Here is a 102,853-nt window from a genome sequence, read left to right on the forward strand (position 1 = left end):
ATTTCTTTAGTTACTCTCCTCAGGTGCTTCTTTCAATGTTGGTTGAACATGTTCAATTTGTATTAGTACATTTTAGGGATTTTCCTTAGAGTTAGTGCTTGGCAAAACTGGATAATTTTGGTTGTTGAAAGAAGTTCAGTTAGTTTTCAGGCTCAGTAAAATGCAACTAAAGTAAAATTGTTTATTACAATAATTTCAGGATTTATTTTAATTATTTCTGTGACATGATCTTTATTTCATTTTTTGTAATTGTATGCAGTCAGTGGCCACTTTATTAGGTACCTCCTGTGACCAATAAAGTGGCCACTAAGTGTATGTTCATGGCTTTTTGCTGCTGTAGCCTATCCGCTCCACACTTTGATGTGATGTGCATTCAGAGATCTGCTTCTGCAAACCACTGTTGTAACACATGGTTATTTGAGTTACTGTTGCCTCCTGTCAGCTTGAACCAGTCTGACCATTCTCCTCTGACCGCTCTCATTCGTTAACAGGGCATTTTCGTAACATTCTCGAGAGACTATTATGTGTGAAAATCCCAAGAGATCAGCGGTTTCTGAGAGAGTCAACTATCACATTCCAGCCCAAAAGAAACTTAGGTCATATTTCTTCCCCATTCTGATGTTAAATCTGAACAACAACTGAACCACTTGACCATGTCTGCATGTTTTTATTCACTGAGATACTGCCACATGACTGACTGATTAGATATTTGATTAGTGAGCAGGAGTACAAGTGTACCTAATAAGGTGGTCACTGAGTGTACATTTTTATTGTCCTATTTCTGCTGACACTTCAATCCCTATCAGCATTGCCACGTCGTCAGTAGGGGCTTTCTGCTGACTCAACACGTCACAAATATATTGATTTTCTCAGTAGTTTATATGACCATTTTCAGAGCCATATATGGTATTATTTAAATAAAATTTATAAAAATACAAGTGTTGCCTGTTTGGCATTGATTGGAGACACAAAAAATTTGCAGATGCTTGAATCTGAAGCAACAAACAAAATGCTGGAGGAAGTCAATGGGTCAGATGTGCTGTGGTGTGAAGTGGACCAGGTTGAGATTGTAAAATAAAGAGAAGAGGCCCAGTATAAAGAGGTGACAGAATGATGGAGCAAATGGCATCATATGGAATTTTGTTGGTGAAAATTAATAAGAAACAATTTTCTAAGTAGAGCTTTGTGGATGCCATTTTTGGGATTTATTGGTTAAAACTGAAAAAAAGTAAGCCGGAATATACAGTTACCACACCTAACCAAGTGTCACTTTTACACTGAAGATATAAGATACTGGTCAGCTGACGGCAATGGCTTTGTGGTTCCAGTGACTTGCCATGAATCAAAAACATAATCAGGTTTATAACACTCAGATATGTTGCTTTGAGGCAGCAATACAGTGCAGGACATAATAATAAATAGTGAAAACGTGGAATAACAGAGTAGAGTTCATGGGTTCGTGGATCTTGCAGCAGAAGAAGCTCTTCCTAAAATATGAGTTACGGGTTTTTACCTCATCCTGGATGGTAGTAACAATAAGAGGGAATATCCTGGATGGTGAGCATCCTTTGTAATGGATGCTGCCTTCTTAAGGTATTGCTTTTTGAAGATAATCACATTGGTGAGGAAGATCAAGCCTGTGATGGAGCTTGCCGAGTCAACAACCCTCCACAGTCCCTTTCAATACTGCACATTGGAGCTTCCATACCAGAAGATGATGCAACCAATCAGAATGCTCTCCACCGTGCATCTGTGGAAATTTGCTATTTTTGGTTACATATCAAATCTCCTCAAATTCTTAATGATGCATTGGGCCTAAGGTAGATTTTTGGAGATGCTGATGTTGAAGAACTTGAAGCACAGCTGACCCCTCAATGACGACTAGTGTGACTTCCTCTTTCTGAAGTACACAGTCAACTTCTTAGTCCTATTAATATTCAGAGTTGTGACTGACTAAATTAAGCCACACGAGGAAACTGTAACTGGGAAATATAGAAGTCTTTATTCACACAGCAGACCTTCAGGAGAGAGAGTTGGAGAGAGTCCAAGAGGATTTTACTCTCTTGACATGATGCTTTATAATTTTTTAAACACAAAGAAAACAATAAATGATTAATTACAGTTCCAATAGCTATATCACTTACTTTAATATTTTCACTTTGTACATGGGGTCACTTCTGACCAGCTACTTTAAAACACTCCAAACTCAGCACTGAGTTCAACAATTTCAGGTATTGTTTCTATTATTCCAATTTACATTTTCATTTTGAAATATGTCCACATTCCCTTCTGTTGCTCCATCATCCCTTAAGTCATTACTCTATCCTGCCATTTGCCTTATCATGAGATAAAACATTTATTTTTTCCTTTGTTTCCTTGCAGTCATTTTCCCTCTTCCATGCCCACATATTCCACAATAGAGGAAAGTGAGAGATCCCCCTCATCTTTAAAGTCCCTGACATAAATTGCAACATACTGACATGAATTCAGATCAAATACTTTTGTTGCTGTTGCACTAAGTTCAGTTATACACCAACTAGCATCATCACAGTGACATGTCATCATTAGGAGATATCAATGAGGCAAAATGAAAGCTTGCAATCACCTTCTGCCGACGACTAGGAGGAGTCAATAAATAGCAATTTCATCAGCATCACTCAGAAACATTATGATATTACCCCCATCACAAGACAAACATTTATTTCTTCCCTTGCATTTTTATAGATGTTTTCTCTATGATTTTCCCAAAGATAATAAATATAGATATTCTTTTCAATCTTTGCAAATGTTCAAACTGTTCAAATTAGATAGATTAGATTATGAGAACACTCAGTCCTCTTTTATTGTCATTTAGAAATGCATACATGCATTAAGAAATGATACAATATCTCTCCGGAGTGATATCACAGAAAACAGGACAAACCAAAGACTAACACTGACAGAACCACATAATTATAACATATAGTTACAGCAGTGCAAAGCAATGCCATAATTTGATGAAGAACAAACCATGGGCATGGTAAAAAAAAGTCTCAAAGTCCCTGAGTCGATTGACTCCCGAGTCCCCGGTAGCAGGTGGCAAAAGCGAGAAACTCCCTGCTATAAACCTCCAGGCACCGTCAACTTGCCGATGCCTTGGAAGCAGCCGACCACAGCCGACACTGAGTCCGTCCATCCGAAAACTTCGAGCCTCCGACCAGCCCCTCCGATACAGCCTCCCGAGCGCCATCCTCTGCCGAGCGCCTTCGACCTAGACCCGGCCGCTGAAACAAGCAAAGCCAAGGATTTGGGGCCTTCTGCTCTGGAGATTCCAGTTACCACACAGTAGCAGTAGCAGCGAAGCGGGCATTTCAGAAGTTTTCCAGATGTTCCTTCGTACTCTCACGTCTGTCTCCATAAAAGCAGAATTGTGCACGGTTCCCTACTTGACAGATTACAGATATCATTCACCGGAGAGGCCGCGCATGCTGCCGTCGCACCGCCATCTTCTCCTCTTTACAACATTTATTACTTTTAGATGTTGTAATTAATCTATATCTGTCAACTTCTCTGGTAGTCTGTTCCATATACCCTCTTTGAGGGAACTACATAATTGTACCTTAAGGTCTCGGTGCTCAATAACACCCCCAAGACGTAGCCTTTCACTGTGTATGGCTTGGCTTGACTTAATTTCATAAAAGGCATTACTTTGCCTTTGTGTGAGTCAATTTGCATCATTCCATTGTCCCTTCCCCAGCTACAGAGTCATAGTTAAATAGCATTGAAGCAGGCCCTTTGGCCCGTTTGTTTAATGCCCACCATGATGCCCCATTGAAACTCATTCCTTTGCCAACATTTCCCCTCCAGTCCATGTACTTGTCCTACTGTCTTTTAAAAGATGTTGTTTTATCTGCTCCAGCCACTGCCTCTGGCAGCTCATTGCACAAGCATACCACCCTTTGAGAAGAGTCTGAGAGTAATATAGCACAGAAACCAGTCCTTTGGTCCAACTGATCCACGTCAAACTCCCTGCTATATCCAAGTTGCCCAGAATTAGCCCGTAATATTCCAAGCCCTTTTTTTTTCCATCTACCTATCGGAATGCCTCTTAACTGTTTCAATTGTATCCAGCTCAACCAATTTCTCTGGCAACTGATTCCAGGTGCTCACTACCCTCTATGTAAAGAAGTTACCCCTCAGGTCTCGTTGAAATCTCTCCGCTCTTATCTTGTGTCTGTGTCAACACTCAGGAAAAGATTGTAACCTTCCACTTTATCCATACCCCTCATCATTTTACAAACTTCTATGAGGTCACCTCTCATTCTCCTATGCTCGAAGAAATAAAGATCCAGTGTGACCAACCTCTCCTCACAACTCAGGCACTATACTGTAGCCCAAGTCACATCCTCATAAACCTCTCTTGCACCCTCTCCCACATGACAATGTCTTTCCTATAGACGGTGACCAAATCTGTACAAATGTAGTCTCACAAATGACTTACACAACTGCAAAATAATGTTGCTACTCCTGAACCCAATGTCCTGATTGATGAAGGCCATCGTGCTAATTGTCTCCTCTACCATCACGACTGCTTTCAGTGAACTGTGAAAAATGTTGCCCTTCTTCGGAAGGGAAGACACAAGATTCCATGAATACAGGTGTAACTTCATCTTTACTTTAAGTGAAGGTAAACAGCTTCAAGTTCCTCGGCATCCACATCACCGAGGACCTCATACAGTTTGTACACACCAGCTGTGTGGTGAAAAAGGCACAAAAGCGTCTCTTTCACCTCAGACAGTTGAGGAAGCTTGGTATCCCCCCAAATCCTAAGAATTTTCTACTGGGGTACTATTGAGAGCATCCTGACTGGCTGCATCACTGCCTGGTGTGGGAACTGTACCTCCGTTAATTGCAGGACTCTGCAGAGAGTGGTGCAGACAGCCCAGCACATCTGTAGTTGTGAACTTCCCATGATTCAGGACATTTACAAAGACAGGTGTGTAAAAAGGGCCCGTGGGATCATTGGGGACCCAAGCCATCCCAACCACAATCTATTCCAGCTGCTACCATCTGGGAAGCAGTACCGCAGCATAAAAGCCAGGACCAACAGGCTCCGGAACAGCTTCTTCCACCAGGCCATCAGACTGATGAACTCGTGCTGATTTGACTGCATTAGTCAATATTGTATTGACTGTTCTATTTGTTATGTTATTATAAATTACTATGATTGCACATTGAACATTTAGATGGCGATGTAATGTAAAGATTTTTACTCATGTACGTGAAGGATGTAAGAAATAAAGTCAATTCAAAAACACGTATCGTGTGATGATGTATTCAATTAACTAAATGAACAAGTTTCCTTAAACAATATATACAAGTTTACTTAAATATTATTGAAATATTAAATACACAACACTCCTCCCTGCTTAGCCATAAACTTCAGCTCAATAGAATGTATCTCAACTATACAAACAGTATACTATATAATGCAACTACTATACAGTAAACAGACATCCACAGCATAGCAAATTTAAAATTGTCCCATTCAGGCCTAAAGATTTATTCGCTGTGGAGGCTTTTTAGTTTTGTGGGATAATGTCTTTTGTGACAAGGGAGGTCGTTCTGCTTGGCAGGTGAGGCTTGTGGCTGTGAAACAATATCAGGTTCTGGGGCTTCCTCCGTTGTGGTTGCAGGAGTTGACTCTGAAACTACAGGAAGTGGTTCTGACAGATCTGAACACCTTTCTACTCCTTCCTTTTTCTTCTTCTAGTTTGTGCATCTTGATTTTGGGAAGGCACTTTTACTTCACTGGAGTATTCTCTTATTAATCCTTCTATTGCTCCCTTTACGATCTGATCTTTCCTCTGGTTTCCTTGTCTACAACATCATCTAATAAATCTTCTGTTTTCATAGATCCATTGACTCCTTTCTTTTTGGCCTTCCAATCATCCAGCTGGGCTTTGGTTGTAACTTTTTCTCTTCCACTTGAAGTTTATCCAATAACTTTAATGCAGAGTAGCTTCTGGTTCTCTATACTCACAACAGCCGAATCTTCGCAATTTCCCTGAAGTTCCCTGAACTCTCTTCTAGCTTAAAGCCAAACCACATTTCACAAGCAACTGCTTGTTTAACATACCAGAAGTTTTCTCAGATATGTTGCCTACAAAAACTGCTTTTGTCACTTTCACACTTCCTTGGAGCAGCATACTCCAATATGCCTACCAACCAAAGGCACAGGGGTGGGCATCAACACCTTTTTGTACACTGGTGGGCATAGTGTTTGGCACGGAGACAGTTGTGGCATCATCCAGTACCTTTCTTAATTCCCTTTCAGTTGGCTTCATTGGAGGGGCTATGGCATGCAAAATGTGGATGAATCTCCAATCAAGTTTTACACACCCCCCAACAATGTTGGTCCTTCTGATTTTACCAGATACAAGCTCAATGTGGATTGTTGGTTGATGTATTTCGCATTTACAAATGTCATTCCCACAGAAGTTACATTTTCTCCAGTATCGGTTCTTTGTTAGATACCTGCAAAAATGTTTGGTATGTTTGAAATCCCGCTCAAACTCATTTTGTGGAATGACTGAAACAGCTGAGCCAGTGTCCTTTTCCATTGTAATTAATTTGCATAAGCCATTTGGTTTGTCTATGCAACACACAGGCAAACTAGGGGAATCCAGCATCTATGGAAAAGAATACAGTTGACATTTCGGGCCGAGACCCTTCATCAGGACTGGAAAAAAAGATGAGGAAAAAAGTAAAAACAGGTGTGGGAAGGGAAGCAGGAACCACAAGGTGATAGGTGAAACTGGGAGGGGTGAAGTAAAGAGCTGCAAAGTTGATGGTGAAAGAGATACAAGGCTGGAGAAAGAGGAATCTGATAGGAGAGGACAGAAGGCCATGGAAGAAAGAAAAGGGGGAGGAGCACCTGAGGGAGGGAAGTGATAGGCAGGTAAGGAGATAAGGTGAGAGGGAAATGGGAATGGGGAATGTTGATGGAGAGGGGGTACGTTACTGGAAGTTCAAGAAATCAATGTTCATGTCTCCAACTTCCACCCAGCCCTCAAATTTACCTCATCCATTTCTGACACTTCTCTCCCCTTTCTCAATCTCTCAGTCTCTATCTCTCAAGGCAGCTTATCTACTGATATCTATAATAAATCCTCTGTCTCTCACAGCTACCTGGACTATATCGCTTCCCACCATGTTACTTGTAAAGATGCTATCCCCTTCTCTCAATTCCTCTGTTTGCACCACATCTGCTCTCAGGATGGGCTGTTCATTCCAGAATTAAGGAGATGTCTTCCTTCTTCAAAAAAAATGGGCTTCCTTTCCTCCACCATCAATGCATTCCTCAACCACATCCCTTCCATTTCACACACACCTGCCCTCATCCCATCTTCCTGCCACCCCATCAGGGATAGGGTTCCTCTTCTCCTCACCTACTACCCCACCAGCCTCCTCCTCCTGTGCATATATCTCCATAACTTCCACCATCTCCAATGAGATCCCACTACCTAGCACAACTTTCCCTCCCCGCTTCCAACTTTCTGCTTTCTGCTATGATCACTCCCTATGCAACTCCCTTGTCCATTCATCCCTTCCCACTGATCTCCCACCTGGCACTTCTCCTCGCAACCGGAACAAGTGCTACACCTGCCCCTACACCTCCTCCCTCACCACCATTCAGGGCCACAAACAGTCCTTCCGCGGGAAGCAATACTTCCCCAGTGAGTCTTTTAGAGAGCATCTACTGTATCCGTGTTCCCAGTGTGGCCTCCTGTATGTCGGTGAGACCCAACACAGACTGGGAGACCGCTTCACGGAGCACCAATGCTTCATCTGCCAGAAAAAGGGGAATATCCCACTGGCTGCCCACTTTAATTCCACTTCCCACCGTGACATATCAGTCTATGGCCTCCTCTAATGATGTGATGGGGCCACACTCAGGTTGGAAGAGCAACACATTATATTCCGTCTGGGTAGCCTCCAACCTGATGGTATGAATATCAATTTCTTGACCTTCCAGCAATGTCCTCCCACTTCACCATTCTCCATTCCCATTTCCCTCTCACTTTATCTCCTTACTTGCCTATCGCCTCTCTCCCTCTGGTGCCCTTCCCCTTTTCTTTCTTCCACTGCCTTGTGTCTTCTTGTTTCCGATTCCGCTTTCTCCAGCCCTGTATCTCTTTCACCAATCAACTTCCCAGTTCTTTACTTCACCCCTCCCAGTTTCACCTATCACCTTGTGGTTCCTCCTTCCCTCCCTCCACTTCCTTACTCTGACTCATCTTTCTTTCCAGTCCCAATGAAGGGTCTCAACTGTACTCTTTTCCATAGATGCTGCCTAGTCTGTGGAGTTGCTCCAGCATTGTGTGTGTGGTGCTTGGACTTCCAGCATCTGCAGATTTTCTCTTGTTTGTGGTTGGCTTGACTATGGTTAATTTTCACACTGTAAATTTCAAGGCTGTACAATCCTGTGACGCTCTCATTATTATCAGATTGTTCATCAACAGTATGCAGATTAATGTTCTTTTTGAAACTGGAACTTGACCTTTTAGCATTTTCTCCTCCATGAACAGACCATTTATTTTGTCTGCCCAACATGATTTGCCTTTAAATTTGCATTTATTTGGTGTATGTGAGCCCCTGCCACAATGGTAAACAATTTGTTTGGCCAGGCTAGTTTCTGTTTAGATGATGCAATTTTGATCACATTCACTTTTATTCCTGACTGCAACCCAATAGTATCCCTGTCTGTGGTTTCCAATGAAACAGCGATTTCCACTGCGTATTTGAATATAAGCTGTGTTTCAGTTAGGGGCTGTTTTGAATGCTTTCTTTTAAGATTCCACAAACTAAATGATCTCTTAGTGTATCATTAAGCCCATCACTGAACTGACAATGCTGGAATAATCATTGCAATTCAGCCACATATGCTTAATTGGACTCAGCTTTCTGTTAACGTCACTTATGGAACCTAAAGCATTCTGCAGTCAACAATGGCTTTACTCCTAAGTGTTCTTGCATTACTTTTAGAATAGTGACAAAACTTACTTCTGATGGTTTGGTTGGAACAGTCGAACTCCAAAGCAAACTGTGTGCCTTTAGACCTAGTGCCCTTAGCAAAATTGGTACTTGCTTCTCATTGGCTATTTCATTTGCTTTAAAATACTATTCCAGTAGCTCAGTATACATGAGCCAATTACTCATTGTGTAATCAAATTCATCATTTTTTTCTGAGATGGCCATCCATTTCTGATGTTTTTTAATGATTATTATCACCCAGTACTCTCTCCTTACAAACACTGACTTCTTCCGTTTACGGCCTTTCTTTAAAGCTTGATCATGTCTTCCCTTCCAAGGTACAGGCCCTGCTCTATTTCAATATTGCTCTCACTGCATTTTATTTTATTCCCAACGACTCACTGCAATAGGTCAAAAGCCATGCAGGGTTCCTTTTAAAAATACCTTGTTGCCAGTGTTATGCTTTGTAACATCATAACATTAAACTAATTTGAAGAAAACATGTGAGTCAGAAGAAGACACGTGTAACTTGTCTTTACTTTAACTGAAGCGTGCACATATCATGTGGTGGCGTGATGAAACATGCAGTTAATGTATTTTTTGCATACAACCTGTAATTAATTATTTAAACAAACAAGAATGCTTAATTAAACAATATTATTGAAATATTAAATACATAATGAAATCTTTTCCTTCTCACCTTCAACCTATTCCCTTTAGTTCTTGATTCCCCAACTCTGGGAAAAAGACTGAATGCATTCAGCTATCTATGCCCTTCATGATACTTTTAGAAGATCACATCTCAGTTTCCTAAGCGCCAAGGAATAAAGTCCTACCTGTAAAACTTCTTCCTGTAACTTAGTCCCTCAAATCATGACAAACTCATTGTACATCTTTTCTGCCCACTTTATATTTTAATATTATCTTCACTACTATAGCTTTGGTTTCCAAAACTGAGCAGAATGCTCCAAGTATGGCCTCACCAGTGTCCTGTATAACTGCAACATGGCCTCCTGATTTTTATATTCAAGGACTTATGAAGGCCAGTGTTCCAAACGCCTTCTTCACTAGCCTGTCACCCTCGGCTTGACTTTCAGTAAACCATGTATAGAACTTCAAGATTTCGCTGTTTCGACAATCCTCCCCAGGGCCTACTGAGATAGTCTTGCCTTGATTTGACTTTGCATAATATAACACCTTGCACTTATCCAGATTAAGCTCCATTTTTCCTTCCTCGGCCACTTACTCAGCTGAACAAGATCTCCCTGTAATCTTTGACAACCTTCTTCACTATTCAGTATTCACTATTTTAATGTTATCTGTGAACTTGCCATGTACATTCATTTACAAATCCTCTTGTAACCCTGGACAACCTTCTTCCCTATCCACTATATGACCAATTTTAGTGTTATTTACAAACTTACTAATCATGCCATGTACATTCTCTTCCAAATCATTGATATACCTAATGAACTTCAGTGGCAAACCCTGGTTACAAGTCTCTGTCACGGTCCGGTCCGTTGACTCCTCATTTCAGTTAATTTCCTTTTCCCTGTGTTCCACTGGGCTCCTTGATTAGGGCACCTGATCCTCATTCGAACTGGCAGCGTAAAAACTCCGGCTTACATAAACTCATTGCTAGTTCGTCACCTCAGCACTGCGTCTATGCTCGTTCCGGGCCGTCAAGAATGAGTGAGTCGAGAGCCTGCCATTCACAGCTCCTGGGTCATGTCGAGAGCCTGCCATTCACTGTTCCTGGGTCATGTCGAGAGCCTGTCATTCACTGTTCCTGGGTCGAGTTGAGAGTCTGCTATCCACAGTTCCTGGGTCGAGTCGAGAGCCTGCCGTCCAGCTGAGCTATGCCGGCCGTTTGCCACTTCACGTGCTACCCGGGGTCGAGATACGAATGGACTGTCATTCGTTTTTATCATCTTGTGTCTGACTGAGTATTGCAGGCCTTTTGCCGCTGCTCTGAGCTGCGGCAAATTGTCGTTGTTTGATTTTGTCGCTCGGTGGCCAAGTCCAAATTTGGGCTCGGTGTCCAAGTCAAATCCAAGTCCAGGCTCGGAGTCCAAGTCAATTCCAAGTCCAGGCTTGGTGTTCAAGTCAAGTCCAAGTCCAGGCTCCGAGTCCAAGTCAACGTTCAAGTCCACGTAAGAATCCTAACCCACTCTCCGTGCCTGTGTCCTGCACTTGGATCTGCTCTAAACACGCCCTTATTGCAACAGTCTCACCCGAAAAGTAACTCTTCATTCTTATCTCTATTACCCTCTACCTCCTATCACCAAGCCAATTTTGTATCCAATTGGCTATCTCACCCCGAATCGAATGTGACCTAACCTTCCAGATCAGCCTAACATGCAGGACCTTGCAAAGTGCTTGTTAAAGTTCATGTAGACAATATACACCATCCTGCCTTGTTCACCTTCTCACATCAATTGCATTTGTGAGACATGACCTCCCATGAACAAACCCATACTGACTACTTCTAATCAGTCCTTGCCTTTCCAAATGAAAATAAATCTTGTCCTTCATACCCTTTTCTGGTAACTTTCCAAAAAAGCCTCTGCCAGGGCTTCAGCAACTTCCCCCCTCACTTTGCGCAATATCCTCAGATACACCTCATCAGGCCTTGGAGATATATCCACCTTTATGTGCTGTGAGATCACTAACACCTTCTCCTTCATTTTGTCAGTATGCTTCCGTGTTCTTCAGATTAGAAGAATTCTTTTTAAGATCTCATGCATCCACACATAGATGGACACATTGATCCCAAAGGGGACCTGTTCTCTCCTCATTTACCATTGATATACCTACAGAATCTTTTAGGATTATTGTTTCCATTATCTGCCAGGAATATCTCATGTCCCCATTTTGCCCTCGTAATTTTCTTCTTAAGTGATCACCAATACTCCTTTTCCTTCTCAATTAGTGGGCCATGTTGGACTGGGTGTCATGGTCTGGTCCGTGAAATCCGCATTCCGGTTCACGGTCCGGTCCATGCTCCTTCTTCCAGATTTTCTGGTTTTCCCCAGTTTCTGTTGAGGCAGCTGATTCTCATTTAGGCTGGCTTCATAAATAGCTTCAGGATTCAGCCTCTGGGTGCTGGATTGTTCCTGTCTGATTCCCTTCCCCTTCCTTCTCTTGCTTTGTCTGAAGCCTTGCCTCACCTGTAACCCTTGCTTGCACTGCTGTCAAGTTCCATTGCTGGAGCAAGATAAGGAACTGTCTATTGTTGTTTTGAACTGTCTCTGTGTCCACGCCTTCACTAGGTAGGTCCAGCCATTTGCCGCTACCTAGTGTTGGAAACTGTCAGTGTCCACGCCTTCGCTAGGTAGGTCTGGCCGTCTGCCGCTGCCTTGTGTTGGGATCTGTCTTATTGTATTCTGCATTCTGTGTATGAGTCTCGGCCTTATGTCCTGTTTCCAAGGAGGGGTCCCGGCTCTGTGTTCTATGTTCCTCTTCTCACTCGACCAAGGCTCTGCGTTCCAGTCTCTCCCTCAACCAAGTTAAGGATTCGGGGTCTCGTCCAGTCCTAGCCATGATCCAAGAACCTTGCCCTGTCCTAGCCACAGCTTTGTGTTCTCATCTCGTCCATGTGCCTCGCCCAGCCCAGGTGTACCTTGCCCAGCCCGGTGCTGGAAATTTCTCATCCTGGGCTGGAGTTCCCTTGTCCTGTCCTGGAGTCTCCTGTCCCGTCCTGTAGCCATGCCACGACCTGTAGTCACGTTTTCTCCTCGTCTAGTTCTGGAGTCCGAGCCTGAGTCAAGTCCCAGGTTCTGGGTCCTTGCCCAGTCTCTGGCTTGGAGTCCGTACCCAAGCCTCGTCATGTCTTCCCCTAGATCCGGGGTCCGAGCCTGAGTCAAGACCCAGGTTTTGGGTCCTTGTCCAGTCTCCAGCTCGGAGTCCAAGCCGACGCTCCTAGTTCCAAGTTCCATATCCTGGTTCCGCTATCCTAGTCAAGTCCTAGCCCAGGCCCTGTATCCTTGTCTCGTCCAGGGCCTGTGTCATGTCCAGCTTCCTTTCTTCCCCACTTCTCTTGCTTAACTCTAGTCCTAGTCCTGTTCCTTGTTCTTCAATGTCTGTGTCTTGCATTTGGGTCCATTCCCAACGCCCCCCCCCCTTATGACACTGGGATGAGAAAGAGAATCACTTTGTCCAGAAAGGAGTGAATTCTGTGTCCTGGAGAGTGGTGGAAGTTCACTCATTTGAGTTCATTTAAAACCAGAGTCCATAAGACCATAAGACATAGGAGCAGAATTAAGCCATTCAGCCCATCGAGTCTGCTCTGCCATTCCATCATAGCTGATCGTGGATCTCATTCAACCCCATGCACCTGCTTTCATAGAAACATAGAAAATAGGTGCAGGAGTAGGCCATTCGGCCCTTCAAGCCTGCACCGCCATTTATTATGATCATGGCTGATCATTCAACTCAGAACACCGCCCCAGCCTTCCCTCCATACCCCCTGACCCCCGTAGCCACAAGGGCCATATCTAACTCCCTCTTAAATATAGCCAATGAACTGGCCTCAACTGTTTCCTGTGGCAGAGAATTCCACAGATTCACCATTCTCTGTGTGAAGTTTTTCCTCATCTCGGTCCTAAAAGGCTTCCCCTCTATCCTCAAACTGTGACCCCTCGTTCTGGACTTCCCCAACATCGGGAACAATCTTCCTGCATCTAGCCTGTCCAATCCCTTTAGGATCTAATACGTTTCAATCAGATCCCCCCCTCAATCTTCTAAATTCCAACGAGTACAAGCCCAGTTCATCCAGTCTTTCTTCATATGAAAGTCCTGCCATCCCAGGAATCATTCTGGTGAACCTTCTCTGTACTCCCTCTATGGCAAGGATGCCTTTCCTCAGATTAGGGGACCAAAACTGCACACAATACTCCAGGTGTGGTCTCACCAAGGCCTTGTACAACTGCAGTAGTACCTCCCTGCTCCTGTACTCGAATCCTCTCGCTATAAATGCCAGCATACCATTCGCCTTTTTCACCGCCTGCTGTACCTGCATGCCCACTTTCAATGACTGGTGTATAATGACACCCAGGTCTCGTTGCACCTCCCCTTTTCCTAATCGGCCACCATTCAGATAATAATCTGTTTTCCTATTTTTACCACCAAAGTGGATAACTTCACATTTATCCACATTAAATTGCATCTGCCATGAATTTGCCCACTCACCCAACCTATCCAAGTCACCCTGCATCCTCTTAGCATCCTCCTCACAGCTAACACTGCCACCCAGCTTCGTGTCATCCGCAAACATGGAGATGCTGCATTTAATTCCCTCATCCAAGTCATTAATATATATTGTAAACAACTGGGGTCCCAGCACTGAGCCTTGCGGTACCCCACTAGTCACCGCCTGCCATTCTGAAAAGGTCCCGTTTATTCTCACTCTTTGCTTCCTGTCTGCTAACCAACTCTCCACCCACACCAATACCTTACCCCCAATACCATGTGCTTTAAGTTTGCACACTAATCTCCTGTGTGGGACCTTGTCAAAAGCCTTCTGAAAATCCAAATATACCACATCCACTGGTTCTCCCCTATCCACTCTACTAGTTACATCCTCAAAAAATTCTATGAGATTCGTCAGACATGATTTTCCTTTCACAAATCCATGCTGACTTTGTCCGATCATTTCACCGCTTTCCAAATGTGCTGTTATCACATCCTTGATAACTGACTCCAGCAGTTTCCCCACCACCGACGTTAGGCTAACCGGTCTATAATTCCCTGGTTTCTCTCTCCCTCCTTTTTTAAAAAGTGAAGTTACATTAGCCACCCTCCAATCCTCAGGAACTAGTCCAGAATCTAACGAGTTTTGAAAAATTATCACTAATGCATCCACAATTTCTTGGGCTACTTCTTTAAGCAGCCTGGGATGCAGACCATCTGGCCCTGGGGATTTATCTGCCTTCAATCCCTTCAATTTACCTAACACCACTTCCCTACTAACATGTATTTCGCTCAGTTCCTCCATCTCACTGGACCCTCTGTCCCCTACTATTTCTGGAAGATTATTTATGTCCTCCTTAGTGAAGACAGAACCAAAGTAATTATTCAATTGGTCTGCCATGTCCTTGCTCCCCATAATCAATTCACCTGTTTCTGTCTGCAGGGGACCTACATTTGTTTTTACCAGTCTTTTCCTTTTTACATATCTATAAAAGCTTTTACAGTCCGTTCTTATGTTGCCTGCCAGTTTTCTCTCATAATCTTTTTTCCCCTTCCTAATTAAGCCCTTTGTCCTCCTCTGCTGAACTCTGAATTTCTCCCAGTCCTCAGGTGAGCCACTTTCTCACCATATCCTGTGATTCTTTGATCAGTTAGTAGATTTCTGGATATTAAGAGAATGAGATAGAGATAGTGTGGGAAAGTGGCACTAAAATGGAAGATTGAGGTTGATTGCCATGAATTCTGAACGGTAAATCCTGCTCTTAATTCTTAAATTATTTTGTTGATAGAAGCTTTAATCTGATGATATATTAATTATTTCTCAGTGAGACTCTGTAATTAATATTTTTTTACCTAAAGATTTATTAAACCTAGAAAAGAAACAGCAAGAAATATTGGAAACAGATAAGAACATTCAAATGTGAACCTAAACTCCTTTGGGAAGAGAAAGAGGCCATTTGTTATTTTATTCCAATAATCATTTCTGCAACATCTTCATTTTGTGGAGTTACAGTGTTACTTTAACCAAACCAAGTCCAATTCATCAGACAAATGCATGCTTTATTTATAATTGGTAGGAACGGCGAAGCAACAATGCTCGAAGATCTGAACGTAGCGCTAACAACCCACAGCAGATCACCGGATAAGGCAAAATTAATAAGTCAAAGCGGTGAAATTTACTGTTCCTTTCTCGACACACGCACTGGGTGCTTAGGGTGATCTTGTTTGGAAGATGCGTTCTGAGTATACAACACATCCGAGAAAAATGAAAGATGCTCTCGGTACACGCTCCAACACCAGACAGAAACATGTCCTAAATAATATCCCTCATGAGTTACAACTGTCCAAAACTGACATATCAGAGGAAATGACGCCCTTATCTTAATTTAACACACAAACTCTCTTCGCCGGGACTAAATCCTGACTTCCGCCTGCTGAGTGCTGCCGCGTTCATAGTTGGCGCCGCACAAGTTTCTCGGCTTCAGCGTTCAGGCGCAGCTCTGCTTTCGGTCCACGGACGTTATGGGAAACTGTTGCAAGAAAGCAGAAAAGTAAGTACACGATGTTCAGTGTCAGTCACCCTCAGTTTAAAAGGCATTCAGCGCCAGGAAATAATGGCGATGGCCAGGTTTAATGCAGTTTTTGACATTTCATTTTCTAATTCATTTACAACGTACATTCATTGAAACTTATATTGTTTTTTTTAAAAAAGCTAGAACAGAAAACGGCGTGTGCTTTACAGTAGGTGACATTTTAGGGACTGAAGTTCCGTTGAGTAATGTATTTTAAAACGTGCGGAATTTATTTTTAGAATAATTTTTAGTTGTCTTAAAGAAGTGGAGCTGTACCGACAGCACCCTAGACAGCCCGGAATGCCCCAGAAACTAGCTGCAAATTATTTCAAACTTTCTGGTGCTATCTGACCAGAGGCTCTTGCATTTTGACGGCCTACAATACCTACATCTTAAAGAGAGATTAGCCTCCCTGTTTGAAACTGTCAATGAAAACTAAAAGGCAAGTCCCATGAAGAACGCGCTTCAACTCTTTGTAGACAGATTGGTCTGCAACAATTATTATTTTTATCGGCTATCTTCCAGTTATAATTGACAGAAATGGAATTTTAAACAACATGACTTTAAAGTCCGAGGAAGGCACAGCTGATGGTTATGCCTAGTTGGTACCACTTGTTGCTTTTCAGTTATTTGTCTCATAAAGGCGGTAGTGAGGATCTATCATGAAAAAGGACAAACCCCTGGACGTGGTGAAATCTTTTTTCTCTAGCATTTCCAGTGAGTTTTGTTTGGTCTCCTGCTGCATACATGGAGTCACCGGGCAGTACAGCACAGAAAGACCTTTCAGCCCATCACATCCATGCTAACAATTGCACTAGCTCATAGTCTGATTTCCCCACATCTAGGCAGCAGCCTTCTTTGCTTTTATGATCCAATTGTTTCTTAAATATGAGAGTACGTGTCTCCACCACCCTCTCTGGCCATGTGTTCCAGGTTTCAACCACTCTTTGAGTTTCCCTTGGATCTCCACTCTACTTCCCCCTCATGTTAATTGTTATGCCCCTTTGTTATAAATACCTTTATGGGGGGGGGGGGAGGTTCTTACTTTCTATCTTTTCATACAAATCCTTTTTTTTACTTGCACATATTGATAGACACGTTTCAGTCCAGATGAAGGGTCTTGACCTAAAGTCCAGTTCGTCCACAGATGGTGTCTGACTCATTGGGTTCTACCAGGAGTTTGATTCTTACTCACTACACATCTGTCCATTTCTTAATTTTCTAGACTTCTATTAGTCTTCCCCACACACCATCCCCCACTCTCCTCTCTCACCACCCCACTCTTTTCTGAGGAAAACAAACCCATCCTAACCAATCTCTTCTTATTACTGCAATGCTCCAACCCAGACAGCATCCTGGTGAGTCTCTTCTGTGCCCTGTCCAGCACAATCATGTAAGGTAAGCAAGCTGGAGAACATCCTGTATGTGTCATATACCATTTCCAATAGCTTTGGTTTGAGACTGAGAGAACTAACTTGATTTCCTGGAGCATTCATTTCACTAGTATCAATTGGTGGTCATTTTCAAAAATGGTTTTTCCTTGCTTCCCCCTTGCATTAGCATGTATGAATCAATCTTATATTCATCAATTACAATTAAAAGTTAATATAAAACCATAAGACATAGGAGCTGAATTCAGGCCATTTGGCCCGTCAAGTCTGCTCTGCCATTCAATCTTGGCTGGTCCTTTTCTTCCCTTCTTCAGTCCCACTTCCTGACCTTTTCTCTGTAACCTTTGATGCCATGTCTAATCAAGAACATATCAAACTCTGCCTTAAATACATCCAACAATCTGGCCTCCACAGGTGCCTGTGGCAACAAATTCCACAAATTCGCCACCCTCTGATTAAAGAAATTACTCTGCATCTCTGTTTTAAATGGATACCCCTCTATCCTGAGGCTGTGCCCTCTTGTCCTAGACTCCCCCACCATGGGAAACATTCTTTCCACATCAACTTTGTCTAGGCCTTTCAACAATTGAAAGGTTTCAATGAGATCCCCCCCCCCTTATCCTTCTGAATTCCAATGAGTACAGATGCAGAGCCATCAACATTCCTCGTATGACAACCCTTTAGTTCTCAGAATCATCCTCTCCAATGAACCCTCTCCAATGCCAGCACATCTTTTCTTGATGAGGGGCCCAAAACTGTTCATGGTACTCAGGGTGAGGTCTCACCATTGCCTTTTAAAGCTTCAGCATCACATCGCTGCTGTTGTATTCTAGACCTCTTGAAATTAATGCTAACATTGCCTTCCTCACCACCGATTCACTGCAAATTAACTTTTATGGTGTTCTACACAAAGATTCCCAAGTCCCTTTGCATCTCAGATTTTTGGATTTTGATCTTCACCCCATTTAGAAAATAGTCTGCATATTTATTTCTATTACCAAAGTGCATTACCATGATTGTATTTCAATTGCCACTTTCTTGCCCATTCTCCTAATCCGTCTAAGTCCTTCTGCACTGTACCTGTTTCCTCAACTCCACCCGTCAGTCTTTGTACAATCTGCAAACATGGCAACAAAACCTTCTATGCCATCATCTAAATCATTGAAATACAGCTTAAAAAAAAAACGAAGCGGTCCCAACACCGACCTCTGTAAAATACCACTGGTCACTGGCAGCCAATCAGAAAAGAATCCTTTTGTTCCCACTTGCTGACTGCTACCAATCAGCCAATACTCTAACCATGCCAGTAAGTTTCCTGTAATACCATGGGTTCTTAACTTGGTAAGCAGCCTCATGTATGGCACCGTATCAAAGGCCTTCTGAAAGTCCAAATATACAACATCCACTGAATCCCCTTTATCTATCCTATGTAAAATCTCCTCAAAGAATTCCATTAGGTTTGCCAGGCAAGATTTTCCCTGAAGGAAACTATGCTGACTTTGTCCTATTTTGTCCTATCTTGTCCTGTGTCACCAAGTAGTTCAAAACCTCATCCTTAACAATTGACTCCAACATCTTCTCAACCACTGAGGTCAGGGTAACTGGTCCATAATTTCCTTTCTGCTGCCTTCCTCTTTTCCTAAAGAATGGAGTGACATTTGCAATTTCCCAGTCTACTGGCACCATGCCAAAGTCCAATGATGTTTGAAAGATCATTACTAATGCCTCCATAATCTCTACCGCTACTTCTTTCAGAACTCTAGCGTGCAGTTCATCTGGTCTGGGTGACTTATGTACCCTTATGTCTTTCAGCTTTTTGAGCACCTTCTCCCTCAACTGGACTCACTTCTCTTCCATTACACCCTTCAACATCTGGCACACTGCTAGTGTCTTCCACAGTGAAGACTGATTTAAAGTACTCATTCAGTTCAGCTGCCATCTCCTTTCCCCTGTTATTATTTCTCTGGCCTCAGTTTCTAGCAGTCCTATATCCTGCGTCGGGCATTTTCATGCCTTACAAGGCGCAGATTGGAAGTCTATGTGGGGCGCCACTCCTCGCACAGACTAGAGCAATGTGTGATTAAGTGCCTTGCTCAAGGGCACAAACACACTGCCACAGCTGAGGCTCGAGCTAGTGACCTTGAGATAACTAGACAAACGCCTTAACCACTTGGCCACGTGCACCTTGTAAGGCATGAAAATGCCCGACGCAGGCCTCTCATGGTCTGAGTCGACGTTCCCTCCCTCCCCTCCCTATATCCACTCTCATCTGTTTTTTTTTGCATACTTGAGGGTGGTAATCAGGGCAGTAATAAGGGTGGTAATCAGAACTGAACACTAGATCAGATGTAACTTAACCTGATCTTATATTTCATGTCATGGCTGATGAAGGCAAGGATTCCATATGCTTTCTTCAATTTTCCCACTGTGCTGCCATGTTCAGGATCCATGGGCTTGTACCCCAAGGTCCTTCTGTTCATCAACATTCCCTTGGGGCCTACCGTTACTGTGTATGTCCTACCCTTATTTAACTTTACTTTTCCAGATATTACATTAGGGAAAGTATTCATTTGCTTTCAGACAAAATTGAACTGTACATTTTAAAAGCTGAGTAAGCTCTTTCGGTGCTGAAATTTTAAGTAAGGCTTAATGTTTTAATTAGATTAGATAGGTTATCTGAAGGCATTATTTTGATAGTTTTGAACACTTACCTCAAATGGTAGAAAATACTTTGATCCAAAGTAAGAATTTAGTGGTTACATCGAAGACTTTCTTCTGTTTTATTTTGTTACTCCCTATTTTACTTGTTCAGCCTATCCTCTCTGCCTTGCTTAGTTCATCTAATTACATTAATATATTGGTGTAATGTGAGTGACTGAGTATTAGATTACAGTACCAAAAATTCTGCATAAAAATTTTTTTATTATATTCATCTTCATTATGCCTAGTACTTAAATTAATTTTTGGTGTGTAATGCTGCCAAAATCTTGGAAATTAAAGCTCAAGAGACCAGCATCTCAGTGGTACTGTGCTGTCAATTGGATGTGAAGAAAGCCAACTTTTCAAGCAAATTGTTTATTTGTATTACTGTCTAATTAAGCCAATATCTTGCACAGTTGTGCCATTTACTGCATCTTTACATCTCAGTTATGATGAATCTGTAAAACTAGGCTTTTGTAGGGTCCTTATACTACACTTATATTAATAATATACATTTATGTAACAACTTTAGCAGAGGACAATGTCTCCAGGTAGATCATAAGTGCTTAGTAAGGCAAATTCAATAATGAAAGAATTATTAAGATGGATGACGAGAAGTTTGATCAATTTTGATGTGAGGTAATTGGAAAACTGCATTTATAAATCAGACGCATATCAATATTTGAAACTTCTCTGCAGGTATCTCTAATTGTAAAAGGATTTCTGTGGGTTTGGGAAAGAGTATATAGATCTAAGGTACATGCTTCACATGGAATTTCTTCCAGAGTAAGGGGACCTAAAACTCAAAGCCATAGGTTTAAAGTGAGAGGGAGGAAATTTAAGGGAGATCCAAGGGACAATTTTTTTTTCACACAGAAGGTTGTGGTTATATGGAATGAGCAGCCAGAGGGGGTGATAACAGTAGATACAACTGCATTTTTAAAAGACACTTGAACAGAAGCTTGGATAGGAAAGGAGTAAAGAGTTGAGGGCCTATTGTGGGCAAATGGGGCTTGCTTAGATATGCCCATTTCTGTGTTGTGCTCTTTGACTCTATGACCCAAATATCAGATATGAATTGTGTAAACAATGTCACGTTTTGGTACAGATGAAATTATAGTGCACAACTCAACTCCCAATTAATTGAATGCAGTTTCAAATGCAGGCAACAGTTACAAGTATTTAAGGTACAATGAAATACGCTAGTGATATGTACAAACTGCATTTCCAGAAAAGTTGGGATATTTTCCAAAATGCAATAAAAACAAAAATCTGTGATATGCTAATTCACATGAACCTTTATTTAACTGACAAAAGTACAAAGAAAAGCTTTTCAATAGTTTTCCTGACCAACTTAATTGTATTTTGTAAACATACACAAATTTAGAATTTGATGGCTGCAACACACTCAACAAAAGTTGGGACAGAGTTAAAATAAGATTGAAAAGTGTACAGAATATTCAAGTAACACCGGTTTGGAAGACTCCACATTAAGCAGGTAAATTGGTAGCAGGTGAGGTATCATGACTGGGTATAAAAGTAGCATCCATCAAAAGCTCAGTCTTTGCAAGCAAGGATGGGTCGTGGCTCACCCCTTTGTGCCAAAATTCGTGAGAGAATTGTTAGTCAGTTCAAAAGGAACATTTCTCAATGCAAGATTGCAGAGAATTTAGGTCTTTCAACATCTACAGTACATAATATTGTGAAAAGATTCAGAGAATTCAGAGACATCTCAGTGCATAAAGGGCAAGGTCGGAAACCACTGTTGAATGTGCATGATCTTCGAGCCCTCAGGCGGCACTGCCTAAGAAACCGTCATGCTACTGTGACAATTATAGCCACCTGGGCTCGGGAGTACTTCGGAAAACCATTGTTACTCAACACCGTCCGTCGCTGCATCCAGAAATGCAACTTGAAACTGTATTACACAAGGAGGAAGCCATACATCAACTCTGCAGAAACGCCGGCGAGTTCTCTGGGCCCGAGCTCATCTCAGATGGACCGAAAGACTGTGGAACCGTGTGCTGTGGTCAGATGAGTCCACATTTCAGCCAGTTTTCGGAGAAAACGGGCGTCGAGTTCACCGTGCCAAAGATGAAAACGACCGTCCAGATTGTTATCAGTGAAAGGTGCAAAAGTCAGCATCTGTGATGGTATGGGGGTGCATCAGTGCCCACGGCATGGGTGAGTTGCATGTATGTGAAGGTACCATTGACTCTGAGGCGTATATTAGGATTTTAGAGAGACATATGTTGCCACCAAGGTGACGTCTATTCCCGGGTCGTCCATATTTATTTCAGCAGGACAATGCCAGACCACATTCTGCACGGGCTACAACAGCGTGGCTTTGTAGACACAGAGTGCGTGTGCTTGACTGGCCTGCTGCCAGTCCAGGTCTATCTCCTATTGAAAATGTATGGCACATCATGAAGGGGAGAATCAGACAACGGAGACCACGGACTGTTGAGCAGTTGAAGTCTTATATCAAGCAAGAATAGACAAAATTTCCAATTGCAAATCTACTACAATTAGTATCCTCAGTTCCAAAACGATTAAAAAGTGTTATTAAAAGGAAAGGTGATGTAACACAATGGTAAACATGCCTCTGTCCCAACTTTTGTTGAGTGTGTTGCAGCCATCAAATTCTAAATTTGTGTATGTTTACAAAATACAATTAAGTTGGTCAGGAAAACTATTGAAAAGCTTTTCTTTGTACTTTTGTCAGTTAAATAAAGGTTCACGTGAATTAACATATCACAGATTTTTGTTTTTATTGCATTTTGGAAAATATCCCAACTTTTCTGGAAATGGGTTTTGTATGTTGATTGCAATATGTTGCACTTTCTTCAGGTCTTGCATGTTTTGCTGACTTCTGGGTATATGCCATAGTTACTGGGCTTTGGAACCCAATGTCCTGAGCCCTTCTACTAACAGAAAAATAAAACCTTTTTAAAAATTGTCAGTGAACAGCAACCTTTGGTGATCCTTGTTTCTGAGGATCTAGCCTGGGCCCAACACATTGATGCAATCATGCAGAAGGTATGCCTACATTTTAGGAATAGCTTCTTCCCCTCTACCGTCAGATTTTCGAAAGGTCCATGAACCCATGAACACAATCTCATTAGCTTTCTTTCATTCTATCTGTTTATCTATCTACCTACCTACTGTAACTTATCATTACTATGACTTGCACTTACTGCTGCCGAACAACAAATTTCACATCCTATGTTAATGATAATAAACCTGATTGTGATTTAGTAAATGACTGTGAAAATCCTGCATTTGTTGAAATCAATGAATATTATCCGTCATGTCAATCGATCTGAGAGAAGATCAGTAAACATATGTCTTAGGATTTTGGTCTTAGGTGAATCGCTGTGTAAAATAAGATAGGGAAAATCAAAAAACAAACTTGCAGATTTTGGATATCTAAAGTAAAGCCAGAAAATGCTGGAAGTACTTAGCAGGTCAAATTGCATCTGTGGGAAGTGAAAAAGAGTCAATGTTTCAGGACAATACCCCTTCATCAGAACTGGGAAAGAATTGGGAAAGAGTGAAGAAGCAGGGAGTCTACAGAATGACTTGGACAGATTAGGAGAATGGGCAAAAATGTGGCAGATGAAATATAGTGGAGACAAATGTATTGTCATGCATTTTGGTAAAAGGAATAAAGGCATAGACTTTTTTTCTAAATGGGGAGAAAATTCAAAAATCAGAGGTACAAAGGGACTTTGGAGTTGGTGTGCAGGATTCCCTAAAAGTTAATTTGCAGATTGAGTCAGTGGTTCCATGGTTCCACTTAATATCAGAGAATGTATACAGTATACAACCTGAAATTCTTACTCTTTGCAGACATCCACAAAAACAGATGAGAACCTCAAGGAATGAATGACAGAAGACATGTTAGAACCCCAAAGCCCCCTCTCCTCCCTCCCACACGCAAGCAGCAGCAAAGCAACAACGCTCCCCCTTCCCCACTTATTTCAGCAGGAAGCATCAGTGCTTACCACCCACCAAGCAAGCCATAGCAAGGCCCCCAAAGAGAGACTGTGATCTGCAGTTCACCCGACAATTGGACATGCCACAGGGTCTCTCTCTCTTACCAACAAGAGACAGAGCTGTCATCCCCTTCCACAGCAAGAGGGGAGACCAACAAAATAAACAGCTTGCTATTACGATGTCACAGACTGCTGAGTCACTTTTATTCTGAGTTTCTCTGATGAGCATTGGCAGCAAACTCTCCCCACCATCACGAGAAAGACAGTAAGAGAGCAATCGCTTGAGTACAGAGGTCTGCAACAGCTGCATCCACTGTTGTGATGTTCTGTTCTCTTGCGATGCATCAGTTGGTGACACTGGCATGGAATCGGCTCGTCCATAAGGCTGCAGAGCCACACCCTGGAAGTGTGCATCTCCCAGGCTGCTCCTAGGGATATTGAAAATGGCTGTTCGGTGAGCTCCGGGAGAGAATCTCATCTGCCCTGAAGAACTGCAGTTGTACATCGTGGACTCCGTCAGAACCTCAGCCACCTTGAAATGGAAAAGAGACATTAAAGGGAAGAATTTAAGCTCTTTTTGCAGATGAGCTTGAAACATTCCGCTCATATAAGGAAGGCAAATGCAATATTAGCATTAATTTCGAGAGGACTAGAATATAAAAGCAAGGTGTAATGATGAGATTTTGTAAGGCATTGGTCAGACCATGATTAAGTATTGTCAGCAGTTTTGGGCTCCATGTCTCAGAAAGGATATGCTGGCATTGGAGAGGATCCAGATGAGTTTTTTTTAGGAGAATGATCCTGGAAGTGAAAAGGTTAACATATGAGGAATGTTTGATGTCTCTTGGCCTGTACTTGCTGGAATTTAGAAAAGTGAGAGGGCATCTCGTTGGAAGGTCTAGATGGAGTAATCATGGAGAAGATATTTCCATTAGTGGGAGAGTCTATGACCAGAGGGCACATCCTGAAAATACAAGGATATCCCTTCAGAACAGTGATGAGGAGAAATTTAGCCAGAGGGTTTTGAATCTGTGGAGTTTGTTGCCACAGGTAACTTTAAAGGCCAAGTCATTGGGTATACAGTATTCAAAGTGGAAGCTCATACGTACTTAATTAGTAAGTGTGTCAAAGTTAATGGGGAGAAACAGGAGAATGAGGTTGAGAGAGGAAATAAATCAGCCATGATTGAATGGTGGAGCAGAATTGATAGACTCAATGGCCTAATTCTGCTCCTATGCCTTATGATCTAAACGCGATTTTATATTGGTGCTTGTAGTGTGAGAAAACCATTTGACTTGTATCTTTTTATTTGCAAGATTTCAAGTGAAGCAAATTATTCTATTGAATTGGAAATCGATGCACTTTTGTGGTCCATGCTAATTATTTAGAAAAGATCTTCCATCTTTTACCCAAACAAAATTTATTACAATTGTAGTCTTTAATCCAGTTCAAGTGAGCTATGTATCATATTGCAAAGATGTACAGCAACAAATAACAATAGAAAGTCAAAGGTAATTGTTTGTATGGAACTCCTGATGTAGTGGAGGATCCTTATTCATTCTCAGAATCTTGATTTCTTGTCTCTAGTTCTTCAGAAATGAGTCTAAGTATAGCTCCAATGCCATACTTAAATTTGCTGTTGACTGCACTGTTGTTGGCCGAATCATGGGTGGTGATGAATCAGCATATAGAAGGGAGATTGAAAATCTGGCTGAAAGGTGCCGCAACAACTTCTCACTCAATGTCAGCAGCACCAAAAAGCTGATTTTTGACTACAGGAGGAGGAAACCGGAGGTCTACAAACTAGTCCTTTTCAGGGAATCAGAGGTGGAGCAATTTTCTTGGCATTATCATTTCAGAGGAACTGTCCTGGGTCCAGCACATAAGTACATTACAAAGAAGGTGCAGCAGTGCTTCTCTTAGACAGATCTGACAAATCATCTAAAACTTTGGCAAACATATATGGATGTGTGGCGAAGACTATACCGACTGGCTACATCACCACCTGGTGTGGGAACAACAATGCCCTTGAACGGAAAAATCTACACAAAGTAGTAGATACAGCCCAGGCCATCACAGAAAAGGTCCTCCTCACCATTGATCACATTCGCAAGGAGCCTGGTTGCTGGAAGATGGCATCCACTATCAAGGATCTCCCACCATCCAGGCAATGCTCACTTTTCACTTCTGCCATCAGGAAGGATGTATAGGAGCCTCAAATACCACAACATCAGGTTCACGAACAGTTATTACCTGTCAGCCATCAGGCTCTTGAGCCAGAGGGGATAACTTCACTCATAACAACACTAAATTGATTCCACAACCTATGGACTCACCTTTATGTACGCTATACCCTGTGCTCTCAATATTTATTGCTTATTTCCTTTTTATTATTTTTATTTTTATTATTCATTTTTTTGTATTTAAAATTTGTTTTGCTTTGCACATTGATTGTTTGTCAGTCTCTGTCCTGTGTGGTGTTTCTTTGTATTTACTGTGCATGCCCACAAGAAAATAATCTCAGGGTGACATATATGAACTATGATAATAAATTTACTTTGAACTTTGAAATTTGAAATGAAAGGCTGTTTTTCAGAAAGTGATTAAGATTTGGCCATATCATTGAATGCTTAGGTATAGATGGTAGCTTTCATCTTTAAAAGGCATTTGTGAACCAAATGGATTCTTAAAACAATTGAGTAGATCTCATGTTATCTGAAACTATTTCAAACATTGGCGATGTTATGAAAGGTTTGTTGATACTAATCTAATTACAAACTAAATAACTATTATTTGTAAGAAAACAATCAATTTAAAAAATCCCTGTCCTCTTCCAATAATTTCTATGTCCTAAATATCCTGCTCCCAAACTCCATTACTTCTGCTCAGTTTCTCAGTAGTCAATGAGAAAATCTGCAGATGCTGGAAATCTAAAGTAACACCCACAAAATGCTGGAGGAACTCAGCAGGCCAGGCAGCATCCATGGAAAAAAGTAAACAGTCGACATTTTGGGCTGACACCCTTCATCAGGACTAATGCTGCATGGCCTGCTGAGTTCCTCCAGCATTTTGTGTGTGTAACTAAATTAAGGTATCAAGTTTCCTTAATTTAATGGTCAAGTTTATAAATAAGTGATAAGAAGTGACATAAATGGGGCATTTTTCCATTGGTTTATCTGAGAACCTTGCACAATGGTTATGATGCTTTGCATATCTGGCTGTGGTTCTTTCTGTTCCGTGCATTCATTTGCAAAATTATACTGTCAGGAAGGTGGTTTGCAAACAATAACTTTGACTAAGCCTTAAGCAAGATGTGAATGCAGCAGTTGTGGTTGCAGTAGAATTCAGACTATAGTGCATGCTGTAGTGCCGTTAGTCCTGATTATATGATGTCACTAGTGTCCTAAGACATTTGTTTGGGTTCTCTAATAATCACTAATCATGTTAAAGAATTGTGCACCAATTCCTGATTATGTATGTTGATGGGTTCTTCCAAGAGTTGTGAGATTTAACTTTCTGTGCCTACCCTTGAGGGCATTAAAATATTACAATTGATCATGGTGCTAAAATTGAACTGACTGTAAATGTGATCCTAAAACATTTATTTATAGAATGACACTCTTTGGTAAACGTCTTTGTGTAGTGTGCAGTTATTCCGGTGATCTGAAAAGCTTTCTGATCAAACATGGAGTTAGGCAAGGCTGTCCTTTCTTCAGTCTTATTTGCATGTTGGACTGCCAAGCCTTTTATCTACATCAGGAAGAAGGGTAATAAATGTGGAGTGATAATCTCAGGTGCTGTGATTTTCAGATCAAACCTGCTTGTGCATTGTAGAGTTACAGCCATAGAGTAATTCAGCATGGAAACATGTCCTTCCACCCTTCTATTCCATGATAACCGAGACACTTCCCTAAGCTGTTGTATTTGCCTGTATTCGACCCAAGCCTCTTGAAATAGTTCCATCCATGAACTTGTTCAAATATCTTTTAAATATTGTAATTCTACCCACCTCAACCACTTTCTCTTGCAACTTGTTCCATATACCCATCATCACCTCCCTGTGGAAAAAAAACTTGCCTCTCAGCTCCCTTTTAAATTGTAACACCCATCCATTTCCCCCCACCTCCCAGCCTCTTCTCCTTTTAGACTCACATATCCTGGGAAAAAGACCTTGAGCCTCGACTTTTCTTGATTTTATAAACCTCTATAATTACCCCTCCACCTCCTTTGCTCCAGGGAAAACCAACCCAGCCTACCCAATCTCTCCTTATACTCATACCCTCCAGACTTGGCAACATCCTTGTGTATCTTTGATGATGTCACAGTCTTCAGATCAAACCTACTGTCAATCTAAAACCAGTTCCAAGTGACCTCCTGGCTTAGAAGTTATTTGAAGGAAATGCATATGTATATGCTCGTTGTGAACTTATCTGACTGATTGTCCACTCAGATAAACTTCTACAGAACTGATAATATGGTTTGCATATGGAGAGACCTGGATGGAACAGGTAGCCAAATTCATGCAGAAATTGGGATTGTAGAAGTTGTTCCCTCTAAATCATCAGGCATGAGGTGCTGTCTGTATTGCACTTGACCAATACGTTACTGTGCTCAAGCAAGTAATAAATTTTCGTATGGTTTTATCTATGTTTATTAAAGCATAATACATAAATCTGCAGAGAAAGGGGTGAAATGCACCCAGTGAGGCCTTCATCCCTCTGGCTGCCTTTGTATTTGGTGAATCAAATGATATGTAGTCCTCGGGTATGCAGACTCTAGATGCTATGGTGTGCTGAAGCTGAAGCTATCTTCTGTGTTATGAAGGATGGTTCTGGCCATATTGCCCAGGACGTTTCCTTTCAGTTAGATTTTGTGTCATTGGTAGAAATGTTCATGGAGAAGAATGCTTTTTGATTTGTACCCAGTCAGGTAGTGGTCTGCACAGAGTGTCCATGAGGCTCTGTAGGAAAAGGAGATGGTGGATTCCGCTTGAGTGCTCTTCAGTCAGATTTTTCAAATGAGTTACAAGGCCTTGTTTGTCTGCTCGTGGGAAGGGCCCTTCTCTGATTCTGTCAGATCCGTCTTGTGTAGCTAGGGTTTCAATGCCATTGAATGTTTCCGGTGAGAAAATAACTCAGTGAAAGTTGTCCTACGGTCTTCCAGTCCAAAAAGCTGTTCATGGCATAGACTAAGGTCGAGCATTGTGTGCTGAAGGATATGCAAAACCTTGCCACAGCCTCCACAAAAGCCTTGCAGTGAAAGGGCCATGATAAAAGGCCCTGATGTCATAGTACATGAAGGACTGAATCCATATAATAAGCCCTCAGGCTACATGCTCAAGGAAAGTATGTCAAGAATAACTGATGTGACAGAGTTTGAACTAAAAATGGTGATGTATGGAATTTATAACCCAGATCCCTTTGTTTATTTGGGGCACTTTGCTGCTTAATTAGGACAGAAGACTTCTGTTGAAGAGTGTCTAACTAGCATCGGTCACGAGCACATGTGTGGCCGTTAGACTCTACACAGTATTTAGTCCAAATACTTATTACATTGTGTCAGTTGCATGAGTTTCTGTTCAAAAAGCAGTGATTTTTGTCACTAATAGTTGGTGAGAGATAAGTCGTAAGACAATTCAGAGCTGGTTTGCACACTGCAGTTTCAAGCATTCAGGCTTGGAGATACCAGAAAAGGTTGGGAGTGTAAATGTAACAATTTCACTACTTCAACAAGTTAGGCACTACAAAGTATTGAAGATATCAACAATCATCTTGAATGTAACAATGAAAATGAAGATATGAAGGAAGCAATCATCAAAAGCATTATTTGAAGGCAGTCTATTGTCTGCACTATGTATCTGTGTGGATTTTGTTCATTTGCTGTCAATGAAAAGTACACGGCAGCATACACTGGATGAATTCCTCCAATGATAACTATTAGAAACTAATACACAGTTCTACAGTACAGTAGTATTGGTAGTGTTCTCATTTGTTCTGTATTTTATTTAAATACTTAATTTGTTACTCAGTTTGGCTCTTTTTTACCTTTTTAACTTGTTCCATGAAACTTTGGCTAATTGGGGTAGCTGTTTAATTGGGCCAAAATGTACTGGACCTGATGGTGTCCCAATTATTTAGAATCCATTGTATATGTGTGTGTATTGTAACATTATACAGATGTTTATTTTATTCATTAAGTTGCAAAATTTTTGAATTAAAGTAAGTAATAGCAATATGGTAAAAATACCTTTTACAGAGGTCTTGGTTACTTAAAATGTTAAGAAGCACTGTGCATTTCAGCTTGCAACTTCAAATTAAACTGTAAAAGTGGCACTGCAGGGATCTGCAAGATTACAGCACAGGATATGTGGTGGTTTGGAAGAAAATAGTTGTTTACTACACAAACATCTATTGTGCCTGTTTTTAAAATGCAGTGTCATTCTATATTATGCGATTAGTCATTAAACAACCATTGTAATTGGAGCAATCATTTTACTTTTTATTTCAAATGTGGACTCAGAAACAGCACAAGAAAAGCCAATCTGAAAAGCATGGTGGGGAAGGCAGGGAGAGAAAACAGAGATTTGCTGTTATGTTTTACTCCTGAAACCTCGCTGTTGCAACAGACCCACTAAGGATTTTGGAGAGAAGGGGTTTGGATAGTAATTTGGTTATAAATTGAAGAGGTGAAAAGGAGGTAGATTGTAGATGAGGGGATGAAGCTGTTTAAAATGCCAGCGGCCTTATGCCAGGAAGTGAAATTGACATCTAGTCATTCAATGGGAAGGGTTTAGAGAGAATAAGGCAGATTTTTGTGGATACAGTGAGCACAGGAAAAACATTATAGGAGACAAGAAAGAAATTACAGTAAAATAGTGACACCTATGAAGAAGTTCAGTTTAAATGCAAACGCGTGCAACAGATTTGACATTGAGATGAAGAAATTCAGAAACCCCTCAAAGCTGCTGAGGCAGGGATGAAGGATTGAAACAGGTTTGTTGATAATGAAGGTGAGTTGGAAGTTATGTTTTTAATTTAAGATTACCTGAAAGCATTGAATATTTTTTGCCAATGAGTCAAGGTTTAATAGTAGAAAATATAAAATCTATAGATGCTGCCTGGCCTACTGGGTTCCTCCAGCATTTTTTATGTGTTGCTCTGGATTTCCAGCATCTGCAGAAACACTTGTGGTTGAAGTTTGATAGTATATGATATAGTCCCACTGAATTTTATGATGGATATCTACACCAGATGTAATACTTGCTGACTATGACCCATAGGGAATGTAGGTAAGAGTAAACCACAGGAGGGACCAAATTGGGAAAATTTGTCAGTTTCACTGGAAGGCAAAGGCATGGAAAATGAAGTTGAAGGAGTGACTGATTTACCATTGAAAATCTATTTTGGATAATGGAGGATCAATTATGGACAGATGAGAGCTTGAAAGTGTATTTGTGAATGAAATGGGATAGAAGCTTCTTCATGGTGGAAGCAGTGGGGTTGGAGGAGGAAGGGAGCATATGACTGATAAAGCAAAATAATCAAAGATTGCTTTTTCTCAGCCTGAGATAACAATAGGACAGCTGCCAAATGGCATTCCAAGGATAACCAGTGTTTTTATGGATCAAGAGATCAAATGAGGACTCAAATCTGTAAAACCAGAAAAAAAAGAAAGCAATGTAATAGAATTAAACTAATGGAGGAGGAGGAGTCATGGCACAAAGGTGACAAGAATGAATGAAGATATCCGAATGGATGAATGCTGCTGCGATTATAGAGGATGTAACACAAAAAATAATAAAGCAGGAAGAAACCAGAATGTGATTTGAAGATCAGAAGCACAACTGGTTTTAACAGTGCAGCTGGTGGAAAGCATAGCCGGGGGTGATGAGGAGGAAGGATCAAAGCATAGATGCTTTGCCAGTCAAATTATGATGGCAGTCAAATTATCCAATGCATAAAGTTTTCTGTCTAATTATGTAGGGGGGGCCCTTTTATCAGTGACTGTACATCCTGAAAGATACTTTTGAAAAGAGTTCTGATCATTGGCAGGAAACAAGAGATATGAAGGGTAGGCTTTTAACCCAGCGGATGGTGAATATTGGGAATATTTGAGGCAAATATAATTATAATGTGTAAAAGGCATTTGGGTAGGGACTTGGATAGGTGAGGAAGAGAGGAATGCAGGCCTAATGTGGCAAATGGGATTACTGTAACACAGAAACTAGGTGCAGGAGTAGGCCATTCGGTCCTTCGAGCCTGCACCGCCATTCAGTACGATCATGGCTGATCATCTAACTCAGAACCCTGTACCTGCCTTCTCTCCATACCCCCTGATCCCTTTAGCCACAAGGGCCATATCTAACACCCTCTTAAATATAGCCAATGAACTGGCCTCAACTGTTTCCTGTGGCAGAGATTTCCACAGACTCACCACTCTCTGTGTGAAGAAGTTTTTCCTCATCTCAGTCCTAAAAGGCTTCCCCTTTATCCTCAAACTGTGACATCTCGTTCTGGACTTCCCCAACATCGGGAACAATCTTCCTGCATCTAGCCTGTCCAATCCCTTTAGAATTTTATACGTTTCAATCAGATCCCCCCTCAATCTTCTAAATTCCAGAGGGTACAAGCCCAGTTCATCCAGTCTTTCTTCATATGAAAGTCCTGCCATCCCAGGAATCAATCTGGTGAACCTGCTTTGTATTCCCTCTATGGCGAGAATGCCTTTCCTCAGATTAGGGGACCAAAACTGCACACAATACTCCAGGTGTGGTCTCACCAAGGCCTTGTACAACCGCAGTAATACCTCCCTGCTCCTGTACTCGAATCCTCTTGCTATAAATGCCAGCATACCATTCGCCTTTTTCACCGCCTGCTGTACCTGCATGCCCACTTTCAATGACTGGTGTATAATGACACCCAGGTCTCGTTGCACCTCCCCTTTTCCTAATCGGCCACCATTCAGATAATAATCTGTTTTCCTGTTTTTGCCACCAAAGTGGATAACTTCACATTTATCCACATTAAATTGCACCTGCAATTGTAGACAGGCTGGGCTCTATAGGCTTGATTCTGTGCTGTATGATTCACTGATTTTATCGTTCTATGAACAAGCGGGCATCTGCGGAAGGGCAGGGTAGGATGGAAAGGAGGTTAGTTGGCTGGTAGAGAAAATCCATGTGAGAAAGGAGAAGGGACAGGTTTGTGAGGTTGCTGTTCATAAAGAGCTGGTGATATGCCGGCGGGAGGAGGAGATAGCAGCGCGCCGCACGTGTGGAGCCCTCCGGTGAAAATGATATCGTATCCGCTAAATAGGGGCCGTGGACAATTCTGATTTGATGGAGAAAGACGTGAAAGCACAGAGGAACATCTGGAGAAATTTCTGAAACGCCAGTTTGCTGCCTTTGTTACTGCGAGATCGAGAAATCTTCCAGAAGGAAGGCCCCAAAATCCCCGGCTTTGCCTGCTGCTGGCGACCGAGATTGAGGTTGAATCGTTCGGATAGAGATGGTGCTCAGTACTCAGTGTCGGAGGGCTGATCAGAGGCTCGAAGTTTTTGGATGACTCAGAGACAGACTGTGGTTGGGCATGGCAAGGAGAGTTTTCTTCCTTCTCCCGTCTGCGTGAGATGTGGGTCATTTGAGAGACTTTGAACTTTTTACTGTGCCATGGACTGTTCTTCATCAAGTTATGGTATTGTTGCACTGTTGTAACTGTATGTTATAATTATGTGGTTTTGTTAGTTGTTTCAGTCTTGGTTTGTCCTGTGTTTTGTGATATCACACCGGAGGAAATATTGTATCATTTCTTAATGCATGCATTACTAAATGACAATAAAAGAGAACTGCGTGTCTCCATAATCTATGTGACTTGATGGTCTTGTTAGAAAGTGAAGAACGAGGCAAAGAGGGGAGTAGAAGGCATATTTAAAAGGGAGTGAAATTAAAAACTAGTGGCAGGTGAATGGAAAAGCAGATAAAAAGAGGATGTTTGAAATGGGGATTTGGGAAGAGAATAAGTAACGTATTATAATTGAAAGAGAATAAAGTGGGGGGGGGGGAACAGATGGGAGAGAGGCCTGAAAAGGAAGTAGAAGTGTTTGGCCCAGTTCAAGAGTGACAACTGGAATTAACAAGCAAATGAAGCAGATGATTTTCAGATTACTTTGACATGGCACAGAGTTCCTTACATTGGGACTTGTTATTTTGTAAATTTTAGTGTTGATGTGTAGCTCCATCATTCTTTGTTCAGTAAGCTGTGCTGTCACCCCGAAGTCCCACACCACAGAGAGATGAGCACACAAATATAGTTTATTACTGCAGTGCAGAACTGTGGAAGTGCTGCACTATCAGAGACTGCCTTTTGATAACATGTTAAATTAAGTTGCATCTGTTTTCTTAGGTGGATGTAAAAGGAGCTCTCCATATGGTGGGAATTAAGAACCTAGCAGATTATCTGCAGTATCATAATCAAGATTTAATCCCCCATATGGTCAAGAAACCTGATTTTCAGTTCATTATCACATTTCTGCACACAGTTTTTATCTTGCAATACAGAGATGACAGAAGTTCAGTTGACTGTAAAATGTTTTGAGGTGAATCAGAAACAGGTTTAATAACACTGGCATATGTTCTGAAATTTGTTTTACAGCAGCATTGCAGTGTAATAAAAATAAAAACAACTATGAATTACAATAAGAAAACTATATGTTGTTTTACAATATAGTGCAAAAAGAGAGGGAAAAATAGTGAGATATCGTACATGCATTCATTGTCCATCCAGAAATCTGGCAGAGGAGGAAAAAGCTGTTCTTAAAATGCTGAGTGTGTGTCTTCAGGATCCAGTACCTCTTCCTGCTCAGTAGCAATGAGAAGAGTGCATGCGGTCGGTGATGGGAGTCCTTAATGATGGATGCTGTCTTTTAGAGACATCACCTTTTAAAGATGTCCTTGATGCTGGGGAGGCTAATGCCCATGGTGGACCTGGCTGAGTTTACAACTTCCTGCAGCTTTTTCTGATCCTGTGCACACCAGATGATGATGCAACCAGTTGGAATGCTCTCCATGGTATATCTGTAGAAATTTGGTAGAGGTTTTGGTGACATAGCATGTCTCCTCAAACTCCCAATAAAATATAGCCACTGCCATGCCTTCTTTGTAATTGTATCAATATATTGGGCCGAGGATTGCTCTTCAGAGATGTTAACGTCCAGAAACATGAAATTGCTCATCCTTTTTACCTCTAGTCCCTCAATGAGGACTGGTGTGTGTTCCCTCAACTCCTATTCCTAAAGTCCACCGTCAAGATGGTGCCGATAAGGGGCGACTCTGCGTGCAGCTCCAATGGGAATCATCAAATATTCCCATTTTGGACTACTACAGCTGAAATCCATAGTCACAGCCGTGGGTACTTTTGTAAGCAACATAATTTTAAGACATTTAAAATATGTATTGATATTCGAAACTGGTGGATCCCAGACAGCACATGCAGGTCACAAGTGCAGTTCCCCTTTTAAAAAAATTATGGAAGTGTGGAAGCCGAGCTGGTCTCCAGATACGATTGAAACGCAAACGCTTTAGATCCCAACTTCTGAGTAACATGCTGGCAAATGTATAGTTTCTGGTAAACAAAACTGAGGACCTCAGTGCAAGACTGCTGTACTAGAGGGACATCTGCACTGCTGTGTACTTTGATTCATAGAAACTTGGCTATTTTACACCAATTCAGATTCAGTGCTGCAGCTCGATGGCTTCACCATTTTCCACAAAGACAGTCCAGGTCAGTCTTTGAAAGGCAGAAGAGTTGGAGTGTGCTTTATGATTAACTCATCATGGTGCCCAGAAGTGGTGGTTCTGTCTGAGTCCTGCTCACCTGACCTGGAATATCTTATGGTCAAATGTTGTTCTTTTTATCTGCTGAGGGAGTTTTCCACCATCATTCTATGGTGGTGTACATTCCGCCTCAGGTCACCATCAGGTGGGCACTGGAGGAGCTGAGCACCACAATCAGCAGGCACAAAACAGCCCACCCTGATGCCCTCGCAATGATTGTGGGGGACTTCAACCCAGGTAGCTTGAAGACATCTCTGACCAACTACAACCAAAGTATCACCTGTGAAACCAGAGGAGCCAACATACTGTTATACCACCATCAAGAACACTTACTGTGCCATCCCACACCCACACTGTGGAATGTCCGATCACTTGGCTGTACTTCTACTCCTGGCTTACAGGCAGGGGACTGAAAACCACAGCACCAGTGGTGAGGACCAGAAGATATGGTTAAGGGAAGTGTAGGAGCGCTTACAGGTCTGCTTTGAGTCAGTGGCCCGGACAATATTCAGGGATTCATTTTTGAATCGGAATGAATATGTCACTGTTGTCACTAACTTTATCAAGACCTGTGTGGATGAGTGTGTGCCTTAGAGACCATACCGGACATATCCAAACCAAAAACCATGATTAAACCAGGAGATTCATGACCTGTTGAGAACTATTTCTGTGGCATTCAAGACCGGTGATCCAGGACTATACAAGATGTCCAGGTACAACCTACAGAAGACTATTTTGAGGCTGATGAGACAATTCTGATTGAGGTTAGAGATGGAATAGATGCACATCAGGTCTGGCAATGCATGCAGGCCATTACTTCCTACAGAGTGAATCCTAATATCATGAATGACCGTGAAACTTCACTCCCTGATGAGCTCTAAGGGTTTTATGCACACTTTGAAAGGGAGAATCGAATTACATCTGTGAGAATCCCTACAGCTTCTGGTGACACTGTGATCTCTGTCTCAGAGACTGACGTCAGAACATCTTTCAAGAGGGTGAACCCTTGCAAAATGTCAGGCCCTGATGATGTTCCTGGTAGGTCTCTGAAAACCTGTGCCTACCAGACGGTGAGAATTTTCAAGGAAATCTTCATTCTTCTGCATTCAGAGGTTCCCACCTGCTTCAAGAGGGCAACAATCATACCAGTGTCCAAGAAGAGCAGAGTGAGTTGCCTCAATGACTATCACTCACATCTACTGTGATGAAGGGCTTTGAGACGTTGGTCATGGCTAGATCAACTCCTGCCTAAGCAAGAAGCTGGGCCCATTGCAATTTGCCTATCACCACAATAGGTCTACAGTGGATGCAATCTCACTGGCTCGCCACTTGGCCTTAGATCACCCGGATAATAGCAATACCTTTGTCGGGCTGCTGTTTATTGATTACAGCTCAGTGTACAACACAGTCACACCCTCAGTACTAAACAACAAGCTCCAGAACCTGGGTCTCTACAGCTCCATTTGGAACTAGATCCTTGACTTCCTCAATGGGAGACCACAGTCAGTGTGGATTGGAAATAACATCTCCTCCTCGCTGACAATCATCACTGGCACACTTTTAAGATGTGTACTTAGCCCACTGTCCTACTCTCTCTACACCCACGACTGTGTGGCTAGGCATAGCTCAGATGCCATCTGTAAATTTGCCAGTGACACAACTATTGCTGGCAGAATTTCAGATGGTGACGAGCAGGTGCACAGGAGCGAGAGAAGTACGGTGCATGGGAGCTGGTGGAGTGGTGTCACAGCAACAAACTTGCACTCAGTGTCAGTAAGACTAAAGAACTGATAGTGGACTTCATGAAAGGGAAACCAAAAGGGAACACACACAAGCCCTTATCAAGGGATCAGCAGTGGAAAGGGTGAACAGTTTCAAATTTCTGAGTGTCGATATCTCTGAAGATCTATGCTGGGTGCAACATATAGATGCAATTACAAAAAAAAGGCATGACAGAAATTATATTTCATTAAGATTCTGACGAGGCTTGGTATGTCACCGAAGACACTCACAAATTTCTACCGATGTACTGTGGACAGCATTCTAACTGATTGCATCACCATCTGGTATGGGGGGGGGGGCACTGCAGAGGATTAGGATAAGTTGCAGAAAGTTATAAACTCAGCCAGTTCCATTATGGCCACTAGCCTCCCTAGTATCGAGGACACCTTCAAAAGGCAGTGCCTCAAAAAAGGTAGATGCCAGGACATGCCCTCTTCTCATTGCTACCTTCAAGGAGGATGTACGGGAGCCTGAAAACACACACACAATGTTTCAGGAACAACTTCTTGTCCTCCAGTATCAGATACCTGAACGGACAATGAACCCATGAACACTATGTCACTTTTTTCCCTCTCTTTTTGCCCTGTTTATTTTATTTTATATAGAAATATACTTATTGTAAGTTATATTTCTATTTTATCTTGCAATATTCTGCTGCCACAAAACAACAAATTTTATGACATATGCCATTCATATTAACTCTGATTCTAATTGTTGTTTAATGCCTTGGTCTTACTGATGTTGAGTGCATGGTTGTTGATTCCACACCACTCAACCTGTATGCCTCCACCACTGGGCTGAATTGATCCTCCTTTTCCTGAGGATTCTAGCCACCCTAAGAAGTTTAAGGACTGGCAGATTGTGCTTTGAGCTCCGCAGAAATCATTGACACTACTGTTTACTGAGTGTACTCGAGTATGACTGTGAGAGAAGTCATCTAATGATATGCATTATATAGCTGAGGTGAAGGAGATACTTTTAGTCCATATTGCCTGCTATATTTTAACCATCCCACTGCAGAAAAGGCTGTACTAGGATCTTAAGCTAGTAACTCAAGTACTTTCACAGCTCAGGGGGTGTCCTGCGGTAGTCCGCAGAGAGGGTTGGACACGTTGGCACTGCCTATTGCGTCTTCTATAGCTATATAATTCAGAGACATCAGCCTGTGTCTCAAACAGAAAATGTTGGAGGCTGAGGAGGAGGGTTAGAACACAGGGTAGAGGCAAGTGGTTGGCAAATGGTGACAAAGAGAGGCCCGTGGTGGTTTAACAGTCAAAGCCAATCATTGCCTGGATTTTTGGACATGGTGCTCCTCCATAGGCTGCAAATTATGGACCAATGTCACAAATGTCAAAGTCCAAAGATGAGAAGTTACCGTGAGATTTTCCCCTCCACACTTAACGCTGAAAACTGTAACTGCTGCCTGCAACCGCATCTGCAACAAGTTTGCAAAATGCTGATGATAATAATTTCCATCAAAGGCAGGGCTGACCTTGAGCTTGTACATCTACAACTACGTCTCATGGAAGGAAACATTTTCTTGATCTTAAATAGCCAGTTAGTCCCATGGTTTTAAGTTATAAAAATCTGACAGCTGCACCATTGGCACCATGAAGATTATGCTGCAGTCTGAGAGGTATTATTTAGTTAAAACAAATAGCTTCATTAAGGTTCCTTGAGGAAAAATTATCAGATTAAAGTCTCCTGAGTTTCTCTATCACTTTTCCTCTGGGCTCAAAGTTACATCCCTAATGTAGAAAAAAATATCATATAAATGTGTCTACTTAGTCCATCATGATTCATTCCACTTCACTATAGCAGGACATTTGATTGTAAAGTGGTTAGGCTCGAATGAACATTTTAATAAGCATGAATATAAATATTGGACAATTATTAACAAAGGAAACATTGATATTAAATAATCAGACCTTATTTTTCCTCCTAAATTAGTTTGCTGGCACTTACTTTTTTGCTCAATGTATCCCATGTGGTTGTTGCCGGCTGGTAGCGAATGCCATCAGATGCCCTTGAGTTACGATTCTGGTATTTGCACCACTTGGAGGATGCTTTCTCATTGGGATGGCTATGTAGGGAGATAGTGAGTATCAGTTATGTGAATGGAATGGCAGTGGCATGGTATTGAGCTGCTAATCTTTATGAATTGTGTCTTAACATGCTCAACATTTGAAAAGATGTTTTGGGTGAGATGATGTATCCAACCTAAACTAAGGTGAATAGCCGTGAGATAACAGCAACTTAAGTTCAGTGCTCACACTTATGAGTGATTCAACTTGTTGTCTTTCCATGGTTCATAATGAGTTGTGGCTCAGTACACACAACTGCCATTCTATTCACATGATAATTAAAGTCAGGTCCAGTCCTTAAAAAGCAACTCCAACTAAGCCACATCAGAGCTTGGGAATTGCACCAAAGCCCTAAAGGCTTCAAAATCATCTTTGTAGTGTGATGGATATTTTCTTCTTGGACAACATGTCTCATGTTTGCTAACATGAGGAAATCTTCAGATGCTGGAATTTCAAGCAACACACATCAAAGTTGCTGGTGAACGCAGCAGGCCAGGCAGCATCTGTAGGAAAAGGTACAGTCGACGTTTCGGGCTGAGACCCTTCATCAGGACTAACTGGAGGAAGAGCTAGTAAGAGATTTGAAAGTGGGAGGGGGAGGGGGAGATCCGAAATGATAGGAGAAGACAAGAGGGGGAGGGATGGAGCCAAGAGCTGGACAGGTGATTTGCAAAAGGTATATGAGAGGATCACGGGACAGGAGGCCTAGGGAGAAAGAAAAGGGGAGGGGGGAAAACCCAGAGGATGGGCATGGGGTATAGTGAGAGGGATTGACTTCTCAAACTTCTGCTAATACATTGACTTCTCAAACTTCCGCTAATGCCCCACCTCTCTCTTGTACCCCATCCGTTATTTATTTATATACACACATTCTTTTTCTCTCTCTCCTTTTTCTCCCTCTGTCCCCCTCCCCCTCCTACTTCCAAATCTCTGACTAACTCTTCTTTCAGTTAGTCCTGACGAAGGGTCTCGGCCCGAAATGTCGACTGTACCTCTTCCTAGAGATGCTGCCAGGCCTGCTGTGTTCACCAGCAACTTTTATGTATCATGTTTGCTAAGTTCACTTTCTAAACACAGCAGCAGCAAGCAGTAATCAGCTTGAAATTAAAGCACAGCATTGCAAATAAGCTCTGTGTATAGCAGACACACTGTCTAGAGAGAGCAGCTGTTGGCCACTGCACTTTGTTCATTGCTGCTCAAGAAAGCAGAATAAGACGACGAGTTATTTAATTTGGTTTGTTGCAAAATCGACAAAGCTGACTAAGTTGCTTCATTCAAGAAAGCTTGCGGACTAGATGGATGATATCACTTAGCATATCAGATAATGTGTTTATAGTTGGAAGTTTTATGTACTCAAGGAGAATAGCTTCACAGCATTCATTCTGGGAACTGAGATCTGTGTCTCCAAAAAGTTTTTAGATTTTTTGTGTAAAAAACATATTTGAGGAAGTATATACATGAGAAGTCACCCAAGTAGCAGACAAAGGATGTAAATGTAGAGAGCAGTTCAGGCTTGTTAGGAATGGTTAAAGAACATTGAGAATCATGAAACAAATGCAGGGTGAACTAGAATCCATTCTTCTGTCTTCGATATTTGTAACAGACAATTCATTCTTCTGCATTGTTGGTACGTCTTTTTAATTTATAGAAATTGTACTTGAGCTTTGGGAAAGCTTTGTGCTTTGGGAATGGTTTGCATTTTGGAAATAGAAATCCTCTGAGTTTTAAATGTGTTTTAAGAATGTTGTTTGGATGCAAATATGTATCACTTAAAATAAAAGAACTGTTTTAAACTACTCTGTTAGGTGGAAGTATCTTCTCGGTAGGGAGAGGGTTCCCACCACTCGAACAGTGGGTATTGGCAGCTGAACTCACTATGGAGATGAACAGTGAAGTGAACTGGTCTTTGAAAATTGGGTAGTCTCTCTTTAGAGTGTATACTCATGGTTATTTATATTGGACTGGGCTTAAGGTCTTCGTTTGAGTTTAAAACTTTGCAATCAGCAATCCTAATACCATCATGATAGATGAAGGACATCAGTTAGTGCATGTACTGTGGAATTGCTCATGAAGCCAGACCATGAGTCCAGATGCACTTAAAAGAAAGACTAATCTTAATATACCTGACATTGGCCCAGAGGTGGAGTCTGGGTTCTGGGAATGAGTGTGATTATATGTATGCCAGGGTTAAGGTCAGATAGAGATGCAGATTCTGAGGTCAATCATCCTAGCCACAGGACATTTGTATAGGAATCCCTCAGGTCAGTATCAGAACATCTGTATGTGAATCCCTCAGGTCAGTGTCCTAGGCCGGGTCATCTTCAGCTGCTTCACAAATGACCATTTCACCATAGGTCAGAGATGGAGATATTTGCTGATGATTGAATGTACAGTTACATTTACAGTGGCCCAGCAATTGAAGCAGCCTAGGCCTGCGTGCAGGAAGTCCTAGACAATCGTTAGGTGTAAGATGATAACTAGCAAGTATCATTCACAACAGAATAGGTGATAGGCAATGATAGCTATCAAAGAAGAATCTTACCACATACCTTTGAGTTTCAACAACATTATCACTGCTGAGTTCCCATCATCAGTTCCTGGAGGACACCGTAAACCCAGAAACAAATACAAATTCAAACCCAGAAATTCAGCACCATTTTAATACTCCAGCTGAGACTGAGTATCCTGTGGCAAGTGACTCATCATCTAACATCTGAAGAGTTTTTCACCATATACAAGGCACAAAATAGAAGTGTGATATGATAATCTTTACTGCCTGTATGTGTAAGTAACACCAATAACTCTCAAGGAACAACAAAGAAACCCACTTGAAAGGCACCTTGATGATGACACTCAACATCCTTTTCTCTGCACAACTGGTGCACACTGAATGTGCTTACCAAATACAAACTATACTGTGGTTACTTGCCTCTTCTATCTCAACTAAATCCCAATCCCTCTTCCACCAGGGACACCAAGGGCAGCTGAAGCATAGGAACACTACCAGTTGCAAACTCCCCTTCAATTCATGCACTATGCTGACTTCAAAATATATTATTTGGCCCTCATCATCACTGGATCTAAAACCTCCCCACTCAACAGCATTGTGAAAGTGTCTTCAGCAAAAGGATTGCAGTTCAAGTAGGAGACTCACCAACTCTTCCTGAAGAACAGCTCGGGATGGACAATGGACAACTGACAATAACACAGACAGCACCAGGGTTCAGGTTTCAACTGAACCCAGTTCACTAAAGGTGCAAGTCTGCAAGCTAAGTGATTAATGCACCGTAACTGAGAATACATTTCAACAGTGCTAGTGACCTGAGAAATATATAATGGCAAAGACACTTCAAATAATTTATTAATGAAAAGTAAAAATACAAACTGTATTTACTGCAAGATTAGACAGCTTAATGTCTGTCTGGTTTCGCAAACTTGTAGGTGGGCTTTGATAACTTAGTGCTCTGTCATAGTATGGCGTAGCAACACTGTGTGGTTACAATCTGGCTGCTTAAAGGCTGTTCCCTGTTGCTTGGAGTCTGCACAGATGTCTTTGATGATCTACCAGTTGCTCTTGCTTTCAGAGTGCTGTTCAAGACCAGTTAAGATAACAGTCAGCCATGCTGGCTTCATGGTTCGAGTACAGGCTAATATACCTGGTGTAAGGTGATTTGGTGCCATTGTGATGGAAGGGACATCAATTAACTAAATCTGGACATGAGATGACCTCTCAGGCAACTTGACAGACAAACATGCTTTGATCTTCTGGTGCTCAAATGGCTCTACTGTTATTCCAAGCTATGTCCACTGACGGATGTCTTAGTCCTGCAATCTTCACAACAGGCCTTTCAGCCAAGTCATAAGATAATGGCACTTGCTGTCATGGTCCGGTCCATTGACCCTCATTTCTTGTAATTTCCTTTTCCCCATGTTTTACCTGGCTCCTTGATTAAGGCACTTGATCCTCATCTGAACCGGCAAAATAAAAACTCCGACTTGCATCTACTCGGGGCTGGTCCGTCACCTGAGCAGTGTGGCAATGCACGTTCCGGGCCGCTGAGAATAGTGGACTCTAAGTTGCTTCGGTGCCTGGGGTTGCTTTGGGAATTCGGTTGCTTTCATATCCAGCTGAGTTTTGCCGGCCATTTGCCGCTGCTCCGAGTCAAGATACGAATTGGCTGTTGTCTGGTTTTGTCATTCCATGTCCAAGTCTGAGTCCCGGCTCCGTGTCCAAGTCCGAGTCCAGACTCCGTTTGCATGTCCAAGTCCAGGTTCTGTGTCGAAGTCCAGGCTCCATGACCAAGCTCCAGGTCCAGGCTCCTCTGGTTTGTTGTCCAACGTTCACGTCCATGTAGGTATCTAATCCTCGCTTTCCGGCTTCCTTTGCAACTGTTAATAAATACACTTCTCTTAATGTTACCTACGTGTTGGTGTCCCGCACTTGGGTCTGCTCCCAACGCTCATTGTAACACTTGCAGCTGCGTTAAAGGTAACAAGTGTGTTCACTGTAGAGCAAATGAAAGAAGATGGAAAAGTCACATTGCAGTGTAGCTTCAGCCACTGCTTGTTTGAGCCTGTGGAAGTAACAGATGAAGTAAGTCTCCTCCAGCCTGAGAGGAACTGAACTTGCTGGGATGATCTCACCTCACCTTCCTCCATCCCATGTTTTACCTTCCCCACTTCTTTGCCTAAATGGTGGAAAGCAACATATCTCATTTCGCTGTCTTTGGAGCTTTGACTTCCATGCTGGAAAAAATAGAAGGGCAATGGTGGAGTGAGAGTGGAGAGATTATGCAGGAGAAAATGGCATGTGTGATTGGAGTAAAAGTTTATCTGTGTAGAATAAAGGTGTAGGATGCTGTGAATAAAGCAAGCATGTGTTGTTCTATGTGCTTCACAAAAGCCGCAGCCCTTTACTTTCATTACGAGCAAACCGAAAGCAATCACCTTACACTGACATCATTAAAACAGAGATGTGGAGAAATGTCTTTAGGTGGAGAATTTGTGGAATTGTTAACACAGGCAGCTGTGGAGGCCAGGTTGTTGGGTGTATTAAAGGCAGAGCTTGATATGTTCTTGATTGGACATGACATCAAAGATTATGGGGAGAAGGCTGAGAAATGTGATTGAGGAGGGGAATAAAAGATCAGTCATGATTGAATGGCAGAGGAAACTCAAGGGGCCAAATGGCCTAATTCTGATCCCATGTCTTGTGGTTTTATGGTCTTATGATCTCTGCATTGTTTCCTGGTGAAGGGATTCATGTGACACAGAGATTTTGCAGATGTTGGAAATCTTGAGTCACACAGAAAATGCTGGAGGAACTCAGCAGTTCAGGTAACATCTATGAAGGGACATGCATAGTTGAGGTCTCGGCCCAAGACCCTTCAAGAGGATTGGAAAGGACAGGGGCAGGACCCCAAAGTACTAAACATTGGAGTAGAGTCTGGGAGAATTTGTGTAAAGTCAGATTTTCATCAGCTAGGTTTTCCATCACTTGGGAATGCCCTGTATTTGTTGCTGTCCAGCTTCCATGGGAGTGTGCTTTGAATGGCTGATAGCTTGAGATTACTGTACAGTCAGATGGTAGTAGGTATATTCCATTGAACCTGGATCAGCCTGGAATTCTAGAGGTTCAGATTCAGTGTTTCTTTCTGGTTGTAAAACAATCTAATGCAATTTTAAACACTTATAAATCAATTTCATGTGCCTTTGTGGTAAACCTAGTTTGGCATCAGTGCCAAATATAACCAGGATTTTGAGTACTAAAAATAGATAAGATGCAATTTCTCTGCAGTTGTCAGTTATTGTACTGTCTTTACTTCCTGGAAAATTGCTTGATGCAAAGCAATCTTATAGCTTTTTAAAAAAGATAAATTAATTCTAAAACATTGTCTTTTATGTCTCTTGAGCTTTAATCACCACACATATCACCCTTAGCAAAGTATCTGCAATGGTTTCAACTTTTATGTATGATTATGTAATTATATTGAGAAAAAAATGTCCCACCTTTGCATTCTTGACAAAGCCATTGTTGACATTGTCTGCTTATGAGTGAGTATTGTTAATTGGCACAGAAATATATTCAATAGGAAAGGTTGAAACATTGTCACTCCAAAGTCAAACTCTAATATCTCTCTTACATTCAACATTGTTTCCCTCACCGTCTGTCAGTTTAGTGTTGCATATTAAGATGGCTTTAATAGACCATCACACTTTACATGACTGATTGCAGCTCACAATCCCTAATTTAAAGTATCACACTCAAGTTTCATCATACATACTTTATTCTAGTATACTGTGGAAGACTCACTTTCCAGTGTTTCTCACATAAATCCCTGACGTTTGCTGTTCTCAGTCCCAATTCTTTCTTTGGTAATAATTTAATAACAACAGTACTGTTAACAGATCTGGCAAAAAAAAACAGAAGCGTGCAAGATCATACCTAAGCATAACCTAAGTTCTGAAATATTTTCAAGTTTCTTTGTCTTCACGGTTACTTTCACTTCTTTATTGACTGCATCTAGTTTCTGCTTCTAACCTAAAACAAGCTACTTCTTTCTGCACAGACACTATTTCAGGATTTTATATTGTGAACATTGCCTAAGAATAGAGTTTCTTTTTCACGTGTGTGGCTATTATTACGTCACTATGATTTACATAGACAATGGTTTACATCTTGCCAATTATAGCTTGAAGGATCTTTGGTAATAATTTATCAAGATAGAGTAATGGCAAAGACCCCATATGTATCAACTGTTAAATATTACTGACTCTGCTGATTGACATTCAGCCAAGCATCGCATGTGGCAGATGTAATTTGGTGAAAACAGTGACATTAGCCAGCTTTGCATGTGAATTCTGTGAAGCAGGGAATGTGCCATTATTATGGTAGAATATTGCAGCAAGAGCTATTTGTTCTATCTAGACCATAGAGGTTCTATCTAAGAACGTATTAATAAAAACTGCAGCTGGTAGAAATCTGAGATATAAGTGGGAAAATGCAGACCAGGATGTATCTGTGGTAAAAAGAAACCAAGTAATATATTTCAGAGCTGAAATGTCTTTTATTTCCACAAATGCTATCTGTTTCCAACAATTTCTGTTTATATTTCTAAGTAAGATTAATCCAGCTACTCTCATTTCCCACAGCCCTGATTTTTATTTTCCTTTCAGATCATTACTTAGATCCCTATTAAATATAACAGTTCAATCTGCTTCCCTGCCACTCCCTAGCTATGCATTCCACACCCTAAAGACTCCATGTGGAAAGTAAGTTTTCCCTTATGACAGTTTGGTTGTTTAGCAGCCACTGTCAATCTCTGTCTCAGTTCTTGACTCCTCCACCATTGTTTTTCTGTAGCTGAAGTGTCTTAGTGCCCCATTATTCTAAGTATATCTAGCAGATCTTCTTGCAATCTCCACTGTTCCAAGGAGAACAACCCCACCTTCTCCAGTCTATCCACATAACTAAAGATCCTTTTCTCTGGAATTATGTTGATAAGTCTCTTCTGTTCCCACTCTAAAGCTTTCATGTTTCCACAAGTATATCACTCAGAACTGGACACAATTCCCCTGTGATGGCTGAACCACTCTCTTATAAATGTTCATCATGCATCCTTGTATTTCTATTTTACAGTCTTGTACTAAAGCATGTCCCAGCATAATTTTAAAGCATCAGTACTGAATACATTTTTCCGTCCATGTCAATGTTCAGAGCCAGACTGTGTTCATTAATATTGGTTGGTTAGTAATAGTAGAGCAATCACTCAAGTACAATGTTCTCCTAAGGAGTTGTCTTGGTGGATCCTCAGGTGGCTGTAGGGGCCAATCCAGGATCCACATATTCTGGTGCAGTGTGGGCAAGGGTAAATGGTTGGGTTTTTTGATTGGTTAGTGGAATCAACTATTGACAAACTGTATTTGTTAATAGTACTTTGCTAAGCTGACTAAGCTTTGTATCCTTACCTATTATTAAGCAGTCTGCTGCCAATGACCATCCAACAATACCATCTGTTCTGCTTCTACCACCATTGTTAGTGATGTAAATGCTATAGAAACCCACCTACCTCAGTATGGTGGATGGCTTCTGTCCAAAGTTGCTTGCTGTGATTATTTTCTTTAGGTGAACAATATCATCACTATAACTGCCTGATTCACCACCAAGCTGAGGATAGCACCTCATCTATTGGCATCTAAGGCATTTTGTGATTTTTAAATTGGTACATGCATCAGTAGGCTCCTCTATGTCAATGATGGCAGTTCATGACAGTCCCAACAATGAGCTGTGGATTCAGCTTTGGATCACTGATCTTCACCTTCACTTTCACTCATTGATTAGAATTTGCAGTTACATCCATGCCTCGTACTGGAGGAAATCCTCTATCATTCAATGATGCCTTCTCCATGAACATCATAACTTTCAGGCAAGATTATACGTGAGATTCTTCATGTTTAATAACTTCAGTTGAATGCACTCATCAATTAAACTCTAAACAAATAAGTCATGCAAGAGTTGGTCAAAGAAGGCATGAGAGTCTCTGTACCATGAGTCGCCCTTCACTGACAGCTTCTCCTGGTTTCTCATTCAGAGTTCAAATACGTAGCTCACCACAGTTTCTGAGGATTTAGATTTGAAATGATCATGTAACTTTTGTACCATTTTAGTAAACAATACCTTCTTTCCTTCAATACCATTAAAAGATTTTCTAACAGAATGCACGTTTCAGAACCCGTTTCTGTTAACAACATGCCTGCAATTTTTTAAGTCAATTGTCTAACTGCGCAGTTTGTGTGATTACATATCAACCATATAGTTACAAATTCTATTACTAAGAACATGAATTACTAAAATAACCTTAGATGGCAATGACAAGTTAATGTTTTCCATGTGTATGTTTTCTATGTATACTGTAGAAGGGAAGCTTTGGCTTGGGTTGTATTTTAAACATACTAGTGAATGCAAGTTATTGTAGGAGTGTGTGCGGCCGTTCATTTAATATTATGGTGAAGAAAATAGAGTTTTGTTTCTTAATTAGAAACCCAATGAGTTATTTGTTTTTAACACAAATCCCAAGATTTGCCATATCCGTTTCCCCTAGTGAAATTTGTTGAAATTTGGTATAGCAATTCACTTAAACATAAGGGAATTTCTTTTGGGATCTTAGGTAAAACGTACAAGGAATGGAAGGAACTGATTGCATAATGTGCAACTGGATGTAGATCTGAAAGGGATACAAAAACCTTTTGCAGCTTGAAGTGGAACTGAGGATGCATGATCTTATTAAAACACTACTTGCAATGTCTTTTCAATGCTTATCAATGTGGGTGCATCAGAGCACTTCTGGAAACATCACATCATGACTTTTGAGTGAGATAGAGAATTAAACAGAGTACCAGTTGCCAGTAATAAAAAAAACCCTGTTTTGTCCCTAAATCAGTCGAAATGGTAATAGGAAAACAACTCTGATGTGAGGATAACAGTGTTTTGCCGCAGAATAAGCAAATACATCAGCTATCTTCATTTTATTTTTAAATGAATCAAAAGACCAAAAAAGGTCATTCAGGACATTAGCTAATGACCAGAGAAAAACTCACTCTCTGCTGATTAAACTAAAGTCATGACTTCATCTATACTATGGCCCTAAATGGCAGTTTTCTCCCTGCTGTTGCCAATACAGCATAGCTGTCACATTACATTAACTCATGAACCACTGTTGAACAGGTAAAGTAATCATGTTAACCATGCATTTTAGTCTTGGCCCAGTGGTATTACATATGCCTTTAAGTCAAAAAGCCAGGGTTTCAAACCCTACTCTACAAGGGGTGATTGATAAGTTTGTGGCCTAAGGTAGAAGGAATCAATTTTAGAAAACCTCACTCATTTATTTTTCAACATAGTCCCCTCCTACATTTTCACACTTAGTCAAGCGGTCGTGGAGCATATGGATCTTGGACCTCCAGAAAGTGTCCACAGCAGGGGTGATTGATAAGTTCATGGCCTAAGGTAGAAGGAAGTTCGTGGCCTAAAGTAGAAGGAGATGAGTTATTAACTTCAAACTTTCTGCATAATCACTGAAAGAGTTGACCTGCATGTGTGTGTAACGAGAGCTGTATAACTCATCTCCTTCTACCTTAGGCCTCAAACCTATCAATCACCCCCCCCTAGAGATAACAATGAATAGCTTTGTTGACTTTTGTGATATCAGACATCTTGCCTTTTGGTTGAATCCACTTACACCTCCTAGTGTACATAAATCATGCCTCAAGTCTATTGAAAAGGAGAAAAGTTCTCTTTACAACACACACAAAAATGTTGGAGGAACTCGATAGGTCATGGAGAGGAACAAACAGTCGACATTTCAAGGAGTTTTTTTTTGAGCCAGCGTCTGTATCTCAATAAAATTTATTAAAACAGAGGGAAAAATTGCCTAAACAAGAGAAGCTTGCATTACTAAAGAATTTTAAAATAAGTACTCAGTTTGAAGCCATGCACTTCTGACTTTGAATTAGCGAAGTTTTGATGTTTTAAATAGAATAGAACATAGAAAAAGAAATCTACAGCATATTAAAGGTCCTTTGGCCCACAATGTTGTGCCGACCATGTAGCCTACTATAGAAACTGCCTAGAATTACCCTACCATATAGCCCTTTATTTTTCCAAACTCCATGTACCTATCTATGAGTCCCTTAAAAGACCCTATTGTATCTGCCTCCACCACCGTCACTACGTACCCACCACTTTGTGTGAAAAACTCACCCCTGACATCCCTCTGTATCTACTTCCAAGCACCTTAAAAGTGTGCCCTCTTGTGTTAGCCATTTCAGCCCTGGGAAAAAGCCTCTGAATATCCACACGATCAATGCCTCTCATCATCTTATACACCTCTATCAGCTCGCCTCTCATCCTCCGTCGCTACAAGGAGAAAAGGCTAAGTTCACTCAACCTAAGGCATGCTCCCCAATCCAGGCGACATCCTTGTAAATCCCCTCTGCATCTTTCTATAGGATTCACATCCTTCCTGTAGTGAGGTGACCAGAACCAAACAGTACTCCAATTGGGGTCTAACTGAGATCTTGTATAGCTGTAACATAACCTCATGACTCATGAACTCAGTCCAATGGTTGATGAAGGCCAGCACACCATATGCCTTCTTAACAACACTGCTGACCTGTGTAGCACCTTTGTGTGTTCTATAGACCCGGATCCTAAGATCTCTCTGATCCGCCACACTGCCAAGGGTCTTACCATTAATATTATATTCTGTCTTCAAATGTCACCTGACAAAATAAACCACCTCACACTTATCTGGTTTGAAGTCCATCTGCCACTTCTCAGTCCAGTTCTGCATCCTGTCGATGTCCGGCTATAACCTCTGACAGCCCTCTAGACTATCCACAATACCCCCAACCTTTGTGTCAACAGTAAACTTTCTAACCCACCCTTCTAATTCTTCATCCAGGTCATTTGTAAAAATCAGAAAGTGGAGGAGTCCCAGAACAAATCCCTGCGGAACACCACTGACCTTCATGCAGAATACAAGCCATCTACAACCACCCTTTGTCTTCTGTGGGCAAGCCAATTCTAGATCCACAAAGCAAGGTTTCCTTGAATCCCATGCCTCCTTACTTTTTGAAATCCATATACACTACATCCACTGCTCTACCTTCATCAAAGTGTTTTGTTACTTCCTCAAAGAATTCGATCAGGTTCATAAGACATGACCTGCCCTTGACAAAGCTATGCTGACTATCCCTAATCGGATTATGTCTCTCCAAATTCTCATAAATCCAGCCTCTTGGGATCCTCTCCGACAACTTGCGCACCACTGAAGTAAGACTCATTGGTCTATAATATCCTGGGTTATCTCTACTCCTTTTCGTGAATAAGGGAACAACATTTGCAACCCTCCAAACCTCCGGTACTTTTCCCATTCCTATTGATGATACAAAGATCATCGCCAGAGGCTTGGCAATCTCCACCCTCACTTCCCACAGTAGCCTGGGGTACATCTCGTCTGGTCCTGGCAACATATCTAACTTAATGTTTTTCAAAAGATCTAGAACATCCTCTTTCTTAATGTCTATATGCTCAAGCGTTTCAGTCTGCTGTAAGTCATCCCCACAATTGCCAAGGTCCTTTTACCTGGTGAATACTGAAGCAAAGTATTCACTAAGTACTTCCACTACTGCCTCTGATTCCATGCACACGTTTCTATCACACCTGATTGGTCTTATTCACACATGGCTCATCTTCTTGCTCTTCACATACTTGTGGAATGCCTTGGGGTTTTCCTTAATCCTGCTTGCAAGGCCTTCTCATGGCCCCTTCTAGCTCTCCATAATTTCATTCTTTATCTCCTTTCTGGCAATCTTGTAATTTTCTAAAACGCTATCAGTACCTATTTTCTTGAACCTTTCATAAGCTTTTCATTTCTTCTTAACTAGATTTTCTACATCATATGTACACCATAGTTCTTTTACCCTAACATCCTTTCCCTGCCTCAATGGAACATACCAATGTAGAGCGCCATGCAAATGTTCCCTGAACATTTGTCATATTTCTGCCGTGCATTTTCCTGAGAACATCCACTCCCAATTTATGCTCCCAAGTTCCTGCCTGATAGCATCATATTTTCTCCTAACCCAATTAAATGTTTTCCTAAATTGTCTGCTCCTACCCCTCTCCAGTGTTATGGTGAAGGAGATGTAGATTGTGATCACTACCTCCAAAATGCTCTCCCACCGAGAGATCTGACACCTGACCAGGTTCATTCCCAATACCAGATCAAGTACGTAGAAAAATATGTGACTTCCCCTTTATGTACTAAACTAAGCAGCCGCAATGAAGCTAACAGAACTATTTGCTGTCATATGAATAAAAAAGTTTTGAAGGAAAATTAGAGGAACTTAGAAAGGGAAAAACAAGAAAGGCCCATTATACTTCAACAGTCACATGTGTACAGTGGAGCGCAGGTCTTCCAGAAGCCATTGTTTTTGATGTACACACTGCACCAAACTCCTATTCACTGCTTCCCGGTAAAAGCAAGTTTTTGTTATTTATAAAAGTACTCACATGAATATTCATTTATGAATTTGCTCAATAACAAATACTATTAAAGTAGCCTTATGAAGCCAAGTTTCTAAAGTTATTTTGCATGAAGATTTTCAAAGAAAGTTTGATATTGAGCCCTGTGAGAAGTATTAGATTAGATTATGAGGACACGCAGTCCTCATTTATTGTCATTTAGTAATGCATGCATTAAGAAATGATACAATGTTCCTCCAGTATGATATCACAGAAGCACAAGACAGACCAAGGCTAAAAAACTGACAAAAACCACATAATTATAACATATAGTTGCAACAGTAAAAAGCAATACCGTAATTTGATAAAGAACAGACCATGGGCATGGTAAAAAAAAAGTCACTAATTAATAATTATTTTTCAGATCTTGGGATTGAAATTAACCTGTAAACATAGAGATTTATTTAAGACTAATTTCCTACCCTTAATTGATCATATTACTCAACTTTCATTTAAATGGTCTCCATTATATTTAACTTTGATTGGTTGTATTAATGCGATTAAGATGTTTATTCTGCCAAAATTTTTATATGTATTTCAGGCACTACCGATTTTTGTTCCAAAATCCTTTTTTGACAAAGTTGACTCTAAAATGTCTTCATTTATTTGGCAAAATAAAAACCCGAGACTGGGTAAAATACATTTACAGAAAGCTAAGAGAGATGGAGGTTTGGCATTACCTAACTTTAGATTCTATTATTGGGCAATTAATATTCGACACATGAAATTTTGGTTACTTGACCAAGATACACTATCCATTCCTAAATGGGTAGCATTAGAATTACAATCTGGTCAAGGTTATGCACTTGGCTCCATTTTAGGTTCTTCTCTTCCTTTTGATTTGAAACGCCACAAACAGGTCTGTAACCCGATAGTTAAATATACCTTACGTATTTGGTTTCAATTCCGAAAATTTTTCAATCTTAATCAATTTGGGCTAGTGATTCCTATTTTAGGCAACATATTCTTTCCCCCCTCTTCCACGGACCGTGCTTTTTAAATTTGGAAGACTAAGGGTATTTCACGGTTTTTGGATTTATTTTTAGATGGTTCCCTTATGTCTTTTGAACAATTATCTAACAAATATAACTTACCTACCAAGAATACATTTTTTTAGATATCTCCAAGTTAGACATTTCCGAAGTACTATACCTTCTTCCTTTCCAACGCTACCTCCTACATATATTTTAGATACTATAATTAACCTTAATCCATGTCAGAAAGGTGTAACGGCTATTATTTATAATACTATTATGAAACTTAAGAAAGCTCCATTTGATAAGATTAGGTCAGATTGGGAAAAGGAATTGGGTTTTATTATTTCGGCGGATGACTGGGTGCATATTTTACAACTAGTCAATACTTCCTCTATCTGTTCTAAACACTCCCTAATTCAATTTAAAGTTGTCCATAGAGCACATATGTCCAAAGATAAATTAGCTTGTTTTTATTCTCATATTAATCCTCTTTGTGACAGATGTCATGGGGAGATAGCCTCTTTAACTCATATGTTTTGGTCCTGTCCTACTCTGGAAACTTTTTGGAGAGACATTTTTAATATTATTTCAAAGGTATTGAATATAGATATTTCTCCCCATCCTATTACTGCTATCTTCGGATTACTTAAAATTTCCAGTAATCTTTCTCCTTCAGCCCGTAGAATGATTGCATTTCTTACTTTAATGGCGAAAAGATGTATTTTACAACACTGGAAAGAGACTAATGTTCCAACTACGTTCTTTGGTTTTCCCAGACGATACTATGTTTAAATTTGGAGAAAAATAGAAGTAATCTTTATGATTCTTCAGCTAAATTTGAACAGACCTGGAGATCTTTTATTCAACATTTTCATTTAATGTAATTTTTTTTTCTCTCTCTCGGTCCATATTCACATTCTCTTCTTGCTTTTTAACTGTTTTTAATGGAGGTTGGGTTTGAGGACGTGATTGTTTTAAGTTGTTTAACTCTGCTTGATTCCTAGTTAGCCCATTGCTTTACTTTGCTTTTTAGATTAGTTGAACGGTGGGTTTTTTTTGGGTTTTTTTTCCTTTCCTTATTGATATATATGAAAATTAGTATACTATTATACTACCTTGTTATTTTATATTTAAACTGCACTGTTTGTACTAATTTTTTTTGTGTATTAATATTTCTTGTAAAGTTATATTGCAACAGTGTATTAGCGCCAATATGGTTTACCTTTTGTGTACTAATTCAATAAAAAGATTTAAAAAAAAGTCTCAAAGTCTAGAAAGTCCTATCATCTCACGCAGACAATAGAAGGAAGAAAACTCTCCCTGCCATGAACCTCCAGCACCGCAAACTTGCCGATGCAGCACCCTAGAAGCACCCGACCACAGCTGACTCTTGAGTCCACCCGAAAACTTAGAGCCTCTGACCAGCCCTCCAGCACCGAGCACCATCTCTGCCGAGCGCTTCGACGCCAGCCCCGGTTGCCAGTAACAGGCAAAGCCGAGGATTCTGGCCCCTCCCCTCCGTGGATTCTCAATCGCACAGTAGCAGCGGCAGCGAAGTGGACATTTCAGAAGTTTCTCCAGATGTTCCTCTGTGCTTCTCACATCTGTCTCCATCAAATCAGGATTGTGCACAGCATCCTACTTGACAAATGCAGATATCATTCATTGAAGAGGCTGCACGTGCTGGGTCGCACCGCTGTCTTCTCCTCCCACACTATGAAATGATAACTGATCAAAGACTTTAAGGAACATCATACAGCAAGATGGAGAAGTAGAAAGTTAAGGGGAATAGATCCTGAAACTTAGGGCCTGATGGCTGAAGGAGTGGTCACTAGTGGTGGACCAAATTAAATAATGGATCATTGTACAAAAATGAAAAATTGGAGAAGTTTAGATATTGCAAGGGTTTCATCAGCTGAATGTGATTATAGGATTAAACTGGGGTAAACCTATTGTAACACCTGGTAAAGTTTTTACTGCTAATGTCTTTCTGTAGAAGAAGTGTGTTCTGTTAGCTGTGGTTGGGTTACCATTAACAAAAAAGGTGTGTATCATTCAATCAGGAAAGTGGAACTGGGAGAAGGTTCCAGAAAATGTTGGAGGAGCAGTTTTGTGATGAACATTGAGCTGGGTTAGGGGCTTTTTCGGTGGGAGATGGAGAGAGAAGGAGCTTGAGAGAACTGGCCATAGAATTTAATCTGGCAGGAATGTGCGATCCAATGGATCCCAAGAGGGGAGCTTTTGCCGGGAAGCAGTGAATGGGAGTTGGTGCAGTGTGTACATCAACAACAATGGCTTCTGGAAGACCTGCGCTCCACCGTACACATGTGACTGTTGAAGTATAATGGGCCTTCCTTGTCTTTTCCTTTCTTTCCCTTAATGACTGTTTGTTTAAGATGACATTCTGAAATATATTTCTTTATAATTGTGTGCAGTGTACAATCTGTTATTTCTTGCCAATGGGCGATTGCTGGGGGCAGTAAATCACACAGCATTCACACAAACCAGGGTTTGGGTGGGCGAGACATCCCTAACTCACGGATTTGGTGGGACCAAAGTTGTGTACATCCTAGGTGTACGAAGCCTGAGAAAATTGGGCGCTTTGCCGTGGAATCCAGTGGCTGTTAGCGAGGGGCTAATGAACTGCATTTCCAGAGATGCCCAGTAAAAGGGGTTTCATTGTGGGTGTTATCATCCTGGATTGAATTTGTTGAATGCTGTGTGATTGCCCTAAGAATTGATTAAGTGGTTTGTGTATAGGCCCATGTTAAACAATTGTCTGGGAAAGTGATTAAGATATGTGGTTATGGATGCCGCAGGGATTAGTGTTGGTGCAATTCAAAGAGATTGCCCATAACTAATGCCTGTGTTCTGAGTGGGGTGGATATCTGCACCCCAGTTGAATTGCTGGTTAGGGTTTTAAGTACCGTTATAGCATCAGGGACTGGTACTGTTGGAGTACCCGGCCATCCATACTTTCAGAGAAGAGGGGAGTGTAGACGTGAGGGGAATGAGTGGTCCAATGTAAGTCTAATGAGTCGTCCAGTGAGAGGGGGGGGAATTCTGAGTTGGTATTGGCCCTGCGTTCCTGGCGGACAAATGACAAAGTGCACCGGCAGAGATTCAAAGTTATCATAGGGTGAGAATACTCTTGGGAGTGAAACCCATCTCTGATGGGGTGGAGGAATATGATACTTGAGTGGAGAAGACCTCTCAGAAGCTGGATGAGTGGCAGTGCTCTGATAATGTGAAAAGACAGCGATTGCTAGAGAATCTAAAAGGTCCGGCTCCTGAGGTAGTGACATCCTTAAAGGGCAGAGAACCCCTAAGCTACTTCTGCAGGTTACATGCAAGCATTAGAAAGCATTTTTGGCATGGCAGGAAACCGAATAGAGCCTATTATGGGGTTCAGGAGAAAGGGGAGAAATTTTCTGCCTATATTTTAGTGCTGGAGAGACAGCTGCTTTGTTTATGGCATAAAGGGCCATCCAACTGGCTGAGGTGAATCAATTCAGAATGGACCAAGTGGTAAAGGGTGAACTGTCCCAGGACATGATTGCTTTCAGCCTCCAAATGTCCCGTAGTATGCGCCCTGCTCCCTCGTTTGTTGAGCTGATCAGAGAAGTAAGAGAGGAGGAAAACATGATGGAGGAGCTGGAGGCCTCTGTCAGCAAGGCACAGTCCTTGGTAGTAGCTCCAGTTGCAGAAGAGACCCCTGATGTCCCACAGACAGTGGTGTTACAGGAGTTCAAAGCTGAGGTATCTTGGCTGATATCAGCGGGTTTAGCATGGCAAAGTCAATAGGGAGCCGGACCTACTGATGGGATGTACTAAGCATAGGCCTGCTATTGAACGGGGTCCCTTAAAAAGCTGAGCGACCGGTATTGTTTGCTACAACTGTGGTGAGGAGGTGCATTTCAGGCGGGAGTGTGAAGGATGGGAATACCTTTGGAAAGTGAGCCTATGTTTACCTAAACAGAAGGGGAAGTCGGAAACTTTGGAGAGACCCCGTGAGAGAATGGCCTGGCGTCTTGGGGGGAACATGTTTCAATTAATGTATCAAGGAAATAACTAAAGAGAAAAACCCTGTTCCTGAAAGCTTAGTGGGGCCAAGCTCTTGCGTATCTCTATGAATCAAGAGTATTTATGCTAGAGCCATACTTGACACAAGTTCTCAGGTTATTCTGCTGTACAGATCCTTCTATAACCAGTATGTGACGCACTTACCATTGACGTCACTCAGTGCTCTGGAGCCTTAGTACTGATGACTATCCGTATGATGGTTACTTATTATAGAGTCAGACGTGGGAGGACCTTGATACGTAAATGTTGATTTGTCCAGACTGGTCGAGAAGGGTGAAGCTTCAATTCTTGTGGAAACAAATACTCCTATTGTAAGGAGGCAAGTGGGAGGCTGCAAGCAAAGGGTTGAAGAGAGTTGAAAACCTTGTCCATTCACTCGGTGTTCAGAGCTGCTTCTGAGGAAGTGCATGCCCATCTTAGGCTGGACGTTGAGCACAAACGAAGAACTGTGTGGTACACCCAGTCCAAGCTCGTCATGTTATGGCCTGAGGAAGTGGCAAGAGTAATGGGAAACCCCAAATTTCCCAGAACGTCTGATGCCAAGGCCCTCCTGGTGGGTGCTCTGGAACACCATGAAGAGGAATCATGCTTTCCTGCTGGAGTATCGGTGAGGCGTAAACTGCGGAAGCCATCAGTTGTACAGGTAAACAGGATGATAGTAATTGTCAGGAACACCTTGGAGAGGGAGGTCACCCTCAGGTGCGAATGCTGAAGGCACACCTTTTATCTGATGACTGTAATGTCTAACTTTCCTGTGAGACAAGCAGGAGAGAAACCATTTCTTGGAAAGGGAAAGTTGACAGCCAAGTTATTCAACTTCGATGACTCCGTCAAAATTCTCCATCAGAAATACCTTCTACATCTGGGACATGAGGTACGTGTGGACGCAGGGCCGAACATGGATCCTACACCTAATAGGAGGACTCCTTGGTGACATGGGAGAACAGAAAGACAGCTGTGAAGTGATCTGAAGGGGGCTCAGAGGATGAGTAAATGGAGGTGTGGTACATGTTACCTGATGCAAAGTCCCCAATAATTGTCGAAAGGATTTCCAAACCTCCCCACTCTGATGCAGATGAAACCGGGGGTGGCGGGGGGGAGGGGGGATGACTCTTGCAGTAGAGTAACTCTTGCAGTGGACAGGCAGGCTTGCAGCTGGACTATGACATGATACTGGGCTCCAAATTAACTAGGAATGAAGCTGAGCTTAGTCAAGTGACAGGGGGACCTGAGTTGCTGGAAGGCACGAGTAATGGATAATAGATAGGGGGAGGCCTCTCCACGTAGCTAGGAAAGATCCCAAGGAGTGTCTGAGACTGAAGAAGTTGATGATGGGATAAAGAGGCCTCAAAGAGTTAGGAAACCCCCAGATAGATTAGCCTATGTTGCACCAGGGTAACAGAGTGTTGCATCTATCCCCCTAGTGAGATATATCACTACCATTTACAAATGGACTGGAGGTCCTGACATCATGAAATTCCTTTGAAAACTGTGTTATTAATGAGGGCTTAACAAATTTCAGAGTTACGAGGACATGACTATTTTTGGTGGTGGGAGAGTGTAACACCCCGGTAAAGGTTTTACTGATAATGTTGTCGGGTATTTTATGTAGGGTCTTTCTGTAGAAGCAGTTTATTCTGCTTGCAGTGTTGGGGTTACCATTAATGATAAGGGATTCTTAGGAATATGTGTCAACCAAGCAGTGGAGTGGAACTGGGAGAAGGTTCTAGAGAACGCTGGGGAGCAGTTTTGTGGTGAACACTGAAGTGGGTCAGGGGCTTTCTCGGTGGGAGATAGAGACAAAATAAACTTGAGAGAACTGGTCATAGAATTTAATCCGGCAGGAACATGCAACCCAGTGGAGGCCAAGAGGGGAACTTTTACTGGGAAGCAGTGAATAGGAGTTGGTGCAGTGTATAGATCAAAAACAATGGCTTCTAGAAGACCTGAGCTCCACTGTACACATGTGACTGTTGAAGTATAATGGGCCTTTGTTGTTTTTCCCTTTTTTCCTTTAATAACTGTTTGTTTAAGTCAATATTCTTAAATATAATTCTTTATAATTATGTGCAGTGTATGGTCCGTTATTTCTTGCCGATGGGCAATTGCCAGAGGCAGTGCTTCACACAGCATTCTCACGAACCGGGGTTGGGGTGGGTAAGACATCCCAACCTCACCGATTTGACTGGACCAAAGTCATATACACCCTATATGTACAAAGCCTGAGAAGGGTGGGTTTCTCGTGTGCAGTGCACTGATGGTTAGCCAGGAACTAATGAGCTGCATTTCCAGAGATGCCCAGTAAACAGGTTTGAAGATTTTCAAAGAAAATTTGATATTAAGCGCTGTGAGAAGTATCAAATTGTAACTGAAAATTTGTCAAAGATTTTGAGGAACATCATACAGGAAGTTCAGGCAATTGACCAGCGGTCAAAAGCTTTTTTGTAATCCAGGAAACATATGTAAATGTCTTTTTTTTCTAGACCTCGTTCCACAATCATTCGCAAATTGAAAATCCCTTCAAGGGTACCCTTACCCAATATAAATTCGCTCTGGCACTCATTAATTTCATTAAGAACTGTCCTATAGTTCTAAAATCTGAGCATTTCATGCTCTTACTTTTCTTTGGGATTAGGACAAACTCTGACACCACAAAACCTGTTGGCCACTTTCCTGTTGAGTAGATTGTATTGTAAAGCCTCGTGATCTCCTCAACCTCCGAGTCGCCAAGGCATTTCAACATTTCGGCTGCAATACCATCTACATCACAAGTTTTACCAGTTTTTAACTTTCCAATAGCTGCTCTTACTTCCGCTGCGAAAATTTCTGGACCTTCCTTGTTCTCCTCACTCACTTGATCATTTCTAGCATCATAGTACAATTCCCTAATGTATTCCATCCATCTACTTTCCACCTTGTCATTCTCAAAGAGTATGTTCCAGCCCTTGTCTTGAATAATGCCAGTCCTTGATTGTTTCTTGTTCCTGTTGGTCATCTCTGCAATCTCCCTGTGCATATTCCTTGAATGATGCAACATGTCTATAATCTCTAGCTTTTCACACCATTTGATAAACCATTGTTCTTTAGCTTTTGCACATTCTGCTCTTATTTGTCGGTCCAATTCCTTGTACTTAGATGTGTCCTTCTTGTGCTTCCTTCTCTCTTCCATGAGCTTCAGAATGTGATCTGTCATCCAGGCTTGTTCAGCTACGCACCTTCTTTTGGGGAGACATTCTTCAGCTGCCATTTGCACACATGACAATGGTCATACATGACTGAGTCAATCATGAACAGCTGGTCAATTGCCTGAACTCATTGGGGTTGGATGGGAAAGATATTCGACTGATTGCGAGCCTGTACTGGCATCAGAAGGCAGTAGTAAGAACTAGTGGTGGGAATTTACTGGAAGTTGAGATCCAAAAAGGGGTTTGCCAGGGCTTCATTATCGCCCCTTTATTATTTAACATTTGCTCAGAGGTAATCTTCAGGGTGTTGAATGATGAAGCTGGTGTCCAAATTGATGGAGCGATGGTGAACAACTTGAGGTATGCAGATGATTCAAAGCTGAGACTGAGGACAAGTTACTCAGAATAGTAGATAAGATAAATGCTGAAGGTGAACGATTTGGAATGAAAATAAATGCTGCAAAGACGAAGATGATGGTAATATCACGGAAGAAAGAAGTCCCCAAAATCGGTATCAAAATTAGTGACGTAGGCATAGAGCAAGTCAAGAAGTTTGTGTACTTGGGACAGATGGTCACAGAGGATGGGAAATGTGATACAGAAATTAGACGAAGAGTTGAGATTGCAAGATCAACGTTCTGGAGCCTAAGTGAGGTGCTGTGTGGCAAGAGGTTGGACTTTGGGCTGCGTTGTTGAATTTGGAAATGCTACGTCTGGAGCAGTCTGTTGTATGGAGTCGAATCGTGGACCTTGTGCAAGGAAGCGCAATGACGACTGGAGGCATTTGAAATGTGGTGTTTAAGGAGAATGCAGAAAATTAGATGGGTGATGAAGGTCAGTAATATGGAAGTGTTGAAGAGAGCGAGGAGGGAAAAGGAGTTGCTGAAGAATGTGCAGAGAAGGAAGCTGGAATATGCCAGTCACTTGTTAAGAGGTAGTGGATTGCAGAAATTGTTATTGGATGGAATGATAGAAGGAAAGAGGGAAAGAGGAAGGCAGCAAACCACTTGGTACGATAATGTGAGGCAATGGACTGGGTTGAGTTATGCTGAGTCCAGAAAAAGAGCGCAAGATTGAAGAAGATGGAGGTGCATGGCCGCCAGCCCTGGATTCGGGACGGCACCTGCTGACTGACTGACATACAGCAAGATGGAGGAGTAGAAAATCAAGGGGAAAAGATCCTTAAACTTGGGGCCTGATGGCTGAAGGAGTGGTCACTAGTGGTGGACCAAATTAAACAACGGATCATTATACATAAATGAAGAATTGGAGAAGTGTAGATATTGCAGGGGTTCCATTAGCTGAAAGTGATTATAGAATTAAATTGGGGTAAACTTAAAAAGGGAAGTGAATCAAAATATGAAAATTTTTATATTTAATGTGTCACTTATCTAAGGGCCATTGTCAGTGAGTTAGCACAGGTGTTAGGGTGAACATGTGTGAGGAGACCTTGGTGTGTGTTAGGACACAGAAGGCACTGACATCTCTGGAGTATAACATGTTGGCCAGGAAAATGTTAGAATAAACATTGCTATTGGTGACAGAGCATTGGAGGAGGATTGTGTTAACAAATGTGCTGAGGCGTGGGTTAAGGCATGCAGTAACAAAGGAGGAAATAGACAGTCTTAATGATGTAGTTAATGAGTTCACCTTGCGGTCAAAAATATGTACTGTAAATGTTGCAAATAATTTCTTTCAGAGAAAATGATGGACCTGATGGCTGGGATGCAGTTTGTGGAAGGGTCTGATAATGGTGTTGACCTTCCCAACATTTAGTTGGAGAAAACCTTTGCTCTTCCAGTACTAGTTACTAGAAAAGCAACCCGTCACTCTAAAGACAACGAGGGTCCAAGGGATAGTGATGGAGAAGAAATAGATGGCATCAGCGTGGCTTTTGGAAACTGATACTATGTGTTTAGCTGAGATTGCTGAGCAATGGTATGAAGATAAAAAGTAATAGGGATCAAGTGAAAAATGATCAGATGGACCAGAGATGATGTTAGATGAATGGAAAGAAAATCTACTGCAGGGTGGATAAGAATGGAAGCGCACCTTGACAATTTTAACTAATTAATTAAACTGGAATGATGGAGTAGCTGGCATCCACTGTAATAGCTGACCACAGAAATACCCAATTGTTATAAAACCTGTCTGGTTCATTAATCTCCATTAGGAAAGAGATCTGCCATCCTTGCCTTGCTCTGCCTCCAGGTCCATAGTAAAAGCACAGCATCATGAGTTACGATTAGATCCTTTGGAGCAACAGGAGATGGGCAGTTGATAGTGGTCTTGTCAGTAACACTGCCCAGTGAATGAATAGCTAAAGCTTGTGTTATTTAGTCATAGTCATAGTCATAATTTATTAATCCCGGGGGAAATTGGTTTTCGTTACAGTTGCTCCATAAATAATAAATAGTAATAGAACCATAAATAGTTAAATAGTAATATGTAAATTATGCCAGTAAATTATGAAATAAGTCCAGGACCAGCCTATTGGCTCAAGATGTCTGACCCTCTAAGGGAGGAGTTGTAAAGTTTGATGGCCACAGGCAGGAAGGACTTCCTATGACGCTCTGTGCTGCATCTTAGTGGAATGAGTCTCTGGCTGAATGTACTCCTGTGCCCACCCAGTACATTATGTAGTGGATGGGAGACATTGACCAAGATGGCATGCAACTTAGACAGCATCCTTTTTTCAGACACCACCGTGAGAGAGTCCAGTTCCATCCCCACAACATCACTGGCCTTATGAATGAGTTTGTTGATTCTGTTGGTGTCTGCCACCCTCAGCTTGCTGCCTCAGCACACAACAGCAAACATGGTAGCACTGGCCACCACAGACTCGTAGAACATCCTCAGCATCATCCGGCAGATGTTAAAGGACCTCAGTCCCCTCCGGAAATAGAGACGGCTCTGACCCTTCTTGTAGACAGCTTCAGTGTTCTTTGACCAGTCCAGTCTATTGTCAATTCGTATCCCCAGGTGTTTGTAATCCTCCACCATTTATTGATAGGGATGAGCTGAGAAAGGACAGTGTGCTTAGTTGTGTCAAAAGCTGCCTCCTAATATTTGTGAATTCTGCTGTAAAATTACATTATCATAATTTCAATTTGGTTTATTCTCTCTGTAACACATTGCATTTTTATCACCTAACCCTGAATTATTCAGCTTGCCTGTCCTTAACTACAGGGTAGAAAGAATATTGTTAGGCAAGAGGTGACTTTCCTTGCGATCCCCTATCAATTTAGCACACAGATTGTGCTTGTGGAATTGCTACCTTGCCTCATTCCCCATATTATATACAGTATAATATTTGACACTGTTGACCACAGCATCAAACTGGCTGCCTGCTCTGTAATTTAGCTTTATCTCTCCTTTATAGTTCATTGGCACTCAGGGCTCTAGTCTTTTGATTTCAGACTATCTTTAACAATGTTACCCTTGCATCTCCTGCTTTTTTTTGTCATTTTATATCTGTGTCCTCCACTGAGCAGGAATAAGGCACTCAGCCTTGAGTTAGTACAGCTAATGGTCTTTTTCTTTCAAGTATCTTTTCCTGTGCTATCCTCTTATCCCTTAATTCTATCAAATTCCAGAAAACTATCATTCCCTGCTTTTAAGTAAATTCAATGGTTGAGTTCTCTGGAGTAGAGCATTCCAAAGATTTACCAGCTTCTGGGTGAAGTCATCTTCATGAATCTTAATACTAAACAGCCTACTTTTTCTGAAACTCTTTTCTATCATTCCAGATCTTTAGTGAGGAAATCAATTTTCCTGGGATTCAATCTTTTAAGAACGTTTTTAGTTTCATTGAGACCTCCTCTCATACTTGCTAATCTCTGGAGAGTCTTCTCAGTTTCATCTTGTATGTTGCATCTGCTCCCTGAATCCAGCCTAGAGAATCTTTGCTGCATTCCTTCAATGGCACATCGTGGTCAAACTACACACAGTGGGACCTAACATAATGGCTGAGAAATGTCCTTAATATTTTTGCTTACATATTCACCTGTCATCTTCTTGCTCTTTTGTACCCTCTATATATCCCTTTGAAGCCTCCTTCCAATGTCCCCTGTACTCATAATCCCACTAGTTTATAACCGTATAACCTTTACAGCATGGAAACAAGCCATCTCGGCCCCTCTAGTCCATGCCGAACACTTACTTTCACCTAGTCCCATCTACCTGCACTCAGCCCATAACCTGCCATTCCTCTCCTGTCCATATACCTGTCCAATTTAACTTTAAATGAGAAAATTGAACCTGCCTTTACCACTTCTAATTCTACCCATGGCTGTGACTGTGGATTTCAGATGCAGTGGTCCTAAATGGAAATATCTGATCATTCCCTTTAGAGTTGCACACAAAATATTGTTGCTGCTTAGTATTATTAGCAGATTTCAAAATACAACATTTGATCATCACAGCTAAATGGTTGACATACAGTATATTGTGAATGATATAGAGGCCTAGGCATTGATCCCATCCATATCCCATTAGTCACTATCTGCCAAATTTATTTCCATTCTTTCATTTCATGTATACTAACCAATTCTCAGTCCACACTGGTATTTTTCTCCAATTCTTTGTGCTCAAACTTTTTGAACATTGTCCAACAGCCTTTGTGAGCCTCTCTCTCTGTCCTCCATCATTTATTCTACCTGCAATAATCCCAAAAACCCCAGCAAAATCATCAAATATGATTTTTCTTTGTTAAATCCGTGCTGAATTTGCTTAGTCCTCGCTATCATTACCTTTCATTTCATGACTATGGCTCTGTTATCTGAACATGCGTTTGCCATTGCTCGGTCGATAAACACAAGACTATTCTTGTTTGACTCAGCACGTAGGAAATGTGAGCTCATCAATTTCTTAGATGGCATTTCTTAGATCTACAGTTTGTAAGCTGTTTGCTTTCATCATCGAAATGTCCCTATCCCTCCATCTTCTGAAATTTTTCTTCATCAAATTTTTAAAATATTTTTTCACCGGTCTTTCAATCTCCACCTCTGTATAAGCCACACTGGATCCCAGCATTTCTTAATCTTGATTTTTACCTTCAACTACCTCTGGGTTTTTAAAACAATTCTTGTCTTTACCTGCCATGTCATCCATTCTCTACCTTCTAACTGGAATTTAATCACCAGTAGTCAGTACTTTGGGTTAACCATCTTCCATAACTTGTGTTACTTCATAACACTTCCAATTTGCTACCTTGCCTACTATTGAAAAGGCTTTTCAATATCTTCTTTTTCAGCAGCACTTTAGATTAACTCCTTTCTGGTTCATACTCCATTTCAGATTTATGCCCCTTGAAAGAATAATTCTTCAATTTACAAAGTAAAGACAATCTATATACCTAAAATGAATACATGTACATGAATGGCTCTTATTTGCTATAACTGGTAGTCCCAATTTACATAGCGAACCAATTAATTCCTTTATTCAACATTTTAAACCCAATTAATAATCTTTCAAGATTAAAATGGTGTCTTGAACAAAGAAGTGAAATGATTGAAATGAAAGCTAGCATGAGAGTTATTTTAATTCTCTTTTTCTTTCTTTACAGAAAGGAAGGTAATAAAGAATTGGGTAAGTGTGGCTTCATATAATTGACTTATACAATTGAAAAGGTCAGGTATTGGGACCGGAGGCAAGGGACAGGCCAGCTGTGCTCACTGCTTCGCAATGTTTACTCAGCTCTGTATTGAACTCAGGCTGTGGCCTGCTCTGTCTGCAAGGGTGGCTGGCTTCACATCTGTGGTCCCACAACATTTACTAGGCTCTACAATGAACTGAGGCTGTGGCCAGCTGCAGTGATGCCTTGTTTCATGTTGTTCATAAAACTTCATTTCTGAATGCTATTTGCTGACTCTTATTGTTTGCATGAATTTTTTTCTCTCTGCCCACTGGGTATTTGGTGGTCTGTTTTAATGAGTTCTTTTGGGGGTGTCTTTGCTTTGTGACTGCTTGTAAGGAGACAAATCTCAAGGTTGTATAATGTATACATACTTTGGTAATATACTTCGAACTTTTTAAACTTTGAATTACAGCATGGAAATGCTATGCTTGCTATACAGTAATCGTAGAAACTTACCGCATATGCCATGATAAAGAAAATGAATTTTTTAATGATGTACAGTAGTGTTAAAATTCTCATGAGAACTTAGCAGATGAATGAAAGTGAAATACCACTAATTACATGAAATATCTTGGGATATGATTCATGTTAAATTTCTGAGCAATGCCAGTTTGGAGTATAATCAACCAAGCCAGTTGTCAAGGTGCTCAAATTAAAAGAAAATTGATGAGATCCTGTGCTGGAAGGTTTAAGTGTGTCAAAGCTAAAGGGTGACAAAAATGGGTTCTAATATTTGTTACAGTCAAGTAAGTAACCCATAGTCTGTCTAGTTTCATGGGTGATAAACAGCCACTTAAGCTGTTAGAGGGTGGTTGCACCTATGAAACTGTATTATAGGATGTTTGAAATAATATGTAAAAAGGAGAGGAAATTGGAAATAAGTTTATTAGCCTTTTTCCCACTTTTCAGATGTGGTGAAGTATCTAGTATACAAGAAGTATATTTGGGAAAATCACAAGAACATACTAGCCCAACAAAGGAGGGAGCAGTTTGAGATCGAGTGCTGGGGAACACAGTGAGCAAACAGAGTCCCTATCCCCACCTGTACCATCACCTTCAGGGACCTTTGAACTTGTACAGCAAAATTCCTCTGACATCCTTACTGCTTATTATTTGACTTCGCAAAATGAGTCACTTAGTACTTACTCTCATGGTTACACTGGCTTTTTTTTTAACTTCACTGCCAGAATATGCTGACTCAGCCTGTGAGGGAGCAGCAGATTAGACACCACAGCTTTCACGTGCGTTGTTGCTAACCAGTGATTCCCTATTGACTCACCATCTAAGCATTAGCAGGTTGATTAAGAGTAGTTATAGAAAAATTCAAGGAATAGGAGTGGAGCTGCGGTGCAACCGGTAGAGCTGTGACTTCATAGGTCCAGAGACCCAATTACCACTCCCAGCATAGCAGGAAAGGCATTTACAGAGAGAGCTCTCTTTCTAGGTTAATTAAGAGTGAAGAGAGAGATCAATTTCTTTTTACATAGCCTGGGGAAAAATACAAATGCAGGACAACAAATACTTATTCCAGTCTTAAATTCCTTTATCTGTTTAGATGTTGCATTTGAGAAAGAGGGGATCAAAATAAAAATGACAAAACAGTTCACGCTATTACAATCTCAGTTTAACTTTGGACCACACCCTTGTTACGTATGCAGTATGAAAATAACTAAACAAAATATACAAAACCAATACGGTACTGACAAATTTTGGCACACACGTGCTTAACCTCCAAACACACATAGGCTAGACCTTGAAATGAGTTCTCCTCGCTCACACTAGTAGGCCAATTAAGGATCTTCGCAATCACGTTATCCAGCGCTGATCAATTTACTCGTGAAAATCTTTCCTCACCAAACCTGGGAAAAGCATTTGAACATCATCATTTCTAGAGTATGGCAACTCTTCGTTCTACTCCACCCATGCAAAATGACATCACCATTTTCTCTTAAAGACACAGGCAGCTATTTTAGCATTACCAAGGTGAATACATAATTGCACTTTAACAATAAAAAAAATGATATTCAACGGTCACCCGGTTACGTTTATCAATCTATAAATAGTGAGGTGGCAATTGAAGGAAGGGTGGATTTCACTGAAGGTAATGTACTGTCTTTATAGCAGTAAAAGAGGGTTAACCAGTAACATTGGATGCAATTACAAACAATAACGGAGGTTGATGATCACCAAGAAGAATCATCCCATTCACATGAGATGAATCATAAGTTACTGATGTTAGGGAAGGTGCATGTCAATTATGGAAATTGTATTCTTCCAATCCTTAGAAGGGAAATATTATAGATGCTTTCTTCAAAGAAACCATTGTTTAAAAAAAAAGTATAAAAACAACGATGGTCAAGGTCATGAGCAGGTTCAATAGCAAATGGAAGTACATATTCCTGAGGTAGCAGAGTCCGGACAGCACAGGTTTAAGGTTGAAGTGATGAGAGAGACAATGTTGTAATTTGGGATATGTTACTTCAGAGGGTACGACTACAACTACTAGTAATAGTTGCCCGACGCCGGCCCCCTAGGCCTGAGTCGACGGCGTAGTAGTAGTACTTCAGAGGGTAGTAGAATCAGGTTCAAGTGTAACATCCAAAAGCAAAGTTGGAAAATACTTTATTGAAACAAATGACAGTGGTATGGGGAAAGAGCAAGGAATGAGATTACTGTCATTACTCTGCAGTGTGACAACAATGGACAGAATGTCTCAATGTATATTGTGTCATTCTGTGATTCTATGAGTTCAACTACACACAATCTTCTAGCCAAATGCAGGGACAAAAATTGAAAAATGCACCCACCACCCCCCTCCCCCATACATGCGCTCTGTAAACTATTGGAACTTCAAAGTAACTTCCTGAAATTACCAGACTATCATTTCAGTTCAATACCTGGTACTGTTACCCAATGAAAATAATTTATGAATTATCGAAGAAGTCCACATTATACGCCTATTTATACACTTTCTTTGAATTTGAGAAATTTATCGGACAAGTGACGTAGTCACTAAGAATGACTCAATTAAACAAGTCTGAAGGAAACGAGTAAAGGAACTGATCTTTTTTGGCATGGTTATAAATATAAATGCAATTTAAATGTTCTCAATACTGCAATTAAATACTGCACAGTTCCCTGTCTAGTTACTTGAAATAAAGCAATACTTTGGCAATTGTGACCAAGTGAGGGCATGTTAAAATTGACATTGATAAAACTATTTCAAAATGTATTGAAAATTGCTATCAGTTTTAGGTCTCTTTCTGAAGTTCCACCTAACAGTGGTAGACTATCCCTCCTCTTGCTTCTCAAAGTTTTTTTTTTAGCTTTTGGCCATACTGTTTCCTTCTCTTGTAATGCCAGGCAATATTTTCCTTGATTCATTCATTCTTTTATATTCTGTGGTAGTCAGAGCCACCTGTAATGGCTTTTCTTCAATGTCAGATTATCAGTATTACAGCGGAGTCAAGGGAATTACCAAGAAATGAGAGAGGAGCTAGCCAAAGTAGATTGGAAGGAGACACTACCAGGGATGACAGCAGAGCAGCCATGACCGGAATTCCTAGGAGCAATTTGCAAGGTGCAGGATAGATACACCCGAAGAAGTCGTATTCTAAAGACAGGATGACACAACTGTCTCTGACAAAGGATGTCAAAGCCAACTTAAAGCAAAAGAGAGACCATAATAAAAAGCAAAAATTAATGGGAAGTTAGAGGATTGGGAAACTTTTAAAAATCTATGGAAGGTGACTAAAAATCTATGGGGGAGGGAGTGAAGATGAACTATGAAGGTAGGCTAACCTTCAATATCAAAGAGGATAACAAAGGTTTTTTTTCAGATATAAAGAGTAAAAGAGAGGCAAGAATAGATATTGGACCACTGGAAAATGACACTGAAGATGTAGTAATAAGGTACAAGGAAGTAGTGGATGAACTGAATAAGTATTTTCAGAATCAGAATCAGGTTTATTACCATCGGCATGTGTTGTGAAATTTGTTAATTTAGCAGCAGCAGTTCAATGCAATACATAATATAGAAGAAGAAAAAAATAATAGTAATAAATAAGTAAATCAATTGCATAGCTTAAAAATTGTGCAAAAAAACAGAAATAATATATATTTAAAAAGTGAGGTAGTGTTCAAGGGTGCAATGTCCATTTAGGAATTGGATGGCAGAGGGGAAGAAGCTGTTCTTGAATCGCTGAATGTGTGCCTTCTGGCTTCTGTGCCTCCTACCTGGTAGCAGTGAGAAAAGAGCATGCCCTGGGTACTGTTTTCCAACAGTCTTCACTGTGGAAGACATTAGCAATATGCTGGAAGTTCAAGAGTGTCAGAGGGCAGGAGTGAGAACAGTTGCTATTACAGTACTAGGAGAAGGTAGTTGGGAAATGGAAAGGTCACATGGACCAGATGGACTACACCCCAGGGTTCTGAAGGAGGTAGCTAAGGAGATTGTAGCGGCATTAGTAATGATGTTTCAAAAATCACTAGATTCTGAAATGGTTCCTGAGGACTGGAAAATTGCAAATATCACTCCAAGAAGGGAGGAAGGCAGATGTTGGAGTTGATTGCTAAGGATGTGGTTTCAGGTTACTTGGAGATATGTGGTAAAATAGGTCAAAGTCAGCCTGGTTTCCTAAAGGTAAAATCTTGCTTGACAAAGCCCTTTGAGGAAGTAACAAGCAGGACAGACAAAGGAGAATCAGTGGATGGTGTGTACTTGGATTTTCAGAGGGCCTTTGACAAAGTGCTGCACATAAGGCTGCTTAATAAGATAATATCTCAGGGTATTACGGGAAAGATATGAGCTTGTATAGAACATTGGCAGGAGGCAAAGAGTGGGAATAAAGGGAGCCGAGCCTTTTCTGATTGGCTGAGAGTGACCAGTAATGTTCCACAGGGGTCGGTGTTGGGACCGTTTCCTTTTTTGTTTATGTCATTGATTTACATGGTGGAATTTATGGCTTTGTGGTCAAGTTTGTGGATGATATGAAGATGGGTGAGGCACATGTAATGTTGAGGAAGTAGAGTGGTTGCAGAAGGAGTTGGACAGATTAGGAAAATGGCCAAAGAAGTGGTAAATGGAATACAGTGTCAGGAAGTGCATGGCCATGCACTTTGGTAGAAGGAATAAAAGCATAGACTATTTTCAAAGTGGGGAGAAAATTCAAAAATTCGAGGTGCAAAGGGACTTGCGAGTCCTCATGCAGGATTCCCTAATGGTTAATTTTCAGGTTGAGTCAGTGATGAGGAAGGCAAATGCAATGTTTACATTTATTTCGAGAGGACTAGAATATAAAAACAAGGGTGTAATGTTGAGGCTTTATAAGGCACTGGTGAGGCCTCACTCGGGGCATTGTGTGAGCTGTTTTGGACCCCCTTATTGAAGAAAGGATGTGCTGACATTGAAGAAGATTCAAAAGAGGTTTGCGAGAATGATTTCAGGAATGAAAGTTTGTCTTATGAAGAGCGATTGATGGCTCTAGGCTTTTACTTGCTGAAATTTGGGGTGGCATTGTAGTGTTGTGGTTAACACAATCCTTTACATTACAGGTGACCTGAGTTCAATTCCTGCCACTGCTTGTAAGGAGTTTGCAGGTTCTCCCCATGACTGTGTGGATTTCCTCTGGGTGCTCCAATTTCCTCCCACAGTCCAAAGACATACCAGTTGGTAGATTAATTGGCTATTGTAAATTGTCCCATGATTAGGGTACAGTTAAGTCGGGGTATTGCTGGGCAGAGTGGCTTGAAAGGCCAGAAGGTCCCATTCTGTGCTATATCTCAATAAATAACTAAACTTAGAAGAATGAAGGAGGACCTCATTGAAACAGATTGCTTGCTGAAAAGTATAGATAGTGTGGATTTAGAGAGGATATGTCCAATGGTGGGAGAGTCTAGGACCCGAGGGCACAACCTCAGAATAGAGGGGCGTCCATTTAGAATGGTAATGAGGAGAGGGTGGTGAGTTTGTGGAATTCGTTGCCACAGGCAGCTGTGGAGGTTAAGTCACTGGGTGTATTGAAGGTGGAGGTTCATAGGTTCTTAATTAGTCAGGATAGGCAAGGTTACAGGGAGAAGGGAGAAGGCAGAAGAATGTGGTTGAGAGGGAAATGGATCAGCCATGATAAAATGGCAGAGCAGACTCAATGGGCTAAATGGCTAAATTTTGTTCCAATGTCTTATGGTCTTTTCATTATGTCTGGATTACCCTAAGGATTTATCATGGCTCTCTATTCCTATATTTATGTATACAGCTGTGCACCTACATCTTCTGTAACTTTGAAGCATCAAACACTACAGCAAGGGGGAGAGCCAGTCCCTTTTTACCATCTGACCAGCTGGCTCCAATCATTGATCCAGAACAAACATGGAGGACCCTTGCCAGGGTCAACCCACGGAAAGTGGAAGGTTCCGACAACATCCCTGGACGTGTGCTCAAGGAATGTGCTGATGTATTAGCAGATGTCCTGACAGACATTTTCAACATCTCCCTTAGTCAAGCCATTGTCCCCAGATGCTTCAAAACCTCCACAATCATCCCTGTAGCAAAGAAATCAGTTGTAGCCTGTCTGAATGATTACCGTCCCGTTGCCCTGATCCCCATAGTGATGAAATGTTTTGAACGGCTTGTCAAGCCTCATATCACAGCCAGCCTCCCCTCATCGCTGGATCCTCTACAGTTTGCTTATCGTCCAAATCGCTCTCCGGAGGACACAATATCCACCACACTGCACACAGTTCTCTCTCACTTGGACAACAAAGACACTTATGCCAGAATCCTGTACATTGATTTCAGTTCAGCGTTCAATACCATCATCCCGCAGAGACTAGTGGAGAAACTGTCACTGCTTGGCCTTAGCACTGCCATGTGTCGCTGGATTCTGGATTTCTTGACAGAGAGTCTGTGTTGGCAGGAACATCTCTGACTCCATCACACTGAGCACTGGATCCCCACAAGGCTGTGTGCTTAGCCCATTGCTGTTTACACTGCTAACGCATGACTGTGCAGCCAGATTCAAGGAGAACCTGATCATTAAATTTGCTTATGATACCACAGTGGTGGGGCTCATCAGCAAAAATGATGAAATAATGTACAGGGAGGAGGTCAAACACCTAGAGAGCTGATTCAGGGATAACAACTTGATGCTTAATGTTACCAAAACCAAGGAGATGATGATCGATTTCAGACGGTCTCAGCCTGAGCACACACCCCTCAGCATCAGTGGCTCCACAGTGGAGAGAGTGGAAAACATCAGGTTCCTTGGGGTGCAGATCTCAGACAATCTCACCTGGTCCAGGAACACCACTGGGATTGTGAAATGGGCCCAGCAGAGATTGCACTTTCTGAGGAAGCTTAAACAAGCATCACTCCCCACTAACATCTTAACTACATTCTACAGAGGCATGGTTGAGAGTGTGCTGACCTTTAGCATCACAACCTGGTACTCCAGCTGCAGTGCTGTTGACAAAAAAGCCTTGCAGAGGGTGGTTAGGGGAGCAGAGAAGGTTATTGGGGTCTCCCTACCTTCTGTCCAAAACCTCTTTCAGAGTCGATGCCTCTAGAAAACACGGTACATCATTAGAGACCCCTCACACCCTCTCCATGAACTGTTTGTTCTTCTGCCATCAGGCAAATGTTACAGGAGCATCAAAACTAAAACCACAAGGTTACTAAACAGCTTCCTCCCACAGGCAGTCAGACTGCTAAATAGCTGCTCTATCTGACTCTGCTTTGGACACTTTTAACTTGAACTGGACACTTATAACTTGATTTTAACTGATATGTGGCTGTTGTGTTTTACTATTTATTGTTATGTTTATTATTTAGTGTTGCATTTGTTATGTTATGATTGCACTGCTCCTGGGAAACGCTGTCTCATTCTGCCCTGCAGAGTTGATGTACGGTTAGAATGACAATAAAGTTTTTTGAATCTTGAATCTTTGAAAACTGAGCAACATGTGGTTTTGTGTTTGTGCCCCTAGCTTTGAATTCCTGTGCGAATGTGCAAGGCACAAAGTTGGCAGTTCCATCCACTGGAGCATCTGAACACTGAATTTGCTCCCTTTTGGAAATGGCATAGGAACTTCAAGTCATTTATTTGCTCAATTATATATTCAATTTGTTTTTAATTAATAGCATATTTTAATTGTTTTGACTTTTCCAAAGTATTTGGATTCATGGAGTTGCCGTGCCAAAACATGCCCTTTAACCCAACCTGTTCATGCTGACCAAAGTACTTTCCTGAGCAAATCCCATTTGCTTCTATTTAGTCCACATCCTTCTAAACCTTTCCTATCAATGTACCTGAACAAATGTCTTTTAAATGTTCTAGTTGTACCCACCTCTGGCATGTCTTTGGCAGCTTGTTCGATATACCTATCACCTCCTGTTGGAAAAACTTTGTCCTCAAGTCCGGTTTAAATCTTTCCCCTTTCATCTTAAATCTATACCCTTTGGTTTTAGACTCATCTACCCTAGGATAAAGACTATAACCATCCACCTTATCTATGTGCCATGACTTTATAAAATATTTTTAAGGTCACCCCTCAGTGACCATTGTTCCAGGGAATACAGAACCAGTCTCTTCTTGTAGCTCAAGCCTTCCAGTTCTGGCAGCATATTTGAGAATCTTTTCTGCACCTCCTCTGGCTTAATCACATCCTTCCTGTAGTATGGTGACTAGAACTGCACACAATATTCCATATACAGCCTCACCAACATCCCATATAACTGCAAGAACCTGGACCCATTGCAATTTGCCTATCGCCACAATAAATCAACAGCAGAGACAATCTCAATGGCTCTCCACACAGCCTTAGGCCACCTGGACAACACAAACACCTATTTCAGGATGCTGTTCATCGACTATAGCTCAGCATTTAATACCATCATTCCCACAATCCTGATTGAAAAGTTGCAGAACCTGGGCCTCTGTACCTTCTTTTGCAATTGGATCCCCGACTTCCTAACCAGAAGACCACAATCTGTGCAGATTGGTGATAACATATCCTCCTCGCTGACTATCAACACTGGCGCACCTCAGGGGTGTGTGCTTAGCCCACTGCTCTACTCTCTGTATACACATGACTGTGTGGCTAGGCATAGCTCAAGTACAATCTATAAATTCGCTGATGATACAACCATTGTTGGTAGAATCTCAGGTGATGATGAGAAGGTGTACAGGAGTGAGATATGCCAACTAGTGGAGTGGTGCTGCAGCAACAACCTGGCACTCAATATCAAGGCAAGACGAAAGAGCTGCTTGTGGACTTCAGGAAGGGCAAGACAAAGGAATACATACCAATCCTCATAGAGGGATCAGAAGTGAAGAGAGTGAGCAGTTTCAAGTTCATGGGTGTCAAGATCTCTGAGGATCTAATCTGGTCCCAACATATCAATGTAGTTATAAAGAAGGCAAGACAGTGGTTATACTTCATTAAGAGTTTGAAGAGATTTGGCATGTCAACAAACACACTCAAAAACATCTATAAATGTACCATGGAGAGCATTCTGACAGGCTGTATCACTGTCTGGTATGGGGGGGGGGTGGGGTGGGGGCTACTACGCAGGAGCAAAAGAAGCTGCAGAGGGTTGTAAATCTAGTCGGCTCCATCTTGAGTATTAGCCTACAAAGTACTCAGGACATCTTCAAGGAGTGGTGTCTCAGAAAGGCAGCATCCATTATTAAGGACCTCTAGCACCCAGTGCATGCCCTTGTTACCATCAGGTGGGAGGTACAGAAGCCTGAAGGCACACACTCAGCGATTCAGGAACAGCTTTTTCCCCTCTACCATCCGATTCCTAAATGGACATTTAACCCTTGGACACTACCTCACTTTTTTTAATATAGAGTATTTCTTTTTTTGCATATTTTTAAAAATCTATTCAATATACGTATACTGTAATTGATTTACTTGTTTATTATTATTATTATCTTTATTTTATTTATTTTTTCCCTTCCATATTATGTATTACATTGAACTGCGGCTGCTAAGTTAACAAATTTCATGTCCCCTGCCGGTAATAATAAACCTAATACTGATTCTGAACATGACATTCAATTCTTTATCCCTTTCATCAATCAACATCCCAGCTTTTTACTTCACCTCTTCCCCCAACCCAGTTTTACCTATCACCTACCACCTTGTACTTCTTCCTCCCCTCTTCCCACCTTCTTACTCTGACTTATTTTTTTTTCCAGTCCTGATGAAGGGTCTTGTCCTGAAAGGTCGACTGTTTATGCATTCCCATAGATGCTGCCTGACCTGCTGAGTTCCTCCAGCATTTTGTGTGTGTTGCCTTGGATTTCTCATGTTTGTGGTCCTGACTCTTGTACTCACTTCCATTAACATTATGGAAATGCCAAGCATGTCATATGCCTCTATCACCATTTTGGCTATCACAATTGCCACTTTCCAGAAACTATGGGCTTGTATCCCTTGGTCTGTCTGTTCTAGAGCATTCCCCAAGGCCCGGTCATTTTTTTTTTGTGTAAGCCCTCCACAACAGCTGATTTAACTCCCTAACTGCAACACCTTGTACTCATCTAATTAAGTTCCATCTGCATTCCTTTGCCTACTTTTCCAGTTGATCTCCAGTTCTGCAATCACCATGTTTGGTGTCGTTTGTAAAACTACTAATCATGCCACCTACATTTTTATTCCAATCCTGAATATGATTGACAAGTAACAGTGGACCCAGCACTGATCCCTGCTGCACGCTAGCCTAATCTGAAAAACATTACTTTAGTACCACCTTCTGCCTCTCCAACTCCTTCAAAGCCAATTTTGTGTCCAACATCCCATGATTCTATGCAATCTCACTTTCTGGACCAATCTACAAGAAAGGATCTTGTCTAAAGCTTGGCTAAAGTCCATGTAGGCATCATCTACTACCCTGCCCTTGTCAATCCTTTTAGTCAAATATTTAAAAAAAAACTCGAATTAGTGTGATACAATTTCTCACGCAAAAAGGCAGGTTAACTTTTCTTAATCAATCATTGCCTTTCGGAATACAGATAGACCCTATCTCTCAGATTCACTGCTGGTGACTTGCCCACCCCTGTGTTAGGCTCACCGGCCAATCATTCCTTAATTAATATCACACCTTTAATCATCCTTGAGTCTTCCAATACCTCACCCATGGCTAAAGATGATATAAATATCTCTGCTGGGCCTCTGCATGTTCTTCTCATCCTTCCACAATGTCCTAAGGTACACTCGATAGGGCCCTTGGGATTTATCTAATCCCTCAAGAATGGCAATAGCTCACCTTTCGTAATTATGTTTCAGGATATGATTATTCTCTTCCCTGAATTCCCTAGTGTCTATGACATTCTCCATGGTAAGTATGTATTACTGAATGCACTACTTTTTCACTGGAAGTAGAATCCCTGAATCAAAGTTTCTGAAGTGTGAAAAGTAGTGAGATGCTAGGTGGAAGAGGTGAAAGACTGAAGAAAAATCGGAAAGGAGAATTCAGTGGACCGTGGAATAAAGGGGTGGATGGGAATCAGAGGGAGGTGATGGATGGGTCATAAGGGTGTGGGAGGAGAGAGAAATAGTGAGAGAGGGCCCTGACCAAATTAGTTGCTCCAGCATTTTCTGTGTATTGCTCCACAGTTACACCTAGTGGCTGGAATCTGCAATTGCAGCTTAGTTATTTGCAATTGTTTGCTCATGTTTCAGTACTGTCATTCATGTGGCAATCCCCAAAACACTGCCACCTGCAGCTATACCAGATACTGTAGTTAAATGGGGTAGGGTCAATAGCTGTCAGAGAGGTACAGCAGGCTTCAATAACCACCTGCATTTCTGAGCTCCATTTCACTATAAATGAAGTTTGTGTGACATGTTACCCAAGGCTTGGGGGGAAGGGTTTGATTTTGAGCAATATCTTAAAATAAGATGAAATGTGCAGGAAGGATCAGAAAGGAGATTCTAGATCCCTCTCTAGTCCTTTTTAAAATTCCTTCTTCCTCTTCTGAGATGCTGTTTAAGCCTTCGGTCACCGTCCTACCATCTTCACTTGTTGCTTGGCAAGATTCCTGGGAAGTGTGAGCAGTTTTGCTCTATTAAAGGTGTTCCTTAAATGCAAGTATGCAAGTTGTTATGATAATCAGCTAAATCTTTATAGCAAAAGAAGGGCTCACTTCAAACTTGTCCCCATTTACTAGTGTCTACTACATAATAGGTTTACTGCCCTTGCAGTGTTTATGTACAAATTTTGGCAGGGCATCAAAGAGGGGTGACCTTATTGAAACCTATCGAATGGGGAAAAGCCTTGATAGAGTGGGTGTGGAGAGGATGATTCCTGTGGTGGAGACTCTAAGACCAGAGGACACAGTCTCAGAATAAAGGGGCATCCTTTTAGAATGGAAATACGGAAAAATTTCTTTAGCCAGAGAGTGGTGAATCTGTGGAATTCTTTACCACAGGCAGCTGTGGAGGTCAAGTCTTTATGTATACTTAAGGCAGAGTTTGATGGATTCTTGATTGGTCAGGGCATGAAGGAATACCAGGAGAAGGGAGGAGATTAGGTCTGAGAAGAAAATTGGATCAACTATGATGAAATGGTAGAGCAGTCTTGATGGGCTAAATGGTCTCACTCTGCTCCTATATCTTATGGTCTTAAACACCTTCCCAAAAATCATCCAAGACGGAAGTGTTCTACAGGGTTTTTAATGAGGAAAAACTTGCGAAACTGCAGAAAGTTAAACATGTCAGATTTAATACAGAATTGTCACATGCCTGAGTATACCAATATTATCGATTATTCTCATGATTAGTGTTAACCAAGGTAATCCACACATGTAACATTCCATCGCTATGCAGTGTAGACCAGTGTGACCATGTGGCTAGCTTATTAGTGATAAATATAATACTTCCTACATCTACCTAACATTGACCAATATTAAGAAAACTTAAGACTCCCAGATATTGCTGTTCCAAGGGCAGATAAAGAGTGGATGCAGATGGAGATCTTTCTACCATGTGTGCTTCAAGTAGAAAGCCAAATTATCCCATGCAGGAAATGATGTAAAAACAGCTTACGAACTGGAAGTGATGTTCGTACAAAACAGAACTGCATACAAAACGAACTGCAACTCTAGAGAACAAAACAATAGGTACCAGACTATTGGGATCACCCGCATCAATCATAATGCTGAAATATGAACAGACAGGTAGAATTTTGACATTGAATAAGCAAATTGAATGTTGAGCAAAGGATGTAAAGCACAGTATAGTCCCTTTGGCCCATGGCGTTGTGCTGACCAGCATAAATCTACTTCACAATCATTCTATTCCTTCTGTTCTACACAGTCCATAATCCTCCATTTTTTTATTACATTCATATGCCAATCTAAGAGTCTCTTAAATGTCCCTATTGTATCAGCCATTATCACTATCCCTAGCAGTGTGTTCCAACCACCCACCATTCTCAGTGTACAAAAAAACTCCCTCTGACATCTTCCCTAAACTTTCCTCCGCTCACTCTACCTCTGGTATTGTCACCCAAGGAAAGTGGTGCTGTCTGTCCACTCTGTCTCTGCCTTCCGGAATTTTGTATACAGGTAGACATGGGTCAGGCTGTTCTGAAATCTGAATTCCACTGCTTCTGACAAAAGCCAAGCTGGGAATCAGTGAACAGGTTATTCATCAGTAAATGTCACTCGATGGTACTGTTGGTGATACTTTCCCTCATGACTGAGAGAAGGACCGACTGAACAAATTTCCATATTGCCCGGTAGATGTCGATGGTGTGATTGTATTGGAACAGCTTGGCTCCAGGCATAGATATTTCTGGTGTGCAGGTCCTTGGGACTACAACTGGGATGTACATTTGCATAGCCTTTGCTGTATCTGGTGCTGTCAGCCATTTTTTTTTTGATATTGCATGGAGTGAATCACATTAGCAGATGATTGGCTTCTCTGATGATGGACATCCCAGGAAGAAACCAAGACAACTCTCCACTCAACACTTACAGCTGCACATTTCTAAATGCTTCCGCATTATCCTTAGCACTCACATGCTAAGCCCCACTATCACTGAGGATGCAGGTATACCTCCCCAATTAGATATTTCATTGTCCATCACATTACCTGACAATCTGGGGCAAAACACTGTAGTGTTTGGATCCCATCTGTTGTGTGAGAGATCACTGCTTTCAGTGTTTAGGGCACTTGCAGTCCTCTGTTGCATCTTAACCACTTTTATGTGCACTGGTGCTCTTTATCTGCACTCCCAACTCGATTGACAGTCGAGGTAGTAATGGTAGATGTAAAGGATATGTGGGGCTGTAAATGACAGATTATAGAGGTGTACATTTCTATTGCTGCTGATGATCCACACTGCCTCGTGTGACACCAGTGTTGATTTATGCTATTTATTCTGAGTTTTTCCTACTTAGCATGTTTCTGCTGCTTAAATCATTGGAGGGGGTCCTCTATGAAGATGGGACTTTGCTTCTACAAGGTCTATGCAATGGTTTAAGGGCAACATTGCCCTTCCACACATCCACGAGATTTATTTTGAAACAGCATTTTATGTCGTCATCTGAGGTATGCCTTCCAAACATTTGCATTCATTTCAAAGGCAAATTATATTTTGCTTATGATAATTATATATTTGCCAGCTGAGTCAATATTATATATTGGCCTAGATGGTCAATAATCCTTAAAAGGCAGCATTCCTTTAGAGTTTCCCAGCAGCTGTTAAAGTTAAGAAAAATAATTATGATTTGAGGCTTGGGGCTTTTAACTTCATGCCTGGAGGTGAGATTGGCAATGATATGTAATTAGGGCTAGTTCTAGTAAACTCTGGAAGTAGTTAGAAACTATTCAGCCTTGTGGTCATCACCCAGCTACTACGCCAATTAGTTTGGTCCCATGAAAACCCAACCACACCATGCAAAATTCATTTTATGGAACGTGTTCATGAATTTTGTTTAGAAATATTATAGATGACAGACAGAACAGATAAAAAAACAGATGATATATGGAAGGAAGTGAAAAATTGGAGATAGTACTGAAAATCCCATCAGAGTGGCACTTAAGCAAGTTTTAAAATTGTCTGACAGGTTCTACCAATACCCATTGCCACTACCTTTTACACTAGTCCAAAACATTTAGATCAGGATGATAAGTGGCATGCAATACAAACTGCAAATACATTCACTTCTTTCTGGAAAGAATGATGTAGCATTGATTTCAGGGGAGAAAGTTGAGGCTGCTCAGTGATCAAACCACTAAAAAATCTTGTATAATGGTCCATCCTCCAGAATAGCAAGCAAGTCAATGAACAACCTACTGAACAGAAGTCTCGGAGGCACAAGAGATTCTACAGATATAAGAGATCTTGAGCAACACACAAAATGCTAGAGGAATTCAGCAGGTCAGACAGCATCTAAGGAGGGAAATGAATAGTTTTCAGGCTGAGACCCTTCATTAGGGCTCACGAAAGGACTCCGCTCGAAATGTCAGTTTATTTCTCTCGATAGGTTCTGCCTGACATAATTGACAGAGTACTACAGCATGGAAACAGACCTTTGGCCCATTTAGTACATAACAATCTGATCTTCTGCCTAGCGCCATCTATCTGCAAGCATAGAAACAGGCCTTTGGCCCATTTAGTACATAACAATCTGATCTTCTGCCTAGCGCCATCTATCTGCTAATGGACTAAACTCCTCCCATCCATGTTTCTAATGTAACTTCTCTTAAATTTAACATTAAACCCACACACTCACCATCCTCTGAGTGAAGATGTTTTTCCCTTCGATTCCTCTTAAGTATATCATCTTTCACCTTTCAGTCTAAACCTATGATCTCCAGTTGTAGTCTTACCCAACACTAGGAGAAAAAGTCTGCATGTATTCACCCTATCTAATTAACCCCCCTCCCAATGTTTTTCTTTATAAGATCTCCCCTTATTCTCCTGTGCTCCACAGAATAAGGTTATAACTTATTCAACTTTTCCCTATCACCCAGGTCTTGGCAACATCCTCATAAATTTTCTCTGCATTCTTTCAAGCTTATTGATATCTTATAGATTACTGACCTGTTGAGTTCATCTAGTATTTTCTGTGTTTCACAGAAATACATAATAACAGATTTCTATGACCCTAACTATAATGGGACTTTGTTTTACCTTTTCTTTTGACTTAACTTGGCTTCTCTCCAACAAGAAATAGTTACTTCATAGAAACGTGCTGCATTGTAATTGAACTTAACCTTCATTAATTTGGGTTGAGTTTACCTTTCAGAAGTACTAAGGGAAGGTTCTTGAACATAGGAGCGTTTAGTGTTTGAGGCCATTTAGCATCTACAGTATATCTGTCTACTAAATTCCTTTCACTAAGCTACTTGATTTATAATTTAATTGGAATTGTCAAAGGGAATATAATTATGAAAGGCTTTCTGGAGTGTATCCATGTCAACTCCGAATTGATTTAAAGTGAAATGAACAAAAATCGTGCAGTCACCAAAAAAATCCATTTGAGTCTTTCTGCATTTTATGTTCCGTTTGATGTTCTTTCCCCTCCTTGTGTCATTACTAGCAGGTCTCCCAAGTTATTGCATTGCCATAAGTTAGAGTATGCCATGAAGATGTAGACAGTGAGAACTCATAGGTTTATTACATACTGAGTCACACACAATGCATCATATAATAAAGTATCTGCATATTTATATGCTGTTCCTAATAGATGTACTGGAAGGTATGTGTTGAATTTTTCTACAATGCAGATTACTTCTGAAGATTTTTTATTTGTTTGCAATGTTCTAGCTTGTTCAGCAGTATGGTGTTTTTTACTTGACATCCTTGAATGCAAATATGAAAAGCAACATGCATGTGTGACACTTTAAAATATGGTTATCACCAGATGTAAGGCTGTTAAGCTTTTCCTTTTGCTATGACTGATGACAAAGCTCTACCTTCATTTATTCCTTCACACTCCATGTGAATAATTGGAATTTGTTGGCATGGATCAGGGCATTTGTGATCATGGAGCAGAAGAGTTAAAACAGATTTCAGTGAATTGGAGCAATCATCTCATTACAATCAAGCAGAAGTGTAGACTTTAGAATTATCACCAAGGAAACGTCTTCTAAAAACTGATGAATAGTTATCATTTTGGGTGCTTATGTGTCATCACAATCTAATTAAAGTTTTAAATATTACAGATTTGAATTTGTGTGTCAAGATTGGTTTACCATATATTTCTTGTGCAACAAGTCAGCAATGGTTTTATTTGTGGCTCCATCTTAAACTCCGAGCTTCAAGCATTACTGAACGGAGATATACCCTTCTCTTCTTGTGCTGTCCTGGACTGAAGCTGAGGGCAGTCTGTGTCATTTGGCAATCAGAGGATTGACACCAAGGATTTAGAGTAGATAGGCAGTGATCATACTGGGGTCAGAAGGGAATGGTGGCTGAGAGGGGGATTGCAGACTGATATTAGCATGTTTACAATCAAAATGGTAATAATGTATGTTATCAATTTTAGGTGAAATGGAAGAAAACAAGACAACAGTGAGTATCAACACATTTTTTGTCTTTATTGATGTACTACTTCTGCAGCAAAAACAAAACAAACATAATTCTTCAGCAACATACACAAAATTTTGGAGGAACTCTGCAGGCCGGGCAGCATCTATGGAAAAGGGTAAACTGCTGACATTTCGTGGCGAGATCCTTCCTCAGCATTTTGTGTGTGTTGCTTTGGATTTCTTGCATCTGCAGATTTTTCTCGTGGGATTCTTCATCCAGCTTTCGTCTGACTTCTCTGTCTGTGGCCTTCTGAACTGTTACACTGAGGCTCAATGCAAGATTGAAGGACAGCACCTCATCCTCCATTGGGCATGTTGTAGCCTTTCTGATCAAAATTGAACTTTACAACTCCCCATAAACTGCTTGCTCTGACTACTTCAGAACTGACCATTCTTGCTTTCAGCCACCTGTGATACAGGCACGTCATTCTTTCCTCTCCATTAGCACACTCTGACCTGCTTTTTGCAACACCTGTTCTTCATCAGCCCTGAATTTATCCCCACAGCAACACAGACCTAAACCTAACACAGATATTCCTATTGTTTTCTTTTTCTCACTTTCCTTGCTCTGATGAAGTGTCTTCCACCTGAACTGTAAACTCTGTTTCAATTCCCACAGATGCTGCCTGACTTGCTGAGTGTTTCCAACGTTTTCTGTTTTTAGTTCCAGATTTCCAGCATTAGTAGTTTGTTTTTTAATACTTACATACTTGGAGAGTGCAGAGTTTTAAAAAAATGCTCTCCTTTGAGGAAATACCGTTTAAAGTACATCTACCTTTCTTCAAGTTCAAGTTTATTGTCAACCATATACGTGTATACCACCAAACAACATTCCCGCAGATGCAAGTGCATGACCCAGCACATATAACTCATACACAACACGTAAAGTAATATTATCACAAATAAAGTTACAAATAACAAAATATATTCCAGTAAATTTCATTTAGCGTAAGGTGCATTTAAAACACAAATCAAAAATTAAATAGTATACTGGTATTGGTGCTTCATAAGTGATTAGACCTGGGTGGTAGCAGAGAGTTCAGTCATCTCACAGCCTGGGGGGAGGAAGCTGTTTACCATCCTAACAGTCCTTGTCCTAATGCTACGGTACCTCCTGCCTGATGGTAGGGGTTCAAAGAGATTGTCGGATATAGGGAAGGGATCCTTGACAATGCTAAGGGCTCTGCGTATGCATCACTCCTGATAAATATCCTGGGTGGGTGGAAGAGAGACCCCAATGATCCCTGCAGCAGTCCTTGCAATTCTTTCTAGGGTCTTCTGCTCAGACGTCTTGCAATTCCCATACCAGAGGGTGATACAGCTGGTCAGTACCTCTCAATGGTACTGCTGTAAAAATTGGCTGGAATGGAGCGGAGGAAAGAACCTTACTTGCCTCATTCTCCTCAGGAAGTGGAGACACTGCTGTGCTTTCTTGACTAAAGAGGTGGTATTGAAAGTGCTTGCAGAAATATTTTGATTATGAATGAATGTATGTCAAACATGCAAATATTTAACAGTCTGGCAATATTTAAGTGAATTTAGTGTCTGACAAAGGCCATCAGCTGAAACCCTTCTACTTTTTTTCTGATGCTGCCTGGTTTGACCATGTTTGTAGCATTTGTAGGTTTTAGTTCAAATTGGCAGCAGCTTGTAGTATTTTGTTTTAAGTTCAGCCAAATACTCTATGAATCAATAGGTAAATTTAATGTCAGAGAAATGTATACCATATACATCCTGAAATTCTTTTTCTTTGCAAACATCCACGAAAACAGGAGTACCCCATAGAATGAATGACAGATAAATGTTAGAACCCCAAAGTCCTCTAACTCCCCTTCACATGCATAAGCAGCAGCAAAGCAGTGACCCCCCTCCCCCACCATCAAAAAAGCAACGACACCTCCCACCAAGCACTCAAGCATGCAACAAAACATTAATAAAGACGCAATACCCCAAAGACTACTCGTTCACCGGTATTCGAGTTACCACAGGCTACTCTCCCTAATAAGGGAAAAAGAGGTGTCCCCATTTCACAGCGAGAGGGGAGGCATACCATAAACCAGTGAGCTGTTTTGTTGTTAAAAGTCTGTTGCGTTGCTTCTTCCCAGCTCTGTGCCCAAAGAACTCGGGTCTCTGGACACACAGCCAGCAGCCAGCTTGCTGCTTTTGATTTTCCATCTCCCATGCCGCACCAGTTTTCTGCGGTGGCACCGACCTCAAGTCTGCCCACCTCCAGAGCCACAAAATCCTGGAACTCTGAAGTCTTCTAGGCTGCATCCTTGGCGTATTGAATAGCGGCCAGACATGAGACCCCGAGAGCGGGTCCCATTTCCGCAAAGAACCGAAGTTAGCATGTAACTCCGGGTCAGGATCTTCAAAAGAACCCTGAAAGGAAAAAAATAGGGATACTAAAGGTAGAAGTAAAGCTGTTTCTGAAGATGTAAGCAGAGGAGTCGCTGTTAGGAGCCATCGTCCTCCTAAGCTCCGCCCTCTTGAAGATGTTGGGTTCAAAGTTCTATTACTACACAAAGTATTATCGCAAATCTAATTAAAGACCATTAAGTATACTCTGCAGTGGAATGCCCACTTGCAGATAATTTCAGGTCTTTGGTTCACTGTGTGTAGATTGAGCAGTACATTCAGAGTGATGTCTTTCTGTCACAGTCAGAAAAGTGCTCTGTGCAGATTAGGCCTGAAAATTGTCCCCTCACACAAGGAAACGTCTGAATCAAAGATTTATCACCTGCTTCAGCATGATTTAAAGAGAACCAGACTTACCTAAACCTTTACTATATAGTCTAAGGAATCTGTGGTCTTCTTTGAGTGTTTAAGGTAGTGATCAATGCTAATATCTTCAGGATATTAACAGATTTAATAATAACCACATCGAACATTCCCAACAACAATTATACCCTATTGTTTATGAATACTTTTGTGGCTGCATCCACTACTGACCAGTCCAATATTGTCCCCACTCCTTGTATTTCCTCACCAACCACGGGTAATTCTCCCTTTGCAAGCCTCTGTCTCATCCTTCAACCTCCTTTCTCCAGCCTTATTCTGATGTTGGGTAAGATCCCCCTCGAACTGCATGCTCTGCAAAGGAAGTAGCTCACAGCTTTACAAAGCTCGAGGGGAATATCCATTCCAGAGGTGGATGCAGGCTTTGGCTAAACAGGTGATATATCCTCATACAGCTGCACATGAGTGAACCCTTACAGGAGCATAACTATTTGTATTAATTTATGGAGGGGAGTGAAACATGTAAAAATAAAACAACTTCAAAATTATATTTCTGAAAAATCCAATTTGAAATTATTCACTTTAGTAGAAATATCTAATGAATAAAATAGCAGACGGAATAAATAATTTGTGGACAAGTGTCTGAATCTATAACTGCTCTACTGGCGGTGGAGGCAGAATCTTTAATTTTTATTGTAATGATTTTTGCAAAAGTCAGCGGCAATGTTTAGAGGTACAGGAAATAAGAGAGCTGCATTTTAGTGTGAGAATCCTGAATTTCCTGATGCCTGCAAGGGTAAAAGGTGGCAATTTCTAACAATTTCTGTCTCTGTGTCTGTTTTACCAATAGCAACATACACAAAAATATAGGCACAGTTACAAATGCTTCATAACATTAGTCAATTTTAAATAATACACCTCTGCTCATGTGCTGGGAATGTTTACAAAATTGCCAAAACTGCACTCACTACCCTAAATTTGGCCCAACTTGAACTATACATCAATCTGTCAAGCTCCACTTTATAAATGTTACTGTTCCTTTCACATCTTGTTCCAAATTCTAAATTAAGTGAATAGAAATGCCTTGATTCTCCTTCCATGCTTTATTAAGCCACACATGAGAGGTGATGGAAAAGGAGGAAAAATTAAGTGTGAAATTAAATTTAGACCATAAGATATAGGTGCAGAATTAGGCCATTTGGACCATCAAGACTGCCCCACCATTTCATCATGGCTGATCCATTTTCCCTCTCGGCCTCAATCTCCTGCCTTCTCCTTGTATCCATTCATGCCTTGACTAATCAAGAATCCATCAACCTCTGCTTTAAATATACCCAATGATGTGGCTTCCATAGCCACCTATGGCAATGGATTGCATAGATTCACTACTCTCTGGCTAGAGATCTCTGGATGTCAAGATCTCTGAGGATCTAACCTGGGCCCAATATATAGATACAGAAGCAGCTATAAAGGAAGGCATGATAGCGGCTATATTTCATTAGGGGTTTGAGGAAAATTGATCTGTCACCTGAAACACTGAAGACTTTGACAGATGAGGAGAGCATTCTGACAGGCTGCATCACTGTCTGCGGAGAGCAGCACTACGGCACAGGATGAAAGTAAGTTTCAGAAAGTTGTAAAATTAATCAGCTCCATTATGGATACTAACCTCTGTAGTAACCAAGAAATCTTCAAAAAGTGGTGCCTTAAAAAGGCGGTATCCATTATTAAAGACCCCCATCACCCTCTTCTCATTGTTACTGTAAAGAAGGAGGTACAGAAGCCTGAAGGCACACATTCAGTGATTCAGGAACAGCTTCTTCCCCTTTGCATTCCAAATCCTAAATGGACATTGAACCAATGAACACTTCCTCATTTTTTCTATAATTTCTGCTTTTGCACTATTTTTAATTTAACTATTTAATATCCATACATACTTACTGTAATTGATTGTTTTCTATATTATCATGTATTGCATTGTACCACTGCCAATGACATATGCCAATGATATTAAACCTGATTCTGTTCTGAAGAAATATCTCCTCATCTCCTTTCTAAAAGGACACCCCTCCATTTTGAGGCTTGTCCTCTGGTCTTAGACTCCCCGACCATAGGAAACATCCTCTCCGCTTCCACTCTTATCGAGGCATTTCAACATTCAATAGGTTTCAATGAGGTCATCTCTCACTCTTCTGAATTGCAGAGAGTACAGGCCTACAGCCATCAAACACTCCTCATATGAAAAGCCTTTCAATCCTGGAATAATTCTTGTTAACCTCTTCTGAACCCTCCCCAACATCAGTACATCCTTTTTTAAATAAGAGGCCCAAAACTGCTCACAATACTCCAAGTGAGACCTCACCAGTGCTTTATCAAGCATTTAAAATTACATCCTTGCTTTTATATTCTAGTCGTCTCAAAATAGATGCAAACATAACATTTGTCTTCCTCACCACCAACTCAACCTGCAAATTAACCTTTAAGGGATCATGCACCTCAAGATTTTGAATTTTCTCTCCACTTAGAAAATAGTCTATGCTTTTATTTCTTCTACCAAAGTACATGACCATACACTTCCGAACACTATTCCATTTGCCATTTCTTTGCCCTAATCTGTCTAAGTCCTTCTGTAGCCTCTCTACTTCCTCAAAACTACATGATTAGGCTAGAACTAAGTCAGGGGATTGCTGGCCAGCATGGCTCAAAGAGCCAGAAGGGCCAATTCTCAATAAACAAATTAAATTGCATCTACTTGTAAATAGATTCACAGCAAAAATTATTAGAGATGCAGTTATATTAAGTTCAATGGGGATGGGGTGCCTTGTAAAAATACGACAGTGACTTGAGATCTGAGAATAGATAACAGGTCTTCAAATATGCACATTTTGGGTATCTATTGGTTTTAACTTCCACTGTGTATTCTGTTGAGAATAGCCACACTATATTCCATGGACATGTAATGCAAGTTGAAATAATTCTGTAATTTCTAAATGCAGAAAAACGAAGAAATTTTGTATGCCACAATAGACCACAGCAAATCAAGAGCTTCAATTGAAGAAAATCCGAGTCCCAGCGCTTGTGAATACGCAGTGATTAACTATCATCACATTCAAGAAACTACCATATCCGAACAAGATACACAAGAGTATGAGGAGGTGTTACCCAGATAACAGATTCTGCAAGAGAAACAGTCCTATGTGGTGACCAGTTATCATCTGCAAGCAAATACTCAGCTTTGTTGATGATTATTGGAATTGTAAATGCTATATACTGACTTTACTGTGAAAGTCATATAACATTTTTTATTGTAAAGATGCTTTGGTTGGAGTTAAAATGAGATTTATTCCTTGTGATTGTTGCTTTTTAGAGTAGCTGCAATGTCCCACTTTCTCCACCTGCGTCTCTGCCTTCCTTTCCCATTTCTATGAAGCACCATTCAATACAGTTAACTTATCCCATTCCAGATTACATTTAAATGAACCCAACTGGGAGGCATTGAAGATATTTAGAAATGCAATTTATTTTTGCAGTAAACATTAGATGATATTCATGAATGATTCTAGGTTAGTCTGACAGTACTTTGTCTTACTATATATTTACATTGTACAGAGGTTCTATTTTGAGTATGAAACGTACTCCTTTGCTGTGCTTTTGCTGTAAATCTTAACCCAGTTAATGAAGGGAATCCTGCTGTACTTCATCAAGAGGCAATGATACAATTTATTATGGAAGGTTTTTCCATCATAATCTATTCTGCTTTCATTATGATTCAAAGAAGAATCATCTGTAAAATGTTTTTCTTTTGTTTGCCGAGGTTTATAAAAATGTTAAAATAGCATTCATAAGTCTTCAGAAGGGAAACCAGTCTTAAGAAGTACAGCACAATGGGGAATAGTGGTCTGTCAAACTATACCTATAGGTATGGCTCGGTAGCGTAGCAGTTAGTGTAACACTATTACATGGCCAGTGATTCACGTTCAATTTCATTGCTGTCCGTAAAGAGTTTGTACATTTTTCCTGTGACCCCATGCATTTCCTCTGGGTGTTCCTCTGGTTTTGTCCCATATTCCAAAGATGTTCGGGTTAGGGTTAGTAAATTGTGGCCAAGATATGTTGGCACCGGAAGTATGGTGATACTTGTAGGCTGCCCCAGCACATACTTGGATTGTGGGCATTGCCACAGAACAATGCATTTAGCTGCATGTTTCAATGTACACGTGCTAAATAAAGCTAATCTTTCTCTTTTATTTTTATTTTCTTTACTATTCAAGCAAGGTGTAAATCCAGCTGCTGTTTTTGCCACTGCCGAAGACTGATTTCTCCTGCTACATACTTATTAAGATTTGGATGTTTTTCAGTTTAAGCAAGAAAATCTTTGTGGCCTTTCATCCAACTTTGTTCGTAAAAATCTGGTTTGGTTTTCCAAAATACTTGAAACTTGAATTTTAAGATTAGTTCTTCTCTCAAAATAAGGAGAATAAATGTAAACAAATTGAACAGAAATAGGTTTTTTTTGTGTATGTGCAGGAGCATAAAGTTTAAAAATTCAGAGATTAGTATTTTTTTAAGTGACAGACTTGTATATTGGTAAATAAATTGTTTTACTGTGTTTTTAATTAAATATATTAGAGTAATGAAATCCATCTTTGTTTTGCATTTCTCACTGTGACACATCATGACTAGCAGATTCCTGAAAATAAATTGCAGGATATCATAGGGGTAAAAAAAAACACCCTGAGAGCTAGGTGCGTGCAAGCACTTGGGTTAGTTATTTTAAATTTGTTGGATGACTAGAAGCATTCCTAGTTCCCAGAAAATTTCTCGTGGACAAACTCATGGCCTTTTTTGGACCTCTGGTTAGGATGCCTCGATGCAAAAGGGCTACAAGTTCTGCCTTGTTATAAACAGACTGCTGCAACGTGAGAAGAGTTCTGGTGATTTGTAGGCAAGTAAAGGTGACCACATTGTATTGCAGTTACCTAAAGTCAGGGGTCTTCCTCTCCTGATCACAAGAACTGGGAAGAGTGATAATTATCCAGTGTGACATGTAGATCTTTGTATGATTCAGACACCTTTCTGCAGAATAGTGATTTATTTGTTTGAGGAAAGATAAGGACAACAAATGTTTACTAGGTCACTAAATGTAGATCAAGAGTGACAGTTGTTTAATTATGTACCTACTGTAACAGGGAAATTTTGATTAGAAGACCATAAGACATTGGAGTAGAATTAGGCTATCTGGCCCATTGAGTCTGCTCCACTGTTCAATCATGGCTGATCTTTTTTTCCCTCCTGAGCTCTATTTTCCGGCCTTCTCCCCGTAAACTTTGATGCCATGTCCAATCGAGAATTATCAATCTCTGCCTTAAAATACACCCAACAACCTGGCCTCCACAGCCGAACGTGGCAACAAATTTCACAGATTCACCACCCTCTGGCTAAAGAAATTTCTCCGCATCTCTGTTTTGAAAGGACGCCCCTCTATCCTGAGACTGTGCACCTCTTGTCCGAGACTCCCCCACTATGAGAAACATCCTTTTCACATCCACTCTCTCTAGGCCTTTAAATATTCAAAAGGTTACCATGAGATCCCCGCTCACCCTTCTAAATTCCAAAGCCATCAAACGATCCTCACATGATAACCCTTTCATTCTTGGAATCATCCTTGTGAACCTCCAATGAACTCACTCCAATTCTAGCATATCTCTTCTAAGATGAGCAGCCCAAAACTGTACACAATACCGAAGGTGAGGCCTCACCAGTGCCTTATAAAGCCTCAGCATCACATCCCTGCTCTGAGACATGTCATCAGATGTGCAAGCAACACACATCAAAGTTGCTGGTGAACACTGCAGGCCAGGCAGCATCTCTTGGAAGAGGTACAGTCGACGTTTCGGGCCGAGACCCTTCGTCAGGACTACTGAAGGAAGAGCTAGTAAGAGATTTGAAAGTGGGAGGGGAGGGGGAGATCCGAGATGATAGGAGAAGACAGGTAGGGGAGGGATAGAGCCAAGAGCTGGACAGGTGATTGGCAAAAGGGATATGAGAGGATCATGGGACAGGAGGCCTAGGGAGAAAGAAAAGGGGGAGGGGGGAGAAAGCCCAGAGGATGGGCAAGAGGTACAGTGAGAGGGACAGAGGGAGAAAAAGGAGAGAGAGAGAGAAAGAATGTGTGTCTATAAATAAATAACGGATGGGGTACGAGGGGGAGGTGGGGCATTAGCGGAGGTTTGAGAAGTCAATGTTCATGCCATCAGGTTGGAGGCTACCCAGACAGAATATAAGGTGTTGTTCCTCCAACCTGAGTGTGGCTTCATCTTTACAGTAGAGGAGGCCGTGGATAGACCTGTCAGAATGGGAATGGGACGTGGAATTAAACTGTGTGGCTACTGGGAGATCCTGCTTTCTCTGGCAGACAGAGCATAGGTGTTCAGCGAAACGATCTCCCAGTCTGCGTTGGGTCTCGCCAATATATAGAAGGCCACATCGGGAGCACCGGACGCAGTATATTACCCCAGCCGACTCACAGGTGAAGTGTCGCCTCACTTGGAAGGACTGTCTGGGGCCTTGAATGGTGGTGAGGGAGGAGGTGTAAGGGCATGTGTAGCACTTGTTCTGCTTACAAGGATAAGTGCCAGGAGGGAGATCAGTGGGGAGGAATGGACAAGGGAATCGCGTAGGGAGCGATCCTCGCGGAAAGCTGGCGGGGGGGAGGGTGAGGGAAAGATGTGCTTAGTGGTGGGATCCCGTTGGAGGTGGTGGAAGTTACAGAGAATAATATGTTGGACCCGGAGGCGAGGTGAGGACAAGGGGAACCGTATTCCTAGTGGGGTGGCGGGAGGATGGAGTGAGAGCAGATGTGCGTGGAATGGGGGAGATGCATTTGAGAGCAGAGTTGATGGTGGAGGAAGGGAAGCCTCTTTCTTCAAAAAAGGAGGACATCTCCCTCGTCCTGGAATGAAAGGCCTTATCCTGAGAGCAGATGTGGCAGAGACGGGGAATTGCGAGAAGGGGATGGAATTTTTGCAAGAGACAGGGTGAGAAGAGGAATAGTCCAGATAGCTGTGAGAGTCGGTAGGCTTATAGTAGACATCAGTAGATAAGCTGTCTCCAGAGACAGAGACAGAAAGATCTAGAAAGGGGAGGGAGGTGTCGGAAATGGACCAGGTAAACTTGAGGGCAGGGTGAAAGTTGGAGGCAAAGTTAATGAAGTTAACGAGCTCAGCATGTGTGCAGGAAGCAGCGCCAATGCAGTCATCAATGTAGCGAAGGACAAGTGGGGGACAGGTACCAGAATAGGTTTGGAACATAGATTGTTCCACAAAGCCAATAAAAAGGCAGGCATAGCTAGGACCCATATGGGTGCCCATGGCTACACCTTTAGTTTGGAGGAAGTGGGAGGAGCCAAAGGAGTAATTATTAAGGGTAAGGACTAATTCCGCTAGACCGAGCAGAGTGGTGGTAGAGGGGAACTGATTAGGTCTAGAATCCAAAAAGAAGCAGAGAGCTTTGAGACATTCCTGATGGTTCCAAAAAGAAGCAGAGAGCTTTGAGACCTTTCTGCTGCATTCACCAGCAACTTTTATGTATGTTGCTTGAAATTTCAGCATCTGCAGATTTCCTCGTGTTTGCGTTTTTAAAATCAGATGTCCGCTGTATACATACATCTATTGATGGTTCTGGACACAACTTCAGTGATGTTCCTGGAATCATCGGCTGTTTCAGGTCTTTCAACATAGTAATTTTTCTGTCTAAATGTAAATATGATTAGTTTGGACTGCTGACAAATGTGACATTTGAAAGGTTGATGGAGCATTTCTTTTAATAAAAGACATGTTCTATTGTTTAGAACACTCTACCCTTCAAGCTTGTGTGAAGAATTTTTAAAAATCTTATTCTCCTGGACAAAAAGATCTTTATCCACTCAATCACAAACAAGAATGCATGACTGACAATAAGGAAGGAAATACCACAGGATAAGTTCATAAAGTTTGCCCTGAATCACTGTCAAATTAATGCTGTGTTCATGTGATCCAGGTTCAAAATGAATTGCCAAGTATGGAACCAAGTAGACCCAGACTCCTGCTAAAAGACGTTGTAGACCTATGTCTTTTGAGCATGCTTCCACCACAAAAATCATCCAAAAACATAATCTTGCCATGATGTAGGTAACATGCTTGGATTTTGGGCTTTTGGACTGATGTTTTATAGATGGTGATTAATTATGTATGTTAAATATCTATTAATATTGACAATAGCTATAATGATATTATAGCTACTGTCCTTGAGTACATCAACAAATGTGTAGACAGTGACAGCACAAAAACAAATAAAAGTTTTCCCCCATCAGAAACCATGGATGAACAGAGAAGTTCGCCTCCTGCTCAAAGCCAGAGATTCAGCCTTCAGCCTTCTGGAGACCGGGAGGCTTACAGCTCAGCCAGGGCCAACCTGAGGAGGGGAATCTCTCAGACTAAACACATATACAAACAGAGAATCTCGGAGCATTTCAACTCCTCAGACCCCCGGCGCATGTGGCATGGCATACAGGTCATTACAGATTCAAACCACCTAGTACTGTGCCCCCTTCCAGCTCCGCTTCCCTCCCTGATGAGCTCAATTACTTCTATACTCGCTTTGACCAAGAGAACAGGGAGGCTACCCTCAAAGCGGATCTCCCACCTGGTGAACTGCCTCTCTCACTTTCCACCTCCGATGTTTGCGCCACCCTGAGCAGGGTGAATGTACGGAAGGCAGCTGGTCCAGATGGAATACCTGGCCGTGTGCTCAGAGTCTGTGCAGGGCAGTTGGCCGGGGTCTTCATGGACATTTTTCATCTGTCCCTAGCCCAGGCAGTTGTCCCCACAAGCTTCAAGATCGCCACCATCGTGCCAGTGCCGAAGCATTCCACTGCCACGGGCCTGAATGACTTCTGTACAGTAGCACCCACCCCCATCATTGCAAAGTGCTTTGAGAGACTGGTTCTATCACATCTGAAATCCCGCCTGCCTTCTATCTTGGACCCCCATCAATTTGCCTATCACACCAACAGGTCAACAGAGGATGCCATCTCCATGGCACTTCACTCTGCCCTGACCCACCTGGACAGCCCCAACTCTTATGTCAGAATGCTGTTCATTGACTTTAGTTCGGCATTCAATACTGTGATCCCCTCCAAGCTGATCACCAAACTTCATCAGCTTGGTATCAGCGTATCACTCTGCAATTGGACCTTGGACTTTCTGACTAACTGACCACAATCAGTTAAGTTAGACAACCTTTCCTCCTCCACTCTCACCCTGAACACTGGCATGGCTCAAGGCTGTGTGCTGAGCCCTCTTCTGTACTCCCTTTTCACCTATGACTGCGTTCCTGTACATGGATCTAACTCCATAATCAAGTTCGCAGATGACACCATGGTGGTTGGTCTAATCAGAGGGGATGACGAGACAGCCGACAGGGACGAGGTCCAGCACCTGGCTGCATGGTGTGCCGACAGCAATCTAGCCCTTAACACCCGGAAGACCAAGGAAATCATTGTGGACTTCAGGCATGCCAGGAGTCACACTCACATCCCCATCTACATCAACGGAACTGTAGTGGAGTGTGTGTCAAGCTTCAAATTCCTTGGTGTCCACACTTCGAAGGATCTCACCTGGTCCCTGTACTCATCCATCCTGATCAAAAGGGCGCAACAGCGCCTTTATTTCCTGTGGAGCATGTAGAAAGCTCACCTCTGTCCCAGGATACTAACGGACTTTTACCACTGTACCATTGAGAGCATACTCACCAACTGCATCTCAGCATGGTATGGCAACTGTCCCGTATTGGACTGCAAAACACTCCAGCATGTGGTGAAAACTACCCAGCGGATTATCAGCACCCAATTACCCACCATTGAGAACATCTACCATAAACACTGCCTGGGCAGGGCGAAAAGCGTTATCAGGGATACATCTCACCCTAACCATGGACTTTTTACTCTCATCCCATCTGGTAGGCGCTACAGGAGCCTCCGCTCCCACACCAGCAAGCACAGGAAGAGATTCTTCCCTGAGGCTGTGACACTGTTGAGCCTCTCATCACAGCGCTAAACAGTATTGCATCCATATTGTACTGTCTCAGTACTTTTATATTTGTGTGCTGTAGCACTTATTTGCAGTTATTTTGTAAATAACACTATTCTTTGCATTTCAGGTTAGATGCTAACTGCATTTCATTGGCTTTGTATCTGTGCTCAGCACAATGACAATAAAGTTGAATCTAATCTAATCTAAAAATATTATATATTCTATAACAGTTTTTAAGTTAAACGGTAGATTGCACAGGGAAGAGTGTCCTAATTGGTTGCGTAACAGCCTGGTTTTGAAAGACTAATGCCCAGAAACAGAAAAAGCTGCACAAATATGGACACAGCTCAGTCCATCACAGCCGAAGCCTTCCCACGATTAAATACATTCACAAGGAGTGCCACCACAAGAAAGCAAGGTCCATCAAAAAAGACTGCCGCCATCCAGACCGTTCCTCTTCTCATTACTATCAATCAACAGGGTGTACAGAAGCCTTACATCACACCACCAGCAGGTTCACAAACAGTTACCCTATCACCATCAGGCTCCTGAACCTGAATGAATCATCTCAATCACTGATACTCTGAACTGGTTCTGCAACCTACCGATTCCCTTTCAAGGACTCTTTACAACTCATCTTCTCAGTAATTTTTTATTTGCACAGTTTGTCTTCTCTTGCACATTAGCTGTTTGTCTGTTTTTGCCTGTTTACTTATAGTTTTATCGTAAATTCTATCATTTTTTCCTGTAAATGAATGCAAGAAAATAAATTTCAAGGCAGTATATAGTAATATAAATACTTCTATGATAAATTTACTTTGGACTTTATGAGTCAGATGTTTTAACGAAGGGTCACAAACCTGAAACATTAACTGCTTCTCTTTTCACAGATGCTTCCTGTTTAGTGAAATTTTTGGAACATTTTCTGTTTTGTTGTCAGAATCAGAATCAGGTTTATTATCACCGACATGTGATGTGAAATTTGTTAACTTAGCAGCGACAATTCAATGCAGTACATAATCTAGCAGAGAGAAAAAAAATAAACAAGGAAATCAATTACATATATTAAATAGATTAAAAACATGCAAAAACAAAAATACTGTAAATTTAAAAAAAACATGAGGTAGTGTTTGAAGATTCAATGTCCATTTAGGAATCAGATGGTGGAGGGAAAGAAGCTGTTCCTGAATCACTGAGTGTGTGCCTTCAGCGTTCTGTACCTCCTACCTGACGGTAACAGTGAGAAAAAGGCATGCCCTGGGTGCTGGAGGTCCTTAATAATGGATGCTGCCTTTCTGAGACACCGCTCCCTAAAGATGTCCTGAATACTTTGTAGGCTAGTACCCAAGATGGAGCTGACTAAATTTACAATCTTCTGCATCTTTCTTCGGTCATGTGCAGTAGCCCCCCCCCCCCATTCTAGACAGTGACGCAGCCTGTCAGAATGCTCTCCGCGGTACAGCTATAGAAATTTTTGAGTGTATTTGTTGACATGCCAAATCTCTTCAAACTCCTAATGAAGTATAGCCGCTGTCTTGCCTTCTTTATAACTACATCGATATTTTTGAACCAGGTTAGATCCTCAGAGGTCTTGACACCCAGGAACTTGAAACTGCTCACTCTCTCCACTTCTGATCCCTCTATGAAGATTGGTATGTGTTCCTTCATCTTACCCTTCCTGAAGTCCACAATCAGCTCTTTCGTCTTCCGGACGTTGACTGCCAGGCTGTTGCTGTGGCACCATTCCACTAGTTGGCATATCTCACTCCTGTACACCCTCTCATCACCACCTGAGATTCTACCAACAATGGTTGTATCGTCAGCAAATTTATAGATGGTATTTGTGTTATGCCTAGCCACACAGTCATGTGTATATAGAGAGTAGAGCAGTGGGCTAAGCACACACCCCTGAGGTGCACCAGTGTTGATCATCAGCGAGGAGGATATGCTATCACCAATCCACACAGATTGTGGTCTCCCGGTTAGGAAGTCAAGAATCCAATTGCAGAAGGAGGTACAGAGGCCCAGGTTCTGCAACTTCTCAATCAGGATTGTGGGAGTGATGATATTAAATGCTGACCTATAGTCGATGAACAGCATCCTAACATAAATGTTTGTGTTGTCTAGGTGGTCTAAAGTCTTGTGGAGAGCCGTTGAGATTGTGTTTGCCATTGACCTATTGTGGCAATAGGCAAACTGCAATGGGTCCAGGTCCTTGCTGAGGCAAGAGTTCAGTCTAGTCATGACCAACCTCTCAAAGCATTTCATCACTGTCAATATGAGTGCTACTGGGTGATAGTCATTAAGGCAACTCACATTATTCTTCTTGGGCACTGGTATAATTGTTTCCTTTTTGAAGCAAGTGGGAACTTCTGCCCATAGCAGTGAGAGGTTGAAAATGTCCTTGAATACTCGCGCTAGTTGGTTGGCACAGGTTTTCAGAGCCTTACCAGGTACTCCATTGGGACCTTGCGCCTTGCCAGGGTTCACTCTGTTTAAAGACAGCCTAACATCAGCCTCTGAGATGGAGGTCACACGGTCATCAGGTGCAGCAGGGATCTTCACAGCTGTAGTTGTGTTCTCTTTATCAGTTTTATGAAAGGACTTTATCAGTTCAAAAAGCAAAATGTTGAAGGAGCTGAGCAGTCAGCCAGCATCTGTGGAGGGAAATGGATTTACCCTACACATACCCTTTATAATTTTATATACCCTTATTAAATCTTCCCTCATTCTCCAATGCTCCAGGGAATAAGCACTAACCTATTCAACCTTTTACTCAGGTTCTCAAGTCTCAGGAACATCCTGGTAATTTTTCTCTGTGCTCTTTTAATCTTACTGGCACATTTTCTGTAGGTAGGTGACATGAACTGTACACAATGCTCCAAATTTCACCTCACCGATATCTTGTACTGTACAACTTCAATATAACATCCCATTCCTTTACTCAATACCTTTATTTATGAAGACCAATGTGACAAAACCCATCTTTATGACACCAATTTTAAGGAATAATGGATTTGTAATCCTGGATCTGTTTGTTCTACTGAACTCCTCAGTGCTTTACCATTTCCTGTGTATATCCTACCCTGGTTGGTCCTCCCAAAGTGCAACTCCTCTCACTTGTCTGCCTTAAATTCCTTATGCCATCTTCTCTTTTGCTTCAAATTCCATTGTCTTTAGTCTCTGATGTCTCAAATTCATCAGCTCTACTGTCATTAATTCTGCCAGTACTTTTTCTTTACTGTTTTCTATTTTTCTATTTCTTAATCTCATTAGACTCTTATTTCTTGCTTGATCTGCTGTCAATGAAATCCAAAATATTTGTTTACCTTCTCCGGAGAGAAGAGGTAGGATCATACAACTTATTGCAAGCCTCGCCGGACACTCCCCCAGTCAGTGGTGTATGGCCACTGGCACTGAGTGAGAGCTTTCTCCTGGTATTTTCACCTTGGGCTCTTTCAGGCTACAGCTGCTGTTATCAGTCACACTCTTGAGAGGGGAGCTAATGACTATATAGAAAGAAGATCAGTGATCCTGTCTTTACCAAAGGCAATGATTTTATTAACAAATTAAATTTGCATTTACCGAGCATTTTCTTGATGTTTCAGAAGAAAAGTGCTTTTCAAGCCCAGATGCTGTGTTTAGCAAACAGGCAAAGTAAAACTAAAGTGCCCATGAGAAAGCAAGAACTATCCATGTAGCACATCTTGAAATTCTGCCATCATAATAACTGGTTCATGGACTGTCATGACACTATAGAAACCCTTTGAACATTGGTATCAACTGTCATGATTTCTGCATTTTGAGCCTCCATGGTAGCCCTTGAAGTTTGGGCAGCTTGACCCATATCTCTCAGGAAGCTGAGATATTGTTCCTCAGAAGCTACACTATAGTTAGGTCCCTGTGATATCAGTATCTCTACAAGTCTAGAACAAAATATATTATTTTCCATGAGCCAATGTCCAGATATTTTGATGTTTACAGTAAACAGTTTTTTTTTCCCATGTCATGTTTCAACAAAATCCTCATCTCCACAGTAGAACCAGTATGTAATCTTGACCTTTGGACCTAGGTTCTGATTTCTCTTGTCCAGTTTAGAGCGCACTGGTGTCAGGGTCTTGTCTCTACTATTCTCTACATTAGATCAAGTGAGTATCTGAGCTGAAGTGTAAAATGATGTGATTGTGTCTCTTCATCTTCATTGTCACCTGCTCTGCTTTCACTGACTGGCCAGAATAGAGTGCTTTGACATCTGAAATGAAAGAAGGAGAATGGTAATATTGCAATGTGGCAAGAGGAGAAGGTAAATAGCATGTGCCTAGATTCAGAAAAGTTTTAAGGGGAAAATCTGCTGCGAGTAGGTAAGGTGTGAAGTTAAGATCACTTACAGTGAATTCTGTTCTACAAAAGGTCTCTGTCTCAGCACTGGCCCTCACACAATGGCCAACATATCCTTGTGAATACTTGAGCATGCCTCTCCTTTCCGGATAGACACGAGACTGTAGATTCTGAAATCTGGAACAACATACAAAATGCTGGAGGAACTCAACAGTTCAGGCAACATCTATGAAGGAAGAGGACAGTCAATGGTTCAGGTTGAGATCCTTCATCTAGACTTGAGAGTCCACCAGCATCTTGTGTGTTGCTCCTCTCCCCTCCTGCATAATTTGAGCCACGTCTGTTTTTGCAAAATATTTTCTTAAAAGAGAGAGGAACATGTGATTGGGTGTCAGACTTGAATTCCTAACAGTATGTGCAACTTGTGAAAACAGATGTGAAGCCTGTAGCAATCTGAGATGTGAGAAGGTGTGAAATGGTGTGTGTATGTTAGATTCCAATCCTGAATGAACGACCTTCTTAGAAGGTGTGGGTCAGGAGGATTGAGTATTGTTGGAGTCTTATGGCATGGTATTCTAAAGGACAATCTCCTTTCCATCTCCTTTATGCTTCAAAAGACCAATGATCCATAAATTCCCTTGGTCAGCCACTCTTCATCTTTTTTCCCCGTTTTCAATGACAACATCTGTCTCTGTGACATAGTACATCCCATTGAAGAGGTGCAGACTGGCTCTGAGTCATAGAAGTTGAATTTAACTACTGACAACTTGCAAGTATATTTGACCCTTGCTGATATAAACTATTTAACAGCACTACCAGCAAGATAGTAATCAACACAACTGGATGACCCAACAATCAACACAGAGCTTACATTCTTTGCATTGGCTGCTAGTTAAGTGGGCATCAGAATCATTTATCCCTTTAGAGGCCAGCTAATCCGATTGGTAACATCACCATCAGCACTAACTTTCTATTCATGTCACCATTAACTTTACATGGTTAAAAGATGTGCATACCTAGAAAGTGAATAATGCTGATAAAGATTTCTTGCTGGGGGGGTGGGGGCAAGCTCCATGGCAAGGAGACACATGTTTTTACTCAAAGTTCCACTTGCACAAATTTCA

The 102,853-nt window shown here is 41.3% G+C and overlaps 1 protein-coding gene across 1 annotated transcript; it reads left to right on the forward strand.

Annotated features, from left to right (window-relative positions):
• Positions 1-16,128: 16,128 nt before the first annotated feature.
• LOC140199065 (uncharacterized) lies at positions 16,129-91,946 on the forward strand. Its single transcript, XM_072260513.1, has 4 exons — positions 16,129-16,256; positions 66,961-66,983; positions 84,540-84,565; positions 90,318-91,946. Exons 1-4 carry the CDS (start codon positions 16,228-16,230, stop codon positions 90,489-90,491), a joined length of 252 nt encoding a protein of 83 aa, XP_072116614.1. The 5' UTR covers positions 16,129-16,227; the 3' UTR covers positions 90,492-91,946.
• The last annotated feature ends 10,907 nt before the right edge of the window (positions 91,947-102,853 follow it).

The sequence above is a fragment of the Mobula birostris genome, chromosome 6 (assembly GCF_030028105.1).
Source record: "Mobula birostris isolate sMobBir1 chromosome 6, sMobBir1.hap1, whole genome shotgun sequence".
In the NCBI taxonomy this organism is placed as follows: domain Eukaryota; kingdom Metazoa; phylum Chordata; class Chondrichthyes; order Myliobatiformes; family Myliobatidae; genus Mobula; species Mobula birostris.

Coding starts and splice junctions, on each gene's coding strand:
- LOC140199065 (XM_072260513.1), top strand. CDS start 16,228: ATGGGAAACTGTTGCAAGAAAGCAGAAAA. Junction 16,257..66,960: donor TGTTGCAAGAAAGCAGAAAA/GTAAGTACACGA, acceptor CTTTCTTTACAG/AAAGGAAGGTAATAAAGAAT. Junction 66,984..84,539: donor GGAAGGTAATAAAGAATTGG/GTAAGTGTGGCT, acceptor TATCAATTTTAG/GTGAAATGGAAGAAAACAAG.